This window comes from Rhinoderma darwinii, chromosome 3 (genome assembly GCF_050947455.1).
Source record: "Rhinoderma darwinii isolate aRhiDar2 chromosome 3, aRhiDar2.hap1, whole genome shotgun sequence".
Lineage (NCBI taxonomy): Eukaryota > Metazoa > Chordata > Amphibia > Anura > Rhinodermatidae > Rhinoderma > Rhinoderma darwinii.
This window is the reverse complement of record NC_134689.1, coordinates 305,008,012-305,116,134: the sequence shown is the minus strand read 5'-3', so window position 1 is coordinate 305,116,134 and position 108,123 is coordinate 305,008,012. Positions and strand designations below refer to the sequence as shown.

Sequence of the window (108,123 nt, the reverse complement as noted above, 5' to 3'; positions counted from 1 at the left end):
CGTTCCGTCCTTTACGGACGTAACATGGTCGTGTGAATCCAGCCTAAAACTCGGAGCTGTAAAGCTTCTCTGAAACTGATGATCAGCTATTATTTTGTTAGCTTATTCCATCAATAACAAAGTGACAGTTTTACCATCAGTTTCTAAGAAGTGAATTCATAGGTGACAACCAATATGACGGCACTTACTGTGGTCACTTTTGCCTCTTTTGTCATCTTTGGCTAGTGCTCTAACTTTTGATATATTAATACATATCCAACTTTAGTTTTTGGTGGACATCCTCTGTAAAGCATGTGTTTTACACAGAGAATGGAAATATATATTGTACACATCTCTATTCAACAGGAAAATACCAGTCTATGCCTGTGTGAGAGATGAGAATTCCTGTGCAATAATTCATCCATCAATTTTATGTTGAAACTTGTATTCACGCTCCGGTTGTGTGTGTTAGAATTAGCTTGCCTGTCTCGAGCTGTAACATAATGTGTACCAGGAATACTTACAAGCTATTGTCTTTACATCAACGATCTGCACACCTACGTGCGTAACTGTCTAACTTTTTTTAAAACATAACACCTTACAATGAACGGTCTGGCATGAGCTCCTGAGCCTAAATCTAAAATCTCATCCATCCCAACAATCACCATTTTAAAGAAAGCTGTCCTATTATATGTCCGAGGGGTTCTGGGGACCTACTAGCACTAGGACCTGCGTGCAACTACATTCCCTATAGCTTCAACATTGCTTGCAATCCAACCAACGACCCACTCGTTTATGCATCTTGCACTTTCAGTTAGATCTTAGATTCAATAGTGGTGTCCTTATAGAAACAGCCAGACCAGTCAGATTATATGAAAGCTTGATCATATGAACGCTCGTTCCCAATCATTGCCCTGTGTAAACAGTGCAACAATTACCCGCGTTCATCGGCTGATTATATAGTTTATGAAATTATGCAGCCGGAAATATTATCGTTGTCAGCAGCACATCTCCCTGTGCCAACAAAAAGATGTGCTGCGGACATGATGGAAATGTATGGGGTTGAGCGATCGTAGTAATGATCGCTCGTCCTCATACATAGATCCTTGTGACAGAACAAAACGAATGCTGATCAACGAGCTGCCTCGTTGATCGGTGCTCGTTTACACGGCCCATATCAGGCCGTGTAATAGGACACTTAGAAACTCATGAGAAAAAATTGAAAACAGAAGACAAATATTAACCTAATTGTCTATTTGCCTGCAGTCAGTGCCGTAACAGTAGGGGTCACAGCTTGCGACTAAGCCTCTCAGTCCGGGGGGTCCACAAGCCCCCTGCCGTATCAAGTCCTTCAGTTCCCAGCACAGAAGATCCTGATGCTGGCGGGCGTCTGCACCTGTGTGACAAGAGAAAAGAGTGGTAAGTAAACACCTGTTTTGTTTTTCCCTGGGATTTGAATAATTTTGGGGTCTGATTTAGGGGTCTTGTCTAGGGTTTGACTTAGGAGTTTAATCTGAAGTCTGATAAATTTAGGCGTCTGCACTCTGATTTAGGGATCTGATCTGAGATCTGTATTCATTTTTGGGGTCTGAATTGATTTTTGGGTCTGGAATCAACTTATGGGTCTGGCCGAGGGTCTGAATAAATGTATAGCTTTTGGTCTGGGGTCTGAACTAATTTAGGGGTCTGTTCTGGGGTCTTTATTAATTTAGGGGTCTTATTTAATTTAGTGGTTCAATTAATTTAAGGGCCTGGTCTGGGGTCTGAAATTATTTTGGGGTCTGGGGTTTGGTTTGAATTAATTTGGAGTTCTCTAGTCTGAATTAATTTTAGGGGCCTGAGGTCTGAATTAATATAGGGTGTCTGGGCTTGAATGGCCTGGGTGAGTTTAATTTATATGTTATTTGTGTGTTTTTTTTAATTTTTATGCCATTCGCTGTTTTCTTAAATAATACCATAACTTTATTGCACAGGTTTTTACAAGTATGGGGATAACAAATATGTTGTTTGTTCATTTTAGGGGCATTAAATAAAAATTATTTATTCAACAAGAAAGTCATTTCTGAGTAGTGTTTATTGTCTTTCTTTTTACATTAATTTTCTGCTTTATAACAATAATTTTTTTATATAGTTCCAAAACTTTTATACATTTATTTATTTGACTGTAATGTGATGTCATACTGCTGTATGACATTACATTACTGCCTGTCTATATATAATGGACAGGCAGTTTGCTAGAGCATACTGTACCTAGGTATGCTCCAGCATGAATCAGCACTGAATAGACTCAGCGGCCATTTTTAAGCTCCGGTCTAGTAGTGTACGATCGCCGACCCTGGAATATGGAATGCCATGCCAGCGATTGTTAGTTAAAGGGAGACCTTTCCCTTTGACATTGCTAATGGGGTCGAAAACTATGATGTACAGGTAAGAGAAGATGGGGTTACTTGCAAGATCACTGAATAGTTGGCTGCAGTAGATCTTCTCTGAGCTCTAGGGGCATAGAAATTTACAACCATTTATCTGGTCAACATGGACACAGTAATTTGATGTAGTGGTGCCTTCTTCTTATTGGCTAAAACATATGTAAAGGAACTTTTGGGGGAGATATACCATATGAACAATGCACCGGTCTCTCCCCTTGGCTTGTTTTCTGATGCTTTTCTAGTTCGAAAAATGTTAGAAATCTTTCATAAATTAGTTGTAGGGGTTTCATAAATATGGTGTTCTGCCCGAACGCCATAACTTTCAATGTATTTAAGCCAGAAAACTGGCATAAATCTGTCTCTTTGTCTCAGTTTCACACATCGATATAGTTCAGTGTGGCAAGCTTCATACCATACACATACAACAATTATATTTAAATATACAGCACGTTTCCAGTCAGTAAAAGCATATATGTAATACATATCTGGGATACTACAAAATACTGTTCAAAGTTTTTGTTTCTGAAATGTATTTAAATTTGGTTTATAAATCAGAAGTTTTCCTGGGAATTATTTCCACGTGAAAAGCTTTCAGTAGTCTCTTTATCTTTCCGGTAACTCGCTATGACTCACAGTTCATGCCTGCTCATATTGCGGTTATGCCTTGGAATTTGTGGCTTTTCTTGCCTCTGCCTTTCAAGCAGGAAACAATAATAAGCCTGGCACTAAACAGAGGAAATAAAGAGTCATGTCAACTATGAGAAGCTATGATACAGAATGATGTGTAAAGACATTAAAAACGACAAAAAGAAAATATTAATTTGTTCTCTCTTAAACACAATAGTGGCGATTTATCAGAACAAGTGCAAAGAAAAAGTGGAGCTGTTGCTCACAGCAACCAATCAGGCGCCCATTTTAAATTTCATGCTCCACTTTTCCTTTGCTTTACTTTAAGAAAAATCTCACTTGTTGTGTTTCATTGTGCATCCTCTAAGAACAATGGGGGCTAGGCATTGATGCTTCCGCACCGTCCAAGCGTTTCATCAATTTCTCCCCCAGTGAAGTGTGTACTATATGGCGAGGGCGATCAGAAAAATGGCGGAAAAACTTGATAATTCAGTTGGACGGAGTATGACTTTAAAGACCTGCAAGTGTCAGAAAATATGACACAGGGGCTTCATAAATATGGCGCCTGACCCAAATGCTATATTTTTCAATGGCATAATTACATTGATAAATCTGCCCCAATGGGTTGAAAGAAAAAGTGTGCCAGAGCCCACAATATGACCTTTTGAGGAGGTCACACCATTAACCTAAAGCTGCCCATACACATTACATTAATCCCTTAGGGTATGTTCACACGCAAACTCAAAAATATCTGAAAATACGGAGCTGTTTTCATAGGCTGTTTTTGGAGCTGTTTTTCTATAGAGTCAATGAAAAACGGCTCCAAAAACGTCCCAAGAAGTGACCTGCACTTCTTTTTTTACGTGGCCATTTTTCAAAACGGCCGTGTAAAAAAATGGCCCGTTAGAACAGAACACCGTTTTTCCCATTGAAATTAATGGGCAGATGTTTGGAGGCGTTCTGCTTCCGATTTTTCGGCTGTTTTTCTGGCGTTTACGGCCCGAAAAATGGTTGAAAATAGGCCGTGTGAACATACCCTTAGTGGCCAGCCTATTTTAGCCCTTAAAGAGGCTCTGTCACCACATTATAAGTGCCCTATCTCCTACATAATGTGATAGGTGCTGTAGTGTAGATAACAGCAGTGTATTTTATTTAGAGAAACGATCATTTTTGACGGAGTTATGACCTATTTTAGCTTTATGCTAATGAGTTTCTTAATGACCAACTGGGCGTGTTTTACTTTTTACCAACTGGGCGTTGTGGAGAGAAGTGTATGACGCTGACCAATCAGCATCATACACTTCTCCCCATTCATTTATACAGCAGCATCGTGTTCTTACTAGAACACGATGTGCAGCCTCATACACACAGATTAATGTTAATCAAGTGTCCTGACAATGAATAGGCATCACCTCCCGCCAGGACGGGATGTGTATTCAGAACCCTGACATTTCTCTGTACTTCTCTGTGATTTACTGCACAGCGGGCGTAGTCTCGCGAGATTACGCTGTAAACTGTCATTTACAGCGAGATCTCGCTGTGCTGTAGTCTCACAAAGACGCTACAGAAGTGATCAGGATTCTGAATACACATCCCGTCCTGGCTGGAGGTAATGTCTATTCATTGTCAGGACACTTGATTAACATTAATGTGTGTTTATGTGTCTGCACATAGTGATGTAATAAGAACACTATATGCTGTGTAAAGGAATGGGGAGAAGTGTATGACGCTGATTGGTCAGCGACATACACTTCTCTCCACAACGCCCACTTGGTCAAAAAGTAAAACACGCCCAGTTGGTCATTAAGAAACTCATTAGCATAAAGCTAAAATAGGTCATAACTCTGTCAAAAATGATCGTTTTTCTAAATGAAAAAAAACCACTGCTGTAATCTACATTACAGCGCCGATCACATCATGTACAATATAGGCCACTTACAGTGAAGGAAATAAGTATTTGATCCCTTGCTGATTTTGTAAGTTTGCTCACTGTCAAAGACATGAACAGTCTAGAATTTTTAGGCTAGGTTTATTTTACCAGTGAGAGATAGATTATATATAAAAAAAAAACAGAAGATCGCATAGTCAAAATTATATATATTTATTTGCATTGTTTACAGAGAAATAAGTATTTGATCCCCTACCAACCATTAAGAGTTCAGCCTCCTCCAGACCAGTTACACGCTCCAAATCAACTTGGTGCCTGCATTAAAGACAGCTGTCTTACATGGTCACCTGTATAAAAGACTCCTGTCCACAGACTCAATTAATCAGTCTGACTCTAACCTCTACAACATGGGCAAGACCAAAGAGCTTTCTAAGGATGTCAGGGACAAGATCATAGACCTGCACAAGGCTGGAATGGGCTACAAAACCATAAGTAAGACGCTGGGTGAGAAGGAGACAACTGTTGGTGCAATAGTAAGAAAATGGAAGACAAACAAAATGACTGTCAATCGACATCGATCTGGGGCTCCATGCAAAATCTCACCTCATGGGGTATCCTTGATCCTGAGGAAGGTGAGAGCTCAGCCGAAAACTACACGGGGGGAACTTGTTAATGATCTCAAGGCAGCTGGGACCACAGTCACCAAGAAAACCATTGGTAACACATTACGCCATAATGGATTAAAATCCTGCACTGCCCGCAAGGTCCCCCTGCTCAAGAAGGCACATGTACAGGCCCGTCTGAAGTTTGCAAATGAACATCTGGATGATTCTGAGAGTGATTGGGAGAAGGTGCTGTGGTCAGATGAGACTAAAATTGAGCTCTTTGGCATTAACTCAACTCGCCGTGTTTGGAGGAAGAGAAATGCTGCCTATGACCCAAAGAACACCGTCCCCACTGTCAAGCATGGAGGTGGAAACATTATGTTTTGGGGGTGTTTATCTGCTAAGGGCACAGGACTACTTCACCGCATCAATGGGAGAATGGATGGAGCCATGTACCGTCAAATCCTAAGTGACAACCTCCTTCCCTCCACCAGGACATTAAAAATGGCTCGTGGCTGGGTCTTCCAGCACGACAATGACCCGAAACATACATCCAAAGCAATAAAGGAGTGGCTCAAAAAGAAGCATATTAAGGTCATGGAGTGGCCTAGCCAGTCTCCAGACCTTAATCCACTGGTGTAGCTATAGGGGTCGCAGCGGTCGCAATTGCAACCGGGCCCCGAAACCAGGGGGCCCATAGCCCCCCGCACCACATCAATAAAAAGTTACTATAGTAACTCGGGCCGCGGGCCCCTGTTACTATAGTAACAGACTGTACTTACCTTCCTGGTTCCGGATCGCAGCGGAGGTCCTGACGTCAAGCGCTGTGCGCAGCGCATGACATAACGCTATGCGCCGCGCACAGCATCGAGAGGACAGAACTCCCGCTGCGGCTGAAGAGGAAGGTAAGATTAGTAGCCCTGACTGGCGGGGTCCGACTCCCGAGACCCGCCAATCAGCTGTTTTGAAGGGGCCGCAGCACTCGTACGTGAGCTGCTCCCCTTCATTCCGGTCACACTGTGAATTGGTGTCGGTGATTCACAGTGTGAGCGAGTAGTGAAATGAAGGGGAAGCAGCTCTCGTACGGGTGCTGCGGCCCCTTCAAAACAGCTGATTGGCGGGTCCCGGGAGATGGACCCCGACACATCAGCTATTGATGGCCTATCCTGAGGATAGGCCATCAATGTTTAGGGACTGCACAACCCCTAAGCCTACACTGTAGCAGGCTTAAGGGGCCCATGAGACAGGATCACAGATTGTGTGATCCTGTCTGCTGGGCTCTGTATCTAAGCCAATCACATGGTAGGCTTAGATACATGGCCCATGTGTGATCCTGTTTGCTGGGCCCGGTATCTAAGCCAATCACATGGTAGGCTTAGATACATGGCCCATGTGTGATCCTGTCTGCTGGGCCCTGTATCTAAGCCAATCACATGGTAGGCTTAGATACAGGGCCCATGTGTGATCCTGTCTGATGGGCCCTGTATATAAGCCTACCACATGGTAGGCTTAGATACAGGGCCCATGTGTGATCCTGTTTGCTGGGCCCTGTATCTAAGCCAATCACATGGTAGGCTTAGATACATGGCCCATGTGTGATCCTGTCTGCTGGGCCCTGTATCTAAGCCAATCACATGGTAGGCTTAGATACAGGGCCCATGTGTGATCCTGTCTGATGGGCCCTGTATATAAGCCTACCACATGGTAGGCTTAGATACAGGGCCCATGTGTGATCCTGTCTGATGGGCCCTGTATATAAGCCTACCACACTGTAGGTTTAGATACAGGGCTCCAGCACACAGTAATCTTATACTGTATAAGATTACCGTCTGCTGGACCCTGTATCTAAGCCTACCTTGTGGTAGGCTTAGATACAGGGTCCCACAGACAGTATCACACATGGGCCCTGTATCTAAGCCTTTGTTACTAATCGTTTATTTCGTGTGTTTTCTTACAGGTTCGGTCGTTGGACTACGTCAGATTCCAGGACTACTTCGATGACGGCTTTTTTTTTTATTATCAATAAAATGGTTAATGAGGGTTGTGTTTTTTTTTTTTTATTTCAATAAAATATTTTTTCTATGTCTTTGTTTTTATTTTAAACTATATTACTACCGCCTTAGTAATGGCCGCCGGCTGATTGACAGCGTCCATTTTTAAGGCGGTGCTTAGTGTTAGCCGGTGCAGAGGCTAACACTAACCCCCTTTATTACCCCGTTACCCACCGCAACCAGGAGTGCTGGGAAGAGCCGGGTACCATCCAGTACTTGACCATCTGTAGTGATGGTCGGTCACTGGGGTGGCCGCAGGCTGGTATTACCAGGAGGGGAAAGGCCAGAAACAGTGGCCCTTCCCATCCTGGTAATGCTGCCTGCTGCTGCTTTATTGTATCTGGCTGGTTATGAAAAATGGGGGGGACTCCATGTCATTTAAAAAAAAATAATAATAATTGGAAAGAACGATGTCGGATCCCCCCCCCCCCCCAATTTTCATAAGCCAGCCGGATACAACACAGCAGCAGCAGGCAGCATTACCAGGGTGGTAGGTGCCACTGTTTTTGGCCTTCCCCAGCCTAATACTACCAGACTGCGGCCGCCCCGGTGCCTGCCCATCACTACAGATGGACGGGTACTGGTTCGTACCCGGCTCTTCCCAGTACCCCTGGTGGCGGTGGGTACCGGGGTAATAATGGGGGTTATGTTGGCCTTTGCACCTGCTAACATTAAGCCCCACCTTAGTAATGGAGGTTGTCAATCAGCCAGCGGCCATTACTAAGGCTGTGATAATAAAGTTTAAAAAGATACAAGCACATAGAAAAAATATTTTATTGAAATAAAAAAACAACCCTCATTAACCATTTTATTGAGAATAAAAAAACGCCGTCATTGAAGTCCTCGTATCTGAAGTCCAACAACCGAACCTGTAAAAAAACACAAACACACAAAAATAAACAGTAACACATAAAGAAGCAAAATTATTATTCTTACCTTTCCTGGGTCCAGCGCTGGAGCCGCAATGTCAGCGAGCTGAGTCCTGTATCTAATCCGATCATGTGTGATACTGTCTGCTGAGCTACTGTATCTAATCCTATCATGTGTGATACTGTCTGCTGAGCCGCTGTATCTAATCCTATCATGTGTGATACTATCTGCTGAGCTGCTGTATCTAATCCGATCATGTGTGATACTGTCTGCTGGGCCACTGCATCTAATCCTATCATGTGTGATACTGTCTGCTAAGCCACTGTATCTAATCCTATCATGTGTGATACTGTCTGCTCAGCCACTGTATCTAATCCTATTATGTGTGATACTGTCTGCTGAGCCAATGCATCTAATCCTATCCATAGTTTATAGGGTCGTAGTGCTATAGATAGGCTATGCTGTCTCCTATACACACATTTTTTTGGGGGCGGACACATATGTATTGGGGCTATTTCCCCTGACATTTTAAGCCCTGAGGGTATGTTCACACGGCAGCGTCCATTACGGCTGAAATTACGGTGCTGTTTTCAGGAGAAAACATCACCGTAATTTCAGCCGTAAAGGCAAGTGCAGGCGTATTTCGCTGCGTCCATTACGGACCTTAAATGGAGCTGTTTTTTTCACGGAGTCCATGGAAAACGGCTCCATTTACGTCTGAAGAAGTGACAGGCACTTCTTTGACGCGGGCGTCTTTTTTATGCGTTGCCTTTTGACAGCAGCGTGTAAAAAAAATGACCGTCGGCACAGAACATCGTAAGACCCATTCAAATGAATGGGCAGATGTTTGCCGACGCTTTTGAGCCGCATTTTCGGACGTAATTCAATGCTAAAACGCCCGAATTACGTCCGTAAATAGGGTGTGTGACGCCCTGGCTGCTAGTGCTGCATTGTTGGGTCACTTAGGAGACCCAGCGATGCAGCTGAAAGCTGCGGACCGTCGGCCATGAGAAGTTTGCGGGGGGGGGGGCCCAATAAGAACTTTTGCATCGGGGCCCATGAGCATTTAGCTACGCCCCTGCCTTAATCCCATCGAAAACTTATGGAGGGAGCTGAAGATCCGAGTTGCCAAGCGACAGCCTCGAAATTTTAATGATTTACAGATGATCTGAGAATAGGAGTGGGCCAAAATTCCATCTAACATGTGTGCAAACCTCATCATCAACTACAAAAAATGTCTGACTGCTGTGCTTGCCAACAAGGGTTTTGCCACCAAGTATTAAGTCTGGTTTGCCAAAGGGATCAAATACTTATTTCTCTGTGCACAATGCAAATAAATATATATAATTTTGACAATGTGATTTTCTGTTTTTTTTTAAATATAATCTATCTCTCACTGGTAAAATTAACCTAGCCTAAAAATTCTAGACTGTTCATGTCTTTGACAGCGGGCAAATTTACAAAATCAGCCAGGGATCAAATACTTATTTCCTTCACTGTATAATGCGGTGACAGAGCCTCTTTAATGACCAAGCTATTTTAAGTTTTTCCATCGTCTCATTCAAAGAGCTACAACTTTTTTATTTTTGCGTCGACATAGCTATATAAGGTCTTGTTTTTTTGCGGAACATGTTATATTTTTTAATAGCACCATTTTGGGGTACATAGAATTTATTGATTAACTTTTATTAACTTTTTTTGGGGGGGAATAGAAAAAAAACAGCAATTTTGTCACACTTGTTTGCGTCTTAAATTTAAGCCATTTACCATGTGGTATAAATAACACAATAACTTTATTCAGCTGGTTGTTACGATTGCAACGATACCAAATTTATATAGATTTTGTATGTTTTATTACTTTTACACAGTAAAAACACTTTTTTTTTTAAATTATTTGTTTTTGTGTCTCCATATTTCAAGAGCCATAACTTTTTATTGTTCTGCCGATGCAGTTGTATGAGGGCTTTTTTTTGTGGGACTTGTAGTTTTTATTGATACCATTTTGGGGTAGATGCGACTTTTTGATCACATTTGTTTTTTTAAGGCAGGATTCACAGAAAACAGCCATTTTTGCATTGCTTTTTATTTTATTTTTTACGGCGTTCACCGTGCGGGTTAAATAATGTAATAAGTTTATAGTTGGGGTAGTTACGGACGCGGCGATACCAAATATGTATAACTTTTTTACATTTTTTTTTTAAATAATAAAGCATTTAGTAAGGGGGGAAAAAGTGGGTTTTTCGTTTTATCTTATTTTTTTTAATTAAGTTTACTAAACTTTTTTTTTACTTTTTTTGCTAGTCCCATTAGGGGACTTCGCTATGTGATCCCCCGATCTCTTTTATAATACACTTCAATAATTTTGTATTGCAGTGTATTAGTGCCTGTCCGTGTAAAATGGACAGGCATCTGCTAGGCCATGCCTCTGGCCTTTATTAGGCCCCACCCCGGCTGCCATAGAAACCCCCGACAGCCTGCGATCTTACTCAGGATGCCGGTGGGGTGAGAGAGGGAGCTCCCTCTCTCCAAAACCACTTAGATGAGGCGTTCGCCCTAGAGCGCAGCATCTGAGGGGTTAAACTGACAAGATCGATACTGATATTGATCTTGCCCTTTCCATCAGGGCTGCTCCCAGCCCTCAGCTACCGGAGGTAGATGAGAGCATGGAGTTTTAACGGCTCCCTGCTCTGTTTATTTATTCCGATGCAGCGCCATGAAAAGGCGTATGCATCAGAATAAAGCCCATTAGTGACTGCCGTGAAAAGGCTTATTAGCAGTCACTAAGGGATTAAAGATGGACAGCGTATTGATAATTGGTCATATGCCAGCTTGTTCATGTGGACAAGTACCCTTAAAAACATTTCAGATTCTATAGCATATAATAATCCATTAGTGTCCCCAAAGTTCAGAAAGAATAGAAAAAAAAAACCTGCAATTAAAGCAAGGAAATTATGTTATGTATAATACACCATAAGCTGCCTTGGTCATATACAAAAAACACTATATGGACAAAAGTATTGGGACAGCTACACATTATACCTGCAGGAGCTTTTATGACATCACATTATAAATCCATTGGCATTAATTTACAGTTGCTCCCCCCTTTGAAGATAAAACAGCTTGCACTCTCCTGGGAAGGCTTTTTACAAGATTTTGGAGTGTCTGTGTGAATTTTTTGCCCATTCATCCAGAAGAGCATTTGTGAGGTCAGACACTGATGTTGGACGAGAGACCTGGTTCGTAATCTCCGTTCTAGTTCATCCCAAAGGTGTTCGACGGAGTTGAGGTCAGGACTCTGTGTGGGCCAGTCAAGTTCTTCCACACCAAACTCACCCAACCATACAGTAGTAGCCTGTTTAACACCACTCCATCCGACGACTGGCTTTATGCTTGATGTAAGGCTTGCATGCAGCTGCTCGGCCTCCATGCCATTAAGCTCCCGACTCACAGTTTTTGTGCTGATATTAATTCCAGAGGAGGTTTGGAGCACTGCAGTTATTGAGTCAGCAGAGCAATGGCGTCTTTTATGCACTATGCGTCTCAGTACTCGGCAACCCCGCTGTGTAACTTTACGTGGTCTGTCGCTTCGTGGCTGAGTTGCTGTGGTTCCTAAATGCTTCAACTTTTCAATAATACCACTCAAAGTTGATCACGGAATATCTAGGAGGGAAGAAATTTCACTAACAGTCTTTTTGCAACAGTGGCATCCTATTATAGTACTATGCTCGAATTCAGTGAGCTCTTTAGAATGACCCATTCTTTCACAAATGGCTAGGCAGGGCGTATTTGGAGTTGTTGCTGCCCTATGCACTTTTAGTGTTGACCCCCTCGATAATGCAATTTTCCCGCTGCAAAATCGCATGTGCTAATTATTGCAGATTTTACCTGCCCAATGAATTCAATGGGGAAAACCTGCAACAGAAAACCAACGATCCCGCAGCATAAATTGACATGCTGCGGATTAAAAAACTTCACCGCAGGTCAATTTATGAACAGTTTTTCGATGGGTTTTTATGTAGCGTATGGATAAGATTTGTTCAAATCTCATCCACTTTGCTGCTACTGTATTACACTGTGGATTTTTCGCAATGAAATTCGTTGTGGAAAATCTGCAGTATTTACGCTACTGGTGAACTTACCCTGAAAGAAATGCTCAGTGCTACCCCATTAACATTCCCTCCCCTGCGAACACTGGGGCCGATTTTCCCTATTATTGATCAGGTCACTGTTTTTTTTTCTAAAAATTAATAAACTAACACTCCTGTAGGGGCTCCCCTTCCCGACCGGAGCAAATTTCGCCAGTACTTTGTCCTACTTTTAAAAGTAGACCAATGAACTGAGGTAACCTTGGATCATGTGATGTAAACTAACCAATGACTGCTTAGAGCTGTCACTGCATTATTTACTGTCACAGACCCAGGTAGGTAAGTATGATAATGGTTTTGCTTTTTTTACTTATTAGTTTTACTAATGTTTTTTTTTTTGTGTTTTATTACAGGTTCAGTTGTTGGATTACGTCAGATTCAAGCATTTTTATTTCCAATAAAATGGATAACGAGGTTTGTGTGGGGAGTTTTACTTCAATAAAATATTTTTTCTGTGTTGGTGTTTTTTTAACTTCATTACTACTGCCTTAATTATGGAGGCTGTCTGATAGACAGCGTCCATTACTAAGGCGGGGCTTAGTGTTAGCCGGTGAAGAGGCCAACACTAACCCCCCCCCATAATTACCCCGGTACCCACCGCCACCAGGCGTGTCGGGAAGAGCAGGGTACAATCCAGTACCCCGACCATCTGTAGTGATGGTCAGGTACTAGGGCAGCTGTGGCTGTTATTATTAGGCTGGGAAAGCCTAAAAAGCCTCATAACCAGCCAGTAACAATAAAGCAGCCGCAGCCAAGAATTACCAGGGTGGGAAAGCCCATGGCTTAAAATTACCAGCCTGAGGCCACCCCAGTACCCAACCATTACTTCAGATGGTTCCAGTCAACCAGGTAGAAGAGTCCCCGACTCTTTCCGGCACCTCTGGTGGCGGTGGGTACAGGCAGGTAGTGCCACACAGCCCCCCTCCCTGGTAGCACCACACAGCCCCCCCTCACTGGTAGTGCCACACAGCCACCCTCCCTGGTAGTACCACACAGCCTCCCTGTAGGTAGCACGTTTGGTGTTCCCTCTAGGAGTGGAATCCCCAGCCAGAGCACTGCCAATGCTCTGGCTGGGGAATCCGCTTCAGGAGAAACCCCTGACTTCACTGTCCATATATGGACAGTGATGTTAGGGGCAACCCCAGAGCTATAGTCGCGGGCAGAGCACTACTAGCACTCTGCCTGGGATTTCTGCTCTCCTCCTGACATTACTTTCCATAAATGGATAGTGATGTCTGGAGCAGAGCTGAAGTCCCAGGCAGAGCGCTAGTAAAGGCTCTGCTCCGGCTCTGGGGAAGTCCCCGACATCACTGTCCATATATGGCTAGTGATGTCAGGGGAAACCCCAGAGCTAAAGTCCCAGGCAGAGCGCTATTAGCACTCTGCCTGGGACACTGCTCCTGACAACACTGTCCATATATGGACAGTGATGTCAGGGGCTTTCACAGAGATGGAGTACCGGAGTACAGCCGCTTCTAGTGCTCTGTCTGGAACTCCTCTCCATCTGACATTGTGCATATATGGACAGTGATGTCAGGGGCTTCCCCAGGCTTGTTGCACTCTACCTGGGACTGCTCTCCCTCTGACATCACTGTCCCCAGAGACTGAGTCCCGGAGCAGAGACGCTAGCGCTCTGCCTAGGACTCCTCTCCCTATGACATCACTGTCCATATATTGGCATTGATGTCAAGGGCTTCCCCAGAGAAGGAGTCTCGGAGCAGAGCCGCTAGCGCTCTGCCTGGGTCTCCTTCTCTCCTCCTGACATCATTGTCCATTTATGGGCAGTGATGTCAGGGGCTTCCCCAGAGACGGAGTCCAGGAGCAGAGCCGCTTGTAGCACTCTGCCTGGGACTCCTGCTCTCTCTCTGACATCACTGTCCCCAGAGACGGAGTCCCAGAGCAGAGCCGCTAGTGTTCTGCCTGGGACTCCTTCTCTCCTCCTGACATCACTGTCCATATATGGGCAGTGATGTCAGGGGCTTCCCTAGAGATGGAGTCCTGGAGCAGAGCCGCTTGTAGCGCTCTGCCTGGGACTCCTTCTCTCCCTCTGACATCACTGTCCCCGGAGACGGAGTCCCGGAGCAGAGCCAATAGTGCTCTGCCTGGGACTCCTTCTCTCCTCCTGACATTACTGTCCATATATGGGCAGTGATGTCAGGAGCTTACTTAGAGACGGAGTCCCGGAGCAGAGCTGCTTGTAGCGCTCTGCCTAGGACTCCTTCTCTCCCTATGACATCACTGTCCATATATTGGCATTGATGTCAGGGGCTTCCCCAGGCTTGTTGCACTCTACCTGGGACTGCTCTCCCTCTGACATCACTGTCCCCAGAGACTGAGTCTCGGAGCAGAGCCGCTAGCGCTCTGCCTGGGTCTCCTTCTCTCCTCCTGACATCATTGTCCATTTATGGGCAGTGATGTCAGGGGCTTCCCCAGAGACGGAGTCCAGGAGCAGAGCCGCTTGTAGCACTCTGCCTGGGACTCCTGCTCTCCCTCTGACATCACTGTCCCCAGAGACGGAGTCCCAGAGCAGAGCCGCTAGTGTTCTGCCTGGGACTCCTTCTCTCCTCCTGCCATCACTGTCCATATATGGGCAGTGATGTCAGGTTCTTCCCTAGAGATGGAGTCCTGGAGCAGAGCCGCTTGTAGCGCTCTGCCTGGGACTCCTTCTCTCCCTCTGACATCACTGTCCCCGGAGACGGAGTCCCGGAGCAGAGCCAATAGTGCTCTGCCTGGGACTCCTTCTCTCCTCCTGACATTACTGTCCATATATGGGCAGTGATGTCAGGAGCTTACTTAGAGACGGAGTCCCGGAGCAGAGCTGCTTGTAGCGCTCTGCCTAGGACTCCTTCTCTCCCTATGACATCACTGTCCATATATTGGCATTGATGTCAGGGGCTTCCCCAGGCTTGTTGCACTCTACCTGGGACTGCTCTCCCTCTGACATCACTGTCCCCAGAGACTGAGTCCCGGAGCAGAGCCGCTAGCGCTCTGCCTAGGACTCCTTCTCTCCCTATGACATCACTGTCCATATATTGGCATTGATGTCAGGGGCTTCCCCAGGCTTGTTGCACTCTACCTGGGACTGCTCTCCCTCTGACATCACTGTCCCCAGAGACTGAGTCTCGGAGCAGAGCCGCTAGCGCTCTGCCTGGGTCTCCTTCTCTCCTCCTGACATCATTGTCCATTTATGGGCAGTGATGTCAGGGGCTTCCCCAGAGACGGAGTCCAGGAGCAGAGCCGCTTGTAGCACTCTGCCTGGGACTCCTGCTCTCCCTCTGACATCACTGTCCCCAGAGACGGAGTCCCAGAGCAGAGCCGCTAGTGTTCTGCCTGGGACTCCTTCTCTCCTCCTGACATCACTGTCCATATATGGGCAGTGATGTCAGGGGCTTCCCTAGAGATGGAGTCCTGGAGCAGAGCCGCTTGTAGCGCTCTGCCTGGGACTCCTTCTCTCCCTCTGACATCACTGTCCCCGGAGACGGAGTCCCGGAGCAGAGCCAATAGTGCTCTGCCTGGGACTCCTTCTCTCCTCCTGACATTACTGTCCATATATGGGCAGTGATGTCAGGAGCTTACTTAGAGACGGAGTCCCGGAGCAGAGCTGCTTGTAGCGCTCTGCCTAGGACTCCTTCTCTCCCTATGACATCACTGTCCATATATTGGCATTGATGTCAGGGGCTTCCCCAGGCTTGTTGCACTCTACCTGGGACTGCTCTCCCTCTGACATCACTGTCCCCAGAGACTGAGTCCCGGAGCAGAGCCGCTAGCGCTCTGCCTAGGACTCCTCTCCCTATGACATCACTGTCCATATATTGGCATTGATGTCAGGGGCTTCCCCATAGACGGAGTCCCGGAGCATAGCCGCTAGCATTTTACCTGGAACGCCTTCTTTCCTCCTGACATCACTGTCCATATATGGACAGTGATGTCAGGGGCTTCCCCAGAGACAGTCTTGGAGCAGACCCGCTTGTAGCTCTCTGCCTGGGACTCCTATCCCTCTGACATCACTGTCCCCAGAGACGGAGTCCCAGAGCAGAGCTGCTTGTAGCGCTCTGCCTAGGACTCCTTCTCTCCCTATGACATCACTGTCCATATATTGGCATTGATGTCAGGGGCTTCCCCAGGCTTGTTGCACTCTACCTGGGACTGCTCTCCCTCTGACATCACTGTCCCCAGAGACTGAGTCTCGGAGCAGAGCCGCTAGCGCTCTGCCTGGGTCTCCTTCTCTCCTCCTGACATCATTGTCCATTTATGGGCAGTGATGTCAGGGGCTTCCCCAGAGACGGAGTCCAGGAGCAGAGCCGCTTGTAGCACTCTGCCTGGGACTCCTGCTCTCCCTCTGACATCACTGTCCCCAGAGACGGAGTCCCAGAGCAGAGCCGCTAGTGTTCTGCCTGGGACTCCTTCTCTCCTCCTGACATCACTGTCCATATATGGGCAGTGATGTCAGGGGCTTCCCTAGAGATGGAGTCCTGGAGCAGAGCCGCTTGTAGCGCTCTGCCTGGGACTCCTTCTCTCCCTCTGACATCACTGTCCCCGGAGACGGAGTCCCGGAGCAGAGCCAATAGTGCTCTGCCTGGGACTCCTTCTCTCCTCCTGACATTACTGTCCATATATGGGCAGTGATGTCAGGAGCTTACTTAGAGACGGAGTCCCGGAGCAGAGCTGCTTGTAGCGCTCTGCCTAGGACTCCTTCTCTCCCTATGACATCACTGTCCATATATTGGCATTGATGTCAGGGGCTTCCCCAGGCTTGTTGCACTCTACCTGGGACTGCTCTCCCTCTGACATCACTGTCCCCAGAGACTGAGTCCCGGAGCAGAGCCGCTAGCGCTCTGCCTAGGACTCCTCTCCCTATGACATCACTGTCCATATATTGGCATTGATGTCAGGGGCTTCCCCATAGACGGAGTCCCGGAGCATAGCCGCTAGCATTTTACCTGGAACGCCTTCTTTCCTCCTGACATCACTGTCCATATATGGACAGTGATGTCAGGGGCTTCCCCAGAGACAGTCTTGGAGCAGACCCGCTTGTAGCTCTCTGCCTGGGACTCCTATCCCTCTGACATCACTGTCCCCAGAGACGGAGTCCCAGAGCAGAGCTGCTTGTAGCGCTCTGCCTAGGACTCCTTCTCTCCCTATGACATCACTGTCCATATATTGGCAGTGATGTCAGGGGCTTACCCAGAGACGGAGTCCCGGAGCAGATCCGCTAGCGCTCTGCCTGGGACTCCTCTCCTCCAAACATCACTGTCCATATATGGACAGTGATGCCGGCAGCGACAGCACCCGGTGGCCGAGTGGGCCTCCCCCAGGGTTGTGGGCCCCGGCACTTGCCTGGGTTCGCAGGGTGCTGACGCCGGCCCTGGGTACAGGGGTAATAATGGGGGGTCAGTGTTAGCCTCTTCACCAGCTAACACTAAGCCAAGCCTTAGTAATGGACGCTTACTATCAGACAGCCGCTATTACTAAGGCAGTAGTAATGAAGTTCAAAAAAACACACAGAAAAAAATATTTTATTGAAATAAAAACCCCCACACAACCCTCGTTAACCAATTTATTGAAAATAAAAACGCCGTCATCTAAGTAGTCCTTGAATTAGACGTAGTCCAACGACCGAACCTGTAAAAATACACACAAAAAAACATCAGTAACACTAATAAGTTTAAAAGCAAAATCATTATCATACTTACCTTCCTGGGTCTGTGACAGTAAATAATGCAGTGACAGCTCTAAGCTGTCATTGGTTAGTTTACATTATATGGTCCCAGGTTCAGAGGCGTAGCTAGGTTCTCCAGCACCCGGGCAAAGATTCAGTTTGGCGCCCCCCCCCCAACCTCTTTCCTGACATCTCCTTCCCCCCCGCCGTGTTTGTTTTCTCTACCAATCGACGTGTAATTTATTTTTATGTAACACATTTGTACATCTTACAAGCAATATGGTTCTATACACAACACCAGAACCAAGCTCAGTACATAAATACAACACCAGCACAAATACAGCTCAATTTAGTGCAACCCCTGCCGTATAGGTGTGTAAGGCGTAAAACTACAGCTCCCAGCATGGCCCGAACAATGGTAAGGATATGCTGGGAGTTGCTGTTTCACAAAAACTAAATCCTATCATAATCATCTCACTGCAGATCATACAGTGACTACAGTGCCGATTAGATGCAGAATAAACATTTACATTAAGTGACTCACCGGTGACGTCTCAGATTCTAGTTCTTTTTCTCCATCCGGTCCAGACCTCTATGATGAATTCTCCCGGTCACAGCCCATTTCTGCAGTTTGCCGCTCAGATGTCTTCAGCTTCTCACTTTACCAACATTTCTGCACCTATAAATAAATATAAAGTTATCATTATACCACACACTACGCCCCTAAATATAATAGTGACATACACTGCACCTCTAATTATAATAGCACCATACACCGTGTCCCACACACACACTGTGCCCCCTGTAGATAGTGCCTTCCATAGAGCCCCCTGTAGATAGTGCCCCCATATAGCCCACCCCTGTATATAGTGTCCCACAAATAACTCCCCCCTATAGTGCTCTACAGATAGCCCACCCCTGTATATAGTGTCCCACAAATAACTCCCCCCTATAGTGCTCTACAGATAGCCCACCCCTGTATATAGCCCCCTGTAGATATAGCCCAGCCCTGTGTATAGTGCTTCACGTATAGTCCACCCCTGTATATAGTGCTCCACATATAGCCCACCCCTGTATATAGTGCTCCACATATAGCCCACCCCTGTATATAGCCCCCCTGTACATATAGTGCTCCACTAGATAGTCCACCCCTGTATATAGTGCTCCACAGATAGCCCACCCCTGTATATACTATATACAGGGGTGAGCTATCTGTGGAGCACTATATACAGGGGTGGACTATATGTACAAGGGGGCTATATACAGGGGTGGGCTTTCTGTGGAGCACTGTAGGGGGTAGATATTTGTGGGATACTATATACAGGGGTGGGCTATATCTACAGGGGGACTATATCTACAGGGGTGGGCTATATCTACAGGGGAGGGCTATATCCAGGGGTGGGCTATATCTACAGGGGGGCTATATCTACAGGGGTGGGCTATATCTAAAGGGGTGGGCTATATCTACAGGGGTGGGCTATATCTACAGGGGGGCTATATCTACAGGGGTGGGCTATATCTACAGGGGTGGGCTATATCTACAGGGGTGGGCTATATCTACAGGGGGGCTATATCTACAGGGGTGGGCTATATCTACAGGGGTGGGCTATATCTACAGGGGTGGGCTATATCTACAAGGGGGCTATATCTACAGGGGGGCTATATCTACAGGGGGGCTATATCTACAGGGGGGGCTATATCTATAGGGGGGCTATATACTATATAGCCCCCCTGTAGCTATATCCCACCCCTGTATATGGTGCTCCATAGATAGCCCACCCCAGTATATAGCCCCCCCTGTAGATAGACACCCCCCGTAGATAAACCCCCCCCCCCGTAGACAAAGTCGTCCCCCCTGTAGATACAGCCGCACACTTTTATTACAATTAAAAAAACTAAAAAAACATTCCAAACTCACCTTATTCCCACTCCCACGCCGTCCGGCAGTCATGGAGACCTGCTCTCTTCTGCGCAGGTCTCCTGGGGATTGAACGCAGCGTCTATGAAAGGCGCTGATTGGCTGGGCAGGATAACTTTCCCTGTCAGTCAGCGCCTTTCATCGACGGAAGCGTCACTGGTACAAAAGGTACCAGTCGCTTCATCCGTTCCGTGCCCGGTCATTCATTGCTTCTAATTATACCTGTGTCCTTGCGACACAGGTACAATTATAGTGCAGGAGGTGGTGCTGGCGCCCCCCTCTAAACTGCACCCGGGGCACATGCCCCGCCTGCCCCCCCCTAGCTACGCCCTTGCCAGGTTACCGAAGGTCATTGGCCTAACTTTAAAAGTAAGCCAATGTCCTTAGGTAACCAACCGCCACGTGATGTAAACTAACCAATAACAGCTTAGAGCTGTCACTGCTTACTGAGCCTTGTAAGTGTCGCAGGATCACCTGAGATGCACCAGAATTTTGGCGCATCTCGGGTGCGTGCGCCATTATAAACCTAGTGCGGGGACTCCTTCAAATACAAAGGAGTCCCCGCCGCACTAGAAGTTACTAGCGTCGGCAGAGCTCACCTATAGCGTTTCCATTAATGCAGGCCTGGTCTTTTCTGATCAGGCCTGCTCAAGCGGAATGAGGAAGGCGGCATGATGATGTCATCGAGCTGCCTCCGCCACAAGAAAAGCACCGAATGATAAGAACAGGAACTGATGGCTCCCTTGTGTCACGACTCTGGGGGTATGTGGACCCACAAGGCCGCTCCGCTGTAGCGGAGTAACGGCTGGTCTTCTACAGTCTTCAACTACTTCATTTAAAGTCTCTAGCACAAGAGTACCTGTATGAAATTCCTGACAGACATGAGACGTGGCAGACGCTTTAGAACAGATGATACATGACAGATGACAAGTAGCATGGCAGATGACACTTGGTGTGGCAGATGACGCTTGGCTTGGCAGAAGAAACTTGGCGTAACAGATGACGCTTGGCATGGCAGTGAGTTTGAACTCGATTCCAACACAAACACAGTTACTGGAAACAGGATACGGGAACACTGGGCACAGGATACAACTATGCTATATCAACATTGGAAGACACAACAACGCTCAGGCACAGGAAGGAGGGCAGGACGGATTTAAATAGGACAGGTTGCAGGGAGATAGGCTAGGGAGGATTCTAGTGGTGTGCGCGCTGGTCTTTTAAGAGGACACCAGAGCGCGAGCGCACCCTACGGGAGCGAACAGGGCACGGGGGCAGTACATTCCGGCGTCTTCGGGGAGGAGGAGGATGCTGACACACAGGTAAACTATGCTGCGGGCCGCTGGGGGAAGTCGGAAAGCGGCAAACGGTGGGTGCTAGCGTTACAGTTATCCCCCATTTACGCCCCCTCTTCTTAGTCAACCAGGTAGAAGATTTTGCCTCCTACCCTCTTGTAGTCCAGAATCTCCTTAACCTCAAAGATGACCGAAGCACCACTGGGAGAAACTGCAGGGCCAGTGGATTTGCTGTAGCGATTCAGGACCACGGGCTTTAGTAGTGACACTTGGAAAGGGTTGGGAATCTTGAGAGTCAGAGGCAGCCGTAGCTTATGTGACACAGGATTGATCAGTTGGAGAACCTCAAAAGGACCAAGAAATCTGGCGGCAAATTTGTAAGAGGGGATTTTCAAATGAATATTCTTTGATGACAACCAGACTTTGGTTCCAGGAAGAAACTGAGGGGAGCTTTTTCTTTTTCTATCCGCATTTCTCTTAATGCGGTCTACCGCCTGCAGGATAGAGGACTTGCTTTGTTGCCAGATATGAAGAAATTCTCAGAATGAAGAGTTAGCTGCAGGTACTTGAGATGTAGCTGGCCCAGGAAGAGGAACACGTGGATGTTGGCTATATACAATGAAGAATGGGAAAGAGGCAGTATATTCACTCGTGTGGTTGTTGTAGAAGAACTCGACCCAAGGAAGAAAATCCACCCAATTGTCGTATTGAACAGAAACAAAATGACGAAGATAATTCTCCAGTATTTGATTAATTATTTCAACTGTCCGTTAGATTGAGGGTGATACACAGAAGAAAATTCCAGTGTTACATTGAGAAGTTTACAGAGAGCTCTCCATAATTTTGATGTAAATTGTACACCCCGATCCGACATGATATGGAGGGGCAGTCTGTGCAGACGAAAGATATGCTGTATGAATAGTTTTGCCAGACGAGGAGTAGAAGGAAGGCCAGTTAGTGGGATGAAATGTGCCATCTGAGATAAGCAATCCACCACGACCCAGACAGTATTGCAACCTGCAAAGGGAGGAAGGTCGGTGATAAAATTCCAAGGTCCATCAGGAACGGGCAGAGGCTGAAGCAGACCAGCAGGCTTGGAATGAGAGGACTTGCCTTGGGGATAATTGGTACAAAAACTCAAGGCAGCGTGGGCCACCAGTAATGACGAGATATAAAGTCCTGTGACTTACGGGCACCAGAGTGCCCAGCCAGTTTGGAATTGTGTCCCCAAAGGAGAATCCTCTTCCTGTCTGCAGGGTGAACAAAAGTCTTTCCAGGGGGAATGTCTCTAATTTGCAGAGGATTCACAGCACTGATCCTGGAAGTGTCTATGATATATTGTGGAGCCTCCTCAAAGTCATCCGTCTCAAATGAACAAGATAGAGCCCTCCCATTTTTATCTGCAGGGCCGAAGTGGGGCAGGAACTTGAATCAAGCGAAAAACAGCGACCATCTGGCTTGACGAAGATTTAATTAATGTGCAGACTGAAGGTACGTGAGATTCTTATGGTCTGTATAGATGATGATGATGGAGTGAATAGCGCCTTCCAGCAGATATCTCCATTCCTCCAAGGCCAACTTGACGGCCAGTAACTTCCGATCCCCAATGGGGTAGTTGCTCTCTGCAGGAGAGAACAATTTGCAGAAAAAGCCACAAACCACTGCCTTACCCTTGGAGTTTTTTTGAAACAGCAGTGCTCCAGCACCAACGGAAGAAGCATCTATCTCTAGCAGGAACTGTCGAGACACGTCCAGATGGTGAAAAACTGAGGCTGAAGTAAATGCGCTCTTGACACTGGTAAATGCTGACTCTGCCTCCAGGGTGCAAAACTCGGCGTTCACCTCCTTCTTAGTAAGAGCAGAGATTGGAGCAGTCAGAAATGAGATGTTTGGGATAAACTGCCGGTAAAAATGAGCAAATCCCAGAAATAGCTGAATGGCCCAGAAGCCCACTGGATGTGGCCAATCTAAGATGGACATCACCTTCTCTGGATCCATCTTGAGTCCACGATCAGAGACAATGTAGCCCAGGAAGGGCAGAGAGTTAATCTCGAACATGCACTTTTGGAGTTTTGCGTATTGGCGACTCTCCCTTAACCGCAACAGGACTTGGCAAACATGCTTCCGATGCGTCGTCAGATCTGGTGAATAGATCAGGATGTTGTCCAAATATACCTCCACACAGAAAATCCTGGAAGATGTCATTCACAAACTCCTGAAATATAGCTGGAGCGTTACACAGACCAAAGGGCATCACGAGATACTAATAGTGACTGTCTCGGGTGTTGAATGCGGTCTTCCATTCTTCACCTGGACAAAACCGGATCAGGTTATAGGCCCCGCGTAGATTTAGCTTTGTAATAATCTTGGCTCCATGATTTTTATCGAAGAGCTCTGAGATTAGCGGCAAGGGGTATTTGTTTTTGACCGTGATTTGGTTTAAACCACGGTAATCGATACATGGTCGAGGGGGTCCATCTTTTTACTTAACGAAGAAGAATCCGACTCCGGCCAGAAAAGATTTACGGAATGAACCCCCTCTCAAGGTTTTCCTTGACGTAAGCCAACATGGCCTGGGTCTCTGGCAAGGAGAGAGGATATACCTGTTCACGAGGGGTCAGACGTCAAGGAGCAGTTCAATAGGACAATTGTAGGAATGATAGGTAGAACCCCTGCCTCCTTTTTGCTAAAGACATCTGCAAAGCTGGCATAATGTGTGGATAGTCCAAAGAGTGACTGAGGCAGTGGAGGCAGAAGCTTCATGGAACAATTCTATAGGACAATCGTAGGAACGATGAGCAGGAAGGACCTCTGCCTCCTTCATGCTAAAAACATACGCAAAACAGGCATACTGTGGAGGCAGTCCAGCGAATGACTGAGGCAGTGGGGACAGAACAGGACGAACCTGTGTTAGGCAGCGGTGAAGACATGGATCCCCATTGGAGGACTTTTCTGGAGCTCCAGTCGAGAACCGGAGCATGTAGACGAAGCCAAGGCAGGCCCAGCAGAATAGGGTTGATAGCTTTTGGCAAGACGAAGAAGGCAATCTGTTCCTAGTGGAGGATTTCGACTTGTAGTCTCAATGGTTCCGTGATGGACAGAATAGGATTGGGCAGTGGTTGACCATTCACAGAGGCGACTGCCAGGGGTCTTTTCAGAGGAACCATGGCCAGATGAACACGATTTACTAGGCCCTGCTGAATAAAATTTGAAGCCGCTCCAGAGGCCAGATAGGCAGAAACAGTATGTTATTTCTCACCAGAGACAATGGTTACTGGAATGGATAATTTGGGAGAGGATTTGGCATTTGGCGTCATTCCACCTAGGGTTGCCTCTCCAACCAACCCTAGGTGCTGGAGTTTTCCGACTTCTGTTGACATTGACACACAAAATGTTTCTCCTGATCAGACGATTTGAGTCTGTCCACGTGCATTGGCTCTTCAGGTGGAACAACTGAAGAAGGCAGTAGGGGTCTCTGGAACTTGGGCGCCAGTCTATAGGGCCGTCTCTCCCGGCGGACCTCCTAAGCATGTTCCTGGATCCTCGTGTCGATCCCGGTTGCCAACAGGAGGGCATCCAGGGTGGAAGGAAGATCACAAGCTGCTAGTTCATCCTTAATGTGTGGAGACAGTCCTTGCCAGTAAGTAGCCACCAAGACCTCATTATTCCAACCCATCTCCGCCGCCAGCATACGGAAGGAGAAGGCATACTCCTCTACAGTCAATTCCCCTTGTTTGAGGGTCAGCAGTGAGGCAGCGGCAGAAGATGTTCGACCCAGTTTCTTGAACACCATACGGAAAGTCTCTAGAAATAAAGGCAGATCAGAGAATTCCTTGCCCTCTCGTACCAAGATGGGTTTCGCCCATGCCAGGGTGTGCCGGAGAGGAGAGAAATAATAAAAGCAACTTTGGACCCATCAGAAGAGAAGAGGTGAGCACGTAACCTGAAATGGATAGTACACTGATTGATGAACCCTCTACAAGTTTGGGGATCCCCATCATAGCGAGGAGGTAGGGGTAACGAAATTGCAGGACCAAAGCAGGCAGGAGGGATAGCAGGTGGTGGAGCAGCGGAAGCAGCCAGAGGAGGTACAGGAGGATTATCCAAACAAGTAATGATGAAGTTTACCACTTGTAACAGTTCATGCCCGTTTGCATAATTTGAACTGCGGTCTTGGGTTGACCAGCGGGTTCCATGGCCTAAGCTTATTGTCACGACTCTGGGGGTATGTGGACCTACTAGGCCGCTCCGCCGTAGCGGAGTAGCAGCTGGTCAACTACAGTCAATGAAAGTCTCTAGCACAAGAGTACCTGTATGCATGTCCTAACAGACACGAGACGTGGCAGACGCTTTAGCACATATGATACGTGGCAGATGACAAGTAGCGTGGCAGATGACACTTGGCGTGGCAGATGACGCTTGATGTGGCAGAAGACACTTGGCGTGACATATGACGCTTGGCGTGGCAGTGAGGATGAACTCGACTCCAACACTAGACTTTGCTCAGGAACAATCACATTTATTGGATACAGGAAACAGGATACGGGAACACTGGGAACAGGATACAACTAAGGAACCATTGCTATACGAACATGGGAAAACACAACGACGCTCAGGCACAGGAAGGAGGGCAGGATGGATTTAAATAGGACAGAGTGCACAGGAATAGGCTAGGGAGGATTCTAGTAGTGCGTGCACTGGTCCCTTGTATGGGAGCGAGCAGCGGATGGTAGGGTGCGCACGGTACCAGTACATGCCGGCATCCTCGGGGAGGAGGAGGATGCCGGCAGACAGGTAAACTATGCTGGCGGTCTCTGGGGGAAGCCGGATAGTGGCAAACAGCGGCCGCCAGCATTACACATTGCCTCACTGGCGCTTTCAGTTGTATCCGCTTCCTAAGGACGCGGATACAAATGAAGTACATTACATTACACAGTGCATTTATACATACCTGACTTGGTGCAGTTCCCTCCTGCTCTGCTGTCCGTTCCCCACAGCGCTTCTACTCATACGATAGAGTCCAGGCGTTGTCCGATAAAAACGGCCGTGTTGCATCCGTTCCGTTTATATTCCGGGCCGTGTTTCCATTTTTAACTGCCGATTGTGGCCCGTTTTGCAACTGTTTTTCACTGTCCGTTTAAAAAAAGGATGAATTTCATTTGTCAATTTTCTGGTCCCAACCCACGAAAAACACCCATAGGAAGGTCACATGATCGCCCAGTTACCATTTTCTCTTGCTTTCAGTGTATATAGAGCTTTGTCTGTTCTCTCCGCTTCTTTGCATTGGTTTCTGGCTTTTTATCTGATATTTTTTTACCTGCTACCATGTCCTCACAACCATTGAACCTTGTACTGCAGCTTTGGCTGATTTCACGGCAATTCGGACAGCGATCTCAGATGTTGATGCCCTCTGTAGAAATTGCCACAGTGACCCCCTGTAAATAGTGCCACACATCCCCCTTCTACGTAGTGCCACACAGCCCCCTTGTAGGTAGTGCCGCACAGCCCCCTTGTAGGTAGTGCCACACAGCCCCCTTGTAGGTAGTGCTACACAGCCCCCTTGTCGGTAGTGCCACACAGCTCCCTTGTAGGTAGTGCCACACAGCCCCCTTGTAGGTAGTGCCACACAGTGCTCTTGTAGGTAGTGCCACCCCCTGTAGATAGTGCCATACAGCCCCCTTGTAGGTAGTGCCACACTGCCCCTTGTAGATAATAGCCTCCCCCTTCATGTACATAGCACCTCCGTAGCTCCCTGAAGGATCGGAATCCCCCTGTGGCCGGGGATTCTGCTCTTGGACGGAGCGCTTGTACAGGAGGGGGTGGGGTGCCATCTACCGAGGTGGGGGTGCTATCTACAAGGAGGCTGCAAATAATCTCCTCCTTATAGCCTTCAGTCACAAGCTTCCTGTTTTATTTCTAGCCTCAAGGATTATCTTATCAGTACTGTATATCCTAAAACATTCCTCTGCAATCTACTGCCAATTATTTATGTTTTATATTTTAGTTGCAGAGGAGTCTCTCAGATAACGCCTGTTCGAAGTCTTAAGACCCTTTTACATGGGCTGATGATCTGGAAAACTCTCATTCATCGATTGATTGGATCTTCTATACGGCCAGAAAAATATGATCGCTAGTTGGCAGCACATCTCCCTGTGTAAACTAGTAATGTGCTGCTGACAAGATGCAAAATGTTTGGAGACGACTGATCATATTAACAATCCTTCATTCCCATACTTGCAATAATTGCTCCATTTGAATGGAGCAAGCGAGCGCCAATCGATATGTTGTATGCTCCATATTGTTCTGTACCTTGATTGTAATTCAGGATTTTAATGAAGAGTGGTCTCCTGTACAATCATGTCCAGGAGCTAAAAGTTCAATTATTTCCCTTATAGTGTAGGCTCTTTTGTATGTATATATATATATATATATATATATATATATATGTATATGTATATATATATATATATATATATATATATATATATATATATATATATATATATATATATATATATATAAAAGTGAATTGCATGATTCCTTAAAAGGTCGCCCAGTCCAGATCCCCTATTAGTTTAAACAATAAATTTTTATTGAATTTTCAACGTTTTTTACAAATCAAGGTACAAACTGATGACCTCTGAACAATGCGAGATCATCAAAGACATAACATAAAACATCACGAATACGATGTCACGAAAGCACTGTACCGATATATCAAGCAAAGAAAAATTTGTAGACAATTCTTATAAATAACAAGAATAGATAGTTAGAGATAGTTAAAGAAGATACTTGGAAGTACTCCTAGGCTTCCAGGAGTTCACAATTTTGTCATGTCCTCCAATCGAGTAAATAAGCATAGTTTCATGGTGATAATTACTATTAACTCGTCTCAGAATACCGGCAATTTCAGAAATCAGGTTGAACACTGCTGCCCACAAAGGTACTATGGTCGGGCAAGACCACCACATATGAAGAGCCGAGCCAAAGTGACCACAACCCCTCCAACATATATTAGAAGCTCCTTCAAAAAGGTGCGATACCCGGGCCGGGGTCAAATACCATCTGAGGTGGATTTTACGAGTAAGTTCTAAATGATTAATACACTTAGTATGTTGAAAGATCCATTTAGATGTCTTAGCCCATTGATCCACTGAAAAGGAAACCCTCAACTCTCTTTCCCACTTTACCATATAAGAGTTTTTTTCCTCCATTCCATTAGACAGCCCAGATCCCCTATTAGGGTATATGGATGTCCAGGGCCGGCCCTAGGATAGATGGCGCCCTGTGCGAAATGATCTTTCGGCGCCCCACCCCATCATTAAAAAATAAATAAATTATAATATTTAATAATATATTACAACTCCTTCAAGGACATAGTATTTTGTCCTCTAATTGTGCCCACAGTATTATGCCACCTGTAGTACCCCTACACAGTATAATGTCCGCTTAGTGGCCCCCACACAGTATAGTGCCCCCCTGTAGATTTTGCCATATAGCCTCCCTGTAGACAGTGCCATAATCCCCCACCTACTTTTTGTAGATCGTGCCATACAGCCCCCCACCTCCCCCTTGTAGACAGTGCCATACAGTCCCCCACCTCCCCCTTGTAGACAGTGCCATACAGTCTCCCACCTCCCCCTTGTAGACAGTGCCCCCAAACAAAAACAAAAATTGTACTCACCTAGGCCCATTCCCATGACGAACTGAGCTTCTCCATGACGGCATCCTGTAGCATAGTACAGGAGTTTCCCAACCTTTTCAGACCCGAGGCAGCACTGGAAAAATAAAATTTCCTCAGGACCCCCTTACCAAAAATTGTTTAGAGAAAGACAGAAAACGGCTAAGAACAAGCAAAATCTGTCTCAAAATTCCTTCACCAACTGACAGCGTCATGTGACTTTTTTTTTTTTTTTTTCTTAAGCTGTTGAAGCGAATGCAAAAGACGCAGGAAAAAAAGCTCCAAACAAGCGCCGCAGGTATTTTCTGCCTCCTATTAATTTCAATTGGCGGAAACCACTTGAAGACCATCAGCCCCCCCACTCACAGTAAAATGACCATCAGCCCCCCACTCACAGTAAAATGACCATCAGCCCCCCCACTCACAGTAAAATGACCATCAGCCCCCCACTCATAGTAAAATGACCATCAACCCACCACTCACAGTAAAATTACCATCAGCCCCCCACTCACAGTAAAATGACCATCAGCCCACCACTCACAGTAAAATGACCATCAGCCCACCACTCACAGATTCCCCTGTAGGTAGCGCCACACAGCCCCTTGTAGGTAGCGCCACACAGCCCCTTGTAGGTAGCGCCACACAGCACCTTGTAGGTAGCGCCACACAGCCCCTTGTGGGTAGCACCAAACAGCCAATTGTTGGTAGCACCACACAGCCCACTTGTAGATAGCGCCACACAGCCCCCTTGTAGATAGCGCCACACAGCCCCCTTGTAGATAGCGCCACACAGCCCCCTGTAAAGAGCGCCACACAGCCCCCTGTAGAGTGCGCCACACAGCCCCCTGTAGAGTGCGCCACACAGACCCCTGGTAGGGAGTGCCGCACAGACCCCTGGTAGGGAGTGCCGCAAAGACCCCTGGTAGAGAGTGCCACATAGCCCACAGCCCCCTGGTAGGGAGTGCCACACAGCCCCCTGGTTGGTAGTGCCCCACAGTCCCCTGGTTGGTAGTGTCTCATAGTCCCCTGGTTGGTAGTGCCCCACAGCCCCCTGGTTGGTAGTGCCCCACAACCCCCTGGATGGTAGTGCCACACAGCCCACAGCCCCCTGGTTGGTAGTGCCACACAGCCCCATAGTTGGTAGTGCCACACAGCCCACTGGTTGGTAGTGCCACACAGCCCACAGCCACCTGGTTGGTAGTGCCACACAGCCCCTGGTAGGTAGTGCCACACAGCCCCCTTGTAGTGCAAGGACTACGAAATGACCCTGATACACACACCCGCTGGCGCCCCTCTTGCCGTGTGGCGGCTGGCGCCCTGTGTTTTTTACGCCTCGAATTACGCCTGAAAAAACACCCCTAATATGCCTACAAACATCTGCCCATTGCCTGCAATGGGTTTTACGATGTTCTGTTCCCACGAGCCCTTATTTTACGCGCCGTATTTTGACAGCGATGCGTAAAATGACGGCTCGTCAAAAGAAGTGCAGGACACTTCTTGGGACGTTTTTGGAGGCGTTTTTAATTGACTCCATTGAAAAACAGCTCCAAAAACGGCCGTAAAAAACGCAGCAAAAAAGCGAGTTGCTACAAAAACGTCTGAAAATCAGGAGCTGTTTTCGCCTGAAAACAGCTCCGTATTTCCAGACGTTTTTGCTCACTGCGTGTGAACATACCCTTACTGTGACTGGAATATTGAGCATTTGCGGTATTTGGTGAAATCTATTTAAAAATTCCACCTGATCTGCAGACTTTTTATGCAGATTTTTATGCCTGATACACTATATTTAGAAAAACTTTTCATTATTATAGTATTTAGTATTGGCATAAATGTTACATTTGTGGGCTGAAACAACTGCTTATTTAAAAATGTGCTACTTTTACAAAGAAAAAATTATTTGTTAAAACCAAAAATTGTTTTGTTTCACCACATTCTGAAAGCCATAACTTTTTTATATTTGATCGTCGATTGAGCTTATTTTTTGTAGAACGAGCTCTATTTGTCATTGGTACCATTTGTTTGGTACATACAACTTTTGATTACTTCTTATTACATTTTTTGCAGCGCTAAGTTGACCAAAAACAGCAATTCTGGCGGTTGAAACTATTTATTGTTACGGCATTCACTCTGCGAGTTAAATAATGGTATATAGTAATAGTTCAGACTTGTACAACGCAGCAATACCAATTTAGTTAACTTTTTTATTTTTTACATTACTTTAGAGGAAAAATGGGAAAGAGTTTTTTTTTCACCACTAACAACTTTATTTAACTTTTGTTTACACAATCTATTAGTCCCCCATAGGGAATTTGAACCAGCAATCGTTGGATCGCAGGTACAATACAATGTAATACTAATGTATTGCAGTATATTGTCATTTTTACAGGCTTCTGTTAAGCCCTGCCAGAGACAGGGTGAAGGCAGTCCTGGCGGCCTTCATTAGGCCCCTGGGCTGCCATGACAACTATTGGCACCCCACAATCACGTTGTGGGGGCACCGATGAGCTGTCAGAGTGGGTCCCCCTCTTTTTAACGCCTCAGATGCTGTGGTCGCGATTGACCGCAGCATTTGAGGGATTAAATGGCCAGGAACAGCGCAATCTCTATTCCTGGCCATTAGTGGCGTGCTCCATACATTCCCCCCAGCACCACGACGTGCTGCTACATGGTGGTGCGCAAAGGCTTAATGATCCCGGCAATCATGTTTTTTTCGGGTTGGTTGATTAGATTTTTACTTTACCGCCCACTGCACGCCTCTTGACAAAGCTGTGGCGAAATGCGTGTTGGGACGCCAGAGCACAAAGTTACTTTTTTCAAGGTGAGCTGTTACTCTTCAACTATGTAGCGAGCTATCCCATTCTTAGTTACTATCACATAGAGCGTTTTACTTCTTATTGTAGGTGTGGGGTTATAGTTTATATTTCAATGATTTTGTACAAATGTCTGTGATTTTACATTAAAGTTTCTGCCCTGATTTTTCTTAGTCCATTTTAAAAGGTTTGTGTTGTATTTTTTTGTGTGTTTCACTTTTGATTTAATAAAAGCTGATATTTGAATGAGATATTGTACTGTGGGTCTCTGTGTAAAAGGTTATATCACATGCTTTAAAGGGAACCTGTCACCAGCATTTCACCTTATCCCTCAGTGGTCGCTGCTATCAAAAGTTCATTACCGTTATCCGCTCTCCTAAACTCCTCCTCCAACTGTAAATATCAGTCTGCAAACATTTTGCGCCTTTTATCGTAATAATCCGGTGTCCCTTTGTACGCACGCACCAGAATAGGACATCAATGCACAAGCGCAGGATTTTTGGTGCTGGGGGAAGGCGAGGAGCTGTCAATCAAAAGTAAGGAGGCGGGGTGAACTCGGAAAGACTTCAGGAATGAAGATTTGACTCTTTTCAAACGAAGATTTGACTCTTATGCTCATTAGCATATGGTGTGGGAACACTAAAACACTGAATACTAAAGCTACAGAGCCGTCTAAGAAGACAATTATAGGTTATATAGAAATTATTTTTCACCCACTGCCACCTGGTATTGCTGGTTTAATAGGTGAAATGCTGGTGACTGGTTCCCTTTAAGTCTTATTAAACCACAGATATTATTTAATAAACGAGCAATGATTTATCGTGTCGTTTTCTTTTGAAAGACAAACAATCTTTCACTCAGGTAGATGTGGCCGATCCACAAAAAAACCAACTATTTATCGTTCGTCGTTCGATCACTGCACCCTATCACACACGTGGAAATTATCTCTTGCATTCGAGCGATTATACAAAAATGTGTCAAATAATCGCTCTGTCTAAAAGGGCCTTTACCTAGTAGGTGGCACTACTAGACTACTACAAATCATCATCATATGTTCATCATAGAAACACTGACAACACAGAAGTGCAATGCAATTGGCAGTGATTCATAACTCGAACACATTAAACAAAGCCATATAGACGAAAGATCAGACTACAACCCTTGTCAGTTCAATGATCAATGATGCTTTCATAGCTATACCTGTATGCTTCAATAGAAAGAATAAATCCATAATATTTCAGGATAAACCTTGTAAAGACTGTAAATTCTAAGCTCACTTTCCATATCCTACACCTACACTGCTGTTATTGCTACAACGTTCCAGTAATTTTTTTCAATATTCTCTTTATATTTTATGGCACCACACACACCTTATATACCTTATACACCATACATATATGAGCAAAAGTTTTGGGACACCTACACATTAAACCTACAAGTGCATGACATCTCGTTCTAAATCCATGGTTATTAATATGGAGTTGGTCTCCCCTTTGCAGCTAAGACAGCTTCCACTCTTCTGGGAAGGCTTGTACAAGATTTTAGAGTGCCTGTGGAATTTTTGGGCTATTTATCCAGTTCATTTGTAAGGTCAGACACTGATGTTGGATGAGCGCCTGGCTCGCAATCTCCATTCTAGTTCATCCTAAAGGTGTTTGATGGGGTTGCGGTCAGGGCTCTGTGAGGGCCAGTCAAGTTCTTCCACACCAAACTCACCCAACCATGACTTTATGGACCTTGCTTTGTGCACTGGGCCACAGTCATGCTGGAACAGAAAAGGGGCTTCCCCAAACTGTTCCCACAAAGTTGAAAGCGTACAATTGTATGCTAAAGCTTTAATATTTCCCTTCACTTGAACTAAGGGGCCTTGACCAACCCCTGAAAAACAACCCCATAGCATTATCCCTCCACCACCAAACTTTACAGTTGCCACAATGCAGTCAGGCAAGTAACGTTCTCCTGGCATTCGCCAAACCCAGATTCTTCCATCAAACTGCCAGATAGAGAAATGTGATTTGTCAGTCCATAGAACCTGTTTCCATTGCTCCAGAGTCCACTGGCGGCATGCCTAAGACCACTCCATCCAATGCTGGCATTGTGCTTGGTTATATAAGGCTGGCATGCAGCTTCTCAGCCATGGAAACCCATGCCATGAAGCTCTCGACGCACAGCTTTTGTGCTGCAGTTATTGAGTTGGTGACTTTTATGCACTATGGGGGATTTATTAAGACTGGTTGTAACTACTGGCAGGTATGTGGACCCATTGGGCCACTCTGCAGTAATGGAGCAGATGCTGATCAACAGAGTCTGTGAGAGTTATTAATGATAAAGTACCTGGAAGGTCAGAAGTGGGTATATGCCAGACAGTCAGGGGGAAGCAGGCCTGTGCAGGATAATGAAGTTTTGCTGGAACAACAGACTGAAGTAGTGCAGTCCTCTAGGACACTAGACTTGGCTAGGACACCGGACTGGGGTAGTGCAGTCATCTCGGATACTGGACTTGACTGGGACTACGGACTGGAGTAGTGTAGTCGATGAAAAAGTATAGTTATTGAAACTTATGCGTTCACATAACTCAAAATAGAAAGTATCGCCTGGACGAGAACGCTTAAAAAAATATTTTTATTTTTATTAAATCTTAAATAGATTTAGATCTATAGATACCAGGCTAACCAGGTAGATAGGACTAGATAAGGGTGCCAATATATTGGTTTAAATTGTTATGGAAATACTCAAAATATCTAGTTAAAACATATAAATTCTGTCCCTACCTGGACTAGATAGCAAAGTGTGCTTCACACCGAGTAAAGATCTGATACCTACCAGCAGAGTGTGTATGAACACTCAATAGCAAAAACGCAACACCTGCGACACAGTGTGCATTCACACTGAAATGAGCCGCAGCACCTAAATTTCTTGTGCATTAGCACCCATAAAAGACAGTGCAGCACCTCGAGCAGTATTGTGCATTCACACTAACAAGGGACTGTACATTTAAACGAAAGTGTGCATTCACACTACATGAATGTAATACACTAAGTGTGCATTCACACCAATCAGCAATATCTACAAAACAAAGTACATTATCGCTAAGATGAGCATCAGCACATGATGTTAGTGTGCATTCACACTCCTCAGTAGTAGCGTAACACCTATAGTGGTAGTGTGCATTCACACCTGATAAATATTGTCCATCTGATAACAAGAGTGTGCATTCACACTAATGCCTTATTTACATGAGCGTATGTTATGTCCGTGATACGCTACTGAAAATCACGCGCGTCGCACGGACCTATGTAAGTCAATGGGACCATTCAGACATTCCGTGTTTTTCACGCAGCGTATCCGCTGCGTGAAACTCACGACATGTCCTATACTTGAGCGTTTTTCGCGCATCACGCACCAATTGAAGTCAATGTGTGAGTGAAAATCGTGCACGGCACACGGACGCACTTGACGAAATGAAGGAAATAATAAAACGTTTTGCACGCATTGCAGTTCCGTGTGGCATCAGTGTTTGGTGCGTGGCTGCGTGTTTTTTGCGCGTATGGCCTTGTTATGACACTTGGTTTTAATGTTTACATAAACATAAATGAAGGAGTTAGTTTTATTATTTCCTTCATTTTGTCAACTGTAGCGTGAATCACGCGCGGCACACGGAAGTGCGTCCGTGTGCCATGCGCGATTTTCACACACCCATTGACTTCAATAGGTGCGTGATGCGCGAAAAACGCTCAAGTATAGGACATGTCGTGAGTTTTAAGCAGCGGACACACGCCCCATTGACTTACATAGGTCCGTGCGACGCGTGTGAAAATCATCACGGACGTAAAATACACTCGTGTAAATAAGGCCTAAGGGTATGTTCACATGCAGTGTTTTCAGACGTAATTCGGCCATTTTACGCCTCGAATTACGCCTGAAAAACGGCTCCAGTACACCTACAAACATCTGCCCATTGCTTTCAATGGGTTTTACGGTGTTCTGTTCCCACGAGGTGTTATTTTACGCGTCGCTGTCAAAAGATGGCGCGTAAAAAGACTCCCGCGAAAAGTGCATGTCACTTCTTGGGACGTGTTTGGAGCCATTTTTCATTGATTCCATTGAAACACAAATCCAATAAGGTCCGTAAAATATGCCGCGAAAAACGCGAGTTGCTACAAAAACGTCTGAAAATCAGGAGCTGTTTTCGCCTGAAAGCAGCTCCGTATTTTCAGACGTATTTTGCTAAGCCGTGTGAACATACCCTAAACAAACACTGAACGACTAACGCCTTTCCACGTCCTTATTGTACATAGAACGTTTTTTGATAGGCATGTATATTGAGATAGGGCAGATTAGCACATCAATTTTTCGTGCAATATACTCTATCTGCCCTGTGTCTGCTAGAGCTTTTCTCCTAACAGCACGGTTCTGGTATCTGACCGCAGCGATGCAGCAAAACGCCAGCTATTTAAGCTTTTAGCCCTGCCCTTTGGGAGTCTGAACGATTACCTCAAACACCCAATCAGATCGCGCCACATCATCAGACGCCCCGCCCCTTCAAGAGCTCATCCACATCACTCCTCCCCGGGTAGTTTAAACGACACTTAGTGTCATGTAACTATGGGAATCACCAAGCGGCTATAATTCTAAATAATGGCGTATATACAGGAGAAGCAGATTGAAGTGATATGGATGAGAGGTCATAAAGAGACAATTGATTTTGATAGCGAAAGCAAAACTATATATGAGCCAATAGGATGTACAAATGATACAAGTAAAAAATCGCCAACGATCCATATGCATCAAAATACTATCTCCAATTATCAGCTGCACCTTATAAGAAACAAGTATAGGAGATGTTATCATTAAGACCTCCAGTCTGTAACAGAAATATTCACCTTGCTTCCCGCTGAAGTAAACGTTTATCCCAGTCACCCCCTCTAGGATGAGGGCGTACCCATTCGATACACTGGAATCTCAGATGGTCAGGGTTACCCTGATGACATTCCCAGATATGGCGTGCGATCGGAGTATCAGCTAGTTTAGCCATATCATTGATATGGTCTCTGATACGTCTGCGAGAGATATAGTCCCGTGTCTTATGGACACCAGAGTGCAGGAATTATGTCCCCAGATGAGAATTTTTTTTCTGTCAGCAGGACGAACATAATTGTTTCTTAGCAGGAATGTCTCTAATATTCAGAGGGTTAACAACAGCAATAATCCTGGAAGGATCAATGATATGTTGAGGGTCTTCCTCAGAGTTATCAGTCTCAAATGATCGGAATAAGGCATCGGCCTATACATTTTTATCTGCAGCACTGAAGTGAAGCAGGAACTGGAATCTGGCAAAAAATAGCGACCATCTGGCTTGGTGCGGGTTGAGTCGTTGTACAGACTGTAGATACGTGAGATTCTTGTGATCGGTATAGATGATGATAGGATGAATAGCCCCCTCTAGCAGGTCCCTCCACTCTTCTAAAGCCAATTTGATGGCCAGTAACTCGCGGTCCCCAGTGAAGCACTCTGCAGGAGAGAAGAGTTTAGAGAAGAAGCCACAGGCTACTGTTTTACCCTTGGAGTTTCTTTGAAACAGGAGTGCTCCAGCAGGCAATGGAAGAAGTGTCAACCTCCAGCGAGAACTGCCGAGTCACGTCAGGATGGTGAAGAACGGAGTTTGAAGTGAATGCGCTATTGAGGCTGGTGAATGTGGACTCCCAGGGGCGTAACTTGGAAAGACTGGGCCCCACTCCCCTGGGTACCATACACAGCCCCCCCCCCCCTTGTAGATAGTGCCCCCTGTAGATTCTGCCATACATCCCACCTGTAGATTCTGCCATACAGCCCAATATAGACAGTGCTATACAGTCATTCCTGTAGACAGTTTCACACCCCACTTATAGATAGTGCCAGCCTTCTCCCCCTGTTGATAGTGCCCCCTCCCCCTTGTAGACAGTGCCATACACCTGCCTTGTAGATAGTGCCCCCACCTCGACCTTGTCGATAGTGCCCCCACTTCCCCCTTGTAGATAGTGCCATACAGTTCCCACTGTACATAGTGCCCCCACCTCCCCCTGTGTAGATAGTGCCATACAGAACCCCAGGTAGATGGTGCCCCTCTTAGATAGTGTCCCCACCTCGACCTTGTAGATAGTGAATTACAGACCCCTGAAGATAATGCCCCCCACCTCCCCCTTGTAGATAGTGCCATACAGACCCCCTGTAGATAGTGCCCCCACTTCCTCCTTGTAGATAGTGCCATACAGACACCCCTGTAAATAGTGCCACCCCCTCCCCCTTGTAGATAGTGCCATACAGCCCCCCCTGTAGATAGCGCCCCTACCTCCCCCTTGTAGATAGTGCCATACAGCCCCCTGTAGATAGTGCCATTCAGCCCCCCCTTGTAGATAGTGCCAAACAGCTCCCCCTTGTAGACAGCGCCCCCCAAACAAATAAAACAAAAAAACTTTATACTCACATAGGCCCCATTCTCGCAATGAACAGAGCTGCTAAAAAGAATCAACGCTGACGGGATCCTTGCGTAGGTTGGAGTGATCCAGTGACGTCATCACGCCGAACGTGGCCTGTAGCCTAGTAAATGGCAGAGCAGGGAGATACCTCCTTGCTCTGCCATAGCGTTTCATCATATCTGCATCCTAAGGACGCAGATACTATTGAATGTGGCATCGCTACCGCTGTAGCAGCCATAGCGGCTACTAGCGGTGCCACCGGGCATAGTGTTCAATAGGATCTGCGTCCTAAGGACGCATATACCATTGAATGCAGCTGCTAGTGGAACCACCTCGCATGGGGGACCTGTACCGCTGGGTGGCCACTATGGTTGCTACAGCGGTAGTTACGCCACTGCCAACTCTGACTCAGTGGTCCAAACCTTAGTGTTCACTCCCTTCTTGGTGAGGGCTGAGATTGGAGCAGTAAGAGATGAGAAGTTTGGGATGAATTGCCAGCACAAATTTATGAACCCAAGAAATCTCTGTATGGAAAGAAGAAAAAATAAGTCCTGGGACATATCCAGCACACAATGAAAAAATCATATACAAGTTTTTTAAAAGAGAAAAAGAAAATAGCATTTCCCAAAGAGAAAAATATGCAAATTAATTTTAATTGAAGAAAGGGGATCCATACCCCCTTTTTTTTTTTTTTTAGAAAGGGTATGGGTCCACTTTATTCAATTAAAATACATTTGCATATTTTTCTAAATAAAAGTTAAAAACAAAGTGTATTTAAACTTATTAGGCATCAGTCTATGTGGAAAATGGTATATTTTTTTTCTCTTTTAAAAAACTTGTATATGATTTTTTCTTGTTACCCCATTGTGTGCTGGATATGTCCCAGGACTGATTTTTTTCTCTTTTTCTGATTTTTTTTACAATCAAGATGGCACCGGTTTAGTATCTGCTTGAACCTTTTGGGTCTCCTTCTCTGGATCCATCTTGGGTCCATGATCTGAGACAATATAGCCCGGGAAGTGCAAGGACTTCTTTTCGAAGACACACTACTCGATTTTCATGAATATGCTCTTCCCCCTTAACCGCGACAGGACTTGGCGAACATGCTTCCGTTGAATCATCAGATCTGGTGAGTAAATCAGGATGTTGTCCACATATACCACCACACAGGCATACAGTAGATCCTGGAAGAACTCAATCACAAATTCCTGAAACACAGCTGGAGCGTTACACAGTCCAAAGGGCATCCAAGGATATTCGTAGTGACCGTCTCGGGTGTTGAATGTGGTCTTCCATTCGTCACCTTTACGGATACGGGTCAGGTTATAAGCCCTGTGTAGATCCAGCTTCGTGAAAATCTTGGCCCCACGAATTCTTTCGAAGTGCTCGGAGATTAAAGTTTTTTACCCTGATTTGGTTTAACCCACGGTAATTAATACATGGTCGGAGTGATCAATCTTTTTTTTCAACTAAGAAGAATCCGGCTCCGGTTCCTGACGAACCCCCTTTCGAGGTTCTACTTGACATAAACCGACATGGCCTGGGTTTCAGATAAGGAGAGAGGATAAACCCGTCCACGAGGGGGTGAATCTTCAGGGAACAATTCTATAGGACAATCATAGTGAAGATGAGGAGAAAGGACCTCTGCCTCCTTCTTGCTAAAAACATCTGCGAAACAGGCATGCTGTGGAGGCAGTCCAGAGAATGACTAAGGCAGTGGGGACAGAACAGGACGAAACGGTGGCAGGCAGTGGTGAAGACACCGGGGTTACCATTGGAGGACCTCTCTGGAATTCTAGTTGAGGACAGGAGCGTGTTGGCGAAGCCATAGCAATCCCAGCAGGATGAAGTTAATAGCTTTTGGCAGGACATACAGAGCTATTTGTTCCAAATGACGAACTCCTACTTGTAGCCTCAGAGGTTTGGTGATTGAAAGAATAGGATCTGGCAGAGGTTGACCATTTACAGAAGCGACTGCCAAATTTTTCTCCATAGGAACTGTGGCCAAGTGGAGACGGTCTACTAAGGGCTGTTGAATGAAATTTGCAGCCACTCCAGAACCCAGATAAGCGGGGATAGAATATGAGTCTTCACCAGAGAAGAAAGTCACGGGAATAGATAATTTGGGAGAGAGTTTAGCAGTTGACGTCGATCCACCTAAAGTAATCTCTCCTATCAACCCTAGGTGCTGGAGTTTTTCGGCTTCTGTGGACATTGACGCACACAATGACCCTTGTGGCCACAGTACAGACATAATCCTGCCAAACGTCTGCGCTGTCGCTCCTGGTCAGACAGTTTGAGTCTATCTACCTGCATAGGCTCTTCAGGGGGAACAACCGGAGGAGGCAGTAGGGGTCTCTGGAACCTGGGCATCAGTTTATAGGACCTTTTCCCCCGACGAGCTCCCTGGGCACGTTCTTGGATCCTCATGTTCGATCCGTGTTGCCAGCAGAATTAGGGCATCCAAGGTGGACGGTAGGTCACGAGCCACCAGCTTATCCTTTATTTGAGACGCTAGTCCTAGCCAAAAAGTTTCTACCAAAGCATCGTTATTCCAGGCGAGTTCCGCTGCCAACGTATAGGAACTGGATGGCGTATTCTCCTGCCGTCTATTCCGCTTGACAGGGAGTCAGAAGAGAGTCAACTGCAGAAGACGTTCAGCCCGGTTCTTCAAATACCATACGAAAAGTCTCCAGGAATAATTGTAGGTCCGAAGATTCCCGCCGCTCACGTTCCCAGATAGGGTTCGCCCAAGCTAGGGCTTTGCCAGGGAGAAGGGAGGCAATAAAAGCGACCCTGGTCACATCAGAGGGAAAAAGATGAGCGCGCAATTTGAAGTGGATCTCCATCGTAATGAGGTGGTAGAGGCAACGAAATTCCGGGACCAGAACTGGCAGGAGGGATAGCATGTGGTGGAGTAGAGGGAGAAGCCACAGAAGGAAGATTCAAATGAGTAAGAATTGAGTTAACAGTCTGCAGGAGCTGATCCATTCGTGCACGGAGGTCACGCATGTCCGCTTGCATCAACTGGACCGCTGTCTCGGGTTGACCAGCGGGATCCAGTGGTGTAACTACCGCTGTAGCAGTCATAGCGGCTGCTACGGGGCCCACGGCATAAAGGGGCCCCTTACCTCTCGCCAACGCCACATTCAATAGTATCTGCTTGCTTAGGATGCAGATACTATTGAATTCTGTGGCAGAGCAGGGAGGTATCTCCCTACTCTGGCATTTACTAGGCTACAGGCAGGGCCGGCGGTAGAGGGGGGGGGGGCAAACTGGGCAATTGCCCAGGGCCCCCATCCCGTGGCTGCTAAGGGGCCCAAGGATGGCACGGGTCTCCTCATGCCCGGTGGCGTCACTAGCACCGTAGGAGACCCGGTGCTAGCGACAGCCACATTCACTTGTATCTGCGTCCTCAGGCTGCAGCGGTCACATGGGATGGAACGTAATCCCAGGAGGCCGGCCTGCAGGACAGCAGAGTAATGCATCGCCATGGCTATGTAAGTATGAAACTTTTTTTTATGTGCAGTTTTCCGTAGTGGACATTCCGGCCGAAAAAATGCACCACAATGGTTTTTCAGCCGGAATTCTCTGGGGCGCCCAGGGCGGATACGCTGTGTGCTTTGTTGCCGTGTATCCGCCTTGTGTGAACATAGCCTAATAGGGAATTCCTGTGATATGCTTAAAGGGAACCGGTCACTAGATTTTAGGGCAATAAAACACCACCATGTCCTTATACAGCTGGGGTTTAGCGTCCTATACATGTCCCTATCAAAACTGTCTGTTTTAGCATTTTACCTAAAAAGAAGTTATAATACAGCATGTGATGTATATAATTTACCAGAGAAGAGTCTTTAGATAAGTCCAAGAGCATCCTGCACATGCTCAGTTCTCAGATGAAGCCGAGGCCAGTACACATAGACTCAACTCAGGATTCTTCTCTGGTAATTTACATATAATGCACGCTGTATTATAACGTCTTTTTAGAGAAAATGCTGAAACAGACAGTTTTGAGAAGGGCATGTAAGAACATTGACCCCTTGCAGCAGCCATTTTTCGGATTTTCATTTTTGTTTTTTTCCTCCCCACGTTCCAAAAGCCATAACTTTTCTATTTTTCTGTCAATATAGCCCAATGAGGGCTTGATTATTGCGGGACAAGTTGTATTTTTTCATAGCACCACTTATTGTACCATATAATGTACTAGGAATCAGGGGAAAAACTTTGTGGGTTGGAAAATAAAAAACAGCGATTCCTCCATTATTTTTTGCGCTTGGTTTTTATGGCGTTCAATGAAAACAACAAGTTAACTTTATTCTGTGGGTCAATACAATTACGGCGATACCAAATTTCCATCATTTTTCTTATATTTTACTACTTTGACTTTAAGAAAAAACTAATTGTAAAAAAGGGCCTATTTTATTTTTCCATCAATTGAGCAGTATGAGGGCTTATTTTTTGCGGGGTAAGCTGTACTTTTTAATGGTACCATTTTTTGGTACATGCAAGTTTTTGATCACTTTTTATTCCATTTTTCGAGGGAGATGAGGTGACCAAAAAATAGTGGTTCTAGCGTTTTACTTTTTTTTTTTATGCCGTTTACTGTGAGTGTTAAATAATGTTATATTGTAATAGTTCAGACTTTTATGGACGCGGCAATTCCAATTAAGTTTATTATTATTTTTAACAATGCCCGCTCCATACTTCCCAAACCCATGCGTCACACGTCGGTAAGGGATTAAACCCCAGTAGTATAAAAACATGCTGGTGGTTTAGTGCCCTAAAATCGAGTGACAGGTTCCCTTTAATGACGTCACAGAGTTCCCTAGCAACCGACTGTATGCAGAAAGAGTGGCTTCTGCATTTGTTAACACTTAAATAAGCGCTGTGTTCAGGGGGTTTTAGTAATAGGGAACTGATTATTTTAGTCCCCTGTCACAGTATATACAGCGCATAAAGTAAAGGTCTACTGGCACGGCACAGGGACCATGCCATTTGACCGTCAGTTCACGTGGGGCAGGTGGAAATTAGTTAAAGGGACATACATCGCTTGATACCTGCAATGATTTGGGAAATTATCCTGTGCCACACTCTCTTTCCACAGGTCGGACCACACCGAGCAAACATCCCAAAGAAAGGCAATCTTAAAGTCCAGAAGTACCCCTTTTCTCTCACAATCATAGTTATAGGGTTTTTTCAGGGGTTTTATATTGCTGGCCTATCTTTAGCATAGGTCTTTAATATCAGACTCCCCGCACCTCTCACCGATCAGATGACTGAAAGAGCTGGGATTGCAGATCTCATTAAATCCCGGCACAACTGCTACGGATACGTAAGGTGCTGGCCCTGGTAAACTATGAAGAGGCCGTAGCCAAGATAGGCATCAATATAAAAGTTCCTGAAAAACCCTTTAATTAGTTGTGGAAGAGAAAGATTTAAAACTGTTTCATTGTGGCCCTTTGCCACTGAACAGAACAGGGCAGCTGCAAGGAAAATAAGTGGATACACTGTGGTTTCTTCTCGAATAACAGCTGATCACAGGGACTTTAGACACCAAAACCTCTTTAATCCAGGTGCCACAATGCATACATATACATTGTGTTATCACAGTTTAAGCATACCACCCAACTGTCACGGATTCAGCGCGACAGTCGCGGACTCCGGGTGGTGTCCCGCTGTCACGGGCGGACAGTGACAGCGGGGGCTCCTCCTGAAGCAAAATCCCTGGCCAGAGAATTAGCAACGCTCTTGCAGGAGTTTCCGCTCCAGGAGTAGCCCCTGACGTCACTGTCCATATATGGATAGTGACATCAGGGGTTCCCTCTAGGAACGGAATACAGGGCCTATGTTCTGGCTGAAAATTCCGCTCCTAGAGGGAGTCTCAAGGGTATAGGGCAGCTAAGGGGGCATTATACTGTATGGGGGCAGCTATGGGAGCATTATAGCTATAGGGCCATTATAATATATGGGGCAGCTGTGGGGACATTATACTGTATTGGGCAGATATGGGGGCATCACAGCTATAGGGCCATTATACTATATGGGGCAGCTGTGGGGGCATTATTTTGTATAGTGGCAGCTAAGGGGGCATTATACTGTATGGGGCAGATATGGGGGCATTATACTGTATGGGGGCAGATATGGGGGCATTATACTGTATGGGGGAAGCTATAGGGGAATTATACTGTATGGGGGCAGCTGTGGGGGCATTATATTGTATAGCGGCAGCTAAGGGGGCATTATACTGTATGGGGCAGATATGGGGGCATTATACTGTATGGGGAAGCTATAGGGGCATTATACTGTATGGGGGCATTCTACCGTATGGGCGCAGCTATGGAGCATTATACTGGAAAAGGGAAGCTATGGGGGCACTATACTGTATGGGTGCAGCTATGGGGGTATTATGCTGTATGGGGGCAGCTTTGAGGGCATTAAGCTGTATGGGGCAGCTATGGGGCATTATGCTGTATGGGGCAGCTATGGGGGCATTATGCTGCATCGGGGCAGATATGGGGGCATTATGCTGTATGGGGAAATTTGTTTGGGGGCATCTGTGTGAGCATTATACTGTATGGGGTTTTTTGTGTGTGCATTATACTGCATGGGAGAATCTGTGTTGGCTTTATACTGAATGGATGCATCTATGGGACTTTATACTGTATGGTGTCAGCTATGGGGGCATTATACTGTATGGCGGAAGCTATTTGGAATTATACTGTGTGGGGGCAGCTATTTGGCATTATACTGTGTGGGAGGCACTATGGTAGCATGATACTGTGTGGGCTGAATCAGGTGTGTATGTGCGGGGATTGGGTGGGATTAGAGGCGTGGCTTAAAATTGCGTTAGTGCCTATAGATTTCTATGGGCAAGTCCTTACCGCAATTGCGGACATGAATAGTACATGTTCTATACTTTGCGGATTATTTGTACGCCACGGACACACATCCGTAAATATACGGAAAGGTGTTCATGGCCAACAGAAATTAATAGGTCCAAATTCATCCGGATCTGTAATTAAGGATGAAAACTACGGTTGTGTAAATGGGGCCTAAGAAATTATATCTACATAGCATAATGTTTGAGCTTCGGCCAGAGAATTGGCAGTTGCATTGCATGGAGTGGTTATTCTTCACAGCAAACATGTAGCAAGTTCATAAGCTCGTTGTTGATTTTGCATTTGCATTCAGTGTTTGTACAAACAATGAGCATTATGTGTGTGCTTGGAGGCTGTGTATAATAAGTCTATGTGTCATTAGCATTTGACTACAGTTTGGGTAGGCACATCAGTGGTTAGCAAGGTTGGGTTAGGCTTCGTTCACATCTGCGTCAGGACTCCGTTTCTTAGGTTTCCGTCTGAGTTTTCCGTCAGGTGAACGCATTAATGGAATCCATACTGAAACAGAAACCATAGCTTCCGTTTGCATCACCATTGATTTCAATGGTGACAGATTCGATGCAAATAGTTTCCGTTTGTCACCGTTGCGCAGGGGTTCTGTAGTTTTGACACAATTAATACCGTAGTCGACTGCGCTATTCATTCCGTCAAAACGACGGAAGCCTTGCACAACGGTGACAAATGGAAACCATTTGCACCGGATTTGTTACCATTGAAATCAATGGCGATGCAAGTGGAAACCTATGGTTTCCGTTTGTTTCAGTTTGGATTCCGTTCATGGTTTCCCCTGATGGAGAGCTCAGACAGAACCCATGAACGGTCCCGACGCAGATGTGAACGAAGCCTTAAAGAGTACTTATAACAAAAAATATTATTTTTAAAAAATATTAGCTATTTAAAAAATAAATTAACTTGTAAATAAAAGTAATAAAAAAAGTGAAAATAAAAAACTAGGCTAAAGCCGGGTTCCCACGGTTCGTATACGCTGAAAAAAAAGCACGCAGCATGTCTGACCTGGAACCCACAGTATATTCCGTCTGAAAAATCGCACCACATTGTGGTGCGGTTTTTAGAACAGAATTTCCGCTGCGGAAGAAAGACGTTTATACTTACCCCCTCCATCTTCTCTGCGCGTAGTCCGGCCTCCTAGGTGACATTGCAGGCCATGTGACGCTGCAGCCCATAATTGGCTGCAGCGGTCACATGGGATGAAACGTCATCCCAGGAGACCGGACTGCAGGAAGAACGAGAGCGTTCCGGGTAAGTATGCCGCAACACTTGGCTTTCTGTTGCAGGTTTTGCATCCCCATGGAATTCAATGGGGAAAAGCTGCAACAGAAAATCAACAAAAACGCAGCATAAATTGACAAACTGCGGAATTAAATACTGCACCGCAGTTCAATTTATTAACGTTTACGCTGAGGTTTTTTTCCACAGCGTGGGCATGAGATTTCTAAATCTCATCCACTTTGCTTGTACTGTAAATGCTGCGTAATTTCCGCACACAATTTAGTTGCGGAAATTCCGCAGCATTTACGCTACGTGGGCACCTGGTCCAATGCCATTTGAAGTGGTGCGTGCAAGCTATGTAACTTCACTGACGCCACTTGAAAAGTCGCCACCAGGCAGCCAAACAGGAAGTTCCAGGCATGCCGAGAGGGGGAAAAAAATACACCACCTCCACTCTGTGTGAAGTTGGAGTAGTGGGCAGTAGGGCAGTTAGTATAATTTATAACTTTTAAACTTACAAGTGTGATCTATTGAGCCATTCATCGATTGGGGGGGGGGGGGCATATTTCCTGGTCAAGTTCATAGGGACAAACATTTTAATAGATGGCAAATGATGGTACAGTATTCTTTCTCCCCATACCTTTCTTTTATATATACTCGTTACACTACAGTTGCATGAAAATCTCAACAAAGTTGCGTGTACATGCAACTCAATGGGCCTTATGCGGCAAAAGGCCAAAAAGTATCTGACAGTGTACCTAAGGCCATGTTCAGACGTGGGGGAATTTATCTGAATGAAGCTTGCAAAAATCCATACATCTACTGCAGCAACAACCACATTCAGATAATTGGAACTGATTTTCAGTCGCGGGAATTTCTGCAACAAAATCTGCCGTGTCACTGCACCCTTAGGGCACGTTCAGACGTGGCGGAATTTTTCCGCTGCAAATGTTGGTGCAGATTTGGGGAAATTACGCAATGAATCTGCAGCAACATTTGCATATTTGACTGGTAATTCAGATGTTGCAGATATCACAGCGGACTTGCCACAGATTTCAGTTTTTGCATTGCAAAGGCTGAAATCCGCAGTGAAATTCCGCTTCTTCTCCACAATGTAACGAGCATGCTGCGGAGGGAAAATTCTGCACCGCAGCCTGATTTCCGCAATTATTTTCTGCAACGTCTGAACTAACTTTCATAAAAATGTATAGAAACAAATGTAAAAAACGGCTGCTGCAGAATTCCAATGTGGACTGTCCGCAGCGGAATTCAACAGCAATTCCGAAACGTGTGAATGTGCCCTAAAGGGGTTGCTCATTTTCAGCAAATTAATGCTATTTTTTGTACAATGAGAAGTTATGCAATTTTCCAATGCACATTCTGAACTTCACACAGGTTTTAAGATTCCTGCTTGCTGTTATTCAGTAGTAACATGTATTGTTTACTTCCTGTGGATAAAATGCTGTCCATGGTCACGTGATGGACAGACAGGTGTATGGCTAGTTACAGTATGCGTCTCAGAGCTGTAGTATGTGTCTTCCATCACCTGTGCGTTCATCACATTACCAAGGACATTTTATCCACAGGAAGTAAACAATGAATGTTACTACTGAATAACAGCAAGCAGAGATCTTGAAAACCATGAGAAATTATTAGCAGTGTACTCACTGCAGTATGTGAGTACACTCGCTAATATACATTCCAGTCCCCCGTTGCGCTGATTATATTTGAATAGATTTTTATAGCGCTGTTGGGGGACCGGAAGTCTAGTGGCACAGTCTAACTTCATGACGATACGACTCGTCATCATGTGACCGACCCCGCTGTAAGCTATGTAATCGCTGTACTGCTGCTACTATGATTACATAGCGTACAGCGGCGCCGGTCACATGACCACGAGTTAGACTGTGCCACTAGACTTCCGATCCCCCGGCAGCGCTGTAAAAATCTATTCAAATTAGATTGCATTAATTTGTATGACGGGGGACCGGAATGTATCTTAGCGAGTGTACTCACATACTGCAGGGAGTACACCGCTAATAATTTTTGGTCCCCACATAACCCCTTTAATACAGAAAGTATATTGGAAAATCATATAACTTTTCATATTAAAAAATTAACATTAATTTACTGAAACCGGACAACCACTTTAAGGCTAGGTTCACGGCACGTTTATTCGTCCTCTTGAAATGTTTTTAAAAAAACATACCCTTTTTTACAGGAAACAACAGCATTTAAAGGGTAACTAAACTTTTAAAGAACTTTTGATTAGGTCATAGTGACAGGTCAGAAGTTTTTATCGGTGGGGGTCAGACCACTGAGACCCCCACCGATGGCTAAAACGAAAAGGTAAATTAACAGACGCAACGACCGTACCCATTATAAGTCATTGGGGTTGGAACCAGCACTGCATCAGTTTTGCTATTCTGCCCCTATGACAGAGCAGAACGACAGAATTGAAGAACACAGATGTGAACTAGTGCGGTTTTTCTTAATAGATCTGTTGTATTAGTTTCATCTGTTCTTAAATGGATCCAATATTTTGTTTGTTTTTAAGTGTTCATTTAAATGTTAAAGTTTTTTTTGTTTTTTTTTAAAAAGTAATTAACCAGGATGGCGGAGCAGGATACCTATCCTGTGGAGAGACTTGTATCGTACAATAAAACTGATCCGTCGGATAGTCTACAGGATAGTCAAATCTGATTTGAACAGGGCCTAACTCTGCTTTCATTTCTTAAAACTGCTACGGAAAAGTGAAAGCTGCGCTGTGACTGGTTGCTATAGGCAACAAGTCCTGTTTTCGGACAGTTTCGATAAATGAGGCGGAATGTGTTCCCATGGACTGCAGTCACACAACAATCTGTGCGCAGCCTCCGCTGCCAGTGAATGATGTAGCAGAACAAGTAGATCAACATTACATATTGTTAGAATTTTTCTGCTGACAGAAATAAAACACTGTTTTTATTTTTTGTTAATAAACTCTTAGCAAAGAATTCTTTAAAAAAAGACCCTACAAAGAAAATTGTCCCCTGATCCCAAGTTGTATGTCTATAGCCAGCTTCAGGCCTCATGTACATTTTTCTGTAGGGTGGGACAAGTTCGGTTGGTGTCCAAGTCTGTGGTTTCAGCGTGTGCCCACACACACCCCAATCCCTGATTGATTTTAATCCATAAATCGTCCCCCATCAATGGCACTCTAGGCCACCAGCTGTTCCGCCAAGCCCTCCCCTCGCCACTGGTGACCTGTCCAACTGACACATCAATACCAAAACAAGCATACATAGTGCCTCTTAGGGTATGTTCACACGGCTTATTTTCAGCTATTATAAAGGGCCGTAAATGCCCCGAAAAATGGCTGAAAATACAGGGGCTGAACGCCCCCAAACAACTGCCCATTGATTTCAATGGGAAAAATGGCGTACCGTTCCCACAGGGAGTTTTTTATGCGGCCGTTTTTAAAACCGGAGCGTAAAAAAAGGCTCCGTAAATAAAAGTGCATGTCACTTCTTGAGCCGTGTTTGGATACGTTTTTTATTGTCTCAATAGAAAAACAGCTCCAAAAACGGTCGTAAAAAAACGCATAAAAAAATGCTTGATGCATAAAAAATGGCTGAAAATCAGAGGCTGTTTTCCCGTGAAAATAGCTCCGTATTTTACAGCCGCTTTTCGACTAGCGTGTGAAGCCTTATGGGAAGAGTGCTCAGCTCTTACCCTAAGGCATCATTTACACGAGCGTAATAACACGCGCGTGCCGTACGCACCTATATTAGGTTATGGGGCAGTGCAGACAGTGCGTGAATTTTGCGCAGCACGAGTGCGTTGCGTAAAACTCACGACATGTCCTTTCTTTGTGCGCTGTTCGCGCATCACGCACCCATTGAAGTCAATGGGTGCGTGAAAACCACACAGGTCGCACGGAAGCACTTCCGTGCGAACTGGGTGATTCTCGCAACAGCTGTCAAACTCTGAATGTAAACAGAAAAGCACCACGTGCTTTTCTGTTTACAAACATCCAAATGGAGTGTCATAATGATGGCGGCTGCGCAAAAATCACGCAGCCACGCATCATACACTGATGACATATGCAGCTGTTAAGGGCCTTTTGCGCACGCAAAACGCTGCATTCTTTGCATGTGCAAAACGCACACGCGTATAAATGAGGCCTAACTCATAGAGTGGTGTGGCGGCACGCATGCTCGGCCAGGCCTCATACAACTGCTCCCCATTAAAGCTGGCCTGGTGGGGAGCGACTGGGGTCCGCCGTTCTAGCGATCACGGAGAGTCCCAACAGTCCGACCTTCACTGATCTAATATTTATCAACTATCCCGTGGATAAGTAATGAACGTGGATACCCCTTCAAAACCTCTTAGCAATATTTGACATAACTATAGGTCACAGCCGCCAGAGGGGAGTATGAAGCTGACGGGCTGAGCCCACACCATACTCAGCGGGGTTTTGACTTTATGTTACACACGACACCTCACTGCAATGGCCGCAATTTAAGATAACTCTTTACCCAGCTGTTTAACCACTTAGATGCCGCAGTCAAAGCATGTACAAAATAACACTAAATTTAAAACACCTTCAAAAATGAATTTTATATTTTAACAACACTGGCGTTTTTAGATGTAGTTTATTGCCAGAAAAATTGTGTGTGTGAGGAGGCCTAAATGTCGCTTTGTACACACTTTTTTTCTGGTGTTTTTTAATTCCTATAGAGAAGTCTATTGGAAAAACTCTTGGAAAAACGTCATACCCAGAGCAGGCTGGGTTTGGAAAGAAACGCCACTGACAGAAAAATTGCCTCAAAAACGCCACAAATCGAAACGCAGTTGTTTGTACTGTAGTGCTTTTTATATTTTACTATAAACTTTAATGCAACATTTGGCCGCACTAAAAAAAAACACCATTAAATATGGCACGAGAAAAAAAACACAAAAAAAGCAGCAAAACACTGTATGTGAATCCAGCGTAAACGGCACATCATGCTGGGGCCTCGGAGGAGCTGCAAGCCATGATACTGACATCAGAGCAGGACTGGAATCACAGATCAGGAGGAGCCGAATCAGACTTTTACCACTTGTGATGTGCCTGGAATTGTCCCTTTTATGAGCTGAACTCCTGCACTCCACAGAGAGGAAAAGGACACTGGAAAACCCCATGTAACGAGCAGAAGGTCCACACACTCTTCACGTGTCTACCCAGCAAGATACGACTGACAGCTCCCAGAGCCAATCACCGACCAGCGCTTGTTGTTACTCCTAGTGACTCACACGCAGCCGGCTAAGTAGCAATGAGGAGCGCTCAGCCAATAGAAAGCTTCGCAAATATTGACCAACCGCAAATGGACGCAAATGATTGACAGGGATTTCCCCCAATAACGTGAAAGAGATAGCGGTATCTGCGTTGTTAGGGAAGTAACTGTTGTCAAGGGACTGAGAGGTGGAAGGTGCTATAGGGCGGTGGTGGTAGCAGCCGAGCTGTGGATGTCATTTCCAGCTGATGTGAGGTGCAGTAGGACTGCTCCTTCCTGAATACGAGACCCGTGAGGTGAGATTGGACGCGGCCCGGGGCAGGCCTGGCGTCTGTGTATGGGATGTGGTTTATGATTGGCTTCACCGTTGTACGCTGTGTGCCATTGTAACATGGATGTGACTCAACAGTTGCATTTCTAGGGTTCTATACTGTGAGGTGGCGGGAACATGCTGCTCCTCCTGTCACCGGTAGTAGGGAACAGACTGAACAATGGAGATGATGTGGGAATAGTTCTACAAGGAGGAAGCAGAGCATGTACGTATCAAGTGGCCTGCTAGTAGTTGCTATCTGCGGATGTGGAGCCCATAGTCCACTATAGATCTACACATGTGACTGTTTACTGTATATACTGGATGTGTCATGTGTGGCTGGCCTAAAGACTTGGGGCAGATGTAGAAAAACTGGCAAATCAGATGAACTGTCAACTTTTGTGGTGATTATCAGACCCCTAAGAAATTATTGGATCTTGTATCATCCTTTTATATATAAAAAAAACAATTAGAGCAACTTTAAAGGGGTCATCACCATGTACAAGCCTTTTAATATGAGAGCAGCGCAGCGATCATGTGATCACCTCCAGTCTGGCTCCCATGACCCGCTTAGACCGCTGATTTGACCTTGGCAGGATGGATTGACCGCTCACTTTCCCCGGATGACCCATGTCGACCAATGCAACCGAGCCCCATAGAAAGGGGTCCTGAGTGGGGGGACCCTCCCCCATGATGTAAATCTGTTCTAACAGGTGGGCTCAGCCTTTTAATATTTGCAGTGGCGTCTATGGAGGTTTGTGGGGGACAAGTTTACAAGTTCTGTATTCTGTGTTCTCTTCCATTTATTCATTCTCCTTTATTTGGATAAAGCCGATGTCTTATTTTCTGCAGTAGAACTAGTTTTCCTCTTGGAAGTGACGTGTCAAGTTTTATTTGTAATTCAGGGGTGTACATACAATAAAGACGGACTATGGGGCTCATGTAAAAGAAGGGGGCCATCTCCGGTTGGTCGTATTCTAGTAGTGATTGGGGGGGGGTAGGAATCGGTTAAGGGTATTCGGTGTTAACGAGTGATCCTATAGGCTGAGGGTCCTGCTTCCTTTCTGGACTATATTGTGATAAGGGTAGGGGGCAAACAAGCAGTGGGCCCTCTATATTCTTGGTATGCGTGTGCCATAGTGTGACCCATTTTAACTTCTGCTATGGCACCCGATCTACTCCATGTACAGCTCTGTATGGGCAATAGACCTGCTGCAGTTCCTATTCTCAATCTCTGGTCCCCGGCGGGGATATTGCGTGTTTACAAATGCTCCTCTATAGCCATGTGACGCATCTCTATGGATATCCATGCCAATATGACAACAGAGCAGGTCCTCCGCCAGTGCAAGAGTAGTAATATATTAGGGAAGTAAAGCGCTGACGTGCCACTAAATTTCTATATTCTGAGAACACATTCGCCTTTGTTTTGGGAGTGACTATATACACACATGCAGAAATGTGCAGTATATGATCTTCCCCCAAATTTACAGCCATTTTAGATTTCTACACGTGAATCATGTATGACACCCATGGTGCACCTCCTCCCAGGGACAAGCTGCAAAATGACAGAAAATAACACTCATTAAAAATAAAACGCGTGTCTAACTGGACATCTATTATTCTACAGAGATGAAACAAGTTATATAGCACCAGACTGATCAGCCCTATTGTCAAAAACTTACCAGACACATGAGGCCCCGTTCTACAAAAATAAACACGTGAACTGACACTTTTTACATCAGGAGTCCAAAAATTAGAAAAAGTTTAAAACCAAGGCCCCCCTGACCCCCATCCTTCCTTCTCCTGCTTTTGCTGGGCTCCGAGGCCTTTAGTATGATATTGTATTATGTGTTTTTGTAAATGCTTCTACTGCTGTTCTGGCTGTGGTTGACTTGGTGAGCGGCCTCCATATTTAGCACTACACCTTACTCTAGGGATGTCCTTCTAATTCATCTGATCAGTATTGTAGGAGTGTGTGCTTATTACGTGTCACTAGGGATTCCCGTCACCTCTCCCTGAGGGATCTAGCTGCTTGTCTTCTCACTTTTTCCATAGGTCTAAACAAACCGCTCAGGCACGAAGACTCGCATACTATAAATAAGTCTTCTCTCTGGATCTCAAGCTGTCATTCTTAGCATTGCTTCCGTTTGAGAGAGAGAATATGTCCACACCCTCCCAATGTATATGGCCGATGTAGCCATAGGCCAAGAGTGTGCCCTTTTGGCCTATGTTTGGATGGTCTACATCGGCATACCTTTTATTTCACTGTATTAAAAACGCAACTCAATCCAGGGTGTCCCACAAAGAAATGGATACTGTGCGGGATTTTTTTAAAATGTAAGTCCATGGGCGATGTACGCAATTGTTTGGCATACAGTTCCATTCATCGGGGAAATACATCTAGAGATTTTCCCGGCATGCGGTTTGTGTGGACAGAGCCTCAGATCTAGTGGATTAGAGAGAAGTAAAAATAAATAAGCTGGCCCTACATGTAAGTTAAATGTCAGGTGAGAGATGTTGAGCCTGTATTTGAAGAGCTTCTATGTAAATCTAGCTTAATCCTTGTGCCATGAAAGTCTCTCATATACTTTGTATCGGCTCTTCAATACTCACCATTTTCTCTTTGCTTTCAGGGAATGGGAATATTGTTGTTTTAGGCCCTGTTCACATTCTGTTTGGAATTTTGAGGCAGATGTTGACGTTTGCGGCGTTTTTCGCTTGCACCCATTGAGCGCCACGGGCAAAAACGCAGCGAAATACACTTTCTCTGCCTCCCATGTCAATGGGAGGTCAGAGACACAAACGCCCGAAGATAGGGCATGTCGCTGCGGGGAAAAAACGCCACCACCTTGCATTGAAATCAATCGGATGCATTTTCGGACGTTGTTTGGCGCGTTTTACGACGCGGTTTCCGTGTCAATGTGTAAAAAAAACTCAGTGTGAACAGGGCCTTACAGTGGATTTTTTCCCTGATCTGCAGAATTTTTGTATCAATCTTTCTGCCGTTTGTAATAAAATATTTGCAGTAAAATACATGTACAGTCCTTCTAATAATTACTGACCTGCTATTAGTGTTCTATAGTCTATTGAGAAGAATGTTCGTTATGTCCCATTAAATGTATGACCCGCAGAGTGAATTTCCATGGGGAGTGAATTATCATGGTCATCAATGTATAAATTCTTAGTAGCCACCTTTACACCTGGGCAGCTCACTGATGCCCTATCAATACTGAAGTTGGGTAAATTGCACCTATTGAAAAGCCTCCACACATATAATGCTACACCCAGCAATATTCTATCAGTGTCATTTTGTTTCTTCCCAGTTTAGCTGCATCCATGTACTTTTAACCCTTTCATTATGGGCAGCTGTGTCACGTGATCTCAGTCTGGCCACCAGAATAGACTATGCTTTCATGTGTAGACAGGAGGTCACTCTCCCACGTGTAGAGGACTTCCTGTAATCTACAGGATTACATCACCACCAATCAAATCCCTCCCGGTAGCTCTGAGACCTTATCCCTCCCTACATAGCTCCACCCTCCTTGTTCCTCTGTATGTCCCCCCCCCCCCTTGCATATAGTGCCGCTGAAGAGATTTATGCCCTATCTAAGGGAGCAAGAGTGCAGTGATCTAATAAGTGAGTCGCTTCAATGATTAGCTGCAGAGTTATAAACCTCCCCTGACTCACACTGACGGTCTATACTATTTGTGTGTGCTGTGTGCAAAATCTCTGAGTTGCTTCTTCTCACTTTCTCCTGTATAAAAATTGAGAGAAATCTATCACTAGCAGGAGGCAGAGGAAACAGACTGAAGCCTCATCATATAGGATACACTGAGACTACAATGTGAGGACAGAAGTTTTATGTCGCTGATCTATCACTTGCTGCACTTAGGGTGCAGTGAAATCAAGTCCTGCACGGATGTAAATCGGCTGTGAAAAATTTTCACGTCCGTTTTGACGCCCGTTCATGTGAATAAGTCTTAAAAGTTGAAGTTGTAAAATCTTATCTGTTCTGAACCACCTGCTATGTAAATAAAGAGCTAAGTAGTTCATGGTATCACAAGGTGCTAGGAGCTGTGATCACACCATGTATCACCTTCCAGACACAGATAGGAGTTCTCACTGTTACATCTGCAGTATACAGTATCACCCTCCCACCCTCCTAATCGTGTCCAGACATCATCTAGTGAGGGAGGGAGGTGTTTTTTGTTTTTTTTTCGTTTTTTTTTATATTCCATTGAAGTGTTTAAAAGGAAGAATTTCCAACTCTTCATATTTGAAGGCCCTCTCACTGTACTTATTCATGTGCCACTGAGTATCAATAAGAATGCTCAAGTGTCACATCTCCTTGACATTCCTTCTTGGAGGAGCTAATCTGCCTTGTTATGTAACCGTACAGGAATGGGAGATCTATTGTTGCATAAGGGCTCATTCACATGGCCGTATTGCGTCTCCATACAACTTCCAGGTTTTATGGAGCTGTGATACAGCACCCATAGACTTCTACGGAGCGATACTCTACCTGTGTGCACGTCTGATGTCCTACAGATGCATTCAGAGGTTCTTTCTGTTTGATTCCTTATGTGACAGGTTGCTTGCATGAGGCCTCATTTGACAGACTTGCTGTTCAGGAGTCTGGGAAAGCTGGGTGAGAGCTCTTTTAGAGTTGTAATTATGACTGTTATTTGACACCCGGCTTTCTCCCAAACCTCAAGTAGCTGAATAGAATTCATAAAATAGATGATATTCCAGATATTGCTCCATTCTTATGAGTATTGTTAAAAATAATAATTCTGTAAAGCTAGCAGTAATGATGTGTGGGATGTAGTGTGTACTGCATTGGTTTTATCTTATATTGCATACAGTGAAGGAGGAATTGTATACAATAAATCCAATAGCAGTTTTCATTAGGCAAGTCAAAAAATAAAAGTGACTGTCCAATTGTGAGCGTAAGGACTATATGCAAGTCCTTACCTATAAGGGATGGTAAGGCTCTGTTCAGGTCTCCGTTAGAAGCCTCAATCGCAGATTTTTTTTTTGTAAAATGAAACCCGACGGATCTGTCACTGTATGATTGAATAGAAAAATGTAAATGTGAACACAGATGTGAACATACCCTTACCTGCTATTTATTTACCTCCGTGCTTTTTAGCTCTGCTCCATTAGGGCAGAGCTGTGCTCTGTGACTGCAGCTTGGCTATAGTGCATACAAGGAGTCTGAGGTAGTCTGAGACACGCCTACTAGCTCCTGTCTAGTCATTGGTTCAGGCTGCTGCTCTCTCCCTCCCCCCTGCAGCTCTGCCACTTCAGATTGGCTGCTGTGTATAAACACAAGTCTATGGCATGATTGCCAGGAAGCCGCTGCATTACATTATTTCTATTACACCAAGGGCAGACTGATTATAAAGTACAGACTAGTAAACTATCAGTAAGAACAAGATTATCAGAACCATCTACATACCAACTGCTACTAGATAGCCCCAAGTAGAGACACGGGTTCAGATCAGTCAACAGCATCTCAAATCCAACTAAATATGTATCCTGTCAATATGGATGCACATATTTATTATTTCCAATATACTCTGCGTTCTCTTCTGACCCAGATTACTATCACTGGGCTATATCATTTATGAGTTGCATAAATAAATCTATGGAACCAGTAGTCTGTGTGACATGAGCCTTGTGGAAGTTTCTGTGGTAGGTGACGTCTACACCTGACACCGTACAGTCTGCGAGCACTAATGCCACCTAAACACAAATAAATATGCATTGCTTCTGAATCTACTTAAAATAGGGAGGTTCTTAGCGCACATTTTGATCAAATTGTGTGAACCCATCTGCCACGACAAGGCGACCTCTATAAGGTGGCTCCCTACGGTGCTCATACACCCAGAACTGGGCCCAAGCCTTCATATATCTGGGGATGGTAGGAACCAGCATTAGTCACCCAGGGGAGAATGGGAGGAGTGCAAGAACAAAAAATGGAGGCAGTCCCTAACCCCACATATATGCAAAACATAAGAGACACCTGACAGTCTGATGTTGTACAAATAGTGTCTGTTTTTCTTCTCTTCTAGAATAAATCGACCTCCTCACTGTGCGCAGCTTAATTCTCACTGCAGAAGATCTTCCAAAACCGGTGAGATTGGGTCTGGATTTAACCTGTATTTTCATCTGTGTGTTTTTATTTTTATTTTTGTTTGTTTTTTAGATTTGTTGTATCCTACCGGTGTCTTATTTATAAAAAAAAAAACAAAAAACCTTTTAATATTGAGTCACCAAGCTCCTACTGCTGGGTGTGAGGTGTGGTATGTTCTAAATAATTGCTTGAATTGACACCTACAAATACTTCTTGTACATATCTGAATGGATGTGGATTTTTGAATGTTGGGTACTAGGGTATCTAAAATTTTCAGGGATAAAAGGGATGTTCGCTCCTTTGCTGATATTTACTTTGGTAGCGCGACCTTCCTCAATTTCACAGTGTTCCTGTGTTGAAAGCAAAAATGATACGGTCACAAATTTCAACATTATCCTGTTAGTCTTTTCCAATGTCTGTGCGAGATAATGTACGTGTTGCTTACTTACGAAAGCCATAGTTCGTTTTTAGTATTTCATGAGTGATCATACTAATAAAAATACTGATTGACTGTTGGCAGGAAATTCTAACATGACGATTTTGTGCTTCTTTGCAGTCAAGATGAGTGCGATGTTGGAAACCCCGGAGATGCCTGCCGTCTTTGACGGGATGAAGCTCGCAGCTGTTGCCGCTGCCCTCTATGTTCTTGTACGCTGCTTAAACTTAAAAAGTCCAACTGCTTCTCCAGAGCTTATTTTCCAAGACACGGCATTAAACCGTTTCCTATTAAAATCCTGTCCCTTGCTGACCAAAGAGTGAGTAATCTACAATGCAGTTATTATAAGAGCATTACAGCTTTTCATAGTCAGTTTGCATAGTTCCTGCGATTGACCGTTAATAATTTGCCAGACAGAAACTAAGCTTCTAGTGAATATAAAGTGATATGAGAGAAAAATACATGTATATGTTGCTTGCCGTATCTATGCGTAGTTCATCGTTCTCTATGGGGGCTATGTAAACGAGCGCCGATCAACGAGACGGCTCATTAATCGGCGCTTGTTTGCTCCTTTCTCAAGGAGCCATGTATGGGGACGAGCGCTTGTTACTTCAATCATTTGCCCCCTGTACATTTCTATCATGTCGGCAGCACGTCTCAGGGAGATGTGTTGCCGACAACTTTTTATATTTTCGTCTGTATAAACGATACAATCAGCCAATGAACGAGTGTTTTGCTTGAGCATCAGCTGATTATTGCCCTGTTTACACAGGGCAATGATCAGGAACGAGTGTTCTGTGAACGCTTGTTTGCCCGATAATTGACCCGTGTAAAAGGGCCTTTAGGGTAGGAACACACTAGGCGTAAGCACTTTGGATTTTCCGCAACAGATCCATAGCGGAAAATCCGCACCGTATTACAGTAGCAACAGTGTAGGTGAGATTTCAACAAGCCTTGTCCCCACACAGCGGAAAAAACCCTCAGAAAAAACGCAAATGTATTGACCTGCAGTGCGGTTTCTTCAGCGGAATCGCAGCACTTCTGTTGTGGGTTGTTGCTTCTTCTCCAGGCCAACCTCCTGGGATGATGTTTCATCCCATGTGACCACTGCACCCAATCACAGGCTGCAGCGGTCGCGTGGCCTGCAACGTCATCCCAGGAGGCCGGACTACGCGCACAGATGAGGGAGGGGGTAAGTATGAAGGTTTTTTTTTTTTTTTTTTTTTTTTTCTAGCGCTGCTTTACGCAGCAGAAATTTCTCCAGAAAATGTTTCTTTTTTTGGACAGCATTCCCTGCAGTGTTTAGGGTGGATCCGCTGCGCAGCTTGATGCAGCATATCCACCCTGAACATGCTGTGTGTGTTCGTACCCTTAGAGTGGTTGTTCACTCTCTAGACGTTGCCTTTTTCTTGAAGGGTCTTCTAAAAATGAAGCTGATACAGGGTTTCCTGCTGCTAGCACCCTCAGTAATCCATTGTAATCTGTGGGAGAACCAGCTAGTAGGTGTTCACGTTTTGCCTGCTTATCCTAAAGCATCTCTTGTTTCTAGTATTCTGCGCTAACGCATTCTTGATAACTAAACCTCCATTTTTATATTGCCAGTAATTACATTCTGTTCTTGTTAGGTACATTCCACCACTTATCTGGGGTAAAAGTGGACATATCCAAACAGCACTCTATGGAAAGATGGGGCGAGTCAGTTCTCCGAATCCATATGGATTGCGCAAGTATCTGACAATGCCGGATGGAGCTACTGCAACTTTTGACCTCTTTGAACCTCTTGCTGAACATTGCACTGGAGGTGAGTTATTAGATAATGGCGTCAAATGAAATAAAAGGGTGAGATTCATGTTCTACTGGTATTTTGAACCGGCTTTGTGTGTTCGTGAAATGCATCTGTAAAAACCCATCTGTATTTACTACACACGGGGGGAGATATATCAAAACTGGTGCAAAAAAAAGTGGTGCAGTGCCCATGGTAACAAGTCTGATTCTAACTTCCATTTTTGGAGGCCTGTTGGAGACCATTTGTATCAGTTTTGATACATTTCCTCCGATGTCTCCTCTAAGACATAACTTTCCAATTTCACTTGGTAACTTGTTGGTACTGGGCAAGTACCTATAGTGCCACTAAATCTCAAATACAAAGCTTAGTAAAGTGTATTTCTTTGTGTAAACCGGAGGCAGCGGGGGTGCAAGACAGACCGTTCCAACTGGAAACCTATGATTGGCTGAGTATAATATAATAATATTCAATGAGGCTTATAAGCATGACGACTGTCTTCTGATCTGTCAAAATTTTTCAAATAAACAATATTTAAAACTGATCTGTCACTTGAAACTGTAAGGGCAGCATGTTAACAGGGACGGGTTCTGCTCTCCTATTGGCTCAAATGGGGCACAAAAAAATAATATTGTGCCCTTAGATTAACAGGAGGGATCAAAGAATGCGCCGGACTCCTAGTTATGAGGACTGCCCCCCACTCAGCAGTGATTTGGCAGGATGCTGTGTATTTCGCCATCAATCACTGTGAAGAGGGCCTTTGTCAGTTTTCTATATTAGGGCATCAGGGGGATATCCCTCACTTGGACCCCCTCTCTATTTGTCGGAATAGAAAGCCGTAGTCAGCAGACTTGTGCTGGCCACCATTTAGTAAGACCTTTTCCCTGCAGTTGCTGGAAATGATTGCTGTTGGTTTCAGTAGCTGAACCTGAGGCGATCACACAATTACCAGTGCTGCTTGTTCTAGAGAAGGGGATGTTCTTTACCTTATTGTACTGCAAACTGTCAGATTTTCAGGGCATTTGTCAGGCATTTATACTTTCTAACAGTGCTACTTCTTAACAGAATGCTAAAGGCATATTTCCAACTTTAGATTTGTCACTTATTTGTCTTAGTCATATGCCACCAACGTCTGTTCTGAGACAACCCCTTAACGGTAAAAAGGAAAGTCCATACTCGCATTACATGTGAACTTTACAATCCTTGTTAAAGAGGCTCTGTCACCACATTATAAGTGCCCTGTCTTGTACATAATGTGATCAGCACTGTAATGTAGATTACCAAGGAAAGTTATATGGGCAGCACAGCAGAACAAAGCCTCCAGGGATCTGACTTGTAAATCCCCAATGGTATACAAATATGAAAAGAAAGAGGCAGCACTCCAAAGGTCGGAATATAGGAAGTTTATTCACCCATCAGTGAAAAAGGTGCAACGTATCAGCTGCTCAATGCAGCCTTTGTCAAGCTTGACAGAGTTATGACCTATATTAGCTTTATGCTAATGAGTTTCACAATGGACAACTGGGCGTGTTTTTTACTATATGACCAAGTGGGCGTTGTACAGAGGAGTGTATGACGCTGACCAATTGGCGTCATACACTCTCCGTTCTTTTACACTGCAAATAGCGATATCGCTATGTGCCGCCACATAAACACACTATAACGTAACTGCAGTGTCCTGACCATGAATATACATTACCTCCAGCCAGGATGTGATGTGTATTCAGAATTCTGACACTTTTGTAGCGTCTCTGTGAGACTACAGCACAGCGAGATCTCACTGTGAATGACAGTTTACAGCGTAATCTCGCGAGACTACGCCTGCTATGCTGTAACTCAGAGACGCTGCAGAAGTGGTCAGGTTTCTGAATACACGTCACGTCCCGGCTGGAGGTAATGTATATTCATTGTCATGACACATGAGTAGCGTTATAGTGTGTTTATGTGACTGCATATAGCGATATAGCTATATCGCGATCTGCAGTGTAAATGAATGGAGAGAAGTGTATGACGCTGATTGGTCAGCATCATACACTCCTCTGTACAACGCCGACGTGGTCATATAGTAAAACACGCCCAGTTGTCCATTGAGAAACTCATTAGCATAAAGCTAATATAGATCGTAACTCCGTCAAAAATGATCGTTTTTCCTAAATAAAAAACACTGCTGTAATCTACATTACAGCGCCGATCACATCATGTACAATATAGGCCACTTATAATGTGGTGACAGAGCCTCTTTAATCCTGACTGATAATGTTGGCGGATATATGTTCATAGTAGAGATGGGTCCCCCACTCGGACAGCTGCTGCAAGAAGATACCTCTGATCGCGACAATGTATCACATAGTTACGTGCTCGTTTGATTGGAAGCCGTGTAAGATTACAGTTGTGGACGCACACAGCTTCCCCCGGCGACAGAAGTCAGACTCTGCAATGTTTTGGGGTGGCTAGCTGAAAGTTGTGAACCTTACATACGCCACCATAGATAATTATTTTATTTATTCCTACGCAGAAAGTGTTACCATGGTTATATGTCCGGGAATAGCCAATCACAGTGAAAAGCAGTATATTCGGACTTTCGTGGACTACGCCCAGAAAAATGGCTATAGATGTGCTGTACTAAATCACCTTGGAGCCTTGCCAAACATTGAGTTAACGTCTCCGCGCATGTTCACTTATGGTATGTACTTTAATTATGTAATCTTTATACATTTTATAGTAATACCGTCAGACTAAGATAAAGCAAACTTCTTTAAATTTAAGCATAACAGCGCTTTAGATTTGTAATCTACACCTGGCAATGACGTACACTAAGTTTTGCTCCATAAGTTGCTGTTAACTTGTTAAAGGGGTGTAAATAGTTAAAGAGGCTCTGTCACCAGATTTTGCAACCCCTATCTGCTATTGCAGCAGATCGGCGCTGCAATGTAGATTACAGTAACGTTTTTATTTTTTTTAAACGAGCATTTTTGGCCAAGTTATGACCATTTTTGTATTTATGCAAATGAGGCTTGCAAAAGTCCAACTGGGCGTGTATTATGTGTGTACATCGGGGCGTTTTTACTACTTTTACTAGCTGGGCGTTCTGAAGAGAAGTATCATCCACTTCTCTTCAGAACGCCCAGCTTCTGGCAGTGCAGACACACAGCGTGTTCTCGAGAGATCACGCTGTGTCGTCACTCACTTCCTGCCCCAGGTCCTGCATCGTGTCGGCCACATCGGCACCAGAGGCTACAGTTGATTCTGCAGCAGCATCAGCGTTTGCAGGTAAGTAGCTACATCGACTTACCTGCAAACGCTGATGCTGCTGCAGAATCATCTGTAGCCTCTGGTGCCGACGTGTCCTCGCTCGTCCGACACTATGCAGGACCTGTGAGTGACGTCACAGCGTGATCTCTCGAGAACACGCTGTGTGTCTGCACTGCCAGAAGCTTGGCGTTCTGAAGAGAAGTGGATGATACTTCTATACACAACGCCCAGCTAGTAAAAGTAGTAAAAACGCCCCGATGTATGCACATAATACACGCCCACTTGGACTTTTGCAAGCCTCATTTGCATAAATACAAAAATGGTCATAACTTGGCCAAAAATGCTAGTTTTTTAAAAATAAAAACGTTACTGTAATCTACATTGCAGCGCCTATCTGCTGCAATAGCAGATAGGGGCTGCAAAATCTGGTGACAGAGCCTCTTTAAATGTCCAAAGCACATAAGTTGAAAATAATTTTCATCTGGTTGCAGAGGCTAGCTGTGTAAGTGAGGTGGAGACTAGCCTGTAAGGGTTTCCTTGATCTTAAAGGGAATGTGTCATCCGAAAATGCCTATTGTTATTATGTTAAGCCTATATTTAAAGTTTTAAAGAATTGACAAATAAAATCTGAACAGAGAAGTATTAGAATTATAAGGTCACCCTAATGTCCAGCGCTTGTGATTTTGGAGGAACTATAGTGATACTCGAGCCTAGTGAATGTCCAACCTTAAAGAGACTCTGTCACCAGATTTTGCAACCCCTATCTCCTATTGCAGCAGATCGGCGCTGCAATGTAGATTACAGTAACGTTTTTATTTTTAAAAAACGAGCATTTTTGGCCAAGTTATGACCATTTTCGTATTTATGCAAATGAGGCTTGCAAAAGTACAACTGGGCGTGTTGAAAAGTAAAAGTACAACTGGGCGTGTATTATGTGCGTACATCGGGGCGTGTTTACTACTTTTACTAGCTGGGCGTTCTGATGAGAAGTATCATCCACTTCTCTTCACAACGCCCAGCTTCTGGCAGTACAGATCTGTGACGTCACTCACAGGTCCTGCATCGTGTCGGCACCAGAGGCTACAGTTGATTCTGCAGCAGCATCAGCATTTGCAGGTAAGTAGCTACATCGACTTACCTGCTAACGCCGATGCTGCTGCAGAATCATCTGTAGCCTCTGGTGCCGACACGATGCAGGACCTGTGAGTGACGTCACAGTGCTGCACTGCCAGAAGCTGGGCGTTGTGAAGAGAAGTGGATGACACTTCTATACACAACGCCCAGCTAGTAATAGTAGTAAACACGCCCCGATGTACGCACATAATACACGCCCAGTTGTACTTTTACTTTTCAACACGCCCAGTTGTACTTTTGCAAGCCTCATTTGCATAAATACGAAAATGGTCATAACTTGGCCAAAAATGCTCGTTTTTTAAAAATAAAAACGTTACTGTAATCTACATTGCAGCGCCTATCACATGCAATAGCAGATAGGGGCTGCAAAATCTGGTGACAGAGCCTCTTTGTACAACTGGGCGTGTTTAAAGTTACAACTTTAAGTACAACTGGGCGTGTATTGTGTGCGTACATCTGGGCGTTTTTACTTCTTTTACTAGCTGGGCGTTGTGAATAGAAGTGTATGATGCTGACGAATCAGCATCATCCACTTCTCTTCGTTACCACCCAGCTTCTGGCAGTGCACAGACACACAGCGTGTTCTCGAGAGATCACGCTGTGACGTCACTTCCTGCCCCAGGTCCTGCATCATATCGGACGAGCGAGGACACATCGGCACCAGGCGACAGAGGCTACAGTTGATTCTGCAGCAGCATCGGCGTTTGCAGGTAAGTCGATGTAGCTTCTGGTGCCGATGTGTCCTCGCTCGTCCGACACGATGCAGGACCTGGGGCATGAAGTGACGTCACAGCGTGATCTCTCGAGGACACGCTGTGTGTCTGTGCACTGCCAGAAGCTGGGTGGTAACGAAGAGAAGTGGATGATGCTGATTCGTCAGCATCATACACTTCTATTCACAACGCCCAGCTAGTAAAACAAGTAAAAACGCCCAGATGTTACCCACACAATACACGCCCACTTGTACATAACTTTAAACACGCCCAGTTGTACTTAAGAAAGGCTCATTTGCATAAATATAAAAATGGTCATAACTTGGCCAAAAATGCTCGTTTTTGAAAAAAACAAGACGTTACTCTTATCTACATTGCAGCGCCGATCTGCTGCAATAGGAGATAGGGGTTGCAAAATCTGGTGATAGAGCCTCTTTAAGCCTATAGCTAAAAGTTTAACAAACTTCTGACATGTCATAGTGACACGTCAGAAGTTTTGATTGGTGGGGGTCTGAGCACTGAAACCCCCCCACCAATCTCTAAATCAAAGCAGCTGAAGCGCTCATGTGAGCGCTCAGCCGCTTCGTTTCTGTTCGGCTTTTTCCGGAAATCCATGTATCGAACAGAAACTAAGCGGCTGAGCGCTCATACGAGAGCTTCAGCTGCTTCGTTTTAGCGATTGCTGGGGGTCTCAGTGCTCAGACCCCCACCATTCAAAACGTCTGACATGTGAAAAGTTTATTAAACGTTTAGCTACACTTTAAGGGCTTTTTGGCTTTATTTATTTATTTTTAAATGTATTTTCTTTGTCATTATCTTTTATTAAAAAAATAATCCTAAAATCTTGCAGTTTTCACTTTAGCCGCTGAGCCTCCCAATAGACTGACCCTTCCTGTTCTGCAGAGATCACTTCTCAGCAGTCATCTCATTATCACAGAAAGGATTACAATGACCGGTAACACCTTTTTATATAGATAACACAGGATCCACCATTGACAATAGCTGATGGACGGAGTTCCTCCTATCCCTTCCTACACAATGACCTCTGCACAGGTCACAGAGCATACCTAGAAAACTCCCATAGAAGTCAATAGGGCCCCTCCTGTTCACAGGTTTTTATGGTCAATGTGACTGCTGTAAAGCCTATTTCTAACTGTTGTTAACAGCTCACTCAGGAAAGATGGCTGCCCCATAATCCTGTAAAATAGAAAATAAAAAAATTGTTTCATCTGTTTTTATTATGAAAAAAATATATAGGTGATACATTCCCTTTAAGTTCTGAGACATAGGCTTTGTTTTCATTCAACTGAATGCTGCTTGAGATGCTATGACTTTCTTCTTGGAGAGAAAAGAACGGACTCATTCAGTGCCTGGGGTCAGGCCTAGTTATGTGGCTTGTGGTGAAATACTAGTAAGTTAAAAAGTAAGATCTTCGCTTCTCTAGGATTAACAGCTAGGAACAGACAAGTAATAATGAAATACGCAGTTGAGTCAAATTATTATGACCACCAGCTAATATCCAGAGTAACCTCCGTGTAGAGGACATTTGTAGAGATTCAAACTCTGCATGGCATGATGGAATTGTCGCTATCTAAAGAAACCCGAGTCCGGTATTTGTTCCTTGGAATTCCAAGAAACGTGGGAAGCCAGAAGCATTCTGATTTGAGATATTTAATTTAATAAGGTACCCAAAAAGCTATTCCACAATGTTAAGATGAGCATTAAACCATAAGGGTTTTTACAGCTATGTAGACGAAAAAATAAGAACGTTATAGCTCTTTGAATGAGACTATAGAAAAACGAATAAAATAGCTTGGTCATTAGGGCCTAAAATGGGCTGGTCACTAAGGGGTTAAGAGATTCTTCTAATATTAATGTCTGTGGCCTTCCAAAGCGTAAAGCTAGTCTGGTCTGGGTGTATGAGGTGGAGAATCCCTTTATTAAGAGAAATAGGGCGGTTGTAGTCTGGTTATCAAGGGTCTTTCCCTGGTGTTTTAACAAAGCCACTACCAAAGCATCCTGCGTAGAAGGAGGAAGTGTACTGATTTAAAGGCCTCCTTATAGACCTTCAGTAGCAGAGGTGTGAGAATATATACTTGGAGTTTGCACCAGTCATTGATTAGCTTGCCCATACTAGTTTTCCTAGTAGGGAGTGGCACAATGGCCTTTGCCACTTTGGATTGTGACAACCAGGCCTCCTGTCAGGTGGATAGGTTGTTAGACAACTTCTGAAAAAAAAGATCATTCAAAAAGGCAGAGGCTTCTGGAACATTAGGCTTCAAGGGGTTTTTGACTTTCTGACAAATGATGAGCTATCCACCGGATAGGTCATCTGTAAATGATCGGTGCGTTTCCGACACCCAGACCATGCACCGATCCGCCACTTCGGCTGCCTCCATTCATTGGATGTGTTTGGAAGGTATGCAGTAGTTGCAGATAGCTCCGACAACTGCATAGCGGCCGTTCAGCAGAACTATAGCTCGGCTCCTATTCGCTTGGAATAGTAGCCGAGCTGCAGCTCGGCCGCTATTCATTGACCAGAGCCATCTGCTTCCGGCAACATCATCCGGTGCCCAGAGGCAGCCGGAGTGGCGGATCGGTGTGGAGCCCGGGTGTCGGACGCGCACCGATCATATACTGATGACCTATCCGGTGGATAGGTAATCAGTTGTCAGAACGTGGAAAACCCCTTTTAATTGACAGCAGTGCAGATTTTAAATCGTATTCCTTAAACCGTGTATTTTTGTCAAGTGGGCTAATGAGTTGTGCCTTCTGCCCTTGTTATGCTGGGGATGGATGCATGTAGTTTTTCAGAATTGGTGAGATATGCAAGAAGTTTACTGTTTTTAATCACCCATTGCAAATATTGCTGCATGTCTAGAAATGTAGTTTATTTTTTTTCTTTCTGTAGGAGCAAATGCTCTGACAATGCAACCATTGACTTCTATTGTGATCAGTAGGTTTATCTGCATAACTGCGTTCAGCCCAGACTATCCTTTACAAAGGCATTCTTCCGGTGACACAAATCGGGTCTATAAGGGGCATGTCCCCGGGTGAATGCTTCTCTGATTATGGCCTCTTACGCATCCCATTTAACAAAAGGGTCAGCATGTGTAGAATTACATTTCTAATGTTAATCGTGTACAGACTTGACTTTCTCCTCTATTCTAGGATCTGTAGTTAACCTGGGCGTAGCTGCCATGGCCTGAATTGTGACTAGAATAGCAGAATTTTTGGAAATGCCATCCGGAGTATAGGATAATTCTTGTAATTTAGTTTAAGGATAATGTCTACATATATTTAGTTTTAAAAGAAGGGGCTTCGGTTGTCCTCCCCCTTGACGGTAGGATACTTTGGGGGTGTTTTATAATAGTTCACCTAAAGGATCTCACTATTTGTAGCATAGTATCTCAATAGTGAGAGTGCAATAGTTTGGCCAGTTATGTTTTAGGGGGAGCTGATGAAATAAGGAAGAATGAAGACAGTGTTTTCCTGTCTAGTGACTGAGTTCTGGAGTTTCAGGCGGCTGGCAGCACGAGACATTACCTGGTATAATATTGCAGAAGGATCAGGTGCAGAGTTGGGACCCCGTGTGGGGGATATAGGTGGAGCTTGGACTTGGAACCCAGTTAGTTGATGAGATTTTTTTAACCTTGTGTCCGTCTGCCATTTGTATTGTAGGGCAGAATACAGGTCTGGAATTTGTTTTCACTAGCCGAGGAAGGAGTGTAGTAAGAAGATAGATATTGCAGGTGGTCCACCAGAACTCTTATCCCCCCATAATCTCCTGTAATTGGGGTTTCTGGCCCTTTAAATAGTATACAATGTGAAATAGGAGTGGCTAACGACATTATCTGTACTAGTCCAGTATTCGTAAGTGTATCAGAATATTATGGGTTAATGAGTTCTGCAGGGCAGTAGCTCAGATATAGGACGGCCATCTAGTATAACTGAGTGCCCTACTAGAGCTTAAAGAGGCTCTGTCACCACATTATAAGTACCCTATCTCCTACATAAGGAGATCGGCGCTGTAATGTAGGTGACAGCGGTGCTTTTTATTTAGAAAAACTCTATTTTTACCACTTTATGAGCGATTTTTAGCTTTATGCTAATTCGTTTCTTAATGCCCAAGTGGGCGTGTTTTACTTTAGACCAAGTGGGCGTTGTACAGGGGAGTGTATGACGCTGACCTATCAGTGACCAATCCGTGTCACGCACTTCTCTCCATTCATTTACACTGCAGATAGCGATATAGCTATATCGCTATGTGCAGCCACATAAACACACTAACCTTAATGCCGTGTCCTGACAATGAATATATATTACCATCTTTTCTGTGAGATTTCCAGCAAGGCAAACGTAAATGACAGTTTACAGCGTTATCTCGCAAGATTACATTTGCCTTGCTGGAAATCTCACAGAAAAGATTCAAAAGTGTCAGAATTCTGAATACACATCACGTCCTGGCTGGAGGTAATGTATATTCATTGTCCGGACACTGCAGTAACTTTATAGAGTGTTTGTGACTGCAATTAGCGATATAGCTATATCGCTATCTGCAGTGTAAATGAATGGAGAGGAATGAATGATGCTGATTGGTCAGTGTCATACACTCCTCTGTACAACGCCCACTTGGTCTAAAGTAAAAACACGCCCACTTGGGCATTAGGAGCTATTTTTAGCTTTATGCTAATTACTTTCTTAACGTGGTAAAAATACATAGTTTTTCTAACTAAAAAACACTGCTGTCACCTACATTATAGCGCCCATCACATAATGTAGGAGATAGGGCACTTATAATGTGGTGACTCTTTAATGTGGAGTCTCTTTAAGGAGGGAGAATATAATCTCGGTCATAAAGCCTTATTCACTCCAACGTGGGCATCGGGAAAGTCGCAGCCACACTTCCTTCTGCTAGTGATAGATTTCTCCATGTCCGTTTTTACACATGATGTAACAATATACTGGTGTTTATTAACACCAGTATATTTTTTGCCACATGGATGCTGTCCTCAAGTTTTTGTATCAATAGTCCGTTCGGATGGGATTTCTGGACACGGAATTTGCATCTCTTTTAAATTGAAGTGGAGAGATTCCGATAGTGAGTGCTGTGGGTTTACTTTTTTTACAAACGTTTTTACACGTGAGGTGCGTCATCTCCTAGAAATACAATGGCCCCTCTGCACACAGCACACACAGATAGTATAGACAGTCAGTGTGGGTCAGGGGAGGTTTATAACTGCAGCTAATCATTGTATGGACTCACCCATTATATCACTGCACTCCAGTTCCCTTAGATAGGGCAGAAATAATCTCAGCAGCACTGTATTCATGGGGGGGGGGCATACCGAGGAACAAGGAGGGTGGAGTTGTGTACAGAGATGTGGGGTCTCAGAGCTACCGGGAGGGATTTGATTGGTGAAGATGTAATCCTGTAGTTCACAGGAAGTCCTCTACACATGGGAGAGTGACCTCCTGTCTACACATGAGAGCATGGTCTATTCTGGTGGTCAGACTGAGATCACGTGACACAGCTGCCCATAATGAAAGGGTTAAAAATACATGGATGCAACGGAGCTGGGAAGAAACAAATGACACTGATAGAATATTGCTGGGGGTAGCATTATATGTGCATTTTTTTATTTTTTTTTTGCTGCGGTGCTTCTTTAATGAAATCTTTGATTTCATAGAACTCTCTTGTGGTCAAGTTTTGGAAAAAACCTAATGCGTAAAAAAAAAAAAAGGCTAGCGCTTCTCCAAAACATAATGTGTGGTCAGTCTCCTATTACCGGTAAGATGCCGGAGTACTTACTGAGTATGTTTCTAACCGGATTGTGGGCTTCATCGTAGACCCCGATCATTCTGAACTACTTATCGGCCTCCTCTCTTTCAGGGGGATCAGTAGTTCACTACGTTTACAGTTAATGGCCTTGCTAAACGCTTCTCTAAGAATTTTATCACGATCTCCCCTGTCCCAGAAGCTATTCCTCCAATCACTCGCTTGTGCCAAGAAATCCTTGGTGCTGTAACTGAGGCGTAGGTATTGTCCCTTCGGTATCTCCTTCTTCAAGGCATACGGATGGAAACTCTACCACCTCAGTAGGCTGTTAGTCGCGGTCGTTTTTCCTAAATAAGATTCTTGTGATCAGAACATACGAAAAATACTGTACACATTTGGAACCTGATTCGCACAACTTCATTTGTTTCTAAATAAAAATTATGACCTTATGTTTTGACAACTTAACGCTGTAATTTAAAACTGTATATAATCTACTGTATACATCAAATATATCCATTTTACTGTTTATTTCCTGTAATTGATAAATCTCGTCGTCGTTTGAGACCATAGCCCCAGTTTGGCAGTTAAAACAAATGTGTTTTTGTTTTTCATCTAATCTCCTATGTACTTCTAAGATGTTCTTTTCAGGATTTTGAAGATTGGCTTTTGTCCTCACCCCATATGATGGCAATTCTGTTGTTTTGGAGTGCCAGTAATCCGCTTTCTGCATGTTTCCCTGAAGGTTTAGGGACAACTCTCTGTATACCCATTGTATTTACATTAGAGCCTAATTTAAATATAGTTTCTACCCCTAAAAAAAAAAAGTCTCCACCGTTTTCCTACCCAGTCTTTATTTTTGATTCTTTGTATGTAAGTGGACTTCTATTATTTTAAGGAGTAGAATCGATTACTTAAAGGGGTTGTATGAACATGTGTCTGGTATTGCAGCTCAACCTCCAAGTGAACGCTGCAATATCTGACTCATGGACAAGTCTCTCTAATCTCATGCAACCACTTTGTTTGGCAAGAAGACTAAAACCCGATGCTTGGTTCAATGTCTTTTATGAATCCTCGATAAGTGACCTTGAAACTGATCTGCGCAGAGCTATTTGCATATGGTTAATGCAATTGTCCGGTTTAAATACACCCTTTTTATAATGCGGATCAGCTGGTTATGGGGAACCATGCTCCTGAGATCCCCAGCAACTAGCAGTTTATGAAAGGGGAAATGTACATTTTAATTATTATTTTTTTTTAATGGGACAACGGCAGTCGTCCACTGTAGAGAGCCCCATTTGCTGCAGCTCCCTGCACTGGCTAATGGGCTGAAATGGGGGGGGGGGGGGCTTTCTATATTACCATAATGAAGCAAATGATCAATACCAGGAAAAGGTTTGCATTCTCTAAACTCCTGCATATGCCCGCTGAAGGAGCACGAGAACATACATCATTAATAAAGGGGTGCCCTGAATTCCTGAAAGAAAGCATTCCCTGTATGCAAAACCGCTCCTACAGTCCTTTCTGATTAATTCAGCCATAAACAATGGAGAAACAGCAAATGTTCACCTATGTGCGTGTATTTCTATCATCCGTGTGAGTGCTGGGACTCCCACCAGTCGCTAGAACTAAGGGGCCAATGATGCTTCTTCCAGCACTGTGCCCTTTCACTCGCAGCTCTGCTGGACTCCCATTTACTTCAGCGGGGCTCAGATGTGCAGCCTCTTTGCCCCTTCATTGCCCTCAGTTAAGTGGCAGTTCTCTACATGAAGACCTTGTAATCAGGTTGTTAGGTGGAAATAATACTTGGGTAGGTTAAGATTTTTAAGCAGTTTTATCCCTAGCAATTGCAAACAGTCAGACATGGCTCCGTTGTCCACTTTAGAGGAGAATTGGAAGTATGTTTGACACCTGAAAGCCGCGACACCATGCTAATCTTGTCATGGTTGTCCATTTTTAATATTCCTCATTAGAAAAATATGTAAATGAATGATGTATGATGCAATTTGATTGCTAACTAAAGTCACATAACTATATAGGAAGCAGTCTTTCCCGAATCTTCACTTCTCTAATTGGAAACCGTGTATTTCCGTCTCCCGGATAACCAGGTACAGCGTGTTGTTCTATTTGCAGTGATAAATATCATGTACCAGTGATAGCAGGGCGGTGTTTAGATGGGATTGTGCGTGACTAATGTCAGTTTATTTATGGCTGCCATGCTTGCTTCATTTATTTAGAGCAGCCTTTTTCCAGCGGGAATTCTCTTACCCACGCCTAGAAAATGCGTTTGGCCTTTTACTTTGAGTTAAAGTCGCTGACCCTTAATTCCTGTCATTAACATCTGCTCTACAAATTGTAAATCCATGAGCGTTCCTGGCAGAAGAAAAATAACTGAATATCAGGAGTCTGGAGAAACATTACGCACAGCTAGGTGGTCAAATTCTGCTGGAGCCGAACGTGTGGACGTCCTTCCTATTAAAGTAAACTACCTACTTGTTGGATCAGTGATGTAATACATTTTCTCCTGAGCACTACGTTATTTTGTCTACTGCTCCAGGCCAAAATGAAGAAACTGAAATTATATTAATAACTTTAGCGTAATGAAGTGTTAGGTTGTACTATATTGGCTTCTTATTGATACATATTATCTGGAATGTTCTTGTGTACTTTTCAAACCAAGCTCAAAGAGCCCGCAAGTTACTTCCAACTTGTGAGGGAGCATTAGTAATACAGCCCTATCTATCTCTCTATCTATCTTTTTCAGTTCCTGATGGTTGGCCACACACAAGGTATTGGTTTAACGCTGCCTCCCCTTAAACACCCACGCTCTGCTTTTTTTTTTTTTTTTTTTTTTTTTTTTTTTGTCTGGCAGTGGCTTATTTCTTGGCTTCGTAAAAGGATTCAGTGTGTTAAAATCCAACTTGCCCGATTCTGATTTCCCCCTTTAGGTCAGTTAGGTTTCCCTCAAACGTATGAAATTGTCGGTGGATCCCGCTAGCATTGATCTAATGTGTATGGGCAGCTTAATATGGTGTGCCAATACTGCCGGTTGATGGATTGGTTATCGTAGTTTCCTGCCAAACCACTTTGATCAAGATCCCTTTATCAACAATGTATACGGTTTAATACCAGTAATGCAAAGTCTCAGACCAGACAAGTTACAACGGGTCTATGCTTAGTCTTTTTATTTTTTTTTCAGATTCCCTGATCACTACAGAGTTCAATATTTTACATGAAAACTTAAAGGGATCTTGAAAATGACCTATTGTTTAAATCAAGTTTATATGTTAAACCTATTTCTTATGTTCAATAAAAGTTTATTGAAAACCCAGTTTTGTCTGAAACATAATAGAAAAACTTTGACCATCCATTTGTGGGATGGAACCGAGACATGTCCTACACATGTTACATCACTGGAATAACTGACATGTCACTTACCAATATAAACAGAACTACTATGATCTAACACCGGATCCAGGTGGAGAAAAGAAAGGATAATAAAAATATAGAAAACTGTCGTCATATGGGAAGATGGCAGACTGGAACCAGAAGGTAGATGGAGGATAAGAAAGGGGTAAAGGGGGAGAAGGAGAACAGAAGGTGAAGGGAAAGGCCATTAGTAATTAGTGAGGTACCTACCCAAGGATAACCAAAAGGACAGTCATAACAAATGGGGAGGTCAGGCTTCTGTCACCCTTAAATATATGTATCTCTCTCTTTAAGAATTTTTGGAAATATGTTTTTGGTTTTACATTTTCCATGTCATTATCTATATTATAACCGTAATCCTGAAGTCTCGCAGTTGGACACCGCTTCCCTCCTATCCCTCCCTGCAGAGTGAGCTCTGCATAGGTAACCGCATGCCCACAACGCTCTCTCCCAGAGAGGTAAATGGGTCATCTTCAGACTATTATTTCCTATGGTCCATGGGGCTGCTGTAAAGCTTATGTGTGACTGCTGTTAAGGCATGAGATATTGATGGTTCCGGATAGGACATCAATATCTGATCGGTTGTGGTCCGTCTCCTAGCACCTCCACCAATTAGCTGTCTTGAGGGGGCCACAGTGCTCGCTCGCCCTTCATTCCTTTATTGCTCACACTGAATCACCGGAACTCTTGCAGCGGCGGTTCACAGTATTACGGCCTTCTTCCATTGAAGTGAATGGGAAAAGGCTGTAACACTGTAAACTGCCGCTACAAGCGTGTCGGCAATTCAATGTGAACAATAAAGGAATGAAGGGCGAGCGCTGTGGCCCCCTCAAAACAGCTGATTGGTTGGGGTCAGTCTCCTAGCACCCCCACCAATCCGATATTGATGGCCTATCCTGAGGATAGGCCATCAATGTCTTAGGACTGGAAACACACTTTAACAGAGCAGCTGCTCAGGCAAGATGGCCGCCCCCATAATATTGTACAGAAAATACAATTAGAAAAATGTGCTATCAGAAGATAAAAACCGATGGGGACAAATGTTTCACTATCTGGTTTTCAATAGTAAAATAAAATCTAGGTGATACATTCCATTCAATACATTAGGTTGGCATAGGTAACACACTCAGAACGTTGGCTTACCAGCGGCCGCCACTGTTGATTTCAGCATAGTCCTTCTTCTCTGGAGATGGGAATCGTCCTTCTTTGTCGCATGAACAGGTTTGCGTTTTATACGATCTCCTGATTTAAGTTAATTCCACAGATCACATGAAGCTATAAAACTTTCTTGAATGAGAATTCAGTTTGGCACTTCTTTCTTTTTTACTCCAGGCTGCACTTGGGAGTTTGGAGCCATGGTGAACTTCATCAGGAAGACTTTTCCACAGACCAGTTTGATAGTTGTAGGCTTTAGCCTTGGAGGGAACATTGTCTGTAAATACCTGGGTGAAGCCGCAGCCAATCAGGACCGGGTCTTGTGCTGTGTCAGTGTGTGCCAGGGCTACAGTGCATCCCGGTAAGTGATCTATACTTTGCCGTAGTAATGCGTTCTACTCCGCCATGCCAAATAACCATTTACAGTCATGGAGGAATTAACACTAAGTAATGAGATTTATTGAACACGGCAGTAAAAAGCATTTATATCAGTGAAACCATTTAACTATACAAACTTACCTTTGTTTACAGTCTCCTCTTCCTGCTGCTGTTCTCAAGTCTCCTAAAAAAAATTACAAAAATAATTTTTTTTTATTTTAAATACTCAAATCCATGATTGATGTTTCTAAATGAATAATAAGATCTGGTTTCAGTAACAAAAAAAACCCACAACATTTGAAATAAAGAACAATGAAACCACCAGTAAGGCGCTGTTCACATCTGCGTCAGAGGCTCCTTTTGAAACATCCGTTTCAGATTTAAGGGGAAGTACCAGCGTTCTGTCATACGATGCAGATCTGAACAATGCTTTACCTGATTGTCAGTCTGCTATAGCTTTTGCAAGCTTCTGAAATAAATAGTCTTGTTGCACTCTGGCAGAGAAAAAAGGGTCCAGAGCCCCATAATTTTTATTATAGTAAAGAAAGGAGGAGACCTCCAGCTCACCAGTAGTTGCGTCTCCAGACACCTCGCACGGATCCCCGCTACGGCCAGCGGTAGGTATATCAGGAAAAAGAAAGAGAAAATCCAGCGCTGTGTTTGATTAAAAAGGAAAATTGTTCCCAATTTTATTGAAAAAATAGTTAAAAGTTACACGGAGACGCAGTCTCAAGGTGTATATATAGCGGGCTGGATGACCTTGGCCTACGCGTTTCGAGCAAGCGTGTTGCTCTTAATCATGGCAAAAAGAATATGAGTGCCCCCAATGCTGTGTCTGCTTTATATACAAAGCAAACTACTATTCCAGAGTCAGCATAGGCTGACATTGATTGATAATTAATTCCGCAGGTGGAAACTTTAACCCATGTAGTGAACATGGGTGGAGTGTGTTTTCGTTACTTTGCATAACATGGTAAATTGGCTCTGAGTATCAGCGATCCACTGGTTGGTTTTTTACAAAACCAGAGCACTAATATAATGCTCTGGTTTTTCAGATCGTATTTGTTGAACCTTGGATCGTTTGATATTGATTTTATTATGAGTACTGGCCAGAAATACAAATTGAGATAGTCAGCGAACAGAAAATAGACTCCGCATAAAAGGGGCAAACATATATTAAACATTCCAAATATATAACAAGCGAAATAAGAATAAAAGTAAAAATGAATACAGATATAAAAAGACATTTACAGATCATGATCTAGTAATCTAGCTTCTAATATATCTGAATCACATTAGGATATAAACAAAAACAACGAGACATCTGCTTGTATATAATATTTAAACAGAACATTGTATTGGCACATGTGGTTTGATTAAAAAGAATGAGGGAAGAAAGAAATTTCCCTGCCACTATGACCCATTAGACTTGAAATTGAAAATTTAGTACATATGTATATATCCAAGGTATAGGAATTACATTTCTCTCGAGAACATTTGTATATTGTATATAAAAAATCAAATATGCATGGTTTCGTATGGATCAAGATGTCCTATCAATGTATCTTACTATAATTGTAGGCTAAGAATCGCGAAAGATCTTTTAATAGCGTACTAAAGCATACTTTGAATGTAAGTATGTATGATTCACAACATTCCCCATGTTTTCATTATTGTTATTTTGAATGTGGAGACTAAACTAGTTTTCGAATACACAGGGCTGATGTCTATTACAAAAAAAAAAATAAATAAATAAAAAAAAAAAAAAAAAAAAACCAAAACCTAATATCGTCATATCATGAGACTCTTCAATCAGAGCCACCCAATGGCACGACCTAGCCTCAACAAGCACAAAAAACAGTCCCTCAACCGCTTCATGTGAACGGTGAGTACAATTCCACTGTACATTTTTATATTGTATTTGGGTTTTATGGATTTGTAATAGAACTAGATGTTATAAGTATTTTGAAAACATGAAGTGTGTGTATACAAGGATTCTTCTAGTACAAAGTTTACAATATCGAGACCAATATGTATTTAAAGTGCATCTGGATAAATAGCTTGAATCCTTGGGCTATGTTAGACAATTGTTAAAGGAATGTCCTGGGAAATATGTGAACTGGATAATAAATTCGTTATGTCCCATAATCCTGGGATTATTCTACTAATTTTCTGGGCATTGATATATATATATTTTATTTATAAGATCTTTAATCTATATCATAATCCTAGTAGCAAAAATTATATGCATCCAGTGAGTATAGTCCCTATAGACATGGGACCATTTTTGATATACACAATATCTAAACAAAGTTACATATAATATTAATTGATATGTATGATGCATACTAATAATTTATATAATTGATCAGTATAGATCTTTGTAGTGTTATTTTGTCTGGATATTTGAAACCACGCGATTTTGGAGAAATTGAGAAACTCTTGGACCTGTATGGAGTTGGATGACAATGTGGCTTATTTAATAATGGAACATGAGCTCTTTTTTGAGATTCAAACCTGCAGGGAAACGTGTCTGTAGATTGTATATCCAGAAAGCCTCCCTGGTCAAAAGAAGGTGTTTGAGATCCCCTCCCCTCACTGTACCTCTGACTTTCTCTATTGCGTATGTACTGAAAGAATTTATATTTCTATTGTGACATGATATAAAATGTCGGGCAGCATTGGATATATTGGTTATATTAGGATTTCTTATATAACCTAGGTGTTCTAGGATGCGTACCTTGAATTTCCTTGTTGTGCATCCCACATATTTTAGATTACATGTGGTGCATTCAATAATATATACCACGTTAGTACTATTGCAGTTGATATATGATTTGACTTGAAAATTAGTGTCCTCCATGGAATTAGAGAAATGTTTGATGGTTTTAGATATATTGCATGTTTTGCAAGGATGCACTCCACATTTAAAAAAGCCCTTATGTGTTAACCAAGTGGGTTTGGAGTTACTACATGTCAAAAGTGACGGGGACAATTTGTTGCCTAAGGTGGTTGCCCTGCGGGATACCACTCTACAACCATTTTGCAAAACTTGTTCTAATTTGGAATCTTCAAACAAAAGAGGGATATACTTTAACACTGTTTTTTTAATTAAATTGAATTGGTTACTATATTCTAGTACCAAGGTTGGCATGTTGGAATTGATTCCAACCAACTCGGTAGCTTCCGTCTTTTTGTCAACCTTTAAAAGGGAATCTCTCGTTTTGGTGCCCACTATTTTTTTGGCTCTATCTAACATCCAATTTTTATAACCTCTGGCTTTTAATTTGTGACATGTCTCAGATTCCTCTTTGGCATAACCTATTTCCGTACTGCAATTTCTTTTTGCACGTGTTAGTTCACCTACTGGTATTGCCGTGATAGTGTGTTTTGGATGGCAACTGGTGGCGTGCAAGATGGTATTCCCTGATATGGGTTTATGAAAGATTTCTGAATCAATATGGGAACCTACAGTAGATGTAAATTTTATATCGAGAAAATTGGTGGTATTTTGATTATAAGAGTAAGTGAATCTCAAATTGAGATCGTTGGCATTTAAGAATTCCAGAAATTTAGGAATGGCAGATACATCTCCCTCCCAGATGAATAGAAGGTCATCTATGTATCTGCCATACCAGTGGATGTTTTCCGCATACGTGTTGGTGGGGGAGAAGAGAAAGGACTCTTCCCACCATGCCATAACTAAATTAGCCAAGGATGGGGAAAATTTAGCTCCCATGGACACCCCTCGTTGTTGTAAGTAGAAAGCACCTGCAAAGTTGAAGAAATTGTGTGTCATTAAGAAATAGGTTATTTCTATCAAAAAGTTTTGTAATGTTTCATCAAATGAACTATACTTGTGGAGGTGATGGGTGAGAGCTTTAATAGCCACTGGATGAGGAATGCTGGTATATAAAGACACCACATCACATGTGAGCCATATATGGTTGTGATTCCAGATTTTATTGTGGAAAATAGATAGAACATCCTTTGTGTCCCTTAAATGACCCGGTACCCTAGATACAAATGGCTGTAAGAAGGAATCCAGCCATTCGGATGTTTTCTCAGTAACAAGTAACAGTAACAAGTCTATTCTCAAAAACCGCAACTATCCACGAAGATACAACTCCAGCTCACATAGGGTTAGTTTAAGCTCTACGGAGCTGGAAACTACGGATGGAGCAGAGGAGGAGTCGGATCAGGATCTCTCACAAGGTCCACGCAAACTCAGATCCAACTATGATGTCAACCCTGGTACATCAAAAAACGGGGGAAGAGGGGGGGCAAGAAACACAAGCACCCCGGAGACCATACAAACACGGAGATTAAGGAACCACAGATAACAAACCATCTCGATGTGGTGAACCTATCTTCGGTGTCACTTTCCCCCGCACAAACCAAGGTCCTTACATTAGGACTCAACTTTGTACCTAACCAGGACTTTGACATATTTAAGACCCTCCTGGATATTAATAAATTCGTCCGAAACCTAACGGTCAAAAGGCATTTTATAACATCAGAGCCTGAAAATTTAACACAAGTTGAGGAGACATCTACCATACCGGGTGAAAATCAATATAGGCGACTTATGTTTGAGGAACAGCAGACATTATTACACTTAGAAGATCTTGCCGAGGAACACACTGAAGTTGCCATCAGCAACCAGTCAACCAAGTTTGTAACCAGAAATCCTCACTATTACCCAGTACAATCCCGTACAGAGTCCATGGACAGATTCCAATATATCATGGAAAGAGAGTTACATGGAATTAAAGACCGGACAAAAAATAATGCTTCCACTCACAACCTTACCCTGGCTGAAAAACAAGCATTGAAATCCTTACAGGACAATGAAGACCTTATCATAAAGATGGCAGATAAGGGCGGTTCCATCACTGTCATGGATAAAGACATGTATATAGACCAAATAAATAAATTGTTGAGTGACACAAATACCTATACCAAATTACAACATAATCCTACTAACGTTTTTTCCTTAGAGTTGAACAATCTACTGGATAAGGGTCTGAACACGGGCATACTTACCAAGAAACAATATGATTATATGTTAGTAGAGTCTCCCGTAATACCTATACTCCATGCTTTACCCAAGACACATAAGGGTATCAATCCCCCTCCTATGAGACCTATAGTCTCAGGTATAGGTTCTCTTACTGAGAAAACATCCGAATGGCTGGATTCCTTCTTACAGCCATTTGTATCTAGGGTACCGGGTCATTTAAGGGACACAAAGGATGTTCTATCTATTTTCCACAATAAAATCTGGAATCACAACCATATATGGCTCACATGTGATGTGGTGTCTTTATATACGAGCATTCCTCATCCAGTGGCTATTAAAGCTCTCACCCATCACCTCCACAAGTATAGTTCATTTGATGAAACATTACAAAACTTTTTGATAGAAATAACCTATTTCTTAATGACACACAATTTCTTCAACTTTGCAGGTGCTTTCTACTTACAACAACGAGGGGTGTCCATGGGAGCTAAATTTTCCCCATCCTTGGCTAATTTAGTTATGGCATGGTGGGAAGAGTCCTTTCTCTTCTCCCCCACCAACACGTATGCGGAAAACATCCACTGGTATGGCAGATACATAGATGACCTTCTATTCATCTGGGAGGGAGATGTATCTGCCATTCCTAAATTTCTGGAATTCTTAAATGCCAACGATCTCAATTTGAGATTCACTTACTCTTATAATCAAAATACCACCAATTTTCTCGATATAAAATTTACATCTACTGTAGGTTCCCATATTGATTCAGAAATCTTTCATAAACCCATATCAGGGAATACCATCTTGCACGCCACCAGTTGCCATCCAAAACACACTATCACGGCAATACCAGTAGGTGAACTAACACGTGCAAAAAGAAATTGCAGTACGGAAATAGGTTATGCCAAAGAGGAATCTGAGACATGTCACAAATTAAAAGCCAGAGGTTATAAAAATTGGATGTTAGATAGAGCCAAAAAAATAGTGGGCACCAAAACGAGAGATTCCCTTTTAAAGGTTGACAAAAAGACGGAAGCTACCGAGTTGGTTGGAATCAATTCCAACATGCCAACCTTGGTACTAGAATATAGTAACCAATTCAATTTAATTAAAAAAACAGTGTTAAAGTATATCCCTCTTTTGTTTGAAGATTCCAAATTAGAACAAGTTTTGCAAAATGGTTGTAGAGTGGTATCCCGCAGGGCAACCACCTTAGGCAACAAATTGTCCCCGTCACTTTTGACATGTAGTAACTCCAAACCCACTTGGTTAACACATAAGGGCTTTTTTAAATGTGGAGTGCATCCTTGCAAAACATGCAATATATCTAAAACCATCAAACATTTCTCTAATTCCATGGAGGACACTAATTTTCAAGTCAAATCATATATCAACTGCAATAGTACTAACGTGGTATATATTATTGAATGCACCACATGTAATCTAAAATATGTGGGATGCACAACAAGGAAATTCAAGGTACGCATCCTAGAACACCTAGGTTATATAAGAAATCCTAATATAACCAATATATCCAATGCTGCCCGACATTTTATATCATGTCACAATAGAAATATAAATTCTTTCAGTACATACGCAATAGAGAAAGTCAGAGGTACAGTGAGGGGAGGGGATCTCAAACACCTTCTTTTGACCAGGGAGGCTTTCTGGATATACAATCTACAGACACGTTTCCCTGCAGGTTTGAATCTCAAAAAAGAGCTCATGTTCCATTATTAAATAAGCCACATTGTCATCCAACTCCATACAGGTCCAAGAGTTTCTCAATTTCTCCAAAATCGCGTGGTTTCAAATATCCAGACAAAATAACACTACAAAGATCTATACTGATCAATTATATAAATTATTAGTATGCATCATACATATCAATTAATATTATATGTAACTTTGTTTAGATATTGTGTATATCAAAAATGGTCCCATGTCTATAGGGACTATACTCACTGGATGCATATAATTTTTGCTACTAGGATTATGATATAGATTAAAGATCTTATAAATAAAATATATATATCAATGCCCAGAAAATTAGTAGAATAATCCCAGGATTATGGGACATAACGAATTTATTATCCAGTTCACATATTTCCCAGGACATTCCTTTAACAATTGTCTAACATAGCCCAAGGATTCAAGCTATTTATCCAGATGCACTTTAAATACATATTGGTCTCGATATTGTAAACTTTGTACTAGAAGAATCCTTGTATACACACACTTCATGTTTTCAAAATACTTATAACATCTAGTTCTATTACAAATCCATAAAACCCAAATACAATATAAAAATGTACAGTGGAATTGTACTCACCGTTCACATGAAGCGGTTGAGGGACTGTTTTTTGTGCTTGTTGAGGCTAGGTCGTGCCATTGGGTGGCTCTGATTGAAGAGTCTCATGATATGACGATATTAGGTTTTTGTTTTTTTTTGTTTTTTTTTTTATTTATTTTTTTATTTTTTTGTAATAGACATCAGCCCTGTGTATTCGAAAACTAGTTTAGTCTCCACATTCAAAATAACAATAATGAAAACATGGGGAATGTTGTGAATCATACATACTTACATTCAAAGTATGCTTTAGTACGCTATTAAAAGATCTTTCGCGATTCTTAGCCTACAATTATAGTAAGATACATTGATAGGACATCTTGATCCATACGAAACCATGCATATTTGATTTTTTATATACAATATACAAATGTTCTCGAGAGAAATGTAATTCCTATACCTTGGATATATACATATGTACTAAATTTTCAATTTCAAGTCTAATGGGTCATAGTGGCAGGGAAATTTCTTTCTTCCCTCATTCTTTTTAATCAAACCACATGTGCCAATACAATGTTCTGTTTAAATATTATATACAAGCAGATGTCTCGTTGTTTTTGTTTATATCCTAATGCGATTCAGATATATTAGAAGCTAGATTACTAGATCATGATCTGTAAATGTCTTTTTATATCTGTATTCATTTTTACTTTTATTCTTATTTCGCTTGTTATATATTTGGAATGTTTAATATATGTTTGCCCCTTTTATGCTGAGTCTATTTTCTGTTCGCTGACTATCTCAATTTGTATTTCTGGCCAGTACTCATAATAAAATCAATATCAAACGATCCAAGGTTCAACAAATACGATCTGAAAAACCAGAGCATTATATTAGTGCTCTGGTTTTGTAAAAAACCAACCAGTGGATCGCTGATACTCAGAGCCAATTTACCATGTTATGCAAAGTAACGAAAACACACTCCACCCATGTTCACTACATGGGTTAAAGTTTCCACCTGCGGAATTAATTATCAATCAATGTCAGCCTATGCTGACTCTGGAATAGTAGTTTGCTTTGTATATAAAGCAGACACAGCATTGGGGGCACTCATATTCTTTTTGCCATGATTAAGAGCAACACGCTTGCTCGAAACGCGTAGGCCAAGGTCATCCAGCCCGCTATATATACACCTTGAGACTGCGTCTCCGTGTAACTTTTAACTATTTTTTCAATAAAATTGGGAACAATTTTCCTTTTTAATCAAACACAGCGCTGGATTTTCTCTTTCTTTTTCCCCATAATTTTTGTCTGCATTCGTAAATGAAGAAGTCTTAACTCTTTTGGTAATAATTTAAAACCGGGTTTAGGAACAGCTTTATTTTGTATGATCCTCATTACCGCAACAAACGTAGAGCTTAAACTACCAAAGAAAAGTCTGTGTGTGTTGTGGCCACGACGTACATAAGTAGTCATTTTTATTTGTTTAGCACCAGCCGATTTCTCAATGCTTTACAATTGGGCAAATAACACGCAAGTAAAATGACAAGAAAGAAAAACAAATATTGAGACCAAAGGAGAACGGTCCATATTTATAAGAGCTTAGTCTCATTTTTATTGTATTATCATGCTCAGTATTTTTTATTTTTCACCCTGTACAATCCATTTCCCTTCCAATCCATCCAAGTTCTTGCTCTTTCCTGGTTTTATACATGTATTTTACGGTTTGAGTGTAAGTACGAATAAGGCCTAAAAACTGGGAGATGCACTGACGTACTTGATCCTTGTGCCTCATCTGCTCCCTCTACTGGTCCTCGGTGGTATTAACAGGTTTGTGCAGTTTGTGTGTGATGGATATTTCATGTCCCAATTGTCAATCTGTATGTTTTACTATACTAAGCACCAGTTCTATGATTTCTTTTGACATGAATTTACAAAGAAAGTAAGTTCAAAAGTGCAGTACTATTGTTCATCGGCTGTACTCTTACCTGGAGCCTCATTCGCTGATTTGCATGTTGCCTCTATTGTGGCAGGGCATAGAATGATTATTTAGTATATAGGTAATTTTCCGAATGTTCCATTATGAAATCTGAAATGTGTTCTTCCTTTTTTTTTTTCTTTTTTTTTTTTTTAAGCAGACCTTCTATAAAATGTGCCTTAGGCCCCATCGCGTTTGTGCGATCTGCCGAGCGTATACGTTTTTTTTTTGTTTTTTTTGTTTTTTTTTAATAAAAACGTGGACCATTGAAAACTTATACAAACGTGTACCATTTTCTGTTTACGTCCCTTTTTTTTTTTTTTTTTTTTTTTTTATAGCGTGTATGTTTAGCATCTATTCATACGTCGGTATAGGTTCCTGTCCGTTTTTACCTAAAGTACACGTTTTTTTTTTTTTTTTCTTAAATTGCACACTGATCGAAAAAATAAACAATGAAAAAGTGATAGATTTACTGTATGTAAACGGATATAAGCGTATAGCATTACGTTTGCCTACGTCGTCCATTGAGATAAATGCCAAGAAAAACATTTTGTCGCGTATACTTTTTTTTGAAGTACAGAATACCATAGCAGACTACGCTTTTCAGTACTTTCAAAAAACCGTATCCAAACGGATTCTATTTTGGTCTACGTTTGACCCATTATAGTCTATGTATACGCTGAGCTATACGTTTTCAATATATTTTTTTTTTTTTTGGTGTTTAAAAACATATACGCCCGGCACAAACGCGATGTGAATGGGGCCTTAGCTGTATAACTATGGCCATGATGCTCCTTAAAGCTGGGTCGTTCTACCCTGTAATAAAGTTAAAGCAATGTTTTTCTTATGGTGTTTTAATTGGCTAACGAGTCCTGTGTGCTCCTAGGTCATTCACCCCTTGTAACAGTCCATTAATTCTTGGCTTTTTCTTTCAGTGCACAGGATACCTTTCTGCAGTGGGATCAATGCCGAAGGATTTACAACTTCCTCATGGCTGATAACATGAAGAAAATCATTCTGTCTCACAGGTATAACATGTACTGAAGACACCAGTGAACCGTGACCTATGTAGATAGCAGATCACATCCGCTCATTCAGCTATTTGCACACATGATCTAATTTTATTTTTTCACATTTTACCTTGTGATTTTCGCTTCCTTACATTAAAGAGTAGTTTAGGGATTTTAAGTGAAATCCACTTTTCATGAAGGACAGCAGCCCAGAGCAATGACTTTTTAAGGTGGATCTGTTCCCACAATATGCTACTGTACTTAGGAGCAGCATATTAACATGATGGGGATGATAGGTCTGCTCGGCTGATGCCAAACGACACAAACTTTTTTTTTTTACGCCATTTGGTTATTAGCTGATGCGACAGAATACTGTGGACTTCCACCCCCGTCCCCCTCACCGAGGATTGACGACTCTTCTCCTAAATTCAGCAGACTTAACTAGGCGTATGCTGTATTCTGGCTTTAACGAAATGCCACAATTTTTTCTTTTGTGCTGTTTTGGTATAATGGTCCAGTGGACCTGTCATTATAATATTCTTTACCACTGCAATGTTCATATCCATTCCCTATGTACATATTTATCTGCGCGTGCAGCTTGTCCTTACAACTGTGAGTATGTGGACAACTCCATGCATGTTCAATGCAGTCTCCAAGTTCTTTATGAATGTGTATTACAATGTTAGTCTCTGTTCACATCTGCATCACGGCTTTTGTTTTTGACGGCTCCATTGACTTTTTTTTAATCAGATCCATCATTGTTGGTTCTTGAGGCTAACTGAAGCCATCTGATGGCATTTGCCATTAGAAAATCCGGATGAAATGAATGGGAATATTAACATAAATGTTTCTCTACATTATTCTTCATTATAGAAAAACACGTTCTCCCTGCAGAGTAGCATACCCAGAGTATACTGCTCCCTACTGGACATATAGCTGCATTCCTAGTTGCGATCAAGTGCTTTGTTAAACAGCTATTCGTTTCTCCTAGGAGAGTGGAGTCTCGTAGAAATTTTTATTTTTTTTGTCCTATACACACAAAAAAGAAAAGAAAGAGGAAATAGGTTTGCGGACCATCTGAAAGGTTGGCTTTTAAAAATGATCTACCGGTATAGACATTTAATCAGACTGCTTCCTATTCAGCATGTTAGTAAATCTCCTTGTGATCATACGATCGATCCTATTTCTCATAAAACAAAATGGCCAGATTGGACCCTTGCTGTGCCTTTTTGCACCTCTCCCGCACATTTTAGGTGATGTTTCATCAATCATGGGTGTCAGCGAGACGTTTCATTCTCTGTGTTCTGCTTTAAATATATTGATAAGCTAATTGCTTTGCATTGTATATTTTATTTTTTTTGCAAGAATTTTTTTTAGTAATCTACCAAGCTGGGGGTTAATTTCTGTCCTTGAGTTTAATAAGAACCCTTCAACCTGCTCTTATAAAGTAGGAGTGGGTGGTGAAGGCTTTTTCACTCTTCTTGATCACAAGATGTCGAGGTATGCTGACTGACTTGTATACTGGGTTGCAGTTTAAATGGATTCTTGTGAATTTATTTTTCTTTCTTTTAGAAATGCTCTGTTTACTGACAGCAGAATGAATAAAGTATTTGAAGATTCTGTTCTCAGCAGACTGTATACGGCCACGTCTCTCATGCAGATCGATGATACTGTAATGAGGTAAGTACAGGGCGCCATGCAAGACATCCAAAACTGTTCATCTTATTTATGGCCAACTGCAAATTGAAGCTTTTTTTTAATTTTTATAATTTGATAACAAATAAGTATAGCATACATTTTACATACTTGTTGAAGAGGAGAAACCAGGACTGCGCAACCACACAATATTAATCAATCAACATGAACAGGAGGTTCTTAGTTAACATTTTGATCAAATTGTATAAGCCCACTTGCCGCTTCACATCGACCTCCGATAAGTAGGTTCCTACTCTATTGGTTGCAGGACCGCATGGTAACCACAATACTGCACCCGCAGAGGGTGCAACCCAGAGGCCCAGAAGCACCCCTGCTGTCAGGCCACGCCACCTTGGCTCTGGGCTGCGGCACCACAACAAGTGAAAGGATGGAATGAACTCCCCTTTAGATGCGCCCCCAGTGGCCAACTGAAAGCACAAGAGCAGAAACACTTGGGGGCACCTCTAAAGGGGAGTTAATTCCATCTTTTCACTTGTTGCAGTGGTGTCTCTTGCTGTGGTGCTGCACTTGCGCGGGGACGTGGCCCAGCGCTAAAATGGCTTGGCCAGGCAGCAGGGGTGCTTCTGGTCCTCGGAGTTGCTCTCTCTGCGGGTGTGGTATTGTGGTAGCCATGCGGTGCTGCAACCAATAGAGTAGGGAACTACTTATCGGAGGTCACCGTGAAGTGTGTATGCATCTTGTGCTTTACTGTGAAACACAGTGAAAATCCCTTAACGTGGCTTCCAATAATCCAGGGATTCTGATATTCCAGCACTTGATTCCAACATGGAATTGCGTGGTAATCTTCATATTTGCCAAAACCAGAATAGTGAGAAGAGCGAATCTATTCTGCCACTCCTGATCGTAAAAATGCCATATTTGTGTTACTTTTTTATTCTTGTCTTGTATTGGTGCATTACAGGAACTTTTGTTTTAATTCTAGTTCTGAGATAGTCGTCGGCTAGGTCATGCCTGGGCTGATGATTTTCTTGGAAATGGTTTAAAATTAAATTGAACAATCCTGTTATGTTTGCAGTAAAGTATATTATCTACGGATATTTCATTTTCTTTGTTTTGTTTCTTCTACAGAAGGTTTCATGGCTACCAGTCTCTTAAGGAGTACTATGAGGCAGAAAGCTGCTTCAGTTATTTGCACAATGTAAGTTTGTGGTGTTTTTTTCTGTCCTATTTTGATGTATTTTTATTTGCATGTCTGAGGTTGTTCGATCTTTCTCTCTAGATTCATGTGCCACTCATGTTGGTAAACTCAGTGGATGACCCACTAGTCCATGAAAGCTTGCTGTCCATTCCAAAGTCTCTGGCGGGTAAGTGTGTCATGCATTGTGTTTAACGCTTCACCGGAGGATGCATATATGGCTTGTATATTGGTTCAGTGTGATCTTTATTTGCTCTACTATATTTCGGATTTGTTCACGATGTGTCTGATTTTATTTTTAGCCAAGAAGGAGACGGTCATGGTGGTTTTGCCACTTCACGGGGGACATCTTGGCTTCTTTGAAGGTGCAGTACTCTTTCCAGAGCCCCTAACTTGGATGGATAAGCTTCTTGTACAGTACTCCAATGCCATCTGTCAGTGGGAGAGAAATAAATTGCACTGCTCTGACAAGGAAACTGCACAGTCTGAATTAAACTAAGCACTTCAATCATCTTCCCAAAGACTTGCCTACAGAATCATCTTTTTTTTTTTTTTTATGCATTTATATTTCCTTACTAACAGTTACTGTAATTTCTTTCTTCTTTTTTGTGACTGTCTATAATTACTTGGGTCTGCCCAGATAATCTTTGCAGTAAAACTACAAGGGAAGAGGCCGTGACTCCACTGTGAGCCTACAGAGTTCCTGCATTCCCGTTCTGGCTAGTTGCTGCAGCGCTTTATGTAGTATATATATTCTATTTATTGCTGTTTGGTACAGCAAGGCCATTGTATTTCTGTCAATATATTGTCAAATAGTAGCTGAAGTAGATATCTTTCTACCCCAGGTACGCTTTGGAGTATTTAGATTTTCAATGCTGAACGTACATGGAGGTCAAGTTGACATCTGTGAGTCATTGCGTTCGTTCAGTATAACATGGATGTGTGCTATGAGGTAAGACTTGGACACCTAAAGGGAGCCAACTTTTCCTAAAATTTCCAAACGCGTCAATTGGTTTTTGGAGGTACACATTCTTCTGTTTTCATGATGGACGCAACTTTAACTGGCTCATTGATGTCAAACTGTCTTCCAGATTTGTCTGATAGAATTATTTTAGCGTTATTCTGTTTTATAATACATAGTCCAAGTAATATTCAAGTAGAAGGAAGAAACTCCACATTTTGTTAAGAATCAAATCTGCGTCATGAGCCTCACTTTTTAAAATGTGGGGGAAAGAATCTTGTAAGGAAGACCAATATGCATCCAGTTATTTCATCGGGAACTTCCGATCGGATAATGCCTCGTGTTCACATTCTAGCTCCTGCTGCAGGGCTGTGTAGTTGGCGGCCCACAAGCCTGGCCTGCTAAACTGATTTGTGGCCTTTAACATTTCTGAAAACCTTTCTCGACTTAATTGTAATACATCATTTGCTTATTCATATTTGCCTTGTGAGCAAATAGTTGGGCCTACATAGTGTAACTCCAGGCAAGAAAATAAAAAATTCTGCTTTGTGGTTAGTTCTAGAGCTTTGTGTACCCAAAGATTCCCCTAAATGAGTAAGCCTCCAAACTCTCTGGGCGCTTCCGTAGGCACCACTAGGTTGTCCTGCCTAGCGCATGTCACCCAGGTGAATGAAACTTTAGAAAGTTGGAGCTCGACAGGCCCCAAAGCTGAATTTTCATTGTTTTCCTTCCCGGAGTTGCACTTTTTGTGGCGCATTAAACTTGAGCAGGACTCTCTTGGTGAACTGATGGAGGCATTCTCATGAACGTTGCTTTGCTCTGCTAGGGAACCACAAGCAAAGTTATTGTCGTGGGTAAACTAGTGAATCCGCACATCGCCATACTTCAGTATTCCAGGCTGCACTTACTTTTTTTTAGTTTTGTGTTTTTACCAAAGTTATGGAAAGCAATCATTGACTTCCGTATTTACTAAAGGGACATTTTTTATTTTGCTTCAGTTTGCCCCAGAACAGTATAGTCCACGTAGCAACAAACCATAGAACCATTGCCGTCTTTCTTTAAGATTTGCTGTAGATTTTTGATGGAGTACTATCCGGCCTACAGTGCTGCGGTCTCCCATTTCTGATGTCCACACGATAACGTTGTGATGGCCGAAATCAATAGTTTGGTACCAAGCATAAGCTGGACCCTGCACTAGCCGTATATTCCCCAGTACATGATGTGATAACGTGGTCGTGCATGGTTTCCTCCCTGATCAGCACTTTACAGCTTCTTGGAAAACAGGGTTTTTACTTACAGGGCTTGGAAAACTGGCATCTTCTCTTTAGATGTGTTTTGTTAGCTAGCAATGTGTAGTGAGATTATTTTTGGAAACACATGTTTGTGGTATGTGTGTTTTTTATATAAATTTCTTGGTCTGAAAAGTTCCAAGAAATACGTTGTAAGTCTATACTTCTGCTACAGTTTGTGGCTTTGCTTCTATATAAAGCTGATAACCTTTCCAATGAATGTCACGTTTATTAGGACGTAGGAGAAGATGCTGTTTTCTATGTGTTGTAGGTTTCTTCTGTCTATTCTTAAGGAAACATCCAGCCGGAATGTATTTCCGACACATCAGTCTCCAGTTTGACAGGGGCCATTGAGTTCTATATCTAAAGAGCCCAGAGTTTGATAGTAAGGGGTGATGGTTTTTACTTAGAAATTTGTTTTTAGCACTTAAGTCCCTCTGTAGAACATGGTTATTGTGAGCTGAAAAAAATCTCCAGGACAGTAAATGACAATGATACCACCCTGAAATGCAGAGGGACAAGACGGTTAGCACTTAACAGTTCAATGCACCCCACACCTCATGTTCTAACCTTACCTGTTTGATTTCTTTCATGTTCGACAGTCATTTTCGATAGATAGCCGATGGCCTGAATTTATGTCTTGTGCACTGCGCTCCCTTTGAATTAGCACTTTATTCTCTTAGTCTTGTATCGAAGTACAAAAGTTGTGTTGAAGTTGCTGCTGCGCCTGCAGTAAGTATGATGTTGTAAATGTGTGCAGTCAGATACGGTGTAAACCAGTCCCGTATGAATCCTTAATTTTGCCTTAAGCCTCATTTTGTTTCCACGCATCGCATACAATGTAAAAGTCCGCTTTGAAGACCATGACAATATAACAAAAAAAAATAAAAAATCTGTGTCTACTTTGTAAATGTAATCGCAACAATGTGCGTACAGGAAAAAAAACAAAAACTCTTTTACATTAGCATTTCCTTAAAGGCAAGGGATACACCGAAGCCCATTTTATATTCAGGGTTTTATAATAGCTTCATGTTCTGAAGGGCCGCTTAATGTCAGTAACTAGAAGGGGTCCATGGGCGGCTTATGAGAGTACAATGTGTGTGTGGTGTTTTCTTCATGTAGAGTATGTGATGAGTTGTAATCTTTGTAGTGATGCTGGATTATGGTAGTATGTATAACGGTCAGTTACTTTAGTATTTGCGTCTAGTTGAGTCACTGTCCTTTTTTTTTCTTGCTTGTTTTCTGTGGTTTAACACTCAGGGATATAACTACTGCCACACACCAAAGTGTTTTAGGTTGGAACTGAGGGAATGCCGATCACAGGAAGTTAACATTCAAGCACATTAGAGATGATTTATGTTGCTACTCACCACATTGGCTGACGGGATATAGTAAACTTACTAGGGTCCGGAGGTTTTTGCTTCTGCCCTATATGTTACTGTGTCTCGGGCTGCTCCGTTTCCTTTCCCCACTTTGCAGCCACAGAAACACCAGCACTGCCTTATTTAGTAGGCCTTACATAGCATTTTGTACAGCATTTCCACCAGAATCCCAATATCCGCTATATATGCCTCGCTTGTGCTTCGGTCCTAGTTCAGGTTTTGTTGAGGGTTCTTTCACGCTATATACACCCTTATAGAAAAATAGATCTGCTGTTGAGCCACTGTGAGAGAAGGCGCCCAGATATCCAATGACTTTATTATAGGCAGCATTGCTTGGTTAATGGTTGCTCAGAAAATAGGAGCTGGCTATAGTTACTCAATAGTGTGTTGCCATGCCACTTAGTACCCAGTCATAATGAACATATATTCTATTTGTATGTGTACTTTACTTTTACATGGAGATAATCCGTAATGTTGTCCAAGGAAACTATTGCTATAATGTTTCTTAGTGATGTCATCCGTTCCTAGTGAATCCATTGGCTGATCACTTGTTGAACCTACATAATGGCTGCCACCACTGTATGTTGTGGAGTGGTCTAATGAACTTCTGTCTGAGGTTTTTCGAACTTGTACTAGGTTTCCTGTGTTTTTAAGTATTTGGTTTATGCAATACTGTCTTCTTTAAACACGCCGAGACCTTTCTGGAAAGTTCTCAGTTTGTTGCCCATTGAAGTCGCCATGTTTTTGTCAGTAAATTTGGTGAAGGTGTAGCAGACATGTGGAGTTAGTTGCTTAGGTGCTTCCAATATTTTATGAAAAGGAAACAAATATGGCCAGTGTGTCGTCTTATTTCCGGAATAACTGGACCTTCTTTTTGCCTTGAGTCTTTTCCATATTGATATTTGCCTCTATAATGTGCGTTTTTAGGTCATATGCTCTCGTTGTAGAAGACTATTCGGAGCATTATACAATTCGGTGGTCACTTGATGTAACCGTGAACAACATTTCTATCACTGATTTCCTGCCTTCTAACCAGCGCAAAGGTTTCTTGGACTGGTTACCAAAATCGTGGCTACATACCCTGCATCAAATGCTATATACATTTAGTTAAATCCAATGTTGCACATGTGTAAAAATTCCTCCTGTTACATCATATGATATTAGCAACCATTCTGTGTTTATTTGATGTATTTTGTGTATTGTTGGCAGCCATTTTTCCATCGATCAAGGTCCCACAATGGGTTGCAAAGATGCTCTATTAAAGGGGTTGTGTAAGACTAGAAAAACAGTGCCACTTTTGTCCATGGGCTTTGGCCGGTTTTACAGCTCAGAGCTGGACTACAATTTTTTGTTTTTCTATTTCATGCAATCTCAACATCTACCACCACTAACATAAAACGTTTTCCCATTGACCAATGCATTTAGTTGTAGCAGTTCTGCTGCATAAAAGTGTTGACATCCTATGTCTGTGCTCTCTTAAAATCCCCAAAATCTCTGCCTTTACTTAATTTTTGTCTTTTGATCTATTGTGTGTAGAAGCACAATTGTTGTACTGTACTTGCATTGTATCCAGTGCTTGCAAAGCAATGGCTGCCACTTTGTGTGCTATGAACAGATGATAAATTCCGTGAAAACCAGTGGCACCGATAAAGTGGCTCTGAGCAGAATGTAGTCTGTGGTTACTAGTGAACGGTCTCTCGAACACCCATTCAGCCCACTAGTAGCTAGCTGCCTCCACCACATTGGCCACGTGTTTAAGCCGAGTACAATAAGTCCTAGCTAAATCCCAGTTGTATGATCTGAAATGTTCTTTTTGTTTCCTAGTTAAATCCGATCACGATAATTTTCAATAGGGCAGCATTTATCACAATTACCATTCCTAAAATGCTGAGTTGTTCTAGAGCTCTGTCAATTCTATTTGGCATCTAGTATTCATAGTCATTGTCTCGAACAGCTGAAGGTCCCAGGATGTGGAGGAACCATACTTTGTTCTATGGTAACGCAACATACACTGTGTGTAGGCGGCCGTTTCTTGTACTAATGCCTTTAACGTTTATACTGCATGCAAAGTTTTTTTTGTTTTTGTTTTTTTTTTTAAAAAACTATTTTGCAATCAAGGATGAACATATAGGAACAAAAGCCTTTTTGGAGCAAGCCATATATCTACAGAATATAGTTTCTGTTGAAGTGCTGACTTTTGTGGTCCACACAAGCCAACATAGCGATAAGGATTTTTTCTATCACATATTAACCTGCTCGAGGAATGTACACCAACTTTTCTAATCCAGGCCCCAAAATATTGGGAAGTCTTTTTTTTTTTTTTTTCTTTATCAGTCTTTTTTTGGAACTTGACTGTTAATAGTATTACCAATCTACTTGTGTTGCGTCCTCGTCCCCAAACACATCTGCCTTAATAAGCAGGGAAAGTGGTGGTGTGTGCACGTTGTAGAGATTTCACTGTATTCTTCAGTTAGGTTGGCTTGCTCCTAATATTGGTGAAACATTTATGGTGGTTTTATTTTAGAACTTTAAATGCTGCCCTAAAATGGTTTAGTCCAGAAGCTGGCAACCTGTGACTTCTCAGGAGGCTCTTCAGTTACAGGAGTGGTCAACCAGGCCTGATAGTAGTTTCTGTTAGTCTATAACTGGAGATCGGCCACAGGTTGCCAACACCTTGGTTGTGTCTAATGTTCCTAAAACTTACTGCAGCTTTAAAAAACAAAAATAAAGCCAGTTAATTCCAGAGATATAAGATTTGCAACTTGCAATGCAATTTTCTATACACCTACTTTATCTTAAAACAGTGACTTTTTCTTGAAATGTTTTCATTGTTCTTTTTGTTTTCTTATGTGATGTATGGCGGTTCACTGCAATCAGAGTTTTTTTTTCTTTTTTTGTTACTTTTTGGGTTTAATGGAACTGAATATAAAAAATAAAGATTGTTTAATTCATTGTTGCGTATGAGTCATTTTCTTCCAAAGGAGTAGATGCCGTTATTTGTTCATTGGTAAAAACAATAACCGTGATATATTGCACAAGAAAGTTTGATTCCAGTTATACCAGTACTCCCACCATTGCATCACCTTCACCAATACGATGCACTTAAAGGGTTTTCCGGCTAATAACAGGTTTATGCTCCTTTTTAAATGTAAAGAGTTGCTTACATATAGATGGCAACTCTGGTGGTCAGATGTGCCATTCCACCCCATAGTCAGTGGTTAAGACCACCCGTCCTCTATGTCTCAGTCCTAAACACACCAAGTGTTTGACATGTTCTACTCTGATTTGACCAAATACATCTTCTTGCTTGCAAGTGGCAAGATGTAGAGGAGGGCTTGGGCTGTGCGTTCAGTAATTTACCCGTATGTTTGAATGCCCTCTGAAAGAACGGAGTGCCATGAGTGACTGGTGCCAATAACGGTGGAACAGGGCAAAATGGTGCATCTATATGTAAGTAACTCTATACATGTAAAGTAGCATAAACCTGTTGTTAGTCGGGAAGCCTCTTTTAATACCTACAGTTTGTTTGTTTTTTTACTCTTATTGTTGTGATCATCCATAACCTGTATGGTACTTAATTTCAAAAAAATTTTTTATCACCGTGAACCTACTGGGATGTTCCTAACTCCCATGTGAGCATACCCGATCTGGGTAATTTTATCTGATCACTTTGGGCATCTGTTCTGTCATATGTTCTAAGCGATATCAACAGTATGTGATGTACTGAGTGATATTGGCACGGTATCTACATTGGACATATTTGTGTATTTACCAATGGTCCGCTGTGTATGTTTCTAGACACGTGGACGTACGCAATGTACACACTGCAGTAATTGTGAAAAAAACACTAAAATTGAAAGAAAACTTGCAAAAATTTGCAGTTTTCGAAATTTAAATGTATCTAAAATAGTTGCTCATTTACATTTCCCATATGTCTCCTTTAGATCGGCATCATTTTTTGAACATCTTTTTGTTTTTCTAGGATGTTACAAGACTTAGAACTTTAGCAGCAATTTCTCACGTTTTTCAAGAAAATTTCAAAAGGCTATTTTTACCGGGCACCAGTTCAGTTGTGAAGTGGCTTTGAGGGGCCAATACAATACAAACCCCCATAAATAACCCCATTTTAAAAACTGCACCCACAAAGTATTCAAAACAGTATTTAGAAAGTTTCTTAACCCTGTTTTGCGTTTCACAGAAATGAAAGCAGTGAAGGTGAAATTTACAAATTAATTTATTTTATTTTTGCCAGATGTCATTTTAATCATTTTTTTTTTTTTTTTTCTGTAACACAAGGTTTTTTACCAGTGAAACAACTCAATATTTATTGCCCAGATTCTGCAGTATTTAGAAATATCCCACATGTGGCCCTAGTGCGGTAATGTACTGAAGCACAGGCCTCCGAAGCAAAGGAGCACCTAGTGGATTTTGGGGACTTCTTTTTATTAGATTGGCTGTTAGGCACCATGTCTGGATTGAAGAGGTCTTGTGGGGCCAAAACAGTGGAAACACCCCCAAAAAGACACCATTTTGGCAAGCTACACTCCTCAAAGAATTTATCTAGTGGAATAGTGAGCATTTTGACCGTGAATATCAACATTTTGGGGGGGTTTTTGCGCTGAAATGTTTTTGTTTTTTTTTTCTAATTTTCACAGGGAATAAAGGAGAAAAAGCACCCCAACACTTTTAACCCGTTAATGACCAGGCCATTTTGCACGTCAATGACCAAGGATTATTTTTTATTTTCTCACGGTCGCATTCCGACAGTTTTTTTTTATTCCATCGACATAGCCGTATAAGGGACGAGTTATATTTTTTAATTGCTCAATTTTTGGGTGCATATAATATATCGATTAACTTTATTGTAGGAGAGAATTGAAGATAAGCAGCGATTCCAGCATTGATTTTCACGTTATACATTTACGCCGTTTACTATGCTGTGTAAATAACATGTTACTTTTATTCTATGGCTCGGCACGATTACGGGGATACCAGTTATGTAACGGTTACATTTTTCTACATTTGCACAATAAAAACCCTTTTAGAAAAAATGTACTTGTTTTTGCATCGCTGCATTCCAAGAGCTGTAACTGTGTTTTACCGTCAATGTGGCCGTATGTGGGCTTGATTTTTGTGGACCAAGGTGTAGTTTTACTTGGTACTATTTTGGGGTACATGGAGCTTATTGATTAACATTAATTTCTTTTTTTATGCAGGGAATGCGAGAAAAAAAGAATTTTGCCATTTTTTGTTACGATCGCGGCGATACCGTATGTGTCGTTTTTATTTTGACACTTTTTACTAAGTAAAAACACTTTAGAGGGAAAAAAATAGTTTTATTTTGACTCATTTTATATATAGATAGATCGCGTGCAAACTTCTGTTTGGACAGACAGCAGGGCTCAGAATGGTAGGAACGCTATTTGGCATGCGGGCTGTGCTTGATTGATTTTTGCACACCATGTCACATCAGCAGAACTGAGGTATCGGTACAGGGGGAACCCCATATAAGTTACTCTATTTTGGAAACTACACCCCTCAGGGCATTCATCTAGGGGTGTTGTAAGCATTTTGACCCCACAGGTGTTTCATAGACTGTATTAGAATTAGGCAGTAAGAATATAGAATTACATTTTATCCAAAAATATGTAGTTTTAGCTCCCAATTTTTTGGGAGGAAAAAAAAAAACCACACAGTTTGTTACTCCATTTCTCCCGAGTATGGCAATACCCCTTAGGTGACCCTAAACTACTGTTTGGGCACATGGCAGAGCTCAAAGTGGAGGGAGCGCCATTTGACTTTTAAGGCTTATTCACACGAACGTTGTATAGGGCCATTACAGAGACGCATGTATTTCAATTCGGTCATTGTTTTAACGGATTGTGAAGGGTCTGTTGAAATATAGAACATGTCCTATTTTCTTCCGTTTTTATGGATCCCTCGATAGACTCAAGTCTGAGGGATCCGAGAAACCGGGTGCAACTCGGACGTGAAAAATGGCTGTTTGTCACATCAGAGTTTGCATTTGTTAGTGTAAATAAGCCTTTAGCGTGCAGATTTTTCTGAATTGGTGGTTGGGCGCCATGTCGCATTTCCAGAGAGCTCCCTTAGGTACCAGAGTACAGTGGAAAACCCAGAGAAGTGACCCCCATTTTGGAAACGACACCCCTCAAATCATGTGGTGGAGCGTCTATGGTCTGTTAGAGATTTATAAATGAGTCACTATTTTATATAGTGCTGCACTACAGATTTTTTAATAATTCAGCACCTTTTAATGGATGAACTGATCTCTAATGTAAGTAATCCTTTATTAGATAATATGTCGGAGACAAATCTACATTCTGTGAACATCACAGAGACTTATTGTACTCTTATCTCATTTTTATCACCCGAAGAATTTCCTAGTCCTTGAAAGAGAGTTTGCAATACTGCTACATGTACTCCAGTAAAACCAGCTGCTTCTCTTTCAGATCTTTTCTCAGTTGACCACTGAAAGTTATTTAGTCTCTATATTTAAGCAGATAATGGGAAATTCCTGAAATTCCAAGGCGTTAAGTGGCTCTGAATAGTTAGTCTGCCATCAAGGGGAACATGAAAATGAACATTTAAAGGACTGTTCTACCCCTCACTGCTCATACACATATGTCTTCAAAGTGCTAAAAGGATAATCTGCTTCTTCTACATAGCCCCAATTCTAAAGACCTACATTAAAGAAAAAAAAAAGAGGGAAGGAAAAAAGGTAAATTAGTAAAAGGGGGGCACACATGGCTTTTGTCGGTTCTATATGCAGCAATCTTGCTCGATTACTTTTACCATGACTGGGATATGTTCTAAAGGCTTTTACATTGGCCATTAATCAGGCAAATGAGCTTTCACATGAATGTTCGTTCTTGATCATTGCCCTGTGTAAATAGAGCAACGATCAACGAGTCAATGCTCATTCATCGTCTGATCTTATCGTTTATGTAGGAGAAAATATCGTTGTCTGCAGCACATCTCCCTGTTCCCATACGTTACCGATCATAGCCTCTTGTGAAAGGAGCAAACAAGTGCTGATCAACGAGATGTCTCATTGATTGGCGCTCCTTTTTACGGCCCATATTAGCCGATTTAAAAAGACCATTATTGTAGAAAGCAGACCCTGCGCATATTAGATTTGGCGGGTTTAACCCCTTATGTACTAACCTATTTTAGGCCTTAATGACCAAGCTATTTATTAAGTTATAATTTATTTTCCATTGTCGCACTCAGAGAGCTAAAATTTATTTATTTTTGCGTCGACATAGCTGTATAAGGACTTTTTTTGTGCGGGACAAGTTGTATTTTTTAATAGCACCGTTTTGGGGTACATGCAATTTATTGATTAACATCTATTAACTTTTTTTGGGGGGGATAGAAAAAAAATCCCAGCAATTTTGCCTCTTTTTGCATCCTAAATTTACGCCGTTTACAATGTTGGAATAAATAACATAGTAACTTTAGACAGCGGGTCGTTGCGATATATTAAACTTTTATATAGTTTTCTTATGTTTTACTACTTTTACACAGTAAAAACACTTTTTTTTTTTTTAAATGATTTGTTTTTTTATTTATTTGAAGAGCCATAACTTTATTTTTCTGCCGATGCAGCTCTATAAGGCCTTTTTTTTTTTTTTGCGGGACAACTTCTAGTTTTTATTGGTACTATTTTGGAGTACATGCGAAGTTTTGATCAACTTTTTATCAAATTTTTTTTGAAGGCAGGATGAGCAGAAACAGCAATTCTGGCATTGTTTTAGATTTTATTTTTTTACGCCGTTCGCCGTGCAGGTTACATAATGTAATCATTTTATAGTTGGAGTTGTTACGGATGCGGCGATAGCAAATATGTGAAACTTTTTTTTTTTTTTTTCATAATAAAGCATTTTGTAAGGGGAAAAAGTGGGGTTTTAAATTTTTTTTATGTGGTATTATTTGTTACTTATTTACTTCTGTATTGCAGTATTATTGCATGTCCGTGTAAAACCACATTATTTTATTCTAATGCAGCGCCGTAAAAAGGTTACTGCATCAGAATAAAGGTAGTTAGTGACTGCCGCGAAAAGGCGTATTGGTGGTCACTAACGGGTTAAAAGACTTTAATCTGTGTTTGCCTGATAACTAATGTGCATGGCCAATTTCAGAATCCGATCACTGTCCAGATCTTCAAGCAGCAAAGGTTTGACATTCAGATGTAATAGATGTGACGGCTCACGAATCACTGCTTATTAGCAGCCTTCTGCTCTTGTTCATAGAGTCCGTGACACAATGTATTTAGACAGTGTAACATCCACAGCTGTGGAACGTCATTCTCATCTGCCGCCGCGGTCATGGGCGAGTGAGGGCTGGGTGGCATCTCCCTCCTGAGAGACGCTTCTGCATCGCTGCACTGGTTCCCGTAGGGTGCGTGCTCGCGTCCGGCCTTAAAGGGCCAGTTCACACACACGAGTAAGATCTGTAATTAGCCCATGATCACCCTGGACTATAAAAAGTGCTGTGCCCTTACACGCATTGCCTGAGCATTTTGTGTTTACCCATGTTCGTCTTGGCAAATAGTCCCTGAATGTTATCCTGTTCCCGTGCCCTGCTACCTGTATCCCATGTTATAGCTGTTCCTGTGGCTTAACCTATTGGAGTCGTGTTGTGCCAACGGTCACACCTGATGATATACACCACGTCTGGTGTCTACAAGTTCATCTCTGCCAAGCCTCCATTACTGTCTGGACTATTAAAGGTAGTATTGTATTAGGACTGTTGTTTGGCCAGCTGCTACTTCGCTACAGCAGTGCGGTCTAGTGGGTCCACATACCCACGGATCGTGACAGACGGGTTATCTAATAGGACTAGCCTTTTAAATGAAAAATAATTAAATTCTGTTTATTTTAGAAAAAAAACTTTTAGCAATGACTCTAGAGTTTCTAGTATGTCAACAATATTATTTTGTTGATAAGAATACTGTTTGTGACCATTATTCTCATTCTTTTGAATGCATTGAAGCTTGATAAGATGGTCCTGTCCTGCACTTTTCTGCAGCATGTTTAGATAGCTGCCAACAGTCCCGAATTTGCCGGGACTGTGCCGAATTTACAGACACAGTCCTGACAAATTACTGTCTCGGGACATGTCCCGGCAACTGCCACATTCAATTGTATCTGCGTCCTCAGGACGCAGATATAATTGAATAATGTGGCATAGCAGGAAACTATCCGCTTCCTGCTCTGCCATTCACTTCTCCTGGAGCGGACTCCCCGGCCTGAGCATTGGCAATGTTCTGGCCGGGGATTCTGGTGATCCAGGACTAGCCCCTGACTTCACTGTCCATATATGGACAGTGACTTTTTCAGAGGTTGCCTCTTTGGGCGGAATCTGATGCTCTGGCTGGGGATTCCACTCATAGAGGAGACCCCCTGACGACGTCACTGTCCATATATGGACAGTGAAGTGAGGGGCCCCTCCTGGAGCGCCGAAATCCCCGGCCAGAGTGTTGCTAGCGCTCTGGCCAGGGATTCCACTACTGGAGGGCCCCTTGGCATCAGGGGCTCCTCCTGGAGAGGAATTCCTGACCAGAGTGTCGGCAACGCTCTGGCTGGGGATTTTTCTCCTAGAGGGAGCCACAATGCCTCTATCAACAGGGGCGAGGGGTGGCACCAGCTACATAGGGCACTGTGGCACTATAGGGGAGCATTGTGGCATTATCTACAGGAAGCAGTGATTGGCACTATCTACTGGGTGCAGTGTGGAGCACCATCTACAAGGGGCACTGAGTGTGGCAGTATATTCTGGTTTTTACGCTACCAGTAGTAGTCAGCACATATCGCCAAGCCCTAGTGATAAAGTGAGACATCACCTGCCTGTAAACAACTGGATAACCAGAGAGAGATACTGGCCATCATAGTAGTTGTCAGCCAAAGTACAGCAGAAGTTTTTGTCAGTTTATTTGTATGGAGTAATTCTGGAAATAAAGCCACGCCCCACCAGCCTCACCCATAAAATAAGCCATGCCCCCATAAGACACACTCAGCAAAGACGCCATACCCAAAGTGTCCCTGGAAAAAAATTCAAATGTTGGCAATTATGGGTTTAGGTTTCCGATGTGGAGATAAGAAGGTCCACCGGAGAAGAGAAAAAAAGGAACAAGTTGTCTACCTGCTACAACGAGGACATATTGATGCCACAAATGAGTTCTCTTTGTACTGTGGGGATTCTATGGAAGATAATGATATATTAACCCCATCAGGACTGAGCCATTTTAGAGCTTTAGGACGAAGCCAGATTTTTGAAATCTCGTATGTGTCAAATTATTTGAGAATAACTCGCCGATGGTTTTACATAACGAAGTAATTCTAAATTCGTTTTTTCGTCACATATTGTACTTTCTTTTGATGTAAAATTTAGGTCCATACAATTTACATTTATGTATTCAAAACTGCCAAGAATGGTGAAAAATGTAAAAAAAAATTTTTTTTTTCTACTTTTAACTCCAACATGGAACATATAGATTTGTTTTCCACTGTCTACTAGATTTTGACCACAATTTTTAACTGTTTTTGTCACTGTTTGGGTATATCACAATGGTTTCGAAAATTGTCATTTTTCTAAAATTTAGTATTTTTATGCTCCTAGCCACTTTGGAAGAGCACTGGAAGTGCTGGAATGATGGAAAAGCCCCATAAATTACCCTATTTCAAAAACTACATCCCTCAAAGAATTTATCTAGGGGTGTGATCACTTTTTTTAACCCTATAGTTTTTTTTTCAGAATCTTGTGGAAATTTGGCGTGAAAAATAAGATTTTAAATTTTTTCACAAATGCTTCATTTATAGGACACATTTTTCAGACGCAGAGCATGCAAGTGAAGAAAAGCACCTACACATTTATTGACCTATCTGTACTGAGTTCAGAAATACCCCTAAAAAATTGTGCCGATACTACACCATATTACAAATCCTAGGTTTTCATCTATGGGGTATAATGAGCATTTTTAGTTATGTTATGGGGGATGTTCAATTTTTAAATGGTGAAACGCTTATGGTAAATGAAAGGGACAGATGAAAATAAAATTTAGAACTCCAGAGAGGTGTGGTATATGCGGAAGCACTCCTTCATACACAGTACCGGGTGGGAGGGACAGGTGTTGCACTGGTATGTCGTGTCTTTTCTTATGCCTTTTCTGGCACAAACACGACACCTTTTCCGGGGGTGGAGTTTTTTCTCTGTGGGCAGCACTTCACCAGGAAAGTGCTGCCCTGGAACTATCCTGGGGACATCACTACTTGCAGACGTAGAACTATCTCCTACCTCTGCCACATTACCAAAGAGAAGGGATTTTATTACCATCTACTGGTATTCCAGGTATGTCCTCTCGTGACAAGTGCCCCTGTAGATAACAAAGGAGTTGTACAATGATATTTTGATAAAATGCACCACATAGCATTATACAGCTTGAGCATCTGGTCAGATAAATCCACCCCCCTATAAATTTTTTATACGCCTGGATGCACACAGGCTGTGGCGTGGTGGTGGATGTTGCACTATGCACAGGGACATGGGAGCAGGTGGCATCATGTATGGATGTCAGCATTAAGACATTATTTTTGTCGATGAACTCTAAAAAAAGGACCCCTTTGTTATGGAGCACCCTGCTCTTCCCCAGCTGCAGGGTTTTGCTCAGAAGGGTCTTACTGATGGCTTCTTAGTTAGGCCCATATCCAGGACCAATCCCCAGTATTACAGCATTTCTGTTGTGTTGGTGGAATGCCACCTGTATAGCGTGGCATAGAAAGAACTGGGGTTCGCAGCAATAAATCATTGAGCACAAAGACTTGTCTGCTCAACAATTTTTTTGAACTAGCCTGTCAGAATTTTTCCAGTTGTTCTTTTCTATCTCTGACATATATTCACCAACAGAGGAGATCAGAGCCTGTAAACATGTTTTACTGAACTTCTAAGCTCCGATTGGTAAGTCTGTACAGACTAACCAATTGGAGCGATCTCCAACAAGGGACCATTCTGATAGGTCCCTTGTACTCTCCTGGTGACAAGGGCAGACTCTTCATGCAACTAACCACCGCTGTGGTTTAGTGTCAAGCTGCAATTAACTTTTAAAGTGCGGACATAACCGCACGTCTAGGTGCGTGAAGTTACTGCTCACCTAGACGTGCAGTTACGTCAAGGTGCGGGAAGGGGTTAAGAGATGCTGCCTGGGCTTTGCTACACCAGAACCTGCTGCATCCTGTGCAATCAGGAATCACAAGAACTCAATTGTATGCTTGTTATTTTGCTAGATTTATTTTTATATATAGATTAGTGTGGATTATCTGCTGTGCCGATAATTCTTGCCAGGGGTGTAACTAGAATTCCTAGAGCCTCAAAGCAAAATGAGATGGGCCCCCAACCTAGTGACAGGAAACTCAAACAGCAGCATAGGCAGCAATAATTATAGCTATGGATAATAGCGCCATATATCAGAGAGTCCACATAGTGCTAGATATCAGAAGGCCACCAACTTGCTATTTCCCACAAAAAAGGAACAATGTTTTCCCACCGGAGTGGGCCCCCTTAACCTCTGGGCCCCATAGAAGGTTCTATGGCTGCTACAGCTATTGTTACACCCATTATTCCTACTTTGTTAAAATAATAATACTAATAATAACATCTTGGCCAATGAAAGTTCTGATGTTTGTTGGGCTGGTACATACATCTAGAGAAGATGCTCCTGTGTCATGGGGGCACAAGCTTCATTATTAAATATGCCTAAATTCCAATGAGAGATCCTCCTATGTGAAGAGTTTGCACCGTGTTGCACTTATTGCTGGAGACGTTTGTTCTGTTAGTATGACTGGGTACACTATATAATTCCTATGCTGGTTACATTCCTCTGTAAATTGATCTTCTAAATAGCTCACTATGTACTTCTTGATTTTTCAGAGTTTCTGAAAACTCTTTACATAGAATGGCTACTTCCCACTCGTCTTCCACCTCCCGAGTCCGTGACCACATGTCAGACATCCTGTTTGATTTGATGTGACGCCAGGTAAAGGATGCATAATGCTTCACTTATATGTTGGAGCTGGTCATTTCAATGTACAGACTGCCATCTATGTGTCTAATGTATGGTATACTTTTTTCAGGCATACAGAGTTGGTATACAGGCAAATGAAACATTTACAGGCACGCTTCCTAGTATTCACAGTTTTGTAAATTCACCACAGTCAGCATTCCTCTTTTAGTGTGCGCCACTACAGACAATCAGTGATACCAATGTGTATCTGAAATTTGTTGCAGTTTTGTAAATTGGTGCTAAGAACCTGATGTGTTCAAACGGCACATTAAATATCATTGGTACATCACTACTGCCCACACATCCCCTCCTCACCCACAATTTGTTAGTACTCACTCAATTCTGCCACCAACACACTAGATCAGCACCAGGCTAGCCAATAACGCTGTGGCACACATCATATACGCACTACTACAGGAGGCTGTGTATGACAAAAGCAAAAAAGGAGTCAATAACTATCATAATATCAAACTAACAACTTTATTTATTATATGAGATTATGACAGCACATATTAAAAACACAAAGAGGACTCCATACAAAAAATACACGCCTAGACAAGTGGGTGTGTGGTTCTTACAAAGTCAAAATACTTGTTGCATAAAATCACAGCAACAAGTGTAATAGGTAGCGACTAAATAGGCGCAGCTTAAAAGAAATAGAAGAACATTATCTCTCTAGACCCAAATAGATCATGAGAATAAAGGTACCGCAAATGCAATGTCTCCACGTGGAAAGTATAAAATAGTATAAGGAGATAATGTTGTACACATACAGAGGTAAACAGATAATATCATTTGCCTTACCCATGAGTAAACAGAAGTTGGCCAGACAATGCCAGGTTGGTGTGTTCCCCAAAGTGCGTTTCACACATACTTTCTTCAGGGGATGCAGAAGGCTGTGTGTAGCGTACATCTTTCTTGTCTGCTCTTGCATTACCCACTTTATTAACACTATGACTGCCATGAATGTGCTAAAGCAAATTTCAACCTGGCAGGCAAATAACTAAAACTAATAGTAAAAACTGGTTATCCTGGATAATATCATAGAGGGGTGGGGCAATGTTTAGTGACTTCACAACTGGAGTTAAAGAAGCACAAAACATACTAAACGAACAACCAAAAATCAATCCATTATTTGCCGTATTAATCGACTCTTTTCTTTTTTTTTTTTTTTAACATTCTTTATTTTTGGGTATTTTTCCATACAAAGAAACAAATTACACAGAAATGTATAAACACACGTACATTATCATCCATTTTACAAAATGCATACATATATCTCGGTATGTAAACCTAAGGGTATGTTCACACGATGAGAGGCATTTACGTGTGAAAAGACAGACTGTTAACAGCTGCCTCGTTTCACACGTAAATACTCCTCACATTTTGCGAGCCGTCTGAGACGCTCGTAAATCTTGAGCTGTGCTTCATTGAGTTCAATGAAGAACAGCTCAAATTACGTGGCAAAGAAGTGCCCTGCACTTCTTTGCCGAGGCAGTCCATTTACGCGTCGTCGTTTGACAGCTGTCAAACGACGACGCGTAAATTACAGGTCGTCTGCACAATACGTCGGCAAACCCATTCAAATGAATGGGCAGATGTTTGCCGACGTATTGTAGCCCTATTTTCAGGCGTAAAACGAGGCATAATACGCCTCGTTTACGCCTGAAAATAGGTCGTGTGAACCCAGCCTTAATAAGCCGTAATATGCATACAACACTTCAGAATGGCATAATATCATCCTCTGTACCAGCAGAGATTAAGTTAGCACATTGGACACATTACCTAGGCATCAAAAACACATGGTTATATTACCCTCAACATTGAAAATGCATCCAGGGCAGCGGGCATCACAGTAGGCGGGGAGCTAGTTTAGTCTATGGCGAAGCATCATCAACACTACATCGGATAGAGGATAAAGAAAGCATACATAACCAGAGGACCCAACCTCCCACTATCAAC

General features: G+C 43.0%; 1 protein-coding gene across 2 annotated transcripts; it reads left to right on the top strand.

The window, feature by feature from the left end:
• The first annotated feature begins 51,931 nt into the window (after positions 1-51,931).
• On the top strand, positions 51,932-96,035 carry ABHD2 (abhydrolase domain containing 2, acylglycerol lipase). Of its 2 annotated transcripts, none has more exons than XM_075858182.1 (11): positions 51,932-52,089; positions 58,182-58,243; positions 58,800-58,998; positions 60,305-60,480; positions 62,978-63,145; positions 76,099-76,282; positions 86,526-86,618; positions 88,173-88,280; positions 89,385-89,454; positions 89,536-89,620; positions 89,754-96,035. In XM_075858182.1, the coding sequence occupies exons 3-11, from the start codon at positions 58,805-58,807 to the stop codon at positions 89,948-89,950; spliced, it is 1,275 nt and encodes a 424-aa protein (XP_075714297.1). In that variant the 5' UTR covers positions 51,932-52,089; positions 58,182-58,243; positions 58,800-58,804; the 3' UTR covers positions 89,951-96,035. The 2 variants fall into 2 exon arrangements, with proteins under 2 accessions (XP_075714297.1, XP_075714298.1); XM_075858183.1 differs by lacking the exon at positions 51,932-52,089 and adding an exon at positions 52,227-52,329.
• Positions 96,036-108,123: the final 12,088 nt, after the last annotated feature.

Bases quoted from the DNA above. Each gene is read 5' to 3' on its own strand.
- ABHD2 (XM_075858182.1), top strand. From the start codon at position 58,805: ATGAGTGCGATGTTGGAAACCCCGGAGATGCCTGCCGTCTTTGACGGG. The intron at 60,481-62,977 runs GTGAGTTATTAG...ATTCCTACGCAG, and splicing joins TGCTGAACATTGCACTGGAG to AAAGTGTTACCATGGTTATA. The intron at 88,281-89,384 runs GTAAGTACAGGG...TTTCTTCTACAG, and splicing joins ATCGATGATACTGTAATGAG to AAGGTTTCATGGCTACCAGT.